General features: G+C 36.3%; 1 protein-coding gene and 1 long non-coding RNA gene across 4 annotated transcripts; both read right to left on the bottom strand.

Moving 5' to 3' along the window:
• Positions 9,310–18,311, bottom strand: LOC100621135. The gene is made up of 3 exons (XR_298459.3): positions 18,008–18,311; positions 10,024–10,077; positions 9,310–9,848 (listed from the first exon to the last, which is right to left on the bottom strand). It is a non-coding gene; the product is annotated as an uncharacterized LOC100621135 (long non-coding RNA).
• SLCO1C1 (solute carrier organic anion transporter family member 1C1) lies at positions 27,108–108,023 on the bottom strand. Of its 3 annotated transcripts, XM_021092255.1 has the most exons (16): positions 107,645–107,956; positions 107,458–107,523; positions 102,742–102,890; positions 101,492–101,633; positions 86,755–86,887; positions 82,875–82,996; positions 69,405–69,551; positions 67,771–67,869; positions 65,623–65,868; positions 64,454–64,618; positions 48,643–48,838; positions 45,002–45,167; positions 41,764–41,948; positions 38,475–38,539; positions 29,468–29,585; positions 27,108–27,949 (listed from the first exon to the last, which is right to left on the bottom strand). In XM_021092255.1, the coding sequence occupies exons 3-16, from the start codon at positions 102,868–102,870 to the stop codon at positions 27,727–27,729; spliced, it is 2,136 nt and encodes a 711-aa protein (XP_020947914.1). In that variant the 5' UTR covers positions 102,871–102,890; positions 107,458–107,523; positions 107,645–107,956; the 3' UTR covers positions 27,108–27,726. The 3 variants fall into 3 exon arrangements, with proteins under 3 accessions (XP_020947914.1, XP_003126493.4, XP_020947915.1); XM_003126445.6 differs by having other exon boundaries at positions 107,458–108,023; XM_021092256.1 differs by lacking the exons at positions 101,492–101,633; positions 102,742–102,890 and having other exon boundaries at positions 27,110–27,949; positions 107,458–107,955.

Here is a 144,179-nt window from a genome sequence, read left to right on the forward strand (position 1 = left end):
AGTAAGGTGACCCAGTCACACATACACATGTACCTTCCTAATATTTATTGAAGTTCCGTGTCTCAATTATTTGATAGATTAGTTCTATCCTAGCTTATTCTTGGAACTATTATAATCATGCGAAGAATCTGAGAGTGTGGAGGGTAAAGTTTAGGAAATCTTAAATTTCTCAGGTAAAGGGAGCTAAGAAATGTAGAGACCTGGAGCTGGAAAGATTAGGGTCCAGGTACCCAAATATTTGTCTACTGAATCAGAATCTATAGTGATCTGGGCCCCCCAACCAAGAGATTCTGATTCAGGTGACCAAAGATTTTGATTCCTTTATAAGCACTTCAGTTAATTGTTATGTGACTCCAGAGTTTGAGAACCACTGTAGAACTAGAGAACATTTTCCGTTGGCTTTGTGTATTTCCCTTTCATTCAGAGGCGGGATACAGTTTAGGTACTAATGATTTTCTTTTCAAATTTTTATTCCACCCAAGGCACATCACCTTGTTTTGATGAAATTGTATAGGAAGAATGAAGGTTAAACAGTGCTAGTTAACTAGACACCTTCTAATCCCTAAACTAAAGCTGTCTGGTGAAATTCTAGAGTGTTTCCAGAGGTCAAAGAGCATTTGCCCCTTTGCATGGCTGTTTAAGTGCAAAGGCTGTTTAAGTGCATTTACCCCTTTGCAAAGGCTGTTTAAGTGCATAGACTGTTATTTTTATGTGACCTGTGGAAGAACAAAAGTGGTGAGAGGAAAGGCATTGCAACAGTTCTTTCAAGATCAATATTACGCTAACATCCATGGGTCAATGGAATTGCAAAATTTGTTAAATAATCTTATTGGTATTACTTCAGAGATAATCATCACAGTTCTGATGATGCATCATAGTCTTTGAAATCTGTTAGACTCTGACACCAGTTTGTCTCTGCTACTTGCTAGAACTTAAGTAGATTATCCAATTTTTTCTGAGCATTAATATCCCTATCTGTAAATAAGGAAGACAATACTTGGGGTATGGATGAAACAGTGTATTTAAAGTGCTTCACACAGTATTTGACAAATTATAAATTCAATACCTAATACCTGATAAGATTCAGTGCATGACATTAGTGTATTATAAATATTTAAAGCAATTGATTCATATGAAATGAGTAAAAATAAAATCTCGAAGACATGTACCCAGCAGTTTTTTTTCCAGCAGTTTTTATTTTCAGAGAGCTCAGATGGGTGCCACAGGTCTTGAAGAGGAAGCCTTCAGGCTCAAAGCCAACCTGCAACTACCTCCTACCACAGCTCTCTTGGCAATGGTCAAGAAGCAGCTCCATGAGGTTGCATACTCCTGGAAAGAACCCCACATCTTCCTACTCACTAAAGCCCTGACAGCATCATGATTGATCTTATCATGGTCATCCTTTCTTACATTAGTCACCACCATAAGAAGGCAGGGGGATTCCCTGATCACTCCCATCACTCCTGTCTAATCTCCATATGGCTCTACACACTCCCATATTTGCCCTTCATTGCCTATCTGCTCATCTTCCAATCCTGAGCCGAGATCCTCCTCTTGAGATTTTTGGAACTCATAGTTAATCACAAGTAGAATTCTCTTTACCTTCAGCCTCTTCCCTGTCCTTCTTTTGCTTTAAACCTTCTTGCTCTAAACTTGGCCCTTGCTCTCCTTAAACTTGGACCTTCCCTGAAGACAATGCCCCTCTAGCTTCTGTAATCAATGGAAGCTTCATTGTTCTCCATTTTGCTCACCCCAAATGTACCTGTTTCCAATTTGCCTCACTTTGCTGCTCCTTTCTGTTTGCATACTCTCTTCTCTCAGAATCCATCATTACAAATCTCCTAGCTAAAGACCCTATCACTTCTTCTTGGTGGAATCATCTACCAGTCCTTGAGGCTCTCCCACATCTTCCATGAGTTTTAGCACTTCTTGGTTCAAAGCAGTCTCTCAGAACATCCCTACTGTCATAATTATTGGTGATTTCAATGACTATGAAGACAATCTTTCTAATTCTTAACTTTAGTTTTTTTTTCTTTTTAACTTTCTCTTCTGTAATGGTTTTGTGTGTACCCACTCCAGTGGACATAGCTTAGACTTTGCCATATCAAAACTGCAATTTCCCCAAAATATCAGTTTCAAGGATTGGATTTCCACTGTCTCTCCTGCCATCTCACACTCTGTAGTACCTGAGACACAACAATGCTTCCACTGACCAGAGATTTCACTGTGCCTTATTTCATATCCTAATTTCCCTCCATATTGAGGTTAAATTTAATGGGTATGATAATCACTTTCTTCTCTCTATCCTCAAGTCATCTGTGACCCTTGCATCTTTTTAATTTCTCAACAAAACTACAACCTGGATTAAATCCAATTATCAGACTACTCTGCTCATTAATCTGCATTGTTGATATGGTTGAAGTAAAACCCTCTACCATGTTGGCTTTATGATCAGGAAGCTGAAATGGGCCTTTCTTTTGGTTAGGTATCTTGTTGCATTTTCCCAATCCAAGTCATCTTGCTTTCTGAGTAACTATTTTTTGCTTTCATCTCTCTCCTCAAAACTGTAGCATATCCTTTCCTATCCCCACATTCACTGACAAAAATGAAGAACAAAATTTCCAAAACTCCTTACACCTATCTACCTACAGCACCTATCTACCTAGGCACCTATCTACCTATCTGCCTTGATGAACTGTCTATGCTCTAGCTGCAGCTAGCATCTACTTGTGCACCAGACTGCTACCTCTTGTGTTCCAAGGATAGCAATTTTTCCTTTCTAAAATATATTCTCCTCACATGTAAACACACCGTCACTCTTCCATCTTCAAAAATCTTTCTTTTTTGTTGATCCTATTCCCTTTCCAGGTATTACTCTATTTCTGTGCTGTTTCTGCATTTAAAAAATCTTCTCAAAAGGCTTATCTGTAAATATTGTTTTCCATTCCTTTCCTCACATTCTCCATTGAGCACACATCAATCAAGTTTTTGCCCCCAACCCTTCAACTCAAACTACTCTTGCTTAAGTCATCAATTACCTAAATGCTACATATAATGGTCTTTATCTGATCTGACCCATTTGCAGCATTTTTCAGAGCTGATTATTCCTTCCTCCTAAAAATACTTTCCAGGACATCATCTTTTGTGGTTTCTCCTCTTAACTCACTGGCTACTCCATTTCCACATCATTTATTAAATCCTATCTACTTTGGCCTTAATTAAAGTGCCTCATGATTTAACTGTTGCTAAATTTTCCTCATGTCTTTAATGCTATCTATATGTTTTTAATTCTCAAATTTTTGTCTCAGATCAAGACTTCACTTCTGAGCTCTACATTTTTCCATTGCCTGCTCACCATCTGCCTTTATTTATTTATTTATTTTTGCTTTTTAGGGCCGCACCTGTGGCATATGGAAGTTCCCAGGCTAGGGGCCCAATCAGAGCTGCAGCAGATGGCCTACAGCCACAGCAACACAGGATCTGAACTGTGTCTGTGTCTGTGACCTACACCAAGCTCATGGCAACACCAGAACCTTAACCCACTGAGCAAGGCCAGGGATCCAACCCACACCCTCACGGACACTATGTCAGGTTCTTAACCTGCTGAGCCGAAATGGGAACTTCCCTAAATATCCTAATCACTTTTCTGTCTCAAGGCCTTTGCACTTACTCTTCCCTCTGCCTGGAAAACTTTGCCTCTGGATGTCCATTTTTCACTTCAATCATTTTCTGCTCAACTGTTTCTGCCTTATAGACACTTGCTCTGACCTATTTAAAAATATAACATTTGTAATGCTCTATGCCCTTGCCCTAATTTCCCTTGCCCCGTATTTCTTAAAACAGCATAATTTTATAAAGAATGTTTATATATTGTCTTCTCCCCACTAAAATATGAACAACAAAAGGGCAGGGACTTGTTCTTTTGTTCAGTCAAAGTCTAGTACAGTGCTTGGTCCAAAGTAGGTATGCAACAAATATTTTGGATTAATGTATCAATCATACCTTCAAGAACTCTCTGTGCCAATGGTATAAATCCTGAAAGTGTTTGATATACAGAATGAGATCTAGCATCTGTCTTTCCACCTTATTTTTTAATGCTCTGACCCAGTGGTCTATGCTCTGGGATATCATTCTCTTGAAGAAATGAGGAGGCTTTCCAAAGGTTCTGCAATCACAGACAGTGTTTTGAAAAAAATCAACAGCTTTGTTTAAGAATAATGGGTGCATAGTACACTATACATATGAAAATACAATTTAATGTTTTGACATATGTGTTCACTGATGAGACCAAAATGATGAATATGAAAATCACTCTCAGAAGTTTTCCTCCTGCCTTCTCTATTATTCCCCACCCTAAACCAAGCTGTTATCTGCTTTCCAATGTAATTAACTGCAGGTTAATTTATATTTTATAGAAATGTATACTGATGTGGCCAAATAGTATGTACTCCTTTTTGTTTGACATCTTTCATTGGACATAATTATTTTAAAATACAACCATGTTACATATATCAATAGTTCATTCCTCTCTGTGTTGATTAGTATTCCATTATATGAATATGTCACAATCTACTCAACTGTTATAGAAATTTGAGTTGTTTTCAGTTTTTGGCTATTGCAAATAAAAGTCTTAGGAACATTGGTTTATAAGTATTTTTGTATACATATACTTTCATTTTTCCTAAAAAATACCTAGTAGTGGAATGCTTGGCTCCTATGCAAGGTGTGTATTTAAGTTAAGAAATAGGCAAAATGTTTTCCAACATAGTTGTATCATTTTACTTTCCCATCCAGAGTGTATAAGGTTTCAGTTCCTCACATCCTCACTAGCAATTGGTATAAACAGTCTTTTTTTTTTTTTTTTTTTTTTTTTTTTTAGGGCCAGGGATCAAATCCACATCCTCATGGATACTAGTCAGTTTTGTTAACCACTGAGCCACAACAGCAACTCTGGTGTGAATAGTCTTTTTAATGTTAGTCCTTCTAGTACATGTGTAGTGATATTTAACTGTAGTTTTATTTTTTATTTTATTTTATTTTTTTGTCTTTTCTAGGGCTGCACCCACGGCATATGGAGGTTCTCAGGCTAGGGGTCTAATCGGAGCTATATCTGCCAGCCTACACCAGAGCCAAAGCAATGCAGGATGTGAGCTGAGTCTGCGACCTACACCATAGCTCACTGCAACACCAGATCCTTAACCCACTGAGCGAGGCCAGGGATCCAATCCGCAACCTCATGGTTCCTAGTCGGATTCGATAACCACTGAGACACAACGGGAACTCCTAACTGTAGTTTTCATTTGCATTTCCCTAATAAACAATGTTGAGCATCTTGTCAGGTTCTTTTTGCTGTCCATCTCCCTATATTTATTGTTTAAGGGCAACTTTTTGGGTGAAATGTCTGCTCAAATCTGTTGTCCAATTTTTATTGGAATGTTTGTCCTCTGATTATTGAAATGTAAGAGGTTTTTAGATATCTTCAAAGAAGGTCTTTGTTGGATAATTACTTTCAAAGATTTATAAGAGCAAAAGTTTAAATTTTTGATAGAGTCTAATTTATTTTTTCTTTACAGTTTCTGCTTTTTGTGTCCTAAGTGAAAAATCTTGCCAAAATCAAGGCCAATGAAATTTTATCTTTTTGGTCCAAAGATTTAATATTTTTAGCAACTACATTTAGGTATACACTCCATTTTGAATTAATTTTGGTATAAGGTATGAATTCAGGGGCAAGGTTCATTATTTTGCCTATTATTATCTAATTTATATAGCAACATTTGCTTAAAAGATTATTCTTTTCCTATTAATTTGATTGGAATATTTGTAGAGTATTGATTAAACATAAATATGTTGGTCTCTTCCCAGACTCTTTATTATATTCCATTGACCAATATGTCTATCTATACTTCAGTACAACAGTGTCTTAATTACTATAGCTTCATAAGTTCTGACATAAGATAGTGTAAATCTTTTTTTTTTCAAGGACATTGTGGCTATTCTAGGTCCTTAGTACTTCCATATAAAATTTGTAATCTTGTTGTCGATTTCTGAAAAAAAAAAAAAACACTGCTGGAATTTTGGTGGGGATTGAAATCACTCTGTAGATCAATTTGGTATAATTGGCATCTTAGCAAAATTGAATCATACAATTCATGAACATGGTATATCTCTTCCCTTTTGAGGTTTTTTGTTTGTTTGTTTCTTGTTTTGTTTTTTTTTAGGGCCACAGAGGTGCACATATGGCATACGGATGTTCCCAGGCTAGGGGTGAAATTGGAGCTACAGCTGCTGGCCTACACCACAGCCACAGCAATGTCAGATACAAGCTGTGTCTGTGACCTGCACTGCAGCTCGCTTCAACACCAGACCTTAACCCAATGAGAGGGGCCAGGGATCAAACTTACATCCTCATGGATACTAGTCAGGCTTGTTTCTGCTGAGCCACAATGTGAACTCCTATTTAAGTCTTTAATTTCAGCACAGTTTGTGTTTTCAGTGTGCAGATCTTTCACATCTTTTGTCAAATTTGTTAAGTATTTTATATTTTATACTATTATTAATAGCTTTATTTTAATTTAAATTTGACAGTTCAGTGCTAGTATATAGGCATAAAACTGATTTCTGCATATTGGACTTATATCCTGCAATGTTGCAAAACTCAGATTGTAGTTCTAATGGGTTTTTAAAATATATGTTTCTTAGGAATTTTAACATAGGTTACCACGTTCTGTGCAAATAAAGACACTTTTACTTCTTTCTTTCCAATTTGGATTCCTCCCGATACCCCCAAACCCCCTCACCTTAGTATACCGACTAGGGCCTCTAGCACCCTCTTTAGACTATCATAGCACAAAATGAAATTGGTGAGATTAAGCATCCTTGTTTGTTCTCAAAGTTCGGGGATAGAGTTTACATTCTTTCACAATTACGTATGATGCTAGCTATAGGATTTTGTAGATGTAGGATTAAAAACTTTGCTCTTATTTTTCTGAGGTCTTAAAAATCATTAATGACTAGTTATTCAAAAGTTAATCAAGGTAATTCACTGCATCAGTTGAATAATGAGGGATAAAATGTCTTAAACTTTTACCATCTCAAAAGATTCCGAAAAGAAATTTGATAAAAATCTTCATTCACTTATGATAAAAAAAAAAAACACTTAGCACTCTATGACTAGAACTTCCTTAAGGTAATAAAGAATATTCTACTATCATAGCTATAATATTATAAGTGTTCTACCAGAATACCTGTATAATCATTATATTTCATTATAATATTTTCATTATATTTTTATTGGACATCAATATACTGATGAGTAGGGGGAAAAGAGAGTGTCTAATGCATTGGGGGGGTCCAATGAGTTAGGGGAAAGTGTATCTGAAAGAAAGTGAGAGAATGAAATGAAGGAAAAAAAGTGGAAATTTAAATACATATTTTTTTTCTTTTAGGGCCACACCAGTGGCATATGGAAGTTCCCAGCCTAGGGGTAAAAATGGAGTCACAACTGCTGGCCTACACCACAGCCACAGAAACATCAGACTGGAGCCAAATCTATGATCTACACCACATCTCATGCAATGCCAGATCCTTAACCCACTGAGTGGGACCAGGAATCAAAGCCACATCCTCATAGATACTAATTCGGTTTGTAACCCACTGAGCCACAACAGGAATCCTAATAATTTTGGAGCAGTTCCACGTGATGACAAATACCAGAAAATGGCTACAGGATGGGGTGATCAAAGTGCAATAGAGGTGTGCATTTTCCTATGTCTCAAAAAGGCATGGAGATTCTAGTCAAGGCTGTCTGTGCTGAGCCTTCAGGGCAATGCCGTAAAAATGCACCTTCTGTGATGATGAAAATGTTCTATCAGTGCATTCTTAAATGTAGTAGCAACTAGGTACACATGGCTTTTGAGCACTTCACATGTGGCTGGTGAGATCAAGACATTGATTCTTTAATTTTATTTAATTCAGATTTAAGAAGTCACATGTATCTAGTGACTACATCATTGGAGAGCATAACTTCAAAGTATTAATCTATACCCTGGTGGAGAACAGGAAGAATGGCCTTCCCTGGAGTTCCCACTGTGTCTCAGTGATGAAAAACCCAACTAGTATCCATGAGGATGCAGGTTTGATCCCTGGCCTCCCTCAGTGGGTTAAGGATCTGGCGTTTCTCTGAGCTGTGTTGTAGGTCGTAGATGTGGCTTGGAACTGGTGTTGTGGTGTAGGCTGGCAGCTACAGCTCTGATTCGATACCTAGCCTGGTAACTTCCATATACCATGCATGCAGCCAAGAAAGAAAGAAAGAGAAAGAAAGAAAGAAAGAAAGAAAGAAAGAAAGAAAGAAAGAAAGAAAGAAAGAAAGAAAGAGAGAAAGAAAGAAAGAAAGAAAGAAAGAAAGAAAGAAAGAAAGAAAGAAAGAAAGAAAGGAAGGAAGGAAGGAAGGAAGGAAGGAAGAAAGATAGATAGAAAGAAAGATAGATAGAAAGGAAAGAAGGAAGGAAAGAAGGAAAGAAAGAAAAGAATAGCCTTTTCCAAGAGTGTCACAAAATCTCATTGACCAGGGATCAACCTGCTTCCTCATGGATACTAGTCAGGTTCTTAACCAGCTGAGCCACAATGGGGACTCCATCACTTAAACCATTCTTAAGGCTTTTATCTTTAACCTAACTCTTTCCAAAGACTGAAATACTAAACCATTAAGCTGTTAAGAAACAGAAGGGATAGACAATGTTCTATTACTCCTGCTTTCATGTATGATTTCCCCCTTTCTCCTCTTTTCTACCCCATTCATTTCCTGCTGTCTCTCAGGATCAAGGATTGAGTACAATGTCATATATTATAATCACTCAATATATGGTAGCTATTATGATAGGCTTCTTCTAATTATAAACAATGCTGTGATGAATATCTTTTAATGTAAGTATTTAAATACATCTATGATCATTTCTATGGTGTGCTATCAGCACCAAAATTACTGATTCAAAGAATGTAAGCTTTTAAAAACTCACTTTTCAATTTGCTTTCCAGAAAGATTCTAACAATAACAATCCCTCCAAATATATTGCATTGCTCAATTTACACTCATCAGTCATATTGGTTTTTTGTTTGTTTGTTTGTTTTTGGCTTCACTCTCAGCATGAGGAAGTTCTCAGGCTAGGGACTGAACCCATGCCACAGCAGCAACCTGAGCTGCAGCAGTGATAACACCAGACTCTTAACCCACTAATCCCCCAAGGAACTCCAAGTCATATCTTTTTTTTTCAATCTTGGGTAATTAGTTGCAAAGTGGAAACACACTGTTGTTTCATTTTGCATTTATTTGATTATAGAGCTCATTTATGCTAATTCCATAGGACCCACAATAAAACCCTCTAATATATTTCATATGGAACAGATATAATTTCCTTCATCTCTTTCTACTTATCTTTGGCTCAAACTCAGAATAATATTTTTTCATCCTCAAATGGCAAGAATGTTTGTTCTCTTGAACAGCACCAATATAGCCTTTGGTTCTCTGTAACAGACCTCCTAATTAGCCCTATTTTCTGATATATTTTTAACACTACAGGCCACAAAATAAACTTTTTTTCCTGGATATTCTAACTTTCCTAGAAAATTCTCAAGCTTTTTGCTCTCACGTGTTATAGCAAAGAGTGGTCAAAAACCCCAGCATTGTCTTTGGAGCAACAGAATTATCCTCTTCTCAGTTACTGATAATCAAATGTCCCCTGAAATTCCAGTTATGACTGACTTCCTTGGATCATCCTGTCCATTTTCCTCAGGCCTCTCCAAAGGTGTTGTGTCCTATGGGCCTCCATGGTCTCCAATGTCCTTGTGGATATCTGTAATTGTATAACAATTTTCAAAACACAGCACACTGACTGGTTTAATCAATTTCTCCAGAAGCCTGGATGAGAGAGAGCTGGTAGGTTTTGGAGTAAAGAAGTCCTAGGTACACAGGAGCTGACATTATGGCTAAAAACCAGAGGTAAATATAAAGACCCAAGTGGAAATTACCTGTGTAATACTGATGATTGTGAAATTCTCCAGCCAGCAGGTGGAAGCAGACTCCTATCGGTAAAGAGGGAAAGAATTAAACAGTTCTCATAGCTGAGCAGTCATTTAGCACTTTGCAGTAAAAGCAGATTTCATTCTCCAGGAATCAGCTCTTTCCATATTTATGCAGTCACTAATCCCTATTCTAAGGAGATGAAGAGGCTTTGTAAGTTTAACCCATGCCTAGGGTATTACAATATTTTTGCATGCAACTTCAGGTTAGGTGTAGTAAACATAAGGATTCCTACAAAGACAGTGCTACTTGGCTTAGAGTTAGGAAGGCAGGATTGAACTAGGAAGCACAAATCTGTAGAGAAGGGAGTAAGGGGAGATCTAACAAGATTTAGCAATGGGGATAGTGTGACCCGTGAGCTTCCTGATGGCAGGTATCTATTTACAATATTTATTTCAAAGTCTAACACAGTTTCAGGTACTTCGTGGATACCAATTAAACATCTGTTAATAAAATGCTGAGGGATTAAATAGAAGTTTTAATGGTGTCTCTTCTCAGTATCTGGCATCTTAGTAGTATAAGTTGTAAAATGTGTTTAATGTATAAAAGAGAGTTGAAGTGCCAGGGAGAACAATGATGTGGGAGGCTGGGTAATGGTTCCAAAAGACATCCACATCCTGATCCCTGGGATCTGCGAAAATTAACTCATATGGCAAAAGGGAGGAGAGCATCCTGCATAATTTGAGCGGGTCATAAATGATAAAAGTGTCATTGAAGAGGTGGGTAGAGGGAGATTTGACTACTGACCGAGGAGAAGGTGGTGTTAGGAGAGAAACAGAGGTTGGATCTGTACACTTCGAACATGGTGGAAAGAGGCCATAAGCCAAGAAATATGACGTCACTAGGAGCTCAAAAAGCAAGGAAACAGAGTGTCTCCTCTTAGAGCTTCCAGGAGAAACCAGCCCTGCTAACATCATCCCTGTGAAACTAATTTCCGACTTGCAACTCCAGAGCTGTAAGCACATACATTTGTGTTAAGTCAGTAGGTTTGTGATACTTTGTATTGCAGCAATAGGAAAATAATACCGTGGTAACTGCCTTCTACATGTTTCATCTCTTTTCCTCTGCTGGCCCCCAGGGTTGGATATAACCAATAGAATATTAAGTCAAGACTATCAAGTTGACACTATCTGTCCTAGGAGGAAAGATGTGGCCGTTGCAGTAGACAAGGTCAGAGAAAAGTCTCTAACATTGGAATCCCAGCCAAGTCAGCCTCAGGGTAAAGGAGAAGAGTCCTTCAACATAGTGCTAAATTTTGGAAGACAATTACTTATACATTAGTGAGTTAAAGACTGGGGAAAGTCAACTTTATTTTCCTATGTTGAGAAATACAGACTTGAGCTGATCTCCAATTACTTGTGTCATATGCCTTAGGAACTTTCACGTTAGTCTTGAAATTATGGAAAGTAGCTGAAAACTGGAGACTGAGTACAACCTATGAATGCTGAAGACTCAACTGATTCATTTGACACAAGTTTATCGAGCCGCATTAATAAACCAACCAATGTGCTCAGAGCTGGACATCTACACAAGTTATGCTCATGTCCTCAAGACCCTCACAAACTGATTGTAGGTAAAATGAATGACCTTGAGGTGTGCTGCTTCCTCAGTAATACCTGGATAGAATATTGCTCATGCCTGGATAGAATATCAAATCCTGAAATTTCTTTAACTAGAGCTGAAGAATCAGTAAAATGTTCAAACTGGATGCTAGGGGATTAAGAAAAGCAAGAGCTGGGAGTACTTTTATGGTAATAGCTTACTGATCTTTACTTTCTGTTTTTCTAGATCAATGGCCAGCAAATTATGTACTGAGGACTAACAATTACTTCTCCCTCAATGGTTTTTGTGAAAAATGATTTATGGGTACATAACGATGCTCAGTCTTTTCTGCATTATCTTCAGTTGCTTTCACGCTACAGTGGCAGAGTTAAGTGGTTGTGAAAGAGATCACACACTCTACATTGAATGTATACTGCTTCTCCCTTTTTAGAAAAAGTTTTCTAACCCCTGCCTTTGAGAATTTTATCCCTTTCTAGCTATTTGTCTTACTTTCCATGGGGGGCTCCATATTAAAATCCGTAATGAGTCAAAACCTGTAATATCAATATTTGGTGACTATACTCAGAGTGGAGCCTGAGTCTTCTCTCTCACTGGCCTGTATCCCCCTTTCTCAGCACAAGTTTCCATCTAAGGAATCCCTCTTTCCCAAGTTAATGACATTAAAACCTATCTTAAGATTACATGACCCCATATGATAACAAGCATTGGAGTCTTTCCCTTGTCAGTCTTTCCACACTTGCAAAAGCTACATGTACATAAAGTAATATCAGGGTAATTTCCTCCCAGGCAAATTTAGTTTGAGATATCTTTGGTTAAGTAGAAATGTGTCTGTGAGACAGCTTTAGAGATATTCACTTTTATGAGACATGGCAGAAAAAACTCTTTGAATACGAATGAAATCATTCAGGGGAGATTACAAGTAGGAATATTAAAGAAAAAAATTGGAATTCAGAAGAAATATAAATGAAGGAAAGCTGAGAGGAAGTGGTACAAATAGTAGGGTGTCCAAACGAGAATGCAGACATGGAAGCCTAGAGTGCAGACAAGCATCAAGGAAAAAGAGTGAAAAGTATTGAATGCTGAAGAAAGATGGAAAAAATGGTTAAAATTCATGTATCAAGTTGGAAGCTTCGTTATTTGGAAATCGGATTATAGTGTAATGTAGAATAAATATGTGTTGAGCCTGGGCAGATAGCATATCTTGGCCATCTTAGAACACAGCGACATTATAGCAAGAGAGTGGAGTAAAAAAATTATTATAGTTGATTTACAATGTTCTGTCAAATTCTGCTGTATAGCAAAGTGACCCAGTCGTGTATATATATATATATACACCTTCTTTTTCTCATATTATCCCCATCATGTTCCATCAATAAGTGAAGAGAGTAGATCTGAATCCCACCTTTGCTGTACACATTTCCGCGTGACTTTGTAGAAATGAGTTAACCTCTCCTCATCTGGAACATAGGGGTAAGAATTGTACACACATATAGATTGCTCTGTTAAGTAAATGAGGTGGTATATTTACAGCATTATTACAAGGCCTGCACAAAGTTAGTGATTAATAAGCAATACTTATAAAGATTCTATAGAAATATTTTTGACACCCTAGTTATAATAAAAGAGGAGGGATAAAATAGAAACTAGAGGGAGCTGTAGAATCAAGAGAGAGTTGTTTCACTTCTTTCTTTTGTCTTTTTTTATTTTTAATATTTAACAGCTGGAGAGAAGAACTTGGGAATGTAATACAGGATAGAAGGCGAAAACTGGAGCAGTACTTTATTTCAGATCTGGAATTTAGATAAATTCCTTGTGTCAATTCCTTGAGCCATCCACAAGTCAGAGGAATGGGAAGCAAAGAAACAGTAGGAAAGAGGAAGAAGGCAGATACAGGGACACGTTAGTGGCAATGGGTGTCTCTGGCTATTTGAAATTCCTGGGGACCACAGGATGTTTGCATGAAGGAAAGGAATCAGGGCACCCCTCTTGGATTCCCTGAGGTTGGGTGAAGTGGGGAGAAGAGCAGGTGATGTCTAAGTACAGATATGGCACTTTTCCAACTCTCAGGTAACCCAGCTCAGATTTAAAATGGCTAAGACTCCATTTCAGAATGGCAGTCAGCTATGTACTTCAAAATGGCTAGGGTTCTGGCAGAGAGTATGTTTTTTTCCAATATGTGTATCTGAATAAGGCAAAACAGATGCACTTGTTAGCCTTCTGAATACTTTTCTGTTTTGGGATTGGAATCTTTCGCTACTTTGGATTTTGCTTATGAAACATGGAGTATCTTCCAATCACACTGGCCTTAGGCATGAAATAAATCAATGCCTGGATTTTTAAAATATGGACTTAATCCAAGCCAGACTTGGCCTAAAACACTGTATAACCTAAGATTTGGTTGTACTGATGTTAGAGGCTAAATGTTAGAAAATGCAATTTATTAAAGGGTCTTACGTATAGAGGCACCTGAGTAATCTCAGTAGTAAAGTCCAACTAATTGTAAGTTACACCTTAATAAAGCCTTTCTCTGAAGAGTAACTCCTATAAAGATTTCAGTAAAAATTTGTTAGCTTCTAGTATGTCACATCTATTTACACAAGTTTCAGGAGCAAATGCATTCTTTTATGATGGAGAAGAAGCTTTCTACATCTCTAGATTTCTACCTCTTTCAAATCTGGGATGTTTTATTCCTTCAGTCATTTGGTGCTTACTCTGTTCCAAGTTCATCAGAGTGGAGAATAACAACCATTCCTTGATACATTGTGGAGCTTGTAGACAATAAATACATTAGCAAGAAAACCTATATTAAGGAGTGATAAGTGCTATCAGGAGAAATAAGGTTAATGGAATAGAGAGGGCTAACACATGCTGTGTTAGAGAGGGTGATCAGGGAAGGCCCCCAAGAGGCTAGCGTTGGAATAGAGGAGTGAGGGATCAAGTCCTAGGGGGCAAACGCTGCAGGCAGAGGGTCCAGGAGGTGCAAAGACCCATGACCTAAGGGCTGCTTGATGTATTGGGGGAACAGAGGGGGGTCCTGGGTAAAGCAGAGTTAGTGTGACTAGAAGGAGAGGAAATGAGATTTGAAAGGCAGCTGTGCTTATTTTGTGGAAGGCCATGTAACATTAAATATTTATAACCAAAAATTATATGCTATATTAGTATGAGTGTTTTATTTACAGAGTTATCAGGGTGTCTCAGACCAGTTTTTATCCCAGGTTAGTCTATCCTGAATTTCAACATCCTTGATTTTCAACTCAGGTTGATCAATGGCAGGTCTGGATGAGAGGTCTCAGGATGTCAGGCATCTTGCCAGAAAGCTCAGCATAGCTAGCAAGTAACTGGATACTTTTTGACCATGAGAACTTTCACTTCCATGGCCCTGATCCTCCTAGCTGTTCACTAACAATGTCTGAGATGCCCTCCATTGCCTATACTCTGATCACCATGGTGATAGGTGCTCTGTGTTCATTAGTCTGCCCCAGTGCTATTACGGGGTTCTTTGAAGGGTGTGAGCTACCAAACATTTATTCCCCCAATAATCAACCATTTAAGCCAGGCCAGAAATCTAGGCTAGAAAGAAAAAGGAGGAAAGAAGACAATGGGAGAGGAAAACTAATTTTGTTATTTAAATACAGGGAAAGGAGTTTCCATTGTGGTGCAGAGGAAAAGAATCCAATTAGTATCCATGAGGATGTGAGTTTGATCCCTGCCCTTGCTCAGTGGGTAAAGGATCTCGTGTTGACATAAGTTGTGGTATAGGTCATAGATATGGCTTGGATCCCATATTGTTTGTGGCTGTGGCTGTGGCTGGGGTGGGCAGGCGTAGCTTCGATTCAACTCCTAGCCTGGGAACTTCCATATACCACAGATGTGGACCTAAAAAGCACACACACGCACACACACACACACACACACACACACACACACACACACACAAAGATACAGGGAAAAATTTATGGAATAGGGGTGAAATTTGATTTTATAACAATCAAAACAGAGTATCAGGACTTTGATAGCATATCAAGGTCTTTGCAGTTTAGGGATTTTGAAAAAGCTTCAACCGGGTATGGTTAAGTATCTAGAACACTGGACAAGGCATCAGAAGATAGGGAGTTAGGCTTTCCTTCTGCTAATACCTCACTCTATGATGTTAGCAAGATAGGTCAGCTCATATAATCCTCTTCTAGTTGGATTTTTCATCTATAATGGGAAGGAGTATTATCAATATTTATGTGAAATTAAGAGAAAAGTATATGCTAAAATGCTTTACAGACTTTAAAGAAATAGGCAAAAATTAAGAATTATGTGGAAGGAGTTCCCATTGCGGCTCAGCAGAAACAAACCAACCAGTATCCATGAGGATGCAGGTTCAATTCCTGGCCTTGCTCAGTGGGTTGAGGATCTGGCATTGCCATGAACTGTGGTGTAGGTCACAGACATCGCTTGGATCTGGCATTGCTGTGGCTGTGGCATAGGCTGGTGGCTACAGTTCCAATTTGACCCTAGCCTGGAAACTTCTATATGCCTCAGGTGCAGCCCTAAAAAGACAAAAAAGCAAATCACGTAGAAATGTTTCCAGATAAATACATATCTAAATTGAAATTGAGTCTTTTCTGAGGAAAAAATTATTGGTAGAGTTCAACAAATACCTACCTGCTAGGTAATGGAAAATAGTACTTCATTATTGGTATTTTTTTTTTTCAGTATGGTCACAATTTCAAAGATCCAGAAAAACTTTAGGGCCCTTAACCCAGTTCTATTTCTTTATTCTATTCTTGCCACATTCTCCCCACAGTGAATTCAGTAAAGAACATAGAAACCTCAGGAAGAATTATGTAAGGTGTGATTTTATTAATCCTGTTCTCAACTCCTAAAGGGAGTTAATTTTTCCTATAACCACTAGTTCATTCTTTATTCAATATTGAGTTTGTAGCATGTGTCCAGTAATGTACAAGATGAAAGGGTCTCTACCACCAGTCTGTGCTGGGCTGCCACCAGGTACTTTGAGGAAGCTGTGAAGCTGAGGTCCAAGAAAAGCTAAACTAGAGGTGACTGAACTAAATTGTCACAGAGGAGAAGTTAGCTGTGTCCTTGCTAAGAATGTGATGCTGCTCATCTGTGGAGCTAGTTAGAAGCAGAATCTCAGGTCTTGCCCCAGAACTGCTAAATTGCACCTGCATTTCTAACAAGATCCCCAGGTGATTCATAGACATGATAAAATCTGAGAGGCCCTGAGCTGGGTGTAAAGGTTGAAAAAAGAAAAAGGATAAAGTGTGATCTGGGTGAAGAAAGTAGCAGGTCTCAATTGCACAGTTAGGAAACTACATGTAGACTGTGGCCAGGAAATCTAAGTGAAGAATTTGAGTTAGGGGTTTTGTGCGAGATGGAATGAGGTTGTCAGGGACCAGACCCAAAAGGCCATGCTTTACCAAAGATATCTGAAGTTTCATGAAAATGTTGGAAAGCCATGGATTATTTTGAATAGCAGACTATTATAAGCAGATTTAAATTTTAGATATAGGAACATATATATATATATATATATCAATCACTGGGTTTTCTATCAGACAAGAAAAAAGTAGCATAAGAAGTATCAGCTTGGAAGAGTCAAAATAACACACTTTAGAAATACCTAGAGAATCAATTGAGCAAACTAAACCAATAATGGACTTTGGTAAAGAAGGCTAGTTAAAATATAACCAGGAAGCGCCTAATAACTTTGCTAAATCTGTTATACACAAAATAGAATAAAAGATCTTAAATAATCTTTTAGAAAATAAAATAGAATAAAATATTCCAAATCATATTAACAACATAAATGTTGAAGACTATGAATAAATTTAGTATGGAAAATTTGGTATGGATTTTTTTTTAAGTATAAAATTGTATTAAGAAACATAAACCATGGTTCCTGATGTGAAGACTCAATATTATAAAAGGTCAGTTTCTAAAGCTGGTGCTATGATATTATGTGATATTCTAATTTATAATAAGAACAGAGCTCTTAAAACCATTGGAGTTTCCTGAATGATGAAAGTTATAAAGTTGAAAGGAGCTTCTTTTGTTCTTCATAACAGGCCCCTTTTAACCACCTGAGTTTATGTTAATGAGGTAATTTTAGGAACATCTCTAAGGTGGAGGGGCTTGATGCCAGGAAAACCAACTACTTGAACCACTGAGATCTTCAGCCCTCCACCCCTCTCCGGGAATGGGAGAGGGCTGGAGGTTGAGTTAATCACTAATGCCCAGTGACTTAATCAATCTTGCTTACTTAATGAAACCTCCATAAAACCCCCCAAAAGTTATGTGGTTTCAGAAAACTTCCAGGTTGGTAAACACTTGTAAGAAAGGGTTGGGAGGATGATGTACCTTGAAAGGATGTGAAAGCTTCCTGCTCCTTCCTGCATACCTTGCCCAATGCATCACTTCCATTTGGCTTTTCCTGAGTTGTATCCTCTCATAATAAATCAGTAATCTAGTAGGAATTCTTCCTGAATTCTGTGAGCTGTCTAGGACATTCCTCTCTTTATTGTGTGTATGGCCAGGCCACTCAAGGAGGCTGTTTTCTTGCTCTTGGTATATCCTTTGCTGCTTCACCTAAACTCTCCTCACCTGACTGACATTCCTACATACTTGTCCCCAGCTGGTAGTTGCTCTTATCAAAGAGTCTGTGAGGGGCATGCCCCTCTGCTTGTTCCCCTGGTAACCAATGAACCAACATGACACCAATTCCTCCCATAACTGGCAATCTCCCCTTCCATGATGAAAGATGGATGTGGGAAGCAAAAGCCTGATGGTCAAATGTTGTATATTTACTTTTTTAATTCTTTTCTGTGACATTTAGAGTGAGAACTGAAATATACACTATGAACTTGTATAATCCGGCCAGGCAAGATGGCTGTTCTCTTACTTTCTGTACCCCTTCTGCTTGACCACTGCCTGCTTCATCTACACTCTGTTACATGACTATTACTACAGAATTGCCCCAGCCCCAGCTAATGATTGTTCTAATATTTCAATCAGAACATCTCCACTATGATAGCTAATCAAAGGGATAGTGAGGGGCATGCCCCTCCTCTGGTTTCCCTGGTAACCCATAAGCCAACCTGAAGTCAATTCCCCTTATAACTGGTAACCTCCTCTTCCCTCCAGGACCGGAAGTGAAAGCTGCTGCCATGTTCTGCCCTACGCGGTGGAGTGTTGCTGCAGGGCCTTGCTTCAGACAAGTAAGTTCCCTTTATCCGTTAAAGCACAGAAGTCTGTGTTGCTGACTCCAGGCTTTTCCTTCAGTCTTGAAGCCAAGCAATAAGGGCTTGCAGGTCTGCATGGGGCAATTCCATATGTGCTTCACAGATAGTTGCGTTTTTTACAAATTGGAGGTTTGTGGCAATCCTGGGTCAAACAAGTCTGTTGGCTCTGTTTTACCAACAGCTTTTCTCACTTTGTTTCTTTGTGTCACACTTTGGTAAATCTCAAAACATTTCAAACGTTTTCATTGTTATTGTATTTATGTAATAAGCTGTGATCAGTAATCTTTGATGTTACTACTATGTATGACTTGCTGAAGGCTCAGATGATGATTAACAAGTTTTTTTGTTTTTGTTAGCAATATAAAACATTTTTAAATTAAGGTATGTACATTGTTTTCTTCAACATAATACTGTTAAACACATAATAGGCTATATTTGCTTGGTTATGTTGGTCTGGAACCAAACCTGCAGTATCTCTGAGGTTTGCCTGTATTGAACCTGAAGAGGTGGTTGTGGTTATCTTTGATTTGTAGCCAGGCGGTTAGAAGCACAGGTGAGAACTTGGATTTGTGATTGGCATTTGAAGGGGCCAGTCTTTTTGGACCGAGCTCTTAATCTGCAGGATCTGATACTTACTCCAGGTAGATAGTAGTAGAATTGAGTTAAATTGTAGGACACTCAGCTGGTATTGGAGAATTGGTGTGTGTGTGTGGGTGGAAGAACTCTGAGGAAAATTGGGCTTTTCTTTTAAGTGTAATCTATAGTACAGAGAAGGAACAGGTAGCTTTTTTTTTCTTTTAAATTAATAGTCCCAATTGGATATTTTTGGAATCTGATAAAATAATTCTGAATTTATCCAGAAAAAAATGAACATATTAAGGAACTTTTGAAAATAAATCATATGAAGACATGAGTTGTCAGAAATTAAAATGCATTTTTACATTTATGTAGAGTGATCCTAGACAGAAATAGCCATATTAATGAGACTAGAAAGTTCTTAAACACCCATGATTTAATAAGTTTTAAAGGAGGAGAATATAGATTATCAAATTAACAGTATTGGGGCAAGTGTCTGACCGTTTGACCATTTGTCAAAATAATAGGGTTCCTTATCTCAAAATATTACATCAAAATCCAGATATTTTAAATATCTCAGTTTTAGAAATTAAATCATAAAGTATAGATAAGCGTAAGTAATCATATCTTAAAGCAAGAAAATTATTTTAAGCACACATACAAATGTAGAATCTAGAGAAAGGAGTTATTTGACTATATAAATTTTAAAGAATATATAAATTAAAAAAATAACCTTAAACAAAATTTAAAATTACCCTCTTTTATGAGTTAAATTGTATTTTCCCCAGATTCGTATGTTACAGTCCTAATACCCAGCACCTGAGTGTATCTGAAGATTAAAGAGGTGATTCAGTTGAAACAAGGCCATTAGAATGGGCCTGAACCCAATTTGTCTGGTCCTTTATAACAAAAGGTGATAGGACAGAGACACCAAGGATGCATATACACAGAGAAAAGACCATGTGAACAAAATAAGAAGACAGCCATTCTGCAAGCCAATACCAGAGCCATCAGAAGAAACAAAACCTTCAAAACCTTGACCTTGAACTTTCTGGCTCCAGAGTGTGAGAAAATAAATTTCTGTTTGAGCCACCCAGTGGGGCATTTTGTTACAGCAGTTCTAGCAAACTAATATAGCTCCCAAATTAGAAAAATATGGGAGTTCCCTTCATGGCTCAGTGGTTAACAAACCCGACTAAGATCCATGAGGATGCTGGTTCAATTCCTTTGCTTCACTCAGTGGGTTAAGGATCTAGCGTTGCTGTGAGCTGTGGTGTAGGCTGGCAGCAGCAGCTCTGATTCAACCCCTAGCCTGGGAATTTTCATATGCTGCAAGTGTGGCCTTAAAAAGCAAAAAAAAAAAAAAAAAAAAGGAAGGAAAATAATTATACATGGGATACACTAATAGTTAATATCACTTATTAGATTATCAAAATAAACATATAATCAAGGATATGAACACAATCTATAGAAGAGGTGTGACCAGAACATATATAAATGCTTTAACTTGCTAGTAAAGACATGAAAATCAAAACATAGAGATGCTATTTTTAATGTATAAAGTTGATAAATTAAAGATGTTTGAGGACAGCTAATCTTTCAAAAGCTGTTTGTATAAGTTTCTGCTGCCTTTTCCTTTTGGAATGCCATTGGTAAATATGTGGGAAACATTCTATCTCTAGGAATCTATTTTAAGAAATGATTAAAGCTAAGGAAAGGATGCATGCATGAAATTTTCCTAGTAGATTTGTTTTTATAGCAGAAAGATTTATTAAATAAAAATAATTGGTAACTTTTAAGTCTTAAATCCTTGATTGCATTAGTAAAAACATTGAACTTGGGAGTAGGAGAGGAGATAGGGAATTAAAACCTTTTTTTAATTTTTAAAAAAATTTTAGCTTTATTGAAGTGTAACTGATGTATAAAATTGTAAGATATTTAATTGCATATCAAGGTGATTGGATAGATGCATACATTATGAAAGGATTCCCTTCCAAATAGTTAATTAACACATTGATCCCTTCACATATCTTTTTTTTTTGTGTGTGTGTATGTTTGAAAACATTTAAGTTTTAAAATTTCAGTTCTGTATGTAGTGTTATAGTCGCCATGTTATACATCAGATACTCAGAACTTATAGCTGGAATTTTGTACTCTTTTATCAAAACTCCCTATTCCCCCCACACTTCAGCCCCTGATAACCACTTTTCTACTATTTCTATGAGTTTGACTTTTTTTTTTTTTTGATTCCACGTATGTGATGCCATTCAGTATTTGTCCCTGGCTTATTTCACTTAGCATAATGCCCTCAACTTCCAGCCATTTATCACAAAATAACAGGATTCCCTTTTTAAAAAATGGCTGAATAATATCCTATTTTACATATATATCCATTCATCTGTTGACAGAACCTTAATTGTTTTCAGATCTTGTCTGTTGTGAATAATGCTGCAATAAATATGGGAGGGTAGATATCTGAAACCCTGTTTTCGTTTCCTTTGGATGTTTGCCCTGAAGTTGAAATTGCTGGCTCATGTGGTTGTTCTAGTTTCGATTTTTTGAGGACTCTCCAAACTGTTTTCTATAGTGGCCACACCAATTACATTTCCATCAACATCACTAATCATTAGGGAAATGCAAATTATTACATTTCCATCAGCAGTGTACAAGGCTTTCCTCTTTTCTCCACATCCCTGCCGACTCTTTGTTATGTCTTATCTTTTTGATAGCCATTCTAACAAGTGTGAGATGATATCTTAGCATGGTTTTGATTTGCATTTCCCTAATGATTAGTGATGCCGAGCACCTTTTCATGTATTTGTTAACCATTTGTATATCTTCTTTGGAAAATGCCTATTTTTTAATTGAATTGTTTGTGTTTTGCTATTGTATGAATTCTTTATATATTTTGGATATTTACCACTTATAAGATTGGCAAATAATTTCTTCCATTCCGTAGTTTGCCTTTTCATTTTGTTGAGGCTTTTCTTTGCTGTGCAGAAGCTTTTTAGTTTGATGCAGTCTCATTTATCTACTTTTGCTATTGTTGCTTTTGCTTTTGGTGCAAGTCTTAAAAAAAAAAAAAAATGCCATGACTGATGTCAAGGAGTTTTAAGGCTTTGGGTCTTACATGTATGTCTTTTAAATTTAACATTTTAAATGTTTAATCTTAGAGTCAATAGACAGGATTTATTATCTGATTCTTGGAATTTTTAAAAGAAGGGATATTATCTACATATATTTTTATAATTTGGGGATAACCAATTGCAGAATATTTTTGAGATTGAAAAAGAAGTGGTTATAACTTCTGTATCACTAGGAAATAAAGCAAAAATGAAGAATATAGCATATGGAAGAATGAAAGGAAAACATAAGGGAAAAATTTAATGAACAATATAACAAAAAACCAAATAGTACATGTGATAATTAAATGTTAATAGACAAAGTTTTAGATAAAGTAAAAATGAAATCCAATTTTGTACTGTTAACAAATATCTAACCTTAAACAAAATAAAGGAAATTAAAAAAAATAAAGGCAGAACCAAAGGTACAACAGATAAACACAATAAAGAAAGCAGAAGTGGCAATATTAATTAGGATAATTAATTAATTTAGAATGAAATAAAAAAGTTAACCATGACAAAATTTTAAAAAATGTATGCATTATAAAGTTTATGAAATACAACACTCAATTCTACAAGTAAAAACATTTTTTCGAGTAGAAGCAATTCATAAAAACTCATTCAATCATAATTGTGAGATTTTGACATATTTTTACTCTCAATTCTTGAAAGAGGAAACAAGAAAGAAAATAAATATCAAAAGATATGAATGGTATAATCGGTTTGATTTGGTAAATATATATCTAGTATTCTCTATAACCCATGGACATACTTTATTTTCAAAATCTGAACATTTCCACAAATTGATGACTCAGCTTAAACCCTCAAATTTCCAAAATGATAAATTGAATAGGCTACATTCCCTAATTATAAATGTAATTAATCTAAAAATTAAAGTTTAAACTGAAATATGCAAACATGGGGAAATGTTAACTCATTCCTTTATAGCAACTAAGAATATTGAATCATATAGAAAATTAATAATACATTTGTAAACAGGAAAACATCATTGGTACTGCAGCATGGCCAACGTTTTGTATTATGAACAAAGCTGTACACTAAGGCATATTAAAGTTTTCATTAATCACCTAGAGCATACAGTTATAAGCATACAAATCAAGTATTTAGATAAAAAGGTTTTCTTTTTTAAAGCAGACAGCAGAAGGAAAAAAATAACTAAACCAAAGCAAAAAATTAATTGGGTAGCAGTGAAACAGAATCCATATTCCACTTCTCTGAAAAAGTCCAAAGAAATAAGTTCCTGACCAGCCTGATACGCAAAAAGAGGACAAACCCAAATACATAAAATTAGGAATTTGAAAAGAGTATAATAATTGTCCTAATTTCTCTTAAGTTTATAATATTAAAAATGGCTTTTAAAAATCTGGAAGATTTTTCTAGAAAAAATACAAATGTTGAAAGTTGAATCAAGATTTTTTGAAAAACGATCAACAACTTTTCTAGGTATTATTTCTCAAAAAAGCTAAAAGTATTCTTTTAAATGTAAAAGGACTAGAAAATTCCTATGCCATAAAATATTTACCAGGCATTTCAAAATGAAGTCGTTTTCTAGTTAATTTTATAAAATTGCATGATTCTAATACCAAAAACTGACAAAGATAGCAAAAAAAAAAGAATAAAATTGTGTTTTCCAAAAGTATTGTACTGAAAATTAGTTATGTCTAAGACTTGATGTATCTTTCTCTCTTTTTCATTTTTTTTCTAATGGTGAGATTTCAGGACTTCAACAGGGATAGCACAGTTTTGATCATAACCTTTCCTAGATTTAATGGTTGCAAAGTTGCCTAAAATTGTCATCATTCTTAGCAATTTAAGAGTAAAGGTAAGCTAACAGAAAGAGGGAGATGGACAAGGGTCAGAGACATGGAGAGAAGGGAGGTGAGCTCTAAGATGCTTATTTTGCAAAGTGGGGAAACATATGATACTGTTAATGGTTACTGAACAAAAAATGGAGGTATCCACATGACATTTGAGAAACTCAAAATAGTGTCTTCACCTATGTGCAGATTACAGGCGAAGAGCAATGAGGTAAGTGACATTAGTTCTAATCTATCAGAATAGAGTCTCTAAACATCACCCCACTTTAATAAATTGAGAAAGTGGTATGTGCATATTTTTTAAAGATAATGCAAGTGACTAGCAGGAAAACCAACAAATCAAATCTGTTAGAAGTAATTCCCTTCGAGGAATAGAAGTGAAGGTGGTATGGAGTGGTATGAAGTTACTTCTTACTTTAAATTGTTTTGTAACTTTTTTTTTAAAACCATGTTTTAATATGTTAAGACTTCTGTAATGACTGTGTACAAAATTTACTTTCAGCAAAGTTGGTGGAAGACAGTAATTTAGGATGTAGACCAATATAAGCATAACATGGCTCTTCGAATTTGATAAACTTCAGTTTAAATCTTGGCTTTACCAACTATGAGAGTATATTGGTTTTGGAGGAGTCCCTAAACCTCTCTAAGCTTCCTCTGAACATACCGGTGCTTACACCTAACACATAAGGTTATTTTGACCTTTGAGATTGAGGTAATTTTCTAAAGCACTCAGAACAGATAAAGGGGGCACTTAATATTAATTGTTATACTTAAGCATTGTTACAGCAATTGTAACTGTAAATGTTATAGTCAACTTATTCTTTTGATCTCCTATTTATGTCTGAGTCTATGCATTTCTAAGTGGAGATTTCTTAAATACTAATGGCCACAAAAGTCCTTTCAGCTATTTGTAGAGATCGAAAATTGTTTTTTATTACCTCGCTTTAGACGCATCATAATGTAATGGAAGAACCCAGCATTTGTTTGACTCCCTCCACTTGGGCAAGTCATTTAATCCAATTTAAGCCACTCCATTTATAAAATGATTTTGCTGGAGCATCAACCTACTCAAGGTTATTGTGAGTCAGATGTTCCTGTGAGGTGCTGATCACATATCTCCTTGTGTCATGACTGTAAAATAAGTGAATAAAATATCCCATTGAATGTGGAGCAGTTGTGAGATCCCACACTTCTGTCTAGCCCTTGTCTGTAATGTTTGGCTCTGAGGCCGAGGGAATTTTTTTGACCTCTGAAATGGGATTTGGTTCGTCAAAAAATAATAATAATAATAATGATGTGCTTTCTGATGCATAAAAAAGCCTGTTTACTTCTGTCAGGTGAATCTAATAATCTAAAATATCAACATCCTTTTAGTAAATTCATTTCACCACTAAATGATATCCTCATACACCATACGAGTTCAGTATATATAATTCCACTGTTGAATGGTTTTGCATAAAAATTTGCTCTTCATTTTTCTTTTATGAAAAAAATCATGTAAATATCCTTTATGATAATTTTTACTTTTCAAGTCATTCAAGTGTAAATTGGGTAGATTCTGTTTAGAAATTGACTTGCAGAGAAGTTATTTTTCAGGATATTGCTACAAAAAGGTTTGAAAAATATAGAATGTGGGAGACAGGAAGAGGAACTTGAATTTTAATTGTATCTCTACAAAGAAAACTCTCGGCAAGTGTACTCACCCATTCAGTAAATATTTGTTATGGGTAAGACTGATTGTGAGATGACAAAAAGGATTCCTGCTTACAAATTAGTACAGCAGCAGGTCCGAAGTAGGTCTGCTGGAAACAAAACAGTCTATTTTCATGTTGAAAAACAGTATACAATATGTTAAAATCTTACACCACCTATTCAAAAAAGCAAGTATTTAAAGGAAATTTGCTCTGCTCTCTGTCCCCACGCTTTCCACCTCTAGTGTTTTTTCCATTCATCATAGTGCCAGTACTGGTATAAAAGGGACAAATTTAGAGACTGTTCCTTTTGTTTGCACTAATTGGTCCTTCCACTGTGTTAAGGAGACTGCATTTTTGAGCTGGATCTTTTTGTTGGACTTTGGCTCCCAAGAAATACCTCAAAAAAACTCCTTGTTGGGAGCACCTCTCTGTGTGTTCTATCTGTTCTAAAGGCTGCAAAGAATTGTGACATAATTCCAAGACACCCCTGGGGAGGGAGGGGGCTCTACCTAAGTCTGCTTTTCTTGGGAGGGCTGCTCTGCAGATGTAGTGAAGGAAAAAAAAAAAAGATAGCACATAATAGGGCTAAAGATTAAAGACGGTGAACTGCTGAACCCACTAGATCCAGTCAGAGCAGGATCAGGAAGCCAATGAAGAGGAAATGTCTGTTTGGCTTGACTTTTTCAGTTGCAAGAAACAGAGGGCTATCTGGCAGGCTTGACCAGTGGCAGCACCATGGCCAGAAATGCTCAGGCTGTGTGACAGATGCCAGGGAGAGCATCAAAAGGGACCACACCATCACTCAAGCCATCACTCTGCATTCCTATTAGAACATCTAAGTTTATTATCGACATCCAGAAATTCAACTTTCAAATATGTTTTAGGACCGCACTACCTGCCTAAGCCTGGAGCAGCTCACCTACATTAAAATATGGGTAATTTTGTATTTAAGATTATTTTTTACTCCATCAAATTCACAGGACAGTAAAGCATGTTAATATTAATTTTATTACTTTACAACTATGGTCACTTACAATCTCACACATAAAGTACATATAGTGAATTGCAGAAGAGCTAATAATCCAAAATTCTAATCCCCCAAGATCATTTCTACTATGCATTCTATATTATTATATTTCAAAAGAAAAAAAGTAGGAAAAATGTTCTGACTCCATTCTAATATTATCATTAAGGTGATATTTGAAGAAGACCAAGATGTGGTTTAATTTTTTAAAAAATGCTCTCTTATCCTAGACAAATACCTCTATTTAGAAGTTACTTTACACATGGCCATTAAACTATAGCAACAGTTGGAGTACTAGCAGTAGACCTAATACATCAATGGCACAAAGCAAAATTAAGCCAAATGAGTAAATAATATAAGGAAGTTGTTTATAAATTAAATGGTTTAAGATTAACTTTACCATCTACATCTTCTATAACATGATTAATTATATTTGTTATCAGGTACATTATCTAATTCCTAGGATCAAAAACAAAGTAGACATTTTTTTGAAAGGAGAATGAATTTACACATTCAAACCCTTTTTGATTAAAATTTGCAGAATTTTCAGAAGTTAGAAAACCTAGTTTCAAGTCATCATTTTTCTAGAGCTGAGTTTCTTTGCCTGGCCAATAGTTGGGTTGTAGCAAATGGTCACTTGTAGTACAGTTTTCCTTTCTGATTCTTGTAGACACCATGGTTCTTTCTCTCTTGGTTCTGAAGCTTCTGTGTTTTGAAACATAATTTTTCTTCAAAGCAAAAAGTACTGCAATACTTAGGAATATGGACATTATCCCAAGCATCATGGTTAGTCCCAGATATATGTGTCTAGAAGAAGAAAGAATCTCAGTCTTAATTATTATAACTATCCAACTTCAAATAAAATATGAAAAGAAAGTTACAGTATCACTAAAAATACCAATATCAATGAAATCAATATCATTAAAACCATCATGAGGATGGTTTTCCTTAAGAATGCAGATTCAGTGGCTATAAAAGGCCTTTCTATGAACATCTGACAGATACTGAAGGCAGTAACGCAGTAAGCTAGTATTTTTAGTAGTACCATCATTTGCAGTTACTGCTAATTATATAATCAGTTCCATCCTCTCTAAATTACTCCTTTAGACCAGGTGACTACATCCCTGTTTTCCCAGAACAGTCCCAGCTTATGCTAGTGTTGTCCTAGTGTAATTTTTAATAGTGCCCTCTTTCACTCTCAAAAGCATCCGGGTTTGAATGATAAATTATGTGGTTACCCTTGCCCAAAGGCATTTCTACAGAAAAACTGCAAGAATCAATGTTAAGGGGAAATGGAACTCTCAGTAGAGTAGACTGACTTAAGAACAAACCAGAGCTTTAAACCATTTCTTCCATGAGAAGCCTTTAGTTCTACATTCTATTGTAAGACAGGAAGATTTGAAAGTGCAGGTTGAATGATTCACACTGGTTACCTTGTTCGTACACTCATATCTCTGATTGAGTAACATTGTCTTTACGTTAAAATACAGCCTTAGGAAATGTGAATAAAGTGCCCATTCTACTCATAGATGAGGTCCCTTTCAAAGACCAAAATAAATTTCTCACATAACAGCAAAGCCTATTAAATCAAACACATATTTGAGAATGTCGGCTCAATTCACATCCAACTTCCAACTTACATGGTTCAGCACCAAGTTTATTTCCCTAGAGAATACTCAGATTGTAAATTAAAAAAAAAAATCCTTGCTTTTTAAGTCATTGAAGCTTTGCTTTAAGCAATAAGGGGACTAAATGTTTGATGAATTGAATTGAATGATACTATAGTGAAAAACCATGCCCCTGAGCCCCATACACACTCACACACACACAGAAAACCTTTTACTTTTATGCATTTCAAGTACTGGAATAATTGAACATTAGTTTGGCAATAAAAGCCGGACAGATTCAGAGCCAAATCCAACTCTTGCCCAGGGGGATTATATCTGACGTAAATGGGACAGTTTGGCTCAGTTTGAAAAAGAATAGAATTAAACCCCAAATGTGACCTAAATTTCAATGCTTCTGAGTTTCAGAGAATTACTCACTTGTGTGCATAAACTTTCAAAATTCTAATCTATTCTAAAATTTTATGTCGTTTTAAAAAAATGATTATGCATTTAAAATGGGAGTCAAGATTAAAAGGAAAAATATAGCAAAATAATCAAATAGTAGTAAAATTTTTCTATAAAACAGAACACCCTTTTTGATCAGACTATACTTATCCTTATGAGCAATGAAAATACATAAAGATTACTAGTGCATATTGCTTTGTGCAAACTTGGGATGTGATAGCAGTGCGATGAGGGAATGAGTTTGATATGATACCTGAAAGCATTTGAGTCATATAATCTGCAGGCTCCTCTACTTCCACATCTTTTAAATCCCCACTTGAGGCATGAAGTATCAATCAAAACTCCAAAATATACAGGAGATGGGATTCCTGCTGTGAGAAAAAAAACACATAATTGCTATTATAAAATAGATGTATATCTTTTTGGTTAGCCTATAACAAATGATTATCGGGAACCACACTCATTCCAAAAACTACTGATTTGGAGATAACGGGGCATCTGTGGGAGACCCAGAATATGCCACCCCAAAATATGCCTCTGGTTTAAAGATTATTTTGAGCTGATTATTTTGAGAAACAGAAGACAAAAGTAGAAGCTCCAAAGACAAAGCATATGTTTCCCAATTGTAAGGAAAACACATTTACAAAGGAAATTATTTGCAAGTGTCTCTCCCTATGTACCAGGAAGAGAAAGATCCTAGACTCAGGAAAGAACTCTCTGACCCTATTTTGCATAAAATCCAATAAACAAGAAGATAAATAAAAGATATCTAATAGTCAATTTGGGTTATTTGGTGTCTTAAAGTTCCTATCTATATACATTGTCTAGTTAAATAGATTGTTTGCCATTTAAAAAAACACGTAGGTGATAACTTTACAGTGCTCTTAATAATGTGAAGATGATCCTCAAGATTCAAATACTTGCCACCTTCTATGTGTTAAAATTTTCATAATGGCAAATTTTCAAACCTTCAAAAAATTAGAGAGGATGACATAATGAAACCTCATGCACCATCACTAACATTAACAATTATTAATATTTGTTGTTCCTTTGTCCTTTCTCTCTAACCCTGCAACCCACCCAATCTCCATCCAGAAACCTTTTTTTTTTTTTTTATGGGGAGGTGGTGATATTTTGAGATTTCTCAGGTATCATATCATTCTCCTTAAACATATTTCAAAACACATCTCTAACTGATGACATTTTTTAAACATGTCACTATGCCATTTGACACATGACACATTTTGTAATAATTCTTTAATCCTCTCGAAAGTCTATATTCAAACTTTTCTGAATGTCTTCAAGGCACTGTTTTAGAATTGGTTCATTCTCATCAGGATTTAAACCTGGTAAACACATTACATTTAGTTGATGACTCTTTATATCAGCTTCTTCCCCAACTTTTTTTTTTTCATACTAATGATTTTGAGGAAAGTCATTTGCCACAGCTTGTATTTAATTGTTGCTCTTCTCTGTGTTGTTTAATTTGTTCTCCTCTCCTTCACTTTCTGAATAATCTGGCAGTTAGCTCTTATATGGACTAAGGCAGGAACAAGGAACAGGCAGTTCTTTGTGTCTTGGCAGGAGTCTCATACTGCTTACCTGCCACTCTTAGTAATGTTGAAATGGCTCCGATGCTCAGGCTATGTCCTCCATTGTGAAGTGTTTTTTTTGTTTTAATCAATCTTCACCTTTTGCTTTTAGCAAATGTTGATGAGGTTGCAAAACATATTTTTGAAAACTTGTGTTATTTGTTGTGTACCAATTATTTAGAATTTTTCTATAAAAGAATGTTCCCCTGTGACTACGTACTTGATTACTTTGAAATATAGTTAGTGGCAGGATAAATGCTCAATTCTTCCCCTTTTTCAATTTGAAGAATAATGATACGGTTTTGATGACTGTTACTTTGAAGTCAGAGAGCCTGATTACTCCAGCTCCATTTTTCTTTTTCAGGATGTCTTTGGCTATTTTGGGTCTTTTGTGCATTCAAACAAATTTTAAAATATTTTGTTCAAGTTCTGTGAAAAATGTCCTTGGTAATTTGATAGTGATTGCATTGAATCTGTAGATTGCCTTGTGTAGTATAAGCATTTTGATTATATTGACTCTTCCAATCCAAGAGCATGGTATATCTTTCCATCTATTTGTGTCATCTTTGATTTCTTTCATCAGTGTCTTATAGTTTTCAGCGTACAAGACTTTTGTCTCTTGAGGTAGGATTTCTCCTAGGTATTTTATTCTTTTTAATGTGATGGTAAATGGGATTGCATCCCTAATTTCTCTTTCTGCTCTTTCATTGTTAGTGCATAGAAATGCAGTCGATTTCTGTGTATTGATTTTGTATCCTGTGACTTTGTCAGATTCATTGATAAGCTCTAACAGTCTTCTGGTAGAGTCTTTAGGATTCTCTAGGTATAGTATCATGTCATCTGCAAATAGGGATATTTTACTTCTTCCTTTCCAATCTGGATTCCTTTTATTTCTTTTACTTCTCTGATTGCTGTGGCTAGGACTTCCAAAACTATGTTGAACAGTAGTGGCAAGAGCAGACATCCTTATCTCGTTCCTGATCTCAGCAGGAATTTTTTCAGCTTTTCACCATTGAGAATGATGTTAGCTGTGGGTTTGTCATATATGGTCATTATTATTTTGAGGTAGTTTCCCTCTATGCCCACTTTCTGAAGGGTTTTTATCAGAAATTGGTGTTGGATATTGTCAAAGGCTTTTTCTGCATCTATTGAGAGGACCATGTGATTTTTATTCCTCAGTTTGTTAATGTGGTGTACCACACTGATTGATTTGTGGTTATTGAAGTATCCTTGCATCCCTGGGATAAATCCCACTTGATCATGATGTACAATCCTTTGAATGTGTTGTTGGATTTGGTTTGCTAGTATTTTGTTGAGGATTGTTGGATCTATGTTCATCAGTGAAATTGGCCCATAATTTTTGTGTTTGTGTGTGGTATCTTTTTCTGGTTTTGATATCAGGGTGATGGTGGCCTCATAGAATGAGTTTGGGAGAATCCCTTCCTCTGCAATTTTTTGAAATAGTTTCAGAAGGAGAGGTGTTAGCTCTTCTCTAAATGTTTGATAGAATTCGCCTGTGAAGCCATCTGGTCCTGGACTTTTGTTTGTTGGCAGTTTTTTAATCACAGTTTCAATTTCAGTACTTGTGATTGGTCCATTCATTTTTTCTATTTCATTTTGGTTTAGTCTTGGAAGATTGTACTTTACTAAGAATTTGTCCATTTCTTCTAGGTTTTCCATTTTATTGGCATATAGTAGTCTCTTATGATCCTTTGTATTTCTGTGATGTCTGTTGTTACTTCTCATTTTTCGTTTCTAATTTTATTGATTTGAGTCCTCTCACTCTTTTTCTTGGTAAGTCTGGCTAAGGGTTTATCAATTTTGTTGATCTTTTCAAAGAACCAGCTTTTCATTTCATTGATCTTTTCTGTGGTTTTCTTTGCTTCTATTTCATTGATTTCTGCTCTGATCTTTATGATTTCTTTCCTTCTACTAACTTTAGGTCTTGTCTGTTCTTCTCTAGATGCTTTAGATGTAAAGTTAGCTTGTTTATTTGAGCTTTTTCTTGTTTCCTGAGGTGGGCTTGTGAACTTTCTTCTTAGAATGGCTTTTGCTGCATCCCATAGGTTTTGGAGTATTGTATCTTCATTGTCATTTGCTGCTAGGTATTTTTAAATTTCCTCTTTGATTTCTTCAGTGATCCATTGGTTGTTTAGTAGCATGTTGTTGAGTCTCCACGTGTTTGTGTTTTTTGCAATTTTTTTTCTTGTTGATTTCTAGTCATATAGCGTTGTGGTCAGAAAAGATGCTTGAAATGATTTCAATTTTCTTAGAGTTACCGAGGTTGGATTTGTAGCCCAGAATGTGATCAATCTGGAGTTCCCATCGTGGCACAGTGGTTAACGAATCCGACTAGGAACCATGAGGTTGCGGGTTCGGTCCCTGCCCTTGCTCAGTGGGTTAACGATACGGCGTTGCCGTGGGCTGTGGTGTAGGTTGCACATGCGGCTCGGATCCCGTGTTGCTGTGGCTCTGGCGTAGGCCAGTGGCTACAGCTCCGATTTGACCCCTAGCCTGGGAATCTCCATATGCCGTGGGAGCAGCCCAAGAAATAGCAAAAAGACCAAAAAAAAAAAAAAAAAAAGAATGTGATCAATCTTAGAGAATATTCCATGTGCACTTGAGAAGAATGTGTATTCTGTTGCTTTTGGATGGAATGTCCTATAGATATCTATTAAGTCCATCTGGTCTAATGCATCATTCAGGGCCTGTGTTTCCTTATTGATTTTCTGTCTGGATGATCTGTCCATTGATGTAAGTGGAGTGTTAAAGCCCCACACTATTATTGCGTTATTGTCAATTTTTCCTTTTATGGTTGTTAGCAGTTGCCTTATATATTGTGGTGAACCTATGTTGGGTGTGTAGATTTTTAAAATTGTTATATCTTCTTCTTGGATTGATCCTTTGATCACTATGTAGTGACCTTCCTTGTCCCTTAAAATAGTCTTCATTTTAAAGTCTATTTTGTCTGATGTGAGTATTACTACTCCAGCTTTCTTTTGATTCCCTTTTGCATGGAATATTTTCTTCCATTCTCTCACTTTCAATTTGTATGTGTCCCTAGAAGTGAAGTGGGTCTCTTGAAGACAACATATATATGGATCTTGTTTTTGTATCCATTCAGCCAGTCTGTGTCTTTTGGTTGGGGCATTTAGTCCATTAACATTTAAGGTAATTATTGATATGAATGTTCTTATTGCCATTTTATTAACTGTTTTGTATTTGTTTTTGTTGCTACACCATCTTCAGCATCATCTTCAGCATCAACAGTCTAAAGTCTTTTTCATGGAGGCTGAGAATCTCCTGATCACTTAGCTGTTTTTCTGGGTTTTTTTCTTCTCCCTTCTCTGATTTATTGTTCTTTGTCTTCGTTTTTATAGGTTTTTTGTGTGGTGACCTTTTTACAGATAGAGTTGTAGCCTTTCTTACTTCTGGCTTCTGCCCCCCTTGTGGCTGAAGTCATTATAGGGGCTTGCTGTAGGCGTCCTGATGGGAGGGACTGATATCTGCCCACTGGTAGATGGAGCTGATTCCTGTCCCTCTGGGCAGTAGGGCTTTGTTTCTGGGTGAGATTAGAGGCAGCTTTGTGCCTGGGGGGTCTTTAGGAAGCCTGTTTACTGATGGGTGGGGCTGTGATCCCACCTGGATTGTTGTTAGGCCTGGGGCTTCTCAACACTGATTGGTGGGGCCAGATTTTCCCAAAATGGCCACCTCCAGAGAAAGGCATGCTGATGAATATTTTCCAGAGTTTTGCTTCCAATGCCCTTCCCCCACAACAAGCCACATTCACCCCTGTTTTCTGGGGCAGTCCTCTAAGAACTGCAGTCAGGTCTGACCCAGATTCCTATGGCAACTTTGCTTTGCCCTGGGACCCAGTGTACATGAAAGTCTGTGTGCACCTTTTAAGAATGAGGTCTCCATTTCCCCCAGTCCTGTGGAGCTCCTGTGCACAAGGCCCAGTGGCCTTCAATGCCAGATGCTCTGGGGGCTCTTTCTCCGACTGCCAGATCCCCAGGAGTGGGGACTTGAAATGGGGTTCAGAACTCTCACTCCTGTAGGTGAGTCTCTGTGATACAGTTACTTTCCCGTCTGTGGGGTTTCCTACCTGGGAGTTATGGGGTTTGTTATATCATGTAATCACCCCTCCTACCTCTTGATGTGGCCTCCTCTTTGTCTTCTGGAGTAGGATATCTTTTTGAAAGTTTCCCAGAAAATAGATCAGTGGAACAGGATAGAAAGCCCAGAATTAAACCCATGCATCTACAGCCAACTAATCTATGACAAAGGAGGCAAGAATATACAGTGGAGAAAAGACAGCTTGTTCAGTAAGGGGTGCTGGGAAAACTGGACAGCCATATGTAAAAGAATGAAATTAGAACACTCCCTAACACCATACACTAAAATAAACTCAAAATGAATTAAAGACCTAGATATAAGACAAGATACTGTAAAACTCCTAAAGGAAAACATAGGCCAAACACTCTCTGCCATAAACAACAGCAACATTTTCTCAGATCCACCTCTTACTTCTCAGATCCCCCTCCTACTGCTCAATACCAAAAACCAAACAATCCCATCAAAAAATTGACAGAAAATCTAAACAGACGATTCTCCAAAGAAGACATGTGGATGGCCAAAAAACACATGAAAAGATGTCATCTATATAATACACTCTTTGGAGTTGTTTTTAAGAATTTCTTTGGTTCTTTTAATCATTTTAAATTATATAAAATCTGTGCATGGTTTCAAATTAAAAATTATACAATAGTTGCATTTACAAAGTCTCATTCCATCCTCCTCTCTCCCCTCTTTCCTTTCTTCCCTAACAGGTAACCTTTTTTTTAAAAAAAAAAGATGATTAGTTTTTAGTTTATATTTCCATGGCTTTTTTTTTTTTATATGAGCATTTTGCTTTCTTCACTTAACAGCATATCTTAGAGATCAGTTGATATAAATTAGGTCCCTCCAAAATTCATGTTAAAGCCCTAACCCCTAATGTAATTGCATGTGGAAACAAAGTAATCAAGGAGACAACTAAGGTCAAATGAGGTGATAATGGTGGGGCCCTAATCTGATGGGCCTGTGTCCTTATAAGAAGAGACACCAAAGATCCTTCTCTCTCTTTTACCTTATGTACACAGAGGAAGTGTCATATGAATGCACAGTGTGAAGAAGGTTGTATACAAATTATGAAGAGAGGTCTCACCAGAGACCAACCCTGTTGGCACACTGATCTTGGACTTTGCAGCCTTCAGAACTATGAGAAAATAACTTTTGTGTTGCTTAAGGCCCTTAATCCATGGTGTTTGTTATGACAGCAAGTATTGACTAATAAACTTGGAGACAGAGATTTTTCCCCATTTGTTCTTATAGCTGCATAGTATTCTACTACTATAGTTTATTTAGCCGGAATCATACTGAAGGACATTTAGACTGCTTGCAATGGCACTATTGTAAATAATGCCACAATGATTGAACATCCATAAGATTAAACTCCATATTTTCCTAGCAAATTTTTGGCATCAAGTCCTAGAAGTGAGGCTGCTAGGTCAAAAGATAAAAATCTGTATATAATTTTGTTATTGCCAAATATTCCTTCCCAGAAATAGTATAATTTTCTCAACAATAATATATAAGTGTATCTATTTTCTATCTGTATTGTAGTACAGGACAAACAACATTTGGTAGTTTGCCAATCTGGGCAATATGAATTAATAATGTAGCATAGTTTTAATTTGTACTTTTCTTATTATGAGGGACCTTCACCACCTTTTTATATATTGAGGTATTTACATTTATTTTTCCGTAAAATGGTTGTTTATAACTTTTACCCACTTTTCTCTTAGGGTGTTGATCTTATTGTTCTCTATACTTAGGAATTCTCTTTATAATAAGGATATCAGTCACTTGTCTGTTATATGGAATGAAGAAAAATTGTTGACAGTTTGTCATTTGCTTTATGATATATTTGTCATTTTCAATTTTTTATTTTTATATAACTTTTAAAGGTTACTTTCCATTTACAGTATTTACAAAATATTGACTATATTCCCCATGTTGTATAATGCATTCTTGAGCCTACCGTACACCTAGTAGTTTGTATCTTCCATTTCCTCACCCCTATGTTTCCCCTCCCTGCCTCTCCCCACTGGTAACTACCAACTAGTTCATTCTCTATATCTGTGGGTTTGCTTTTTTAAAGTTATATTCACTAGTTTGTTATATTTTTAGATTCCAATATAAGTGATACCTTACAGTATTAAGCATATTTTCTTTTACTTGGGATCTTTTTCATGCTGTGGTGTACATCTTTGTTCCTAAAGGGAGGTAGATAGACTAATTCCAACAAGGGATGTACTTTAGGCTCAGTAACTTTTTTTTCTAGATAACCTCTGTTTGATTTTGTAGATTTAGAGCCAGACACAATGGCATACACCTCCATTTTTGTTGTTTTCTTTATTTTATCAAAATTCTATTGGGAGTTCCCATTGTGGCACAGGGGAAACAAATCCAACTAGTATCCATGAGGATGTGGGTTTGATCCCTGGCCTTCCTGTGGCTGTGACTGTGGTGTAGGCCAGCAGCTGTAGGTCTGATTTGACCCCTAGCCCAGGAACTTCCATATGCTTGCTGTAGGAGTATCCCTAGAAAGCAAAAAAAAAAAAAAAAAAAAAAAAAAAAATTGTATCCTCATGTATATCCATTTTAATATCGAGTTATCATTAATATCAAGAGTTATCATATTTATTTGAAGGTCTGAATTTGTTTTTCTTTCAGGTAGTTCTGTCAAATTTCAGAGGAACATTTACAATGGTTTCATTTTTCTTAAGAATATAAACTCTGTAAGGACAAAACCTCATGGGATTTATTCACTATTTTCCATGAGTTATAACTAATGGATATTGATAAATTTGGTAGTTGAAGAAAAATTCCAGTTATGTTTAAAAAATCACAAACTCAAATCCGTACTGCTTTGATTGTTTGAATGATCTTATCTTTCTACCAATGATATATCCTAGAATTCCTTCCATTTAAAAACCAAAAAAAATTACATTTAGATTTCATCTTTTCTTCCTGATTCATTTTTTGCTTTCCTCTCAGCTTTTTCATAATAGCAATGGATTTTTTTTTACAGTAGACCAGTATGGAAAGAGACAAGATTGTTTAAAAAAAAAGTCATTACTGTTATAAAATCACTTTATTATGGATATAAAATTGGTTCTCAATAAACTTTTGAAAAAGGGAAGACAGTAAGTAGTCAGGGCAAGGAGAGAGGGAAGGAAGAAATAAAGTACATAGGAAAATTAATGAAAAAATGGGGATCTGCCACTTATTTATTTACGTGTGAAAATTCTGTAAAGATATTTAGAAAAATATTCAGAATACACTTGTGATAGACTGGGAGTTTGGGGTTAGTAGATGCAAACTATTGCATTTGGAGTAAGCAATGAGGTCCTACTGTATAGCACAGGGAACTATATCCAATCACTTGTGATGGAACATGATGGAAGATAATATGAGAAAAAGAATGTATTTATATGTATATCTGGGTCACTTTGCTGTACAACAGAAATTGAAAAAACATTATAAATCCACTATAAAAATATAATTAGCATGATAAAATATATACTTGTGATGACTACCATAATTAAAGCAGACTATACTTACCAAGAACTCTTACTGCTAAGGTGTAGATACCCAGGGCAAAAGACTTAAGTTGTGGCTTAATGCACCTACAAACAACAAAAGCATTATTTAAAAAAAAGAATAATACATTAAAGCCAATAGTAATGTCAATGATAATCTACTGAACATACATTAAATGATTAGAATTCAAGTAGCTCTTACGGAGAACCCGTCAGTGTCCTAGCTTAGGGAAAGCAAGTTATGTTAAAAGCCGTCTTCCAGGAGTTCCCGTTGTGGCTCAGTGGTTAACGAATCTGACTAAGAACCATGAGGTTGCAGGTTCGATCCCTGGCCTTGCTCAGTGGGTTAAGAATCTGGTGTTGCTGTGAGCTGAGCTGTGCTGTGAGCTGTGGTGTAGGTTGCAGATGTGGCTTGGATCCCGCATTGCTGTGGCTCTGGCATAGGCTGGCAGCTACAGCTCCGATTAGACCCCTAGCCTGGGAACCTCCATATGCCTCAGGTGCAGCCCTAGAAAAAGGCAAAAAGCCAAAAAGCCAAAAAAAAAAAAAAAAAAAAGCCGTCTTCCGTTATAGGCTATGCATCAAGGAGTTTATAGTCAATATTTCTAAAACGTAAATCACTCTTACATGACGTATTCAAATGGTTTGGAATAAAGTCAGTTTTAGTCAGTAAAGTAACAAAGATTCACAGAAAAAAATCTAAAAATTTGTAAGAATATGAGACACAATAAGGGATTAGTAATCTGTAACTAGTTTTTGTGAGTTTTGCTCTAAAACACAGGACCATTCTGATACAAGTTGATACAATCAGAATCACTGTGGCATACCAAGTGTTCTTGCCAAATAGTAAGGACCTGAATTTACCAGCCAAATACAAGAATATCTAAAATAACAAGAACATCCTTAGTATGACTGCAGAGCTTAAACTGATGGATTGCCTATAGATTTTAATAGTAATAATCATGGAAGTTCCTGTTGTGGCTCAGCAGTAATGAGCTAAACTAGTATCCATCAGGATGCAGGTTTGATCCCTGGCCTTTTTCAGTGAGTTAAGTATCTAGTGTAGGTCACAGACACAGCTCAGATCTGGTGTTGCTGTGGTGTAGGCCAGCAGTTGTAGCTCTGATTCGACCTCTAGCCTGGGAACTTCCATATTCTGCAACTTTGGCCCTAAAAAGAAAAAAAAAATTGATAATCATGATTAAATGCAATAACCACTGAATATTAACCATGGTAGTAAGTTCTTCATATGTATAAAATCATTTAACCTCTGCTTTTTTTTTTTTTTTTTTGTCTTTTTGCCATTTCTTGGGCCACTCCTGTGGCATATTGAGGTTCCCAGGCTAGGGGTCGAATCAGAGCTGTTGCCACCAGGCTACGCCACAGCCACAGAAACATGGGATCCAAGCCGTGTCTGCAACCCACATCACAGCTCATGGCAACGCCGGATCCTTAACCCACTGAGCAAGGCCAGGGATTGAACCTGCAACCTCATGGTTCCTAGTCAGATTCGTTAACCACTGAGCCACGACAGGAACTCCGACCTCTGCTTTAAAACAGGTAAAAAATCACAACTTTTCTCTTTAAAGCAAAGGACATTTTCTTCTGACATCAAAATGTGGTTCATTTCATGGGGTGAGGTGAGGAAATGTGGTGAGGAAATTTCTTCCTCTAGAAGCCTAATTATTTCCTTGGCCCAGGTGACTTGGTACAATATAAGGAAATGTTGAAGAAATAAGTACCCATGAAGAACTATCCTGGTCTGAAAACTCTGGGGCCATGCTTTCCCCTCAAACCCAAGCTCCCATCTGAAAAACATCAACAGCTCATGTTCTCCATAATCCTTCTTAAGAAAAACAGATTTGTGGATGTTAGGTCTCATTTTCTGTTGATCTTTCCTAATTGATTTCCATATTAATTGTGGGAAATTAAAGATGTATATAATATTTTTATTAGTTTCATTTTAGAAAAACTTAATATTCATCCTTGGTTGTGTGAATTAATTTAAAATCACCAAATCCATCTCAAAAGATTGGTTTCCAGTAAAAATTTGACTTTTCATGTTTAATAATTTTATTAAAATTTTTTATATCTTTAGGTGATTTTGATCTGTAGTATAACAGTAATATTTACAACACTAATTCAATAAGGAGGAAAATTTTATCATTAAAAATACTTGTTACAAAACTAATATTTTAAATGTTGAATTTATGTGTATATTTTATAGAGGTCTATTTTAGGAAAGCCAATAAAAATGTACAAGCATAAGTTATAATAGAAAAATTTCTATTCAACCAACTTTTAAATTTATATATTTATCTCTAATTTTAGTAAAATTTTCATAATATAAAAGTTATATTTTTTCCATTTTAAAATGTATAATACAGTTGCATTTGGTACATTTACCAAATGCAAACAAATGTTATGCAAGCATTAGTATTGTCTAGTTCTATTTTTATCATCCAAAGAGGAAATCTTACCCACTAAACAGTCACTTCCCTGTCTTCCTCCCCTCCTCCTGCCTCTCATAGCGCCTGGAAACACTAGTCTTCTCTGTCTCTATGAATTTGCCTACACTCGGTGTTTTGTATATATATAGAATCATATATTATGTGGCCTTTTGCATCTAACTTCTTTCACTTAAAGATTTCTGAGTCTCATCCATTGTTACAGAGTGTATCAGTGATTTATTCTTTTTCATGGCTTAGTAATATTCCATTGTATGGATATACCACATTTTGTTTATCCATTCAGTGGATGACAGGCATTTGCATTATTTCCACCGTTTGAGAGTGCTACTGTGAACACTCATTGGGAAGGATTTATCTTAGAACCAATTTTCATTTCTTTGAGGAGTGGAATTCCTGCATCATGTGGTAATTCTGTGTTTAACTTACTGAAGAACTGCCAAGCTGTTTTCCACTGTGGCTGTACCATTTTACATTCTCACCCACAATGTACAAGGGTTCCAATTTCTCTAGTCCTCACCAACACTAATTAGTTTTGGTTTTGTTTTTGATGATAGACATCCCAGTGGGTGTAAATTGGCATCTCATTGTGGTTTTGATTTGCACTTCCCTAACAAAGTGATTATTAACACTGAGTATCTTCTCATATGCTGTATTCAACTACATTTTTGTATAAAAACCTGAAGTGGTAAAACATAAAATTGGAGCAAGAATGTGGGACATTTTTCCTGAGAGAACTATAAAGAATTATAAGAACTCCACATAGTAGAATTTGAAATCACTGCTCTAGATGACTACAGTAAGTCTTATATTAAAATTGGGGCAGAGAGAATCAGTGTCTACCTCAGAAGCAATATGTATCCAGGTATGCCACCTAGAGACAAAGTATAGGACGTGATGACTGAAATGATAAGAAAATACAGAAACATTCTAGGACATCCATTATCTTTCTGACATCTTCCCACCATGCCTGAGGAATTTCCTGATTTTGAGGCTGCAGTTCCCACACAGGTGCAGTTATAAAATATCTGTAATACAATATGGAAAAATCCAATTACTGAGGTGTCATATTAAATTAAAAAATAAATATTTATTGTAAAAGACTTTGTAGCATATATTTATTACATAAACAATGGGGAGAGTTTTATTTTTTTCCAAGTTACATTATATCAAGCAGAGTGAAATCTAGAGAGACATTTCATTATCCAAAGAGCATTTAGTCTACCAACAACTGATCCTATAGAACAATCTCCAAGCAAATCCTAACAAGTCTAATAGTATCTTATCTTCTCTACCACTTCTACATCTAAGCCACTGTTTTTTTTTTTTTTTTTTTTTTTTTGGTCTTTTGTCTTTTGTTGTTGTTGTTGTTGTTGCTATTTCTTGGGCCGCTCCCGCGGCATGTGGAGATTCCCAGGCTAGGGGTCGAATCGGAGCTGTAGCCACCGGCCTATGCCAGAGCCACAGCAACGCGGGATCCGAGCCGTGTCTGCAACCTACACCACAGCTCACGGCAACGCTGGATCGTTAACCCACTGAGCAAGGGCAGGGACCGAACCCGCAACCTCATGGTTCCTAGTCGGATTCGTTAACCACTGCGCCATGACGGGAACTCCTGTTTTTTTTTTCTTGATTTGATTATTGTGATAATCATTATTCTTCATGCTCACACCTCTTTCTGCTCTTACTCAGCTATAGTCTGTTTTCCACAATAACCAATGTGGGCTTTTAAACATGGCAGTAGATGGCACCACTATTCTCAACCTTTCAATGGCTTCTCATTGTACTTAGATAAAACCCCAAGTCCTTATAATGGTTTCCATACTACCCATGACACGGCTGAATTTCACCCTGATCTCATTGCTCAAGGATCTTCCTTCTCCCTCTACTTCTGCCACTCACATGGGTTCCTATGGGGCCCTTGCCAACCCTCAAACATGGTGAGTTTATCTAGACCTCATGGCCCTCCTCTTTACTATGCTGGAAAGTTCATCTAGAGAGTTACATGGCTGGTATACATTCAGGTTTCGGCTCAGATTGTTTATTAAAGGGAGGTTTCATTGACCACCCATTCAAAATAATACCTCCATCTCACCCCACTTTTATTCTAACTTATGTTTTCCTCATGGTGCTTACTTATTGGAATATCATATAATCATTTAATTTTAAATTACCTATCCACAGTAAAATGTAACCTCTGGAAGAAACTCTTTGTACATCTAGGCCTAAAAATAGCCCCTTATTGTAGGCACTCAGTAAAAATTTGTTAACTAAATGGATACAGTTTAAAGATAGGACAGAATTTATATGAGAGGAAAAATTGTACCTCTTGAGTATAACTCAACTAATCTTGGATAGAGAGGCAACTTTCATGATATCTCATCATTCCTTGTATGAATGTGTACATATGAGTTGTCATTTTTATTATGGAAGAGTGAAATTTAAAAAAAATGAAACAAAAGTGACATTTCCTTTCAAGAGAAGAGTAGACATACAGGGTTTTGTTTTTTGTTTTTAACTTTCAGGTAAAAAAGGTTGAATCTTAATATTTCTCATTAGATACATAAGTTTAGGCAGTTTCCTTGAATCTCAGTGCTTCAGTTCTCACATGAAGAAAATAAGTAAAATAATACCCATCACTTGAGGATCATGATGTTTAAATACAATTTTATTTTTAAAGCACCTTCCTTAGTCCTTGACATGCAATGTTTTTAATAAATGGAAGCTTTGGTTAAGAAAAAACTTCAAACAATTTGGGCCAAAGAGGAGTGGCCAAAGTTTGCTGGGGTGGTAGCGGGGCAGGGGGAATGAGGGGGGAGAATGGAAAGAAGGAAGAAAGGGGATGGAAGTGAAAACTCAGATTTCAGTTGACAGGGTACTCTTATTCACTGTTGCTAAAGACCAATCCTTTTTGCTTTAGATAAATTGTCAAAATAGGAGTTCCCATCATGAGCCAGTGGCTAACAAATCTGACTAGGAACCATGAGGTTGCGGGTTCGATCCCTGGCCTTGCTCAGTGGGTTAAGGATCTGGCGTTGCTGTGAACTGTGGTGTAGGTCGCAGAGAGAAGGCTCGGATCCTGCATTGCTGTGGCTCTGGCGTAGGCCAGCTGCTACAGATCCAATTTGACCCCTATCCTGGGAACCTCCATGTGCCATGGGAGCGGCCCTAGAAAAGGCAAAAAGACAAAAAAAAAAAAAAAAAAAAAGTCAAAATAACAACAGAGAGACAAAATTAACAAGCATTGATCTGTGTCTACAAAAGTGTTTGCCTAAGCATTCTTATCTAGTTGATAAGAATTTGTAAATATATGTGTGGTTTAATTTTCAGTCCTCCAGGGCTAAAATTCAGGCAGATTTTATCAGCCACAAATAGAAAGCCATCTGACCACTGTGCCATAGTAAATATAAGGTAAAGTTTATATTTGAGATTAGAATGCAAATATGTGATCAGAGGGAAAAGTCTGCTAATGACTGGAGTACATAATATCCTTCACCATTGTTTTCCTACCTCTATTTACAACCTTATCTTCCTCTTATAACTTATAGGAATCCTTCATTCCAGCCACCTGCTTTTTTCATCATTACATGAATTGGCTTGATATTTCAGACAGAGATGTTCCAGAAACATCAATCTCCTCACAACCAGAATCCTGATCCCTGTGTCTAGACGTCCTAACACTGGCCTCTATTTGTCCTCTTCCTGAAAATTCCAAGGACCAGAGTCATGGGATCAGGAGAGATGGATCCCAGTGCAAATGTTATTATGATCTTATAACCGAGATTTTTTCATTTGAGGCTAATAGTCCTTATAAACAAAGTAAGAGAACTAAATAACATAATTACAATGTTCCTCCAGCCCATTTGATTATTTTACTTCTTATTCTCATTACTCCAGCAACTCTAGTTCTACTAGTGATGCTTATATTTCCTATTTCCACAAAAAAAGAACAAGGGCAGAATAAGATCCAGGGTTCTACTAGTATAGTCCACCCCTGAGTTGGTACCTGAGCCTTATAGAGTTGTACAGTTATGCATTGTCACAGGCCCCATGAGTAGACACTTTAGAAAGGAGTTCTTACAGTGGTCTTTCCACTCCCAGTGGATGTTTGACAACCAGCAAGACAAGCTGTTACATATGTGATTCCATTTTCACCACACATTGGTTCCCATTTTGTCTCTGAACATTTGCATCTTGAGTTGCAATCTGAAAAGAGAGCTCGTTCATGATAAGAGACAGGTTTGGTTCTGAAAAGAAATGTAATGGTATAAAATATTACCTCTTAGTAGGCAGCACCCTCATATCTTCAAAAATCAAGTTCTTGAGCAATATAAATGGCACTGCCAGCAAAGTTTGTTTTGCACGGATACAGTTGACATCAGAACGATCAGAAATGCCAGCTTATGATCATTAAATGTGAATCTACTCTTAGCTATTTCTTGCAAGTTATCTTTAGAGGTTTACCACTCCATGTGATATCCAGTTCTTGGCTGATGGCTTTTACTAACATCTGCTGACTCTAGAATCTTCCAATATATTTCTATGCAAAGATATAGGAAAATGGCTAACAAGGTAGAAAAATAAACTTGAAAAGTAACTTATGACATCACTCTTACTATAATATTTCACCTCATAGAACTGCTATGGTTTTGATCACCTCTAATGTGAAAACAAAAGACCTCTGAGAAGTCTTCCAGCAGAACTAACAGAATGAAAGCGTATTTAGCTAGGCATCCTGGGAAATCATCTAGGACTACTTCATCTTATTCTCTTCCCTAAGGCATTCATTTTTAACTGAGACTTTTGTAGTGTCTCAAAGTATAAATACATGTCTGTGAAAACCCAGAATCAGGCCACTATGGATACTGTAGGACTGAGAACATAGAAAGTTAAAGCTGAAAGAATTGTGGGGGTGATCTAGGCCAACTTATCATTGATCAGACCAGGAAAGTCAGGTCGAAAGTAGGTAGATGATTTGCTCAAATTCACAATGTTTAGTAGTGACAAACCCAGAATTAGAACCCTTTCAGGTCTCTGGATTCTAAATTCTTATCTTGCATCAGACTTATTATCATCACTGTAGAAGAAAGGTTTCTTCCATTACTATATCTCAAACTCATCTATACTGTTCCTGTTGAATGTCTTGACAGACAAAGAAACTCTGGATAACCCCTAGAAAGCATGTTGTATTTTATAAATCTAATACATTTATATTATTGAAGGTAGGTTAAAATTATCCCTTAGGACAATGTTGAAGAAATTCATTGCACATATGTTTTATGAAGGATGTGTTTATGGTGGAGTTGTTATTTAAAATTTTAATTATGAGTTTGAACAAATATGTCAGAATGTTTATTCTTTCTCTCTCTCTTTTTTTTTTTTTTTTTTTTTTTTTGTCTTTAGGGGCCACACTGGCAGCATATGGAGGTTCCCAGGTTAGAGGTTGAATCGGAGCTGTAGTTGCCAGCCTATGCCAGAGCCACAGCAACACTGGATTGGAGCTGCATCTGCGATCTACACCACAGCTCAGGGCAACACCAGATCCTTAACGCACTGAGTGAGGCCAGGGATTGAATCTGCAACCTCATGGATGCTAGTTGGGTTCATTAACCACTGAGCCATGACAGGAACTCCCAGAATGTTTATTCTCATTTCTTTGTTTCCAATGACAAAGCTACTTTTAAAAGTCAAATCTTTGCCATTGTTGAGAATATTCTAAAAAATATGGAAGGCAATTTCAAAAGAGGAGTTTAAAACAATGATAGCATTACTGCAATGATAGGCTTTCAAGGTGACTGCTTTTAAGGGCTAGTACTCAATGAATATATCATTTTTTATTTGTTTAAAATATTGCTCTTGTTACTGAGTACACTTTTAATGTAAATCTCAATATTTTTTCTGTTCATTTATATATTTGCTTTTGGCTTACAGATGGCATAATGCCATAGAAAGAATATTATTATACTTTGAAGAAGCTAATTGACTTTTCTAAACTCAGTTCTACTTAAACAAAGATGACAAAACATACCTCATAAAGGCATCTGAAAATAGAAATGAGATAATAAAAGCTAAGGTTGTTTTCAAAATTGCAAAATATGAAGTACTTTATCACTGTCCAGCTACCATGTGGATAGTGAAAGATGGCTCAAACTTGTACTCTCTCTTGAAATTTCTGTTTACAGCTTAACATTCTTAATCTACATTTCTCACTGTTACCAAGGTAATGTTACCAACCCCCTTTAAGTCTAATATTGCTGTGATAACTCCCAGAAACAATGGTATATTAATTGTGCAGTCACTAATTTTCCTGGATATTTTAGATGGCAAAAGGTATAATTGATGTTCACTTAACAGCAGGAGAAACCAGGTTAATGAAAGTAATAGAACACGAATACAAGACAGATAAGCACAGAAGGAAGCTGCAGAGCAAGCAGTGTGAACCGTTAGGAAATAGAATGTAATGTTAGGAGTTTAGGCCACAGGCAGTTAGGCAGATACTATTATGGAGGTTGGCCTGGCAACCGGTAGCAGCTCAATAGTTTTTTTAAACAAATGATGTAGAGCTAGGCAGAAGGATGAAGAGAGCTGCCTTTGGGAAATCATATTCAGAGGTAGAGGGATACAAGGGCTCTTGAAGGGGAAAAGCAAAGTAATTTCTGTAAGATACAAACTTTAGACTCTGAAAACTAAAAAATCTAATCATCCATCTCATACAGCATGGCATAGGTCTGAAAGCATCAGTAAATATTCTTGGGATCAGCTGCAAAGAGCTAAAGAGATATGGCATGTGGGTCACTGGGTTGAGTGATGGCCATTCTCTCCAGGACTTTCCTTTGATTTGAGTAGCATAGACTGGAGAGTGTAGCATAGAGACCATTTTGGTTATACATATATCAAACTAAAGTATACAGTTGTTTCCATGTGTGGCACATCTATTCTGTGCCAGTAACTACCAATCATTTTCATGTATCTTATCTTACATATGCCTTAGAAAACCTTAAAAGACAGTTATTTCTATTTTTTAACATAGGAAAATTGAGGTTGGATTAGATTAAACAACCCATACACTGTCACTTCACCAAGAATGGGTAGAGGTAAAATTCGAGGTCTTTATTTTCCACTATCAGCTTGCTCTCCCATAAAGTAAGATGTGGATTTAGCATTTTAAAAGTATTTCTCGGAGTTCCCGTCGTGGCGCAGTGGTTAACGAATCCGACTAGGAACCAGGTTAATGAAAGTAATAGAACATGAATACAAGACAGATAAGCACGGAAGGAAGCTTGAGGTTGTGGGTTCGATCCCTGGCCTTGCTCAGTGGTTTAGGGATACAGCGTTTCCGTGAGCTGTGGTGTAGATTGCAGACATAGCTCTGATCCCCGTGTTTCTGTGGCTGTGACGTAGGCTGGTGGCTACAGCTCTGATTCAACCCCTAGCCAGGGAGCCTCCATATGCCGCAGGAGTGGCTGAAGAAATGGCAAAAAGACAAAAAAAATAAAATAAAAATAAAAATATTTCTATCACATACTCAAATTCAAGGGAGATGACAGAATTTGATGACAATAACAGCTTCTATGTCATAAGCATTGTCCACTGTTCTACAATAAAATAATAATTTTCATAGTTATGTTGCTTTACAGTTAAATTAGTTTATTTCAAAACTCTACCAAAATTGATTTGCTTAAACAAGGCAATCTCTTCAGATTACTTAATGAGTGAACATACCCTTGGTAGGTGACAGTTAGTCCTGCAACATCAGAATTTTCACAGCCCAGTGCAAACAGAGAAAGGAATAGGAGGTACCCAAGGACAGATGATCCCAAATAGAGTTTTGAGGCTCCACACACACCAATTTTGAATTTTTTCATAACTATCCCCCCAGAGAATATTCCAAGAGCCACTGCAGGTATGTTGATGAGCCCTGAGGAAAAAGAAAAATGTATCATTTTGTGAATCTCTAAAAGAAATCTGAGCTCACACAAGTTTTCTAAGGGATAGTATAAAACTATGTAATAGTTTCTAACATATTAAACTACTTGGTCAATTTAGATAATAGAAATATTCAGTCACTATCATCTAGGGTTGAGATTAGTGATCACAGCTGACAGACACAGTTCTGCCTCTCACAATGTCTAGCACAGGGTTTGAAATCAATAAACACCAAATAACTCATTGAATCAATGTCTTTCTGGTCCAATCCCAAGATTATCAGGTACAATCAGGTAGCTCTTAGGTGACTATGATGTTATTAAAAGGTTGTGTGTGAATATCATTGTACACCTATAAATGTAATAAAATTCACTAAGTAATTTTAAAAAAAGAATAGGCACATGGATTGTAGAGAATTTAAAAAGTCTTAGTTCTATTTTCCGGCCCAAACAGAATTTGCTTTTATTGTCCCAGCCTCTTAGCCTTTTAGTGTGTTATCCTTTCTAACAATTTAAAACAATGATATATTATTAGACAACTTTCTTACTTGTTATTTGTTTACAATGTACCAAGTACTCAGCTAAGCATTTGATAAATTATTACATCTACTCTTCACCACAAACTTCATAAATAGGCATATTATATCCTCATTTTAGAGACCAATTTGTTCATATTGTGGTTAGTAAGTGGTAAAGCTAGATTTGTATCCAGGAAGTTCAATGTCAAGTTCCATGTTTTCAGTCAATATGTCAAACAGCCTCTCCTTCAAAGGATTGAAGAGACAGTATTCTTTATAAATAGATGTGCAATCTCACTGATAGTCAAATAAATGTGGCTTAAAAGCAATTCTAGGAAAAGGTCCAATAAAGTGGTTGAAAGCTTGGACTCTAAAGGCTCAACTGCATGGATTTGGATCTCAGTTCTACAACTTAGTAGCTGTGCAACTGCAAGTAATTCTCTGAATTTCTCTAAACCTTTCTCCTCTCATATAATATGAAGCTAACAATAGTGTTATTGAGGTGATTAAATGACATGAAAAGTTATTAGCACAATACCTGGCAAAAAACTTTGATTCAATTAAGTTATTATTAATACTTCTATCTACAAGATTTACAAAGATGAAAATATTGGGGTAGGGAGAAGTGGAACACCTCTGTGTTAGGAGACACGAGGAAAGGTTTTTGGTGCCCTTTTGGTGCCCTTTCTCTACAGAGAAATTGGAAATAACTGTAGAGAAAGGTAATCAGGCACTCAACAATAAAGAACTTCTCTATGAATTAGTGTTTCTAATATTGTGTACCCATCAATCACTGATGTCCATGTTATCTTGAGGTTTTTGAGATAACACGTTTCTTTCAAAAGTACTGAACTTTGTAGAAAATTCAGCCAATAGGCAAGGTTCAATATGAGCTTAGCAACTTCTGCGGTAAACATCCTGACTCTGACTAAATTTGATCATACTAAAAACTTAAAAACACTGACATCTAATTAATAATAAGATGCAAACTAACTTCCTTCTTGCTATTTTCTTTCTTTTTAGAATTCTATATCCAGCCTCTGAACTTTCATAGGATCTAAAATATCAACTATGTAATAATCTTAACTAGCTATTACATCATTTTATTTTAAAAATATTTTCACCATGTATTTTATAGATGATTTTTAAAAGGGCATATTGCTTCATCTCTTTTGGTTTGACTATACATTCAGTAACTTATTAAAATGATCACATTATAAATCAACCCTCCTTAAAAAGACATGTATATGAAATTAGCGAAAAGAAGAGAGGTTAATTTTTGCTTCTTCAGCTGAAATGAAGTTTGGGGATGTGCAAGTAGCAGAGATTGTATATTGGGCCCCTGAAGAGCCAAACATCAACTAAGAGGCACCAGGTTATTATTGTTATTATTATCATCCCTAAAAGTTTATTTATTTATTGAATGAAAGATTCTTTAAATTCTACGGCGCTTTATAATTTTCTAAAGTTTCACACATATGACTCCAGATAATTCCATAATAACCCTTTTTTTAGTCCCCTGCATTGCCCTTCCCCCCTCCCTCTTCCTGCTGGTAACCACTAGTTTGTTCTCTATATCTGTGAGTCTGTTGCTGTTTTATTTTATTCACTGGTTTGTTGCATTTTTTTAGGTTCCACATATAAGTGATATGCAGTATTTCTTTTTCTCTGTCTGACTTATGTTATATAGCATAAAATGCTCCAAATCCATCCATGTTGCTGCAAATGGCAAAATTTCATTCTTATAACTGAGTAGTATTCCATTGTATATATGTACCACATCTTCTTTACCCATTCATCTGTTGATGGAAATGTTGGTTTCTTCCATACCCTGGTTGTTGTAAATAATACTGCTATGAACATTGGGGTGCATGTAGCCTTTCAAATTAGAGTTTTATTTTTTTCAGGAGTGGAATTGCTGGATCATATAATAGAATTAATATTGTTAAAATGACCTTACGACCCAAGGCAATCTATAGGTTCAATGCATTCTCTATCAAAATACCAATGGCATTTTAACAGAAGAGATTATTATAAAAAGAGAAAGAGAAGACAGTAAATAATATAATGAACCTGGCTTCTCATGACCCAAGTTATTAATTGCTAATATTTTCTCATTTTTTCCCTGACTTTTCAAATTATGGAGATACAGGAAACTGATTCTCCCTCTGTTCTATTTTCCTTCCCAAGAACAAGTGCTGCAGGAGTTAACAAGTGCTGCAGGAGTTAGCATTACAGCACAAAAGAAATGAATCTGACTAGACTCCGTAGGATGTGGGTTCAATCCCTGGCTTCGCTCAGTGGGTTGATGATCCGGCATTGCCATAAGCTATGGTGTAGGTTGCAAATGCGGCTTGGATCCCATGTGGCTGTGGCATAGGCTCCTAGCCCGGGAACTGCCATGGATTTGATGTATTTAATTTAAGCCCCATATTTTTTTTTTCCAATAAATGCTTTTTTATTTATTTATTTATTTTTTTTGTCTTTTGTCTTTTGTTGTTGTTGTTGCTATCTCTTGGGCCGCTTCCGCGGCATATGGAGGTTCCCAGGCTAGGGGTTGAATCAGAGCTGTAGCCACCGGCCTACGCCAGAGCCACAGCAACGCGGGATCCGAGCCGCGTCTGCAACCTACACCATAGCTCACGGCAACGCCGGATCGTTAACCCACTGAGCAAGGGCAGGGACCGAACCCGCAACCTCATGGTTCCTAGTCAGATTCGTTAACCACTGCGCCACGACGGGAACTCCTAAGCCCCATATTTTTACACAAGTATTCTTAGTATTTGACTTTGAATCCCTTCTTATAGACCTGAGAATAACACAAAAAAGCACAGAGTTCTATTCTCTTTCTCAGTTCTATCCTCAAAAAGCAATTTATGGGAAAAAAATAATTTCTGAAAACTAAACTGAAAACTTCAGAGAATGTGGTTAAAATTTAATTTTGTTAAGCACCCATCAAACCTGGGACATAATAAATCATAGCACAAAAGGCACTCTTTAGCCTGTAGCTATATAGAATGCTGAATTCTGCTGACCTCCCACCACTCCATCTGGTCTAGAAGAGCCTGAAAATCAAAATCAAAATGAGGGAGGGGCATTTCTCCCTCAGTATGAATTTTCAAAATTAGGAATATCCTCTTCTGATTGGCCTCTTTTTAGAGACTTGTGCCGTCTTGAAACTTACAGAGGATTTAATGTGTTCTCTTGCTCCTAGGTCTTCCCACTTAAGATATTTGCTGAATCTGACCCCATGTCCTTCCAAATCCCCACCCCAATTCTCATACTTTCATTTTTTAGCACTTCCTTATGCTTTTGTTCTTAGGTATCATCCCCTTCTCCTGAAAATTCTTTATGACTCCAAGAGTAGGTTTGTCCTTCCAGAATACTCTGAGCTTTCCCTACTTAAAGCAATTATCATATCCTCCACCAGCCATGTGGTGACTCCAGGGGATGCATCTGATCCTAAGGTGAATAGCTTGATCATCAGAATCCCTTTTCCACTCTCAGTCTGAGGCCCTTGTGCCAGGTCCTGTAGGTAGCAGCATTGGTACTTGTAAGAGCACAATTACCTGTTAGCTTATTTGGTTCTACCTTTGACTTTCCAACCAAACCTTCAAGGCAAGAACTGTGTTTACCATCAAATCATGTGTTTCTTGCACAGATTGCTTTCTGTAAAAATGTGCATAAAAAACATTTCTCCAGGATATCTTACTCTCCTATATCAAAATAACTAAATTATAACATGATCCCAAAGATTAGTAGTGCTTTACAAATATACTGTCAACTTGATTCTCCCTTCTAAGCTTGCTAAGATCTATAAGCTGTCCATGCTGGGCCAATCTGATGTTGAAGTTCCTGAAAATCAGATGAGATGTAGTCCTTGCCTCCCAAAGCTTCTTTTCTTTCATCTTGGGTATTCTTGAGTCATTTAATGAGGTAGAAATTTCACTCTGACTCCATTGCATACTTTTTCCACTCACCCCATAAAATATGTTGCTTTAAAAGTGTTGACCATCTAAATATTACAAATGGAAATATTAGCTGTTATTTATGTTAGCTCTCCCAATTCATTTCAATTTATTTATGGATTTTTTTTTCTTTTAGGGATGCACCCACAGCATATGGAAGTTCCCGGACTAGGGGTCAAATCAGAGCTGTAACATGGGCCTATGCCACAGCAACGCAGGATCTGAGCTATCTCTGAGACCTACATCACAGCTCATGGCAACACTGGATCCTTAACCCACTGAGCAAGGCCAGGGATTGAACCCATGACCTCATGGATACTAGTTAGGTTCATTAAGAGCCAAGCCAAGACAGGAACATCTATTTATGAATTTTTAATGTAACTTAATTCTTGAACACATCATCATAAAATTCTAAATTTGTTATGCTAGCTTAGCCACAAAATAATGATTTCCATTATAATCATCTTTTCTCAAATAATTCTGAATTTTTCTTTGTATGTGTAATAAGCTCCAAACATTGAGAATGATAATCATCGTCAACAATAGCCAGTATCAACGTATCTTCTCTATGAGTTACTATCTTATTTAATTAAAAATTTTCCTGGGAGTTCCCACCATGGCACAGTGGATTAAGTATCTGACTGCAATGAATTGGGTCTCTGTGGAGGCATGGGTTTGGTTCCCTACCAGGCACAATGGGTTAAAGATCGAGCATCGCCACAGCTGCAGTGTAGGTCAGATTCAATCCCTGGCCAGGGAATTTCCATAAGCTGTGGGTGAGCCAAAAAAAATTAAGCCGAAATAACTAAGTAACTGCAATCTATGAATTAAGAAAAAAGAAAGATCATTTCCATGTAAATTCATAGTGATGGGAGAAGCTTAAATGAAAGATTCATCTGTCTAATCAAACTTCTTTCAAAAACTTTAGTACAAATTACAATGGAATTTTTTGTAGTTTTATTGCAATATAGTTGACTTATAATGTAGTGTTAGATTCAGGTGTATAGCAAAAGTGAATCAATTATATATACATACATACATTGCTTTTCAGATTATTTTCTTATCTGGGTTATTACAAAACATTGAGTAGATTTCCCTGTTATACAATATGTCCTTGTTACTCATCTATTTTATGTATAGTAGTGTGTATGCATTAATCCCAAACCCCTAATTTATCCTTCCCCCACCACATTTCTCCTTTGGTAGCCATGAGTTTGGTTTCTAAATCTTTGAGTCTGTTTCTGTTTTGTACATTTTTATTATATTCCACATATTAGGAATCTCATATAATATTTGTCTTTCTCAGTCTGACTTCACTTACTGTGATAATTTCTAGATCTACCCATGTTGCTGCAAATGACATTATTTAGTTCTTTTTTATTGAAAAGTAATATTCGATTATATATTTGTAACGTATCTTCTTTATCCGTTCCTCTAATGATGGATATTTAGGTTGCGTCCATGTTTTCCTATTGAGAATAGTGCTGCAATGAATGTTGGGGTACATGTATCTTTTTGAATTATGGTTTTCTCTGGATAGATGCCTGAGATTGGGGTTGCTGGATCATAGAATAGTTATGTTTTTTTTTTTTTTTTTTAAGGAACCTCTATACTGTTCTCTATATTGGTTGTACCAATTTATATTCCTGCAAACAGTGTAAGTGGGTTCCCTTTCCTCTGCACTATCTCTAGCATTTATTGTTTGTAGACTTTTTGATGATGGCCATTCTGGCTGGTGTAAGGTGGTATATCTCATCATAGTTTTGATTTGCACTTCTCTAATAATTAGTGAGCATTTTTTGAGCATTTTTCATGTGCTTTTTGGCCATCTGTATTTTTTATTTGGAAAAATGTCTTTTCAGATTTTGTGACAATTTTTTCACTGGATTTTTTTTTATATAAAGCTGTATAAGGTGCTTGTATATTCTGGAGATTAATCCCTTGCCAAGTTGTCTTATTTGCAAATATTTCCTCCCATTCTGTGAGTTGTATTTTCATTTTTTCTATGCTTTCCTTTGCTGTACAAAAGCTTTTAAGTTTAATTAGTTCCTGTTTGTTTATTTTTGTTTCTATTGTCATTACTCTAGGAGGTGTAACTGAAAAGATATTGCTGTGATTTATGTCAAAGAGTGTCTTGCCTATGTTTTCCTCTAAGAGTTTTATAGTATCTAGTATTCTGTTTGGGTTTTTAATGCATTTTGAGTTTATTTTTATGTATGGTGTTAGGAAGTGTTCTCATTTCATTCTTTTACATGTATCTCATGTTTTCCCAGCACAACTTAGTGAAGAGATTGTCCTTACACTGTTGTATATTCTTGTCTCTTTTGTTGTAGATTAATTGACTATAGGTAGGTGGATTTATTTCTGGGCTTTCTATGCTATTCCACTGATCTATATTCATATTTTTGTGGCAATGCCATGATGTTTTGATAACTGTAGCTGTGTAGTATAGTCTAAAGTCCAGGATCCTGATTCTTCCAGCTCCATTTCTCTTTCTCAAGATTGCTTTGGCTATTCAGGGTCTTTTCTGTTTCCATATAAATTAAAAAATTCTAGATCTTTGAAAAATGCCATTGGTAACTTAATAGGGATTGCAATGAATTTGTAGATTTCCTTGGGTAGTAGAGTCATTTTGACAATATCTATTCTTTCAATCCAAGACACGGTGTATCTTTTCCAATTGTGTCATCTTTGATTTCCTTCATAAGCGTCTTATAATTTTCAGAGTATAGGTCATTTTAATGTATTGTTGGATTCCATTTATAAGTATTTTGTTGAGAATTTTTGCATCTGTGTTCATCAGTGATAATGGCCTATAATTTGTGTGTGCATGTGTATGTATGTGCTATTTTTGTCTGGTTTTGGTATCATGGTGATGGTGGCCTTATAGATTGAGTTTGAGAGTGTTCCTTCCTCTGCAGTTTTCTGGAAGAGTTTCAGAAGGATAGGTGATAGCTCTTCTCTAAATGTTTGGTAGAATTTATCTTTGAAGCCAGCTGTCCTGAACTTTTGTGTTTTGGAAGTTTTTAAATCACAATTTCTTTTCTTTTTTTTTTTTTTTTTTTTTTGTCTTTTTGCTATTTCTTGGGCCACTCCTGTGGCATATGGAGGTTCCCAGGCTAGGGGTCGAATAGGAGCTGTAGCCACCGGCCTACGCCAGAGCCACAGCAACGCGGGATCCGAGCCGCGTCTGCAACCTACACCACAGCTCACGGCAATGCCGGATCATTAACCCACTGAGCAAGGGCAGGGACCGAACCCGCAACCTCATGGTTCCTAGTCAGATTCGTTAACCACTGCGCCACGACGGGAACTCCCCTAAATCACAATTTCAATATCAGTTCTTGTGATTGGTCTGTTCATCTTTTCTGTTTTTTTCCTGGTTAAGTCTTGGAAGATTATACCATCCTAAGAATTTGTCCATTTCTTCTAGGTTGTCCATTTTATTGCCATATAGTTGTAGTAGTTTCTCATGATACTTTGTATTTCTGTGATGTCTGTTGCAACTTTTCCTTTTTTATTTCTAATTTTATTTGGCCATCTCCCTTTGTTTTCTTGATGAGTCTTGTTAAAGGTTAATCAATTTTGTTGATATTTTTAAAGAACCAAGTTTTAGTTTCATTGTCTTCTTATTGTTTATTTCTATCTCATTATTTCTGTTCTAATCTCTATGATTGTTTACTTTCTAATAACTTTGGTTTTGCTTGTTTTTCTTTATTTAGTTGCTTTAGGTCTAAAGTTAGGTTGTTTATTTGGGACTTATTTCCTGAGATGAGATTTATTGCTGTAAACTTCCTTCTCAGAACTGCTTTTGCTGTGTCACATACGTTTTGGATCATCATGTCTTCAGTGTCAATTGTTTTTAGGAATTTTTATATTTACTCTGATCCATTGGTTGTTCAATGGCGTATTAGCCTCCATGTGTTTGTTTTCTTTGCTGTTTTTTTTTTTTTTTTTTTTTCCTTGTAGTTGATTTCTAGTGTCACAGAATTGTGGTCAGAAAAAATGCTTGATATGATTTCAATTTTCTTAAGTTTCTTAAGGCTTTATCCATGCCCTATGATGTTATCTATCCTAGAGAATGTTCCATGTGCACTTGAGGAAAGTGTGTATTCTGCTGTTTTCAGAAGAATGTTCTGTATGTTCCAATTTAGTCTGTCTGATATAATGTGTAATTTAAGCCCTGTATCTTTTTAACATTTATTTTCTGTTTGGATCTGTTCATTGATGTAAGTGGGGTGTTAAATTATCCAACTGTTACGTTATTGTCAATTTGTCCTTTTATGTCTTTTAGCAGTAGCCTTATAATGTGCTCCTATCTTGCATGCATATATATTTACAATTATAATAGCTTCTTCTTGGATTGATTGCTTGATCATTATGTAGTATCCTTCCTTGTCTATTGTAACATTCTTTATTTTAAAGTCTAATTTGTCCGATATGCATATTGCTAGTCTACCTTTTTTTGCTTTCTATTTGCATGGAATATCTTCTCTCATCCTTTCACTTTCAGTCTGTATATGTCCCTAAATCTGAAGTGGGTTTTTTGTAGACATCATATAGGGGTGTCATGTTTTTATCCATTTAGCCAGTTTATGCCTCTTGGTTGTAGCATTTAATCCAGTTATATTTAAGGTAATTATTGATACATATGTACTTACTGCCATTTTCTTAATCATTTTGAATTTGTTAATGTTGGGCTTTTTTCTTACTATCCTTTTTTTTCTCTTGTGATTTTCTGACTATCTTTAGTGTTACATTTGGATTTTTTTTTTTAATTTGTGTGTCTATTGTACTTTTTAATTTTGTGGCTCCCTTAGGGAATTCTATATATATGTAAAATTGTTTTTAAGTTGCTGGGGTCTTAATTTCAAATGCATTTTCAATTTCCTGCATTTGTATGATCCTCACAATTGCTAGTTTTGATATCATATTTGTGTGCAGATTATTTACTACCTTTAGTGTTTGCATTTACTGGTGAGTTTCCACATTTGTAATTTACCTGTTTCTGGTTGTGGCCTTTTCTTTTCAACCTAGAAGAGCTCTTTTAGCATTTGTTGCAAAGCTGGTTTGGTGATGCTGAATCCTTTAACTTTTGCTTTTTTGTAAAGCTTTTGATTTCTCCATTTTATCTGAGTGAGATCTTTTCTGGGTAGAGTATTCTTGGTTCTAGATTCTTCTTCATTATCATACTAAATATATCTTGCCATTCTCTTCAGGCTTGGAGAATTCTGCTGAAAAAAAATCTGCTGATAACCTTATAGGGAATTCCTTTGTATGTTATGTGTTGCTTTTCCCTTGTTGCTTTTTATATTTTTTCTTTGTATTTAATTTTTGTCAGTTTGGTTAGTATGTCTCTTGGCATGTTCCTTCTTGGCTTTATCCTAAGTGGGATAAAGCTTCCTCAACTTGAGTGACTGTTTCCGTTCCCATAAGAGAGAAGTTTTTGGCTATAATCTCTTCAAATATTTTCTTGGCCCTTTCTTTCTCTTTTCTGCTTCTGGGATCTCTATGATATGAATGTCGATATGTTTATTTTTGTCCCAGAGATCTCTAGACTGTCCTCAATTCTTTTATTTTTTCTTTATTCTTTTCTGTGGCAGTGACTTCCACTATGTCTTCTACCTCACTTATTCATTCTTCTGCCTCCATTATCCTGCTATTGATTCCTTCTGGTGTATTTTTCATTTTGGATATTATATTCATCTTTGTTCTTTAAATCTTCTCTTTGTTAAACATTTCCTGTAATTTCTCAATCTGTGCCTCCATTATTTTTGTGAGATATTAGGTTATCTTTACTATCATCACTCAATTATTTTTCAGGTCAGTTATCTATGTCCTCTTCATTTGGCTGTTTTTTTTTTATCTTCTTCCTTTGTCTGAAACATATTTCTCTGTTGTTTCAAATTCTCCAGCTTTCTATGTTTGTGGTCCCCTTGATATCAGGGGTGTAGATGCAGTGGCAGTCACCCCATCGTGGAGTTCTTGGTAGTGGCAGTGGCTCATGTGCATCTGGAGCACAGGATAGGATTGATGGTGGCTCACTGCCTCTCCTGAAGTTAGGTGACTTCTAAAGAGTCTATAAAAAATGTGGCAGTGGTTCATAGAACTATTTCTTGAGGAAGAGGTTCCAAGTAGTGGCCCCTGTGACACCTCCCAGAGTCAGGCAGCTCTTGTAACTGCTCCCAGTGGCTGGCTCTGGCAGTGCCTGCTCCTATGGCCCCTCATTGAAGGTGGTTTGTGTGATTGCTCATGATGCCAGGTGATGGCTGATCCCATGGTCCCTTCTCTGCCAGGCAGTCCCTGTGACCCCTTCTACTGCCACGTGGTTCCTGCAACTGCTTCTGGTAGCTAGTTCTGGCAGAGGCTGCTCCCACAAACCCCTCCCAGAGTCAGGCAGCTCTTGCAACAAATTCCAGTGGCTGACTCTGACAGCTGCTGCTCCCACAGCCCCTCAGCTTGTGCAACTCCTCCCTGCTGCTGGTAGTAGTGTTGGCTGCTCCCTTGACCCCTCCTAAAGCCAGGCAGTAGCCACTCTCACTCTCACTCCTGGAGCTGGTATAGCCAGTGTCCTGCTGCCTGAGAGCATTAGCATAAAACCAGGTTGTAGTGCTGGATTTTGCCCCTTCTCTCCTGCACCCCTAGACAGTGGCACCTGGCCTCTATGCCAGTTTGAGTTTCCTCAGTTTATACCCTCAAATGTGGCATTCTAGACTTTAGCCCCTTCAGGCTGTTTCTATGCTCAGACCCCAGGTTTTTTTCCCTACTCAACCAGCCCCGATTATCTCCTTGAATCTGATCTCCAAATCTTGAGTTTTAGCTCCCAGCCCCTGCTTAAACTGGCAGGCTTCTCAGGTTGGGGAATGCAGAGTGATGGCCCTGACTGTATGTGGAGGACTGTGTCCATTTTAGTTGTTATAAACTGCTTTCTGTGTTCTCCAGTGAGACGTTGAAGGTCCTCTATCCCAGATGATCTTCCCCACAAGTGAGGGGACTTCGCAGCGTGCATAAACTTTTCTTCTTTCACAGATCCCTCTTAGGGGCACAGGTCCTGTCCCTGCTCCTTTCTCAGTTTCTTCTCTTTTTTCTTTTGTTCTACCTGATTATATGGAGATTTTCTTGCACTATCAGAATCCTAAGGCTTTTTGCCAGCATTCAATAAATTTTCTGTGTGTTGTTCCACATGTAGATGTATTTTTGATGTGTTTGTGGGAGGAGGTGAGCTTCACTTCCTACTACTTTGCTATCTTAGTCCCTCTCTTCAATGGAAAAATTTTTAAAAGCCCATACCCTTAGAAAAATTCAGCATGTACTTTCTAGTTCCTGAATTGGAATTTTTTATTGTTTGTTTTTCTTTCATCTTATTTGCAACATTAACATGAGAAAATGTCATTTCTAAACTTTAGAAGGAATGTGACCAACATATAAAAATATGTGTGGTAAAATAAACTGTTATTGGATAAGTTGGCCCTTGAACACTGTAAGAACATTTGTTTATCCTCTATGACACATCAAATGCCTTCTCTGAGAGTAGAGAAGGCCTACTTCTCCCATATTTTATCAGAGAAATGGTCATTATCCCACAATCCAAAGGAAAAAAATGAGAAAACAAAATAAGGAAGTGAAGTAAGGGAGAAAACATTTTTGAATGAGTGCTATGTGCATTTACAATCATTTTATGTCTTATTTAATCTTTATTTTAACCTAATGAAGCATTTCTTTTCACCATTCTATAAATAATCAAACTGTTGGGGATGTTGAATAATTTACCCCCTCCCTTTACTCTCTTCCATCCCATTCTTAATAATGTAAAATCACAGCACTCAGAAAAGTATCCTAGTTACACTGACATGAAGTTATTAAACACTATTACTTATCTCTCACAAAAAGTACTTGAATTATCTATAAATATGTCAGAAACTATGAGGAATTAGAGTTTTAGGCAACTTTTGATGTGTGGCTCCAAAAATTCTGATGATGAGTTTGTTTGGATCTCAGAGTCCATTTCGGTATACAGAGTAGGGTTATCGATTAAAAGAAATCAATCAGCTACATTCAAAAGATAATTATTAATTAGGTTCTTCCTGTCAGTTTTCCAAAATAATAATGCCCAGTGAGGAAATACACCTCTGAAACTCAAGGGAAGTAATTGTATTCCTGGCTATATCTCAATGCATGTTATCATATATCAAATGGGTGTATGATACATATGCATGATATTGGGCAGGCCAATGAATCTCTCAGAATCTCACATTCTTCCATCTGTGATAATTATCCTTAAAGCAATTTTATAGGCAAAATATATTTCATTTTTTATCCACTTAATAAAGGAATAAGATTAAATGTAATTTCATTTCTATTCTAAGTACCCCCCCAATACTGCCCTGATTTTCCTTTACAGAATAAGATTTTCAATTTGTAAATTAAAAAAAAATATCATTCTAGTGAGAGAAAAATCTAATGCCCTCAAGTCTCTCTACATATTTTGCCCATGTTGAATAATGAAAAATAAACATGTATTTAAAGGTGTGTCCCTTCACTGCAAAATCATGGGGAAAAGATGGTCTTTTCATTTTGATGAATGAACCTTGACCTCCTCCACATATTACAGAAAATAACTTGAAATGGATTATAAACCAAATCTGAAAGGTAAAACAATCTATAGAAGAAATATTAGGAACACATTTTTTTCATAATTGTGGCTTGACAAAGATTTCTTAAAACAGAGTCAAAATAGCACAATGAAAAAGGAAAAGATTGAAAACTAGACTTAATTAAAATTAAGTAGAGTGAAAAGGCAAATTGAAATCTGTGAGAAAGTGATCCCCAAACTTATATTCAATAAAGAACTTGTATCAAAAAAGATATACAGTAATCCTACAAATCAATAAAAGATTGATAATCCAATAAAAATGGGCAAATAACTCAAACTGAATTAACAAGAGATAACATTGAAATGATTAATAAGGAAAAGTGCTCAACGTCATTAGCAGCAAGTAAATGCAAATTAAGCCACAGTAAGAGACTATCACACCCCATAAAATGGTTACAATGAAAAAAGACTGACAATACCAAACATTAGAAGGATATGGAGCAACCTATACTTCCAATAACAGTAAACATTAGCACAACTCTTTTATAAAATGTTTTTAGCAATATCTACCAGATGGAAACATACATACTCCTTAGAACCCAGCAATTCTACTCTAGGATATAACCAAGACAAATGTACATGCCTACCTAAGTACATGTAGAATGTTCAGACAGTATTATTTATAATAGTCCAAAGCAATAAACAATCCAAATGTCCATTAGCAAGAAAATGAAAAAATAAACGGGAGTATATTCATGTAATGAGATATTGCACAGAATGAGAATCACCGCTGCAGGCAATAACATGAATGAATTTTCTAGATTTCACCTCAATTGGAAAAAAGCTAGCTACAGAAAGGTGCATAACTTATTCTATTTATATAAAGTTCAAAACTGGTAAGACTGATTTACGATGGTGGAATTCAGAATAGTTATTAGCTTGGAGAAGAACACTGAGTAGAAGAAGGTTTGAGGGAGCCTTCTGAGGAATGGAAAGGCGCTAAATGTTTTGGATAATGGTCACTACACTGGTGTATATGTGTAAACATTTATATCCAGCTGAGCTATACAGTGAAGGTCTGCAGACTTAACTATTGCTTGTAAGTTATATCTCAATAAACACAAAAGAAATGTTAAAATAAAAACAATATCTCAAGATTTCATTCCTCTTCTAAAAGTCAGTATAAAGCATTGATCAGCATGGATGGAGGTATGGGGTTTAAAAAACCCTAAAATATTTCTTCAGGTCAACCATTAAATAATACAATTAAATTAATTTCAAACAATGTTGAAAGTAAAATTCAATAGTTATTATAGCCTTAATATTTAGAATTTAGGGGAAAAACAGTCCAAAGAGTCAGAATTGCATCTGTTGTAGTTCCCACTGTGGCACAGTGGGGTTAAAAATCTGACTGCAGTGGCTTCGGTCATTGTGGAGGTATGAGTTCCATCCCTGGCCTGGTGCCATGGAGGTAAAGGATATGGTGGTGCCAAAGCTGCAGCTTGGATTCAATCCTTGGCCTAGGAAATTTCATATACCATAGATACAACCATAAAAAGAAAAAAAAATTGCATCTGCTAAGTGCCCATTATCCAGGACTGTTATAGGAAAATTATATATCCTAAAATATGTGCAACTGTTTCCTCCTCCTCCCCTCCCCCCGACTGAGGTCTCTTTGAGAGATAAATAAATAGAGCAATTATTTAAATATTTTATGAATTTTTTTTTGGCCATACCTGTGGCATATAGAAGTTCCCAGGCCAGGGATCAAATACACACCAGAGGGAAACTCTAAGAAATGATTTTAAATGGTTGGAGTCTCCTATCATAAAGGAACATGTCCAAAGGAATAGAATAAATTTTATACTTTAAAACAGTAGCATTGACTGATATCTTCATGAAATAAAGGAGTTAATCCGGGTTTTAAAGTATGGAATTAATGGCAGGGTAGTGGCTACATATTTGCAGAGTCTAGTTTTTTTTTTTTTTTTTTTTTTCATTCATCTTTTCATGTGTTTCTTTGCCCTTGAGAACTTTCTCATACTGGCTGTCCTGCTATGCTAAAAACACAGCCCTTTTAAATAACCCAAATGCCAGAAATCAGAGAAGTCTTTTGACTCTGAGCAAACACAGACTGTTTTGCAGTGAATACCTTTTAACCTGTCCAAATACTCACTTTTTGTAATCCTAGAAACTGTTCAGGTAAAGCGTCCAATTGTTATGAAATTTCAGCTACACTTGAAAGACAAATATCCAGTATTAACAATCTCCCAATAAAATGTATGTTTGGTCTATGTGATATTCTCATGGTCACTCACATGTAGTTCTGAGTAATTTTTGCTACAAACTATACAACAGACAACTTATTTTACCCTGCTAGGTTTTTTTTTTTTTTTTCCCACTCACTTTTTGAAGTGCCATACATTACCTTCAGTCTAAATATTGGGACAATTTCTCTAAAATGACTAAGGATTCACAAGACATGGTTGATAGTACCTATTGGAAAGCAGGAAGGACTGATAAGCATACCGATAACAAAGTTGGCCTTGGAGGATGACTGCCCATACTGTTGCTCAATGTACTTTGGTTTGTAAGTCACCATGCCAAATAAAGAATTGAACTGAATGGTGCTTGCACACAAATATAAGAAGTAAACTGGATTTCCAAAAAGACTCTTCAGTGAAGGCAGAAAATCTGTAAGACAAAATACAAAAAACAAAAAAAAAAAGCATGGAGTAACTAATGACAGTGTCACACTTGACAGAAGATGTAGCTGTGGTATTGGTGGCATTAGATGGCTGATCATTCTCAGGAGCATTTATAGGGTGGTAGTATACACATGCCCTCTGGATATTAAGCCACTGGCACAAGTCAAGGCTAATACCTGTCCAGGCTCAAATCCATACAGAAAAACTCACTTCTATAGGCATAAAATCTAGATTATAAATCAGAGTTATCAATCAGACAGGAACAGATTCCTCTGATTTAGGTAAAAGACACAAGGCATAAGACTATCCCTCACCACCGAGCTGGGAGTCATAGGCAGGATATTAAGAACTTCAGTTTTCTGATCCCTCGTCTTCAAACTTGGGTTATGGATGCAGAGAACAGAATACAAAATTTATCTCCAATTAATTTTTGTAAGAAATGAGCTTTGGCATTCTTTCTTCTTCCTTTCAAGCAGCCAAACAGTTACAGATGTGAAGATTGTCTGTAAATGTAAATACCCCATTGAGGAAGACCCGTCTTTCTCATGGCCACCCATTTCTGTATGGAGGGAATTCATTAGAACACATCTGACCTTTGGCCCCACACTCCACTCACTCTTTGATCACAGGTGGGACACTGCACATTCTCAGGTGGGGGGTAGATCACCTGTTAAAAGGCCACAGCCCTGACGAATCACTCTTTTTTTTGTCCACCCAGAATAATGTGAAGCAGCTTTCCCAGGTAGGGGCAGTTGAGATGTCTACACTGTGGCAGTGTAAGGGTTAGGACAGTACCAAGGAAGGTCAAGTTCTTTAGTTTTCCAATAAAAATCTGACTTTTTAATGATCTTTATTTCTGCTTCCTGTACAATTTCTCAATTTTTTTCTGAACTCAGGAAGAGGAGAGAGGGTTATTTTTTATTGATTGCCCCATAAAGTCCCAACAGGAAAACTAAAAATGATTCAAAATCAAGGAGATTTTTGCCTTACCTTTTGCCATTTCCATGATTTTTGCTTTTTCTCCTAGAGGTGTTTGATAGTCTGTATGATCATCCATAATAAACTTTGATTTCTCGGAGGAGGAGTTGGAATCCTCTCTGCTCTGGGTTCTTGGCAGACTCTTTGGTAAAAACCAGAAAGGCACAGCTGCCAGAAGACTTATGATTCCTGCTATTAGATAACCAAGCCACCAGGCACCTACCCACTGTGGATCCTTTGGGGTAATGGTTAAGTGATCTGAAAAAGAGAGAGGGGTGCCAAAGAGCATGTACAGCAAAGATAGTGTGTTGAATAAGACTATTTGTTAAAAAAAAAAAAATCCTAGCATTAGCTCTATCACATAAAAGTACCTAGTAATTCATACAGGATAATTTTTCCAGTCTGAACATTATAATTATTTTGCTTTTTGAAGGAAAAAAAAGGGTATTTTTAGAGCATGATGCTTTTTTCTTTTGTTCCTTATACTAAATGTAGAGTCTATATACTGGAAGGGGTCTTATTTTGCTCTGAGGTTCTGCACATGGACCCCTGGACTCATGGAAGGAGAAAAGCAGCATGTGAGGGAGAATTATGAGGGCTTAAAACCTTCTGCCAGCTACTGTACATGGGTACCACTGTTGTCTGATGTACATATTGAACGTCTAAGATTGTACCAAAAGAAAATATTATGCTCTATTTATCCTCTGGCCCAAATCTAGTCTCAACCACTCAGAATGTTATTTATTAAATGATAGTTAATAATACTTCAGAGCTATGCTAGGGCTGAAGCAAGATATTTATGTTAATAAAACATCAGTATTTAGTCATCATAAAACTTTATTTTTGGCTAAAAAAGTAGTATTGAAAGTTTTTTAACCAAATCAAGTTCTATTTTTCTATATAAGAACCTATGAAATATGATTATACTCTACCTCTACCACACTCTTTGAGGATCTTTTGACATTGAGGCTCAATTGGTACTACATTATACTCAGTAAATTTTTTTTTTTTTTTGCTTTTTAGGGCTGCACACATGGCATATGGATGTTGCCAGGCTAGGGGTCAAATCTGAGCTACTGCTGCTGGCCTGCACCACAGCAACTCAGGATATGAACCACATCTGTGACCTATACCACAGCTCACAGCAATGCCAGATCCCTGACTCAGTAAATGTTTATACTAGTTTTTCAATGGATGGTCATTGCTTCTCTGCAACAATTTCCTCTGTACCACTCATCACACCTATACTTTCTTATCCATATCAGTCTCCACAAACAGATTTTAAACTTCTTGAAGGCAAGAAACTCAACTATTTTGTTCACTGTGGTACCTGGGATAGAGTAGATGTCAAATAAATTTGGGAGGTATTAAATGAATGAATAAATAAAACTTTTTGGAATGCATATTCCAGTTTATTTGATTAAAAAAAGAACAATGAGTCCAAAGAGTTTTGCATTCTATTTTAACACACAAAAATTATAACACACTCATGGCAGTGTAATTTGAGAATTAAAAAAAAGAAAGTTTTTTTTCAAACAGCTTTCTTAAGCTTTTTTGTAAAAAAAAAAAAGATAAATACTATCTATGTCTATGAGTTACATCTTACAAAGAAAGAAATTAATGGCTGTGGGAAGATGAGGTCTTCCATTTATTCCCTCTACAAACGTTCTGCCAGAAGGAAAGTTAATCTCACTGTAAAATGCCTCCAACTAAAAAAGATTTGTACATCCAAAAGGGAATTTTAGTCGCCAGAAGACTTTCAGTCCTTGGCCTTGCTGACAAATGCACAAATATATTATCAATTGATGTGACTGTAATAAATGTTGATACACCTGACACCAACAAGAGCCAACAAGTAACCATAGTTGTTAATCTTAACTCTGCTGGAATGCATTTGAATTGGGAAACTAGTCATGGAAAATGATACGTCTGAATAACAAACCATCATAGGTCATCCAGTTCTAATCACTGCCTATTTTTCATATGCCATTTATTAATGTCTGTGATTATATCAGTTATGTTTTCCAAGGATCATTTTTAATTTATGAAAGATTACCATCCTATCATTTCATAAAAATGAAGTTTGATATTTTTGCCACCATTCCCATTAAAAATTACAATAACTGCAATAAATGAATAAATAGAAATAGACTTCCTTACCTAGATTTACAAAGCCAATGTCAACATACAGTTTGGCACATAACGAGCCTAACAGGAAGCCAAAGATTGGTCCTATAATTGCAACCGTCTGCACACACCCTGCACCAAAAAAACCCACAAAGGTATCATTTCTTTGATTTTGTAAATTAGTAAGTTTTTAAGCAAGAAATGTGCACAAGATCCAGTTAGTAGCTGAAAATATTTACCAACTCTTCACTTAATTGCACTTAATTTATCAATTTTTCAACCTCATGGAATCCAGAATAAGTCCTTCTTGGTGTTGGAAGAAGAATGAACATTTTTAACATACTAATTACCTCTTAGAAAATAAACATAAGACTCTGAAAAAGTTAATTTCCTCAATTGAAGCAAATTTTACTCCTTAGGATTAGATTTCCCCCAGTGATAAAAATCAAAATTGTGCTGTTTTTGACAGTCTTTTGAAAAACTTAGAAAAGATTAAGCGTAAGATTTGTCTTGACATTAAAATTGAGTATCCCCCCTTAATGAAAAAGTCCACTCATTCAGAGCTTCTGTGGCACCATATTCAAGAGCAGTAACTATGCAGCCAGCAAAGGAGCTCGAGTTGGGAGAGAGATGAGGTTCTCTCTGGAATACTCATGACCAGCCTGGGTAGCTTTAACAGATTGGTGGAGCAGATCTCTTAAAGGAAACCATTTCTAGTAACTAGAAAGGTTCTTCCTCACAAAACACCTTCCATCTGCCTTTCATTTTACCACAGAGCTTAATGCACACTTTCCCTGGGAGATTAAATTAACTGGAGGAGTAAACAGCAGTTAGCATATCCTTTTCAGAATAGAAGAGAGGGCAAAGGAGATTGAGCAGGTACTGAGCTCCTGGAGAAAATGGGGACACCTAGATAACTGCCTGCATCTCCTGGATGCAAATTTTCCTCCAGTCCTGAGTAATTGCCTAGCATGTGTGATAGAGCCTCTATTCCAGTTCCAGGTCCTGATCAATGCCACAATTTTCTATTAGAACATGGATCCTACTACAGCATGCTTGGCTGTAGTAGAGCCTTCACAAGTTCTGTGTGAATAGCTGGGGTGGAACTATATAGTAGACCTAGCTATAGACCCACTCAATGAATTTTAACTCTTATCCTTCTGATACTGAGGGAGGGGCCCTCAAAAGATCAGAACTCTAAGAAATCTAGACTGATGTGTGAAACAGATAACAAATTTAGCTTCTAGGATATAAGAAGCACTCACAAAATGCTGCTTTTACTCATCTGGCTTTGCAGTTTGTCTTTGCTATATTTTGGGTTTTGTGATTTAAAGCTGCTGTTCTATCCACTGGGACCTGTTCCAGATATAGGGTCGGTTAGGGCTTGCTCTTGTTCTTATATATCCATGAGGATACTTACACAAGGCCATAGATTACTGCAGTTGAGCTGACATATATTTTAATCTGATATTCTTTCCCTGATGCAAAAGGTACTTATAATTGAAGTTTCTTCACTACCCAAATCCTCGATGTGGAATTCAGAAATATGTGAACTGAATAAAAGAGTTGGATATGAAGTATAAAACATTCCACATCCTATTAGGTTGAGAATGGAGTTGAGAAAAACCAGGTATTCTGCTTCCAAAGATGAATGAGGTGGGCATTACCAATGTAGAAAGCTGCATTGTCCTCACTGGCAAAATCATCAAGGTAGGCAATGCCTAGAGGCTGAATGGGAGTTTCACCAATTCCACGAAGAAGGTTTCCCAAGAAGACATAAACCCACATGGAGGAGCTGGCATCAATTTCACACTCTTGAAAGAAAACAAGAGAATTAAAATTAGATCACTATTAGAAATGCAAATCAAAACTACAATGGAGGTACCACTTCACATGGGCCAAAATGGCTCTCATTAATCAGTCTAAAAATAACAAATGCTGGAAAGGGTGCGGACAAAAGGGAAACCTCCTACACTGTTGGTAAGAATGTAAATTGGTACAACCACTACAGAAAACAGTATGGAGGTTCCTGAGAAAACTAAATATAGAACTACCATATGAATCAGCAATCCCACTCCCTGGCATATATCCAGACAAAACTTTCATTTAAAAAATATGTGCACTCCTATGTTTGTTGTAGCACTGTAAGACATGGAAAGAACGTAAATGCCCATCAACAGATGGATTAAGATGTGATTCACATACACAATGGGATACTAATCAGCCATAAAAGGGCAAAATAATGCCATTTTCAGCAACATGGATGCAACTAGAGATTCTCATACTAAGTGAAATAAGTCAGAAAGACAAATAACATGCTATCACTTATGTGGAATCTAAAATATCGCACAAATAGACCTATCTATAGAACAGAGACAATCTCATTACTTTCAGGGGTACAGCATAGTGGTTCAGTATTTCTGTAGATTATACTCCATTAAAAATTATTCCAAAATAATGGCTATAATTTCCTTTGCTATACAATATATCCATGTTGCTTATCAACTTTATACATAATAGTTTGTATCTCCTAACCAAATTCCCCTATTTTGCCCCTCTTCTTACTGGTAAGCACTAGTTTGTACATTCTTTTTAAATAATATTCTATTCCATTATGGTTTATCACAGAATATTGAATATATTCCCTGTTATACCATAGGACCTTGTTTATCCATTTCATATATAATAGTTAGTAACTAGCAATCCCAAACTCCCAATCCATCCCTTGCCCACACTCCCTTGGCAATCACAAATCTGTTCTGTGTCTGTGAGTCTCTTTCTGCTTTGTAGATAAATTCAGTTGTGTCATGTGTTAGATTCCACATATAAATGATATCATATGGTATTTCTCTTTCTGACTTCATTTAATATGATAATCTCTGTTACATCTATGTTGCTGTGAATAATTTTATTTTGTTCTTTTTATGACTAATATTCCATTGTACGTATGAACCACATCTTTTTTTTTTTAAAAATGATTTTCATTTTTTCCAGTTCAGTTTGTTTACAGTGTTCTGTCAATTTATACTGTACAGAAAAATGACCCACATCTTCTTAATCTATTCATCTGTCCATGGACATTTAGGTTGTTTCCATGTCTCGGCCATATGAATAGTGCTGCAGTGAACATAGGGGTATCTTTTTGAATTATAGTTTTGTCCAGACATATACTCATGAGTGAGATTACAGGATCATATGGTAGTTCTAGATTTAATTTTCTGAGATACCTCCATGCTGTTTTTCATAGTGGTTGCAATAACTTATATTCCCACCAACAGTGGAAGAGAGTTCCCTTCTCTCCACACCCTCTCCAGAATTTGTTGTTTGTGGACTTTTTGATGATGGCCATTCTGACCAGTGTGAAGTGATATCATATTGTAGTTTTGATCTGCATTTCTGTAATAATTAGTGATGTTGAGCTTCTTTTCATGTGCCTACTGGCCATCTGCATGTCTTCTTTGGAGGAATGACTATTTAGTTTTTCTGCCCATTTTTCGATTGGGTTGTGTGGGGTTTGTTGTTGTTGTTGCATTGTATGGGTTGTTTGTATGTTTTAGAGATTAAGTGCTTGTTGGTTGCATCATTTGCAACTATTTTCTCCCATTCTGTAAGTTGTCATTTTGGTTTTTTAATGGTTTCCTTTGTGGTGCAAAAGCTTGTAAGTTTGATTAGGTCCCATTTGTTTATTTTTGTCTTTATTGCCTTGGGAGAATGAACTAATAAAACACCTGTATGATTGTGTCAGAAATGTTTTGCCTATGTTCTTTTCTAGGAGTTTTATGGTGTCATGTCTTAGTTTAAGTCTTTAAGCCAGTTTGAGTTTATTTCTGTGCATGGTGTGAGGGTGTATTCTAACTTTATTGAGTTACATGCAGCTATCCAGTTTTCCCAGCAACACCTTCTGAAGAGACTGTCTTCTTCCCATCTTATATTCTTGCCTCCTTTTGTCAAAGATTGACTCTGGGCATGTGGGTTTATTTCTTGGATCTCTATTCTCTTCCATTGATCCATACACCTGTTTTTGTACCAATACTAGTCTGTTTTGATTAACGTAGCTTTTAGTATAGTCTGAAATCTAGGAGAGTTGTGCCTCTTGCTTTTTTTCCCCCCTTGGAATTACTCTGACAGTTCTAAATATTTTATGGTTCCATGTAAATATTTGGATTATTTGTTCTAGTTCTGTGAAAAATATCATGAGTAATTTGTTAGAGATCACAGTAAATCTGTAAATTGCTTTGGGTAGTATTGCCATTTTAACAATATTCTTCCAATCTAGAGCATGGGATATCTTTCTATTTCTTTGAATCCTCTTTAGTTTCCTTTATTAATGTTTTATAAATCTCAGGATATAGGTCTTTTACCTCTGTGGTCAGGTTTATTCCTAGGTATTTTTTTTTCTGGCATGATTTTTAAAATGTATTGCTTTTCTGCATTCCCTTTCTGATATGTAATTTTTTGTATACAGAAACACAACTTTTTTTTTTTTTTTTTCATTTTAGAGCCTAACCTGCAGCATATGGAATTTCCCAGGCTAGGGTTGAATTGGAGCTGCAGCTCCTAGCCTACACCACAGCCACAGCAATGCAGGATCTGGAGTGTGTCTATGACCTATGCCACAGCCACAGCAATGTCAATATTTAACCCACTGGGAGAGGCCAGGGATTGAACCTGGATCCTCATGGATACTAGTTGGGTTCTTAACACACTGAGCCACAGGGAACTTGTAACCAATTTCTGAATGTTAATCTTGATTCCTGTTACTTTGCTGAGTTCATTTGTCAGATCTAGTAGTTTTTGTGTGGAGACTATAGGGTTTTCTATATATAGTATCATGTCATCTGCAAATACTGACAGTTTTACTTCTCTTCCAGTTTGGATAGCTTTTATTTCTTTTTATTGTCTGATTGCTATGGCTAGGACTTCCAATACTATTTGTAGAGAAGTGGTGAGAGTGGGCATTCTTGTCTTGTTCCAGATTTTAGCAGAAAGGCTTTCAGTTTTTCTCTGCTGAGTATTGTATTGGCTGTGGGTTTGTCATAAATAGCTTTTATTATGTTGAGATATATTCCCTCTATATCCACTTTAGTAAGAGTTTTTATATTGAATAGATGTTGAGTTTTGTCAAATTATTTTTTTCCCTGCATCTATTACGATGACCTGGGTGGTTTTTTCCTACTGTTTTGTTTTTTGAATCTTTATTGATTTACTCTCTGGTCTTTACGATTTCCTTTTGCTGACTTTAGGTTTTGTTTGCTCCTTTTCTGATTCTTTTAGGTTGTAGGTTAGGTTGTTGATTTGAGATTTTTCTTGTTTTTTGAGGAGAGTCTGTATCACTATGAACTTGCCTCTAAAAACTGCTTTTGGAATATCCCATATGTGTTTTTTTGTTTTGTTTTGTTTTTTTTTTTTTTTTTTGGTCTTTTTGCCATTTCTTGGGCCGCTCCCGTGGCATATGCAGTTTCCCAGGCTAGGGGTCGAATCGGAGCTGTAGCTGCTGGCCTACACCAGAGCCACAGCAACGTGGGATCTGAGCCATGTCTGCAACCTACACCACAGTTCACAGCAACGCCAGATCCTTAATCCACTGAGCAAGGCCAGGGATCAAACCTGCAACCTCATGGTTCCTAGTCGGATTCGTTAACCACTGAGCCATGACAGGAACTCCTGTTTTTTTTTTTTTTTTATGGTTGTGTTTTCATTTTCATTTGTCTCAAGATTTCTTTTCATTTCCTTTTTGATTTTATCATTGAGCCATTGGTTTTTTAGTAACATTATTTTTAGTATTTGTATTTTTTCTCATTTCTTTTCCTATGGTTGATTTCTAGTTTCATGCCATTATTGTCTGAGAAAATGCTTGGAATAATTTTTATAGTCTTAAATTTTTCGAGGTTATTTTTATATCTTAGTGTGTGGTCAATCTTAGAAAATATTCCATGTGCACCTGTAAAGAATGTATATTCTGGGGTGTTTTTGCTTTTTTTGGTGTAATACCCTGAAAATATCAAATAAGTCTAACTGGAGTTCCCATCATGGCTCAGTGGTTAACAAACCCAACTAACATCCTTGAAGACGTGGGTTTGAACCCTGGCCTCGCTCAGTGGGTTGAGGATATGGCATTACCATGAACTATGGTGTAGGTTGCAGATGCAGCTCAGATTCTGCATTGCTGTGGCTCTGGGATAGGCCACAGCTACAGCTCCAATGCCACCCTAACCTGGGAACCTCCATATGCCACCAGTGCAGCCCTAAAAGACCAAAAAAAAAAAAAAAAAAAAGAAAAATTAAGTCTAACTTTCTATTGTATCATTTAGGATCTCTGTTGCCTCACTTTTGTCTAGAAGATCTGTCAATTAATGTGAGTGGGGTGTTAAAATCTCCTATTATTATATTCCCATCAATATCTCTCTTTATGTTTGTTATTTGTTTTATATATTTGGGTTCTAGTGTATTAGGTGTAAAATCCTTTTCTTATTTCAATTCTTTTATCATTATATACTTCCCTTCTTTTTCTTCTTTCTGGCCTTTAAAGTCTATTTGTCTGCTATGAGTATTGCAACTCCCTCTTTCTTTTAATTTCCAATTTCATGAAATATCTTTCCCATTCTCTCACTTTCAATCTATGTGTGCCCTTTGCCCTAAGGTGGGTCTCTTATAGGTAGCTTACTGTAGGCTCTTCTTTTTTTTTTTGTCTAGTCTGCCATGCTATGCCTTTTGATTGCAGCATTCGGTCCATTGACATTTAAGGTGATTATTGACACACATATATTATTGCTCTTTTAAACTTATTTTCCAGTTGATTTTGTTTCTTCTTTATTCATTTTTTTTTCATGGTTTGATGATTTTCTTTTATTTTTTTTGTTTTATGCTTGTGTTCTTTTTGCTTTTTTTATATATTTTGTATGTTTTTCATTTGTGGTTGCTCTGTTTTTTGAGTATGTTAAGTCCTTCCTATATCTACTTGCTTTTTACTGATAATCATATAGCCTCAACCATATTCTTTTTTTTTAAATTGTACAGTTGCATTACTTAATTATAATTATCATAAATTCTTTGATGGAGAGGAAAGCAGAATCAGATCTAAGAAGACTTCAGCATTCCAAGAATGATGTCAAATGACCCCTTTCATGGTGGATTATGCACTTATGTACTATGAGATACATGTCTTCTCCAGAGATTGTTTATTAATCGTAGATTTTTGGTTTGCAGTTATTCTGAAGTTTTCATATAAGAGTCTATATGTATATGAGATTGTTTTAAGTTGTTATTCTCTTAATGGCAAGTTCATCTCCAGTGTCCTGCATTTGTACCCACCTCTTCTCATGATTTCTGATTTTGGTGGCAGAATTGTGTGTGGATGATTTTGTATCTTTACTGTATATATACCTTTACTGGTGAGCCTTGTCATTTGTGGAATTTTTGTTTCCTGTTGCGGTCTTTTCTTTTCTGCCTAGAGAAGTTCCTTTAGTATTTGTTGTAAGGCTGGTTTAGTGTTGCTGAATTCTCTCAACTTTTGCTTATCTGCGAAGGTTTTGATTTCTCCTTCAAATCTGAATGAGAGCCTTGCTGGGTAGAGTAATCTTGGTTGGAGGATTTTTCCTTTCATCAGGTTAAGTATATCATGCCACTCCCTTCTGGCCTGCAGAGTTTCTGCTGAAGAATCTGCTGATAACCTTATTGGGGTTCCCTTGTATGTTACCTGTTTCTTTTCCCTAGCTGCTTTCGATATTTTCTCTTTGTCTTTAATTTTGGTCAGTTTGATTAATATGTGTCCTGGTGTATTCCTCCTTGGGTTTATTTTATATGGTACTCATTGTGCTTCCTGGATTTGAGAGAGTGGTTCCTTTCCCATGTGAGGGAAGTTTTCGGCTATTATCCCTTGGAATATTGTTTCTGTCCCCTTCTCTCTCTCTTCTCCTTCTGGTACCCCTATAATACGGATGTTGGTGCATTTAATGTTGTCCCAGAGTTCTCTGAGACTAGCTTCATTTGTTTTCAATCTTTTTTCTCTTTTCTGTTCTGCATCCATAATTTCCACTAATCTGTCCTCCACCTCACTTATTCATTCTTCTGCCTCCTGTATTCTGCTGTTAGCTGCTTCTGGTGAACTTTTTATTTCAGTTATTGTATTTTGCATCTCTTCTTGCTTAAGTTTTCTATCTTGTGTCTCTTTGGTCAGTGTTTCCTGTAAGTTATCCATCTTTGCCTCCAGTTTATTTCCAATGTCTTGCATCATCTTCAGCATCAACAGTCAAAAGTCTTTTTCCTGGAGGCTAAGAATCTCCTCATCACTTAGCTTATTTTCTGGGGTTTTTCCTTTCTCCCTCATCTGAGTTATAGTTCTCTGTCTTTTCATTTTTGTAGGTTTTGGTGTGGTGACCTTTTTATAGATAATAGAGTTGTGGTCTCTCTTACTTCTGGTGTCTGCCCCCCTTGTGGCTGAAGTCAGCATGGGGGATTGCTATAGGCTTCCTGATGGAAGGGGCTGATGGCTGCCCCCTGGTAGGTGGAGCTGATTCTCATCCCTCTGGTTGGTGGGGCTTAGTCTCTGGATGGGATTAGAGGCAGCTGTTTGCCTGAGGAGTCTTTAGGTAGCCTGTTTACTGAGAGGTGGGGCTGTGATCTCACCTGGATTGTTGTTTGCCCTGGGGCTTCTCAGCACTGACTGATGGGTGGGCCCAAGCTTTCCCAAAATGGCCACCTCCAGAGAAAGGCATGGCTGCTTAATATTTCCGAGAGCTTTGCTTCCAATGTCCTTCCCCCACAACAAGCCACATTCTCTCCTGTTTTCCCAGGATGTCCTCCAAGTACTGCAGTCAGGTTTGACTCAGATTCCTATGGAGACCTCACTCTGCCCTGAGACCCAGTGCACGTGAAAATCTGTGTGCACATTTTAAGAATGGGGTCTCCATTTCCCCCAGTCCTGTGGAGCTCCTGTGCACAGGCCCCACTGACCTTCAATGCCAGATGCTCCAGGGGCTCTTTCTCCCAGTGCCAGATCCCTGCATGTGAGGGTTTGATGTAGGGCTCAGAACTCTCACTCCTATAGGTGAGTCTGTGTGAACCAGACAGTTTTCAGTCTGTGGAGCTTCCCACCTGGGAGGCATGGGGTTGTTTATATCATGAAATCGTCCCTCCTGCCTCTTTTTGTGTCCTCCTCTTTTGCTTCTGGAGTAGGGTATCTTTTTTAAGGTTCCTGGTCCATTTGGGTGGAGATTGCTCAGTCTTTAGTTGTGAATTTTGTTGTTTTTAGGAGAGAAGTTGAGCTGCAGTCCTTCTATTCTGCCATCTTAATCCTGTTACTTAATCATATTCTTCAAAAAAGTGTCTACATTTTCTTACTCTCCTTTCCCACATTTTATGATTTTGATGACCTTTAATATATTTTCACGTTTATCCTTTTATGTTTCCTTGTGTTCATCAAGGCTTTCACAAATAGTTTTCTTTTTCCTTTTTGCTCTATTTATTGGCTTTTTTAAGTGATTACTTTCCAATTGTGATTTCCTCCTCCTATGTCTTCTTGTTTCTTTTCTCTTTAGTGGAGACTTTTAAATATTTCTTTAGGATAAGTTTAGTATTGCTATATTCTTTTAGTTCTTGCTCACCAAAGAAATTCTTTATTTCTCCTCCTATTCTAAATGATAATCATGCTGGATAGAGTATCCTAGGTTGCAGATTTTTCCCTTTTTAGAACTTTGAATATATCACTCCCTTCTTGTCTGCAGTGTTTCAGTAGAGAAATAAGCTGATAGCCTTATGGGGGTCTTGTAATTACCTCTTTGTTTTTCTCTTGTTGCCCTCAGCATCTTTTTAAATTTTGCCATTTTTATTATATGTCTTGGTGTGGGTATCTTTGTATTTATCTTTTTTGGGACCCTCTGTAGTTCCTGTTTCTGGAAACTCTTACTTTGTGAATTTAAGGAATAAAACTAAGAAAAAAATACAGCAATACTAAACATATCCTAAAAAAATATTGAAAGGTCTCCTCTAAAGAGAAAAGCAGCAAGAAGACATAGGAAGGAAGAAATAACAATTAGAAAGTAATCACTTAAATAAGCCAGTATACATATCAATAAGGAAGAAAATATATATGTGAAAGTGTTGATAAACACAAGAAACAGCAAAAGGATAAACATGAAGATGTAAAAAAGGTCATTAAAAAGCCCTTCTTCAGATTTGGGAAGTGTTCAGTCATAAATTCTTCAAATATATTTTCTATCCCCCTTTATTCCTTTTCTTCTCCTTCTGGAATCCCTATTATGCATAGATTGGCCCACTTTATATTATCCCATACATCTCTTATATTGCTTTTTTTTTTTTTCATTTGCCTTTCTGTCTGCTATCCTGATTGGGTAATTTCCGTTATTCTATCCAGTCACTTATTTGTTCCTCTGCATTATTTATTTTTCTATTCATTGCCTTTAGCTGAGCTTCATCTCAGCAAATAAATTTTCCAATTTTTCCTGGCCTCTCCTTATAGTTTCTAGTTTCTTTTTACAGTAATCTGTATTTCTGTTGATAGCCTATTTTTTAAATTTAATTTAATGTTTATTTTTTGAATTTTTTTAAAATTTTTATATGATTTTTATTTTTTTCCATTATAGCTGGTTTACAGTGTTCTGTCAATTTTCTACTCTACAGCATGGTGACTCAGTTACATATACATGTGTACATTCTTTTTTCTCACATTATTGTGCTCCATCATAAGTGACCAGACATGTTTCCCAGTGCTACACAGTAAAATCTCATTGCTAGTCCAAACCAAAGGCAATACTCTGAATCTATGGGGTGCTTGGGATTAATAGATGCAGACTATTGCCTTTCTTAATTCCTTCAATATTTTTACTATCTCCTTTTTGAACTCAGTATCTATTAGACTGAATACTATTTCCTTTTTTGAACTCAGTATCTTTCAATTTTTATTGTTTATTTCTTCAGGGAAATTCTCTTGGTCTTTTAACTGGGAGTGGTTCCTCTGCTTCTTCATTTTGCTTATATTTATCACTCTGTGAGTTTAGGGGGAACAATTATTTACTATAGTCATGGAAGGCTATTTACATGCCAGAGTGTCCCTGGGTATCTTGTGTGGGTTTACTGTTTTTTTTTTTGTTTGTTTGTTTTTTTGGTGTGAGACTGCTTTTTATTTGGATGTTTACTGACTCATTCTTCAGCTTGTGCAGGCATTTATCCCCTCAGTAAGCAGCATGAAAGTGCACAGCCTGTGTATACTGCTAGGGAGGTGGGGAAGCACCCAGTTGTATGATCCCTGGCAGTGGTGGTGGCAGCAGGCCTTGCATACTCCTGGGAGGTGGTGGTGGTGTGTAGTGCCCAGTTGCAGGACCCTTAATGGCAGTGGGCCATGACCACCTCTGGAGTCTGAGAGGGCTGATGCAGCTTATTCCCACCCCCGTGGCCCATAGAAATGGTGCCTTGCCACTTAAGAGCCTGTGTACACAGAAAAATAATTTCCTGGGAGTTCCTATTGTGGTTCAGCAGTAACAAAGCCAACTAGTATCCATAAGGATGTGGGTTAAATCCCTGGCCCTGCTCAGTGGGTTAAGGATCTGGCATTGTTATGAGGTGTGGTGGAGGTCACAGATATGGCTCAGATATGGTGTTGCTGTGACTGTGGTGTCAGCCAGCAGCTGTGGCTCCAATTAAACCTCTAGCCCAGGAACTTTCATATACCACAGGTGCAACCCTAAAAAAAGAAGAAAGCAAATAAAAAGAAGTTCCTATGGTGGCCCTAACCTCCTCCTCTCACACTCCCTGACAATGGTGGCTTGTTCCTCTGGTGGGCCCAGGTCTCCTCTTGCACTCTCTAGGTTGAGTTGCATCATACCCTAGCCCTCTCAGGCTGTTTTCCCAGAGCTAACTCTAGTCCTCTCCCCAGGTATGACCTCTGAAGCCCTAACCTCAGTACCCAGACTTCACCTGCCCCAGCAGACAAGGGTGCACCTGGTCAAGGGTCTCAGTCCTGGGTGCACCAGGCAGTGGCATGGACCATTGACAGCTCTCTCTGCTTTACCCTCCTCAGATTGGCTGCTGTGCATTTCTCTGAGGCTTTGAAGCTCCCCTTCTGCCCCTGCTGATCTCTCCACTGGGACTCAGGCGGACTCCCAGTATGCAGAAACTTTTCTTCTTTCACAGCTTCCTCCAGGGTTGCTGGTCCTATTCTTATTCCCTTTTCTCTTTTCTTTCTTTTTTTCTATTTCATCCTTCTAAGGTACATGGACATTTTCTTGCCCTTTTGGAAGTCTGAGGTCTTCTGCCAGCATTCGGTAGATGTTCTGTGAGAACTGTTCTGCATGTAGATTTCTCTCTCTCTCTCGGTACATTTGTGTGAGAAGGTGAGCCCCACATCTTACTTCTCTATCATCTTGACCTGATTGCACAACAGTTACCACTTCTGAATGCTTCTTTTCTGCCAGGCACTGGGATAGTGGTTTTGCAGATATTTTTAAATTGAATTCTCCTAATACTCCCATGAGGCAGTATTTTCTCCTTTTGTAAACTTGAAAGTAAGATATTTTCTCCTTTTGTAAACTTGAAAGTAATTTTTGAAAGTAAAGTGTGGGTTATAAAAACAGGAGAATGCTTTTACGTAGATGAATCAGTCTTTGTGACAAAAAATTACTATCCAGTCATGATGCTTGCAGTTCTGATTCTGCCTTCTGTAGAAATGTAGCTAGTGAGCAGGGATTTTTCATGTGTCTTCCCTGTATTTCTGTTATACTCCTCCAATTACAATGGGAATTCCTTTCTTCAAAATCGATTCAAATGTCAATTCCAGACCTAATATTTGTGGGATTCTAAGCTTGTTGGTAGAATAGTCTTGTAAACAAGTGAGGGCCCCTTACATCTATGCTTTCTAATACAATGGCCACAAAAGCCACATGTGGCTATTGAAATTTAAATTAAAATTACGTAAAGTTAATAATTCAGTTCCTTAGTCATACTGGCTGTATTTCAAATGCTCAATAGTCACATGTAGCGAATGGCTACTGTATTAGACAGAGTAGATGTAGAATGTTTCCAACATCACAGAAGTTCTGGTGGACAGCTTTGCTCTAGAGTTTTACTGTGGAAATGGGGTTTGTGCAAAAAACCTTTTTGAGAGGAGTCCTCTATTTACCCCCATTATCACCAGTCCACATACATCTATGACTTTAAGGGAGAAAGGCTTCATTTAAAAGAAAGGAAATGATTGAATTGTGAATCTTATACTCTGTACCTAATAACTTTTCTCTTTACATTAAAAATATTTTCATTTCCCACCCTTAAACACTATGTTTCTCTTTTTAACATTAAACATTTAGGTATTTCCTAATTAGTTGTATTGCCATTTATAGCATGTCTCTTCTCTGATTGTGTAAACCAAAGACAAGATAAAATATCTTCAATGACTGTACATTATGTACAGATGAAAGTCCAAATCCTTTATCTCAACTCCTTGCCTCTTTGTGTGGACCGAAATTAAATTTACTATTGTGTTTTTATATAAACAATCCCTCTGTTTTCATCTATTGATTTATATATGTCCTATTTCATACTTGCCTTTTCTTCTAATATGCTTGCTTTCTTCTTTTCATGCAGCAGGACAAGGTAAAATTTTTACATGTTTATGACCTCCCCATTTTCTCCTCTCATATTTCAATACTTCTTTTAATCCTCTGTTCCTTCCCTTCATTCCAAGAGCCAGATCTCTAGGGTTCATTGACCAAGGAAAAGACATCTCAAAAGAAAGCATCAGTGAGGAAATTAATGGAGTGAAAAAGTTTTATAGCATAGATAAAAGATTTGAGTGTATAGCAGGAATATAAAAAAAGGGCTTCCACATTGCCTATATAGAAATAGATTTCCGAAGCTAGGAGTTGGGAGTGAAATGGGGTGGTGAGGAGGAAGTATTGAATATACTGATACCAATGGCTATGGAAAGAGAGGATTTCAAGCTCCTGTCAGTGCAGCATCCTAGAGACATGACAAAGACTTATGGGTAGATTTGAGGACTTCATGAGTGAGAAGACCTTGTGCCACTATGGCCAAGTAGAGACCAGGGAGATAGCAATGCCCCAAAGATGAGATGACTACACAGTATAGCTAAGTGTTCCTGCCCCTGCATTTTCATAGGATTCCCCATGCCTAGAGTGACACAGAAGAGATGATTCCCATGCTCCCAAGCATATCATTGTGCAGTGTAGGTCAGCTGTATGGAACTCTGGACATTGTATTGAAATTCCCCACATCCTATCTCCTGTGGAAAGCATAATTATTTCCATGTTTCCAAGATGGTCACTTTTGCTCCAGAGAGAGCCTTTGTGCTAAAAAGGACATGAATGTGGACATAAGATGACCCTAAGATGACATGTATGAACAAACTCTGTGACCAGAGGGATTTTAGATATTCATGCTGACAGAGAACTGATAACACCGAGGTGCCCTCCCCCGGTTTTCCCCTTTATTATTATGTAAGCTCCCTAGAATGTAAGCAACCACTGGGAAAATGCATGGAGGTTAGGGACAAAATGACTGAGGTTATGTTTTTGTCATTCTGATAAAAAGGGGCTGGACACAGGAATTAAGTTTGGGGAAAAAATGTTTCTTTTATGTCTGAGCAGTGGACTGAGATATGTATGTGCTAAACTAGTTTGAACCTATTTCACAGCCCACTTTGTTTTGTTTTATTTAAATTTTCATTGAAATATAGTTGATTTACAGTGTTGTGATAATGTCTTCTGTACAAGATAGTGATTCAGTTACACATATCTACATACCCATTCTTTTTCAGATTCCTTTCCCATATAGATTATCACAGAATATTGGGTAGAGTTCCCTGTGCTATACAGCAAGTCCCTGTTGGCCAGTCAGCCTACCTTATTTGGAAACACTGGAAGCTTTTCTCAGTCACCAGCAATCAATGCCCATTTTTACATAATATTTGATTGTATGCATATTTTCTTAGGATCTCATCACATACTCCCTTATATTCTAGGAAATTTTATGGCACTATAATATCTTAATTTAAGCATTAATTTTTGACAGCAAAAGATTGCATAGATACTTTTTTTCATACTAAAGCACTTCTAAAGTCTTTAAAAAGAGCTTGCTTAGTCAAGTTAGGTAAAAAATAATCCTCTTACCATTATTTATTTTGGATTGTGATTTTTCCATAACGGAGATTTGTAATGGACTGTTTGACTCCAGACATGGAGAAATGCTGAGACTGGAATTGGAGAAAGGAGAATATCTTTCATATTTGTACCTGTATAAAAAAGAATATTTTCTTTACTCTGGGCTCATTTAACACCATGTTAAAATATTATAGGTATATTACTTGACTCATTGGGGGCCTGTTTGACTCTACAGCTCTCCCTGAATCTGAATCACTCAACCAAACCAGTATTTAACAGGACAGTTTTCTGAAGAGATTGCTGGTAGATCTAGTTCGCAGGTACTATACTATATCTGAATCAATTACCCGGTGTCACGAAAGTAAATTAATAATTATTTACTGTGGCTCATTTTTATGTAAAAATAATGACTATAAATCACCTCTTATGGTGAAAAAATTCCCATAGAGGAGGACATTTAGCATTAAAATCATGGAAAATATAATTTCCTTTCTTCAGATAATTCCACAGATACCAGGGATCATTATAATGCCTAAAGGCTTTTAAAATGACTGTCAATAGTGATTATGTTGTATTTTGAATTTTTTTAATTATTTGAGCTTTCTCAATTATCAGAAGGCAACTTCTATAGGCATAATTATTTAGATTTTGAATAAATGGAATTTTATATAAGTGCCACTTTTGTCTCTAATTACTATATATGACACTCTACAAAAATCAATTAACCTTTTCAAATCATAATTCTCTTAGTTGTAAAATGGGGGGTATAGATGTAGTCTGTTCCTACTTAGGCTCTATTGGATAAGGAGATAAAGAAGTGATTGAACAGGAATAAATGCCTTTACATCAGAGATTTAGTTCTGACTTAGCTTTGACATCAACTGACACAGTCTTGATTCTGGTGCATGAAGTTCTACAGTAGCTTCCTCAATAGTCTCTCCACTTTCAGATTTGACCCATCAGAGTTATTCTTCCAAGCAGTAGACAGTGTGTTCCTTTAAAAATATGTCAGATCAAGCCATTCTGCTTAAAACTCTCCTCTGACTTCCCATCCCATTCTGAGAAGGTAAAGTCCTTGCAATTATTTGTGACCTTACTACCTGAGATGTGGTCTGCAGACTGGCAGTATCAGCTGAATCTCAAACCCAACCCCAGAGCTACTGAATAAGAATCTACAGTTTACCAAGAGCCTCAGGTGATTCAAATGTCCATCAAAGTTTGAGAAACAACCTTGACGTCTCCTCCTATCCCTTGTCACACTTTTCCCTTGCATTTCACCACATGCCCAACTCCCTTCAGCTATAGAACATCATATTCACTGTTCCTTTAGACTGGAATCTTCTTCCCTAGATGTTGTGTGGTTCTCTCCTCGTCTTTTTCAGCCTTTCCCAAATATCACCATCTCAGTGACCCATTCCCTGACAACTCTACTTTAAACTGCAACCCCCCACACTCTCATGTGTCTTCCCTTGGTTATTTTTTTTTCTAGTATTTAACATTACCTGGCATACTATATCATTATTTATCTGCTTATTATCTATCTCTTCCTAAAAAGACTCATCAGAGCAGAGTTTTTATCACCATTTCCTAAAACAGCAATCAGCATATATTTATTAAATTCATGGATCAGATGAATTAGCTAGCATACACAAAGCTGAACACTGTCTGCTGGGAACAGGCCCTTAATAATTGATATTTATAAATAATTTTATATGTATATGTAACAAAAATTACATTTTGGACAAATACTCAATAACTAATGTTGTGAAATGTTGAAAACAAAATTATTATAAGTATCCTCATGAGGGAAAGAATTATGTGTATGGGTATTTTTGTTTTGTTTTATTTTGATTTCCCCCATTACCTGGCACAGTACTAGGCAAATGGCAGACACTAAATAGTAAATGAAAAAATATATCTCTCAACATATAAAATGTGGTTGACAAGAAGCTGTATTTGTTTCTTTAATATACTTTGTCAGCACTAGCCTGGTTGGCTTCTCTTAGATAAACTTCTCCTTCTGATTTTCTTGCATTAATATATTTGTCATTAAATTAACACTATTATAATCTTAATGCAAGCAACTTCAAGGCAGATCATTGCTGGTCCCTGGTTAAAACCAGGTGGCTTAAATATCTGAGGAGGATTGATAAAAATATACACCACTCTTATGTCTGGAAACTTGCTAAGCATTTTATGTCATCTAACTCAACATTTGCAACAATATTACTCGCTAGGTATTATTTTTAACACCTCTAATACCCATTTCAAGATGCAAAAACTGAGGCCAAGGAAAGTTAGATTACATGCCCAAGGTCACATAAAGGATTTATTGATCCGTTACAGAATGAGTTAGGTCAAGGGTCATGGATTTATCTATCCTCTGTAACTGCTTTCAAATTAAAAATTTTTTTTAGTAGTGGAATTCTTTCCCCCTCTGAGCAAACTTGAGTGGAAGCTCAAAGACTAGAACAAATAACACAGCTATGGATCAAGCAGGCATTAAGTGAACTGGAGACCCATTTCCTTGGTCATCTTCTTTGCCTCCTCCTTACTCACTGGCCCCATTTAACGCCTTTGCAGAACTTCAGTAACTTGAGGAAACATTTTCCCTGTCAAGGAAGCCAGATAGATGTTCAAAAGCAGGCAGAAGTATTGAAAGCACAGATCCCTCTCCAAGTAAAAACAAAGGGGCCAGAGAAACTCTCCAAATAGGAAAAATACCTAGACAATTCTATGAACTGTGTTTACAGATTGGACACAGAGGTCAAAATCAGATATGTTGATATAAATGACCTAGGAATCCAAGAAAAAGTTTGGCAGATCATTTATGTCTCTGAAATCAGCTCTAAAATGTTGTGGTATGATCATCTAGAATGGGCAGACCTCAAAGCATTACTTGATATGTAATATTTTCTAAAATATTCTCTTGCTCTAAAAATCTCTTGGTAGTCACTTGGCTCAGTAGGCAATGGGTAACCACAGAGAAGAGAGGCAGTATGGATATGCATGAAGAAGTCTGAATACCTGTTTTAAGATTCCAGTTCTATAATTACAAGACACCTAAACTTGAGAAGCTCACCAGACTCTTAAGTCATGGCCCTTAGCTGTGAAATAAAAATGATAAACTCTGCTCTCCTGCCTTATGGGTTGTTCTAAGGGTGAATTGATATGACAAATGTGGAAAGTTGGAACTACCAAAGTTGTATGTTAAGAACTAACAATATTATGAACTGAAGTATCAAAAATAAACTTCAGGGTTAAAGAACACAAACACCTCACTTCTACTGAGGAAGTTCTAAGAGATAGTATGTGAACACTGAAGAGTTACTTCTGTTGGTGATATATCCCAAAGCCAATGATCTGCTAGTCTGCTGTACCATGATCCAACATATTGTCTGTAGCATTCATTTGTTACTCATTTGACTCTTGTTTGACATTTACCATATAATTTATTATTTTCCTTTTATTTATATATTTTGCTTCCATAGTTAAAGTCTTTGAATGAAGAAATAGTGAAAATATTCCTTTAATTTTATTGACAATTCATACTAGTATATTGAAAATTTTTTTTGTAGATTATTATATCATAGGTAAAATTATAAGCATTTTGAAATTTTCCCAAAGTACATGTAATAAAAATAAGATATAAATTATCAGGGTTTGGTGTAGGCTGGTGGCTGCAGCTCCGATTCGACCCCTAGCCTGGGAACCTCCATATGCCGCGGGAGCGGCCCAAGAAATAGCAAAGAGACCAAAAAAAAAAAAAATTATCAGGATTTAAGGCACAAGTTATTTTCTTAAATTTAAATAATTAATAGTCATCATCAAATGGAATCTATGCAGCTGTATGGTTAAAGCAAGAAAAAGATGTTTGCTTTATACTTACGTCTCCATGAAGAACTGAGGCATTGCAATGAGCAATGTTCCAACTCCCATGATTAGGCACCCTGCTCCAATTATTTTTGGCCTGTGAAGTTTGGCTCCAAAGTAGCTAACAAATGTTATAACTAAGAGATTCCCTTTGGGGAAAAGAATAAAATATTTATAAACTGGAGAACTTAGAAAAAGTCATCAGCATAACTAAATGGCTACCACTAAATGAATGAATGTCTAGAGTAGGTCTGGCAATGTTTCGTTTTGAGTAAACCATCTTCCACCCTCTTCTCCATCATTTGTCTTTTTTCCTTTGATCTGACTGTGGAAACTATTTTCAAATTCATTACATCAATCATCTCATTCCTTTATCAAAATATTTTAATAACTAACCTATCTCATTTTCATCCACTTTAATTATTTGTGCTTTGAAAGTGTTTTATCAAACACTTTCAAATTGTAAATTAAATTGTAGAAGGCTTTATTTAATTGCTGTCTTAAATTTTCCTTGGTGATTTTTGAAGTCTATTTTATTACTCTTTCTTCACTTGTTAACATTTTCTATTAAAATTTTTATCAGTTTCCTATTTCTTCTTGCAGCATATATATTCTTGCTTTACCTGATAGCTCCGAAAGAAAAAATAAACACAACTGTCCTTCCCTTTAAGTGAAAGCAAATTATGAAATACATATTTATATACTTTTTTTACAAAAACATGACTCAAAATAGAAATAAAAATTACTTCACATAACTTCAGAAATACATCAATTATATAACCTCAACGTATGCCTGCAATACAAATTTTATAAAAGAGAAAGTCTCTATAAAATATACTCATCTCTCTTTTTTTTTAGGATAACTAAAGAATACATTTTTGAAGGTGGGACTTAAGCATTTTAAAAATAACTCTAGTAAAGGATGTGATAAATTACTTTTAGCTGATGATGGTTAAAACTGATTAAACATGCTTTAGGGAAGATATTCTCATGCTTTGCTGTGCACAAAAATTACTGGAAAGGGGTGGCGAGGGAAATAGAAACATTAAAAATACATAATCTTTGGCAGCTACTAACAGTTTCTGATTCCATAGGTTGGGGAGGTGGGACAGAGCAGGTCAAGAAATCTACATTTTTAGTATCATATTTGATGGAGATGGTTCCTGGTACATGCTTTGATAAACATTGTTTAGGGTCTTAGATTTCAAGAGGCTTTAAAGTTTTAGATATTTGCATCTGAAAGAACTAGTGCTAGGTGGAGTAAGACAACAATTCTTCAACAGTTGATTGTGATGGTTGTTGGGTGGCCTTGCTTTGAAGTTCTTGATGTTACAATTTTCCAGAAAGAGTGAGTTTCCTTACATCTGTAAGCAATTATCTAATTTACTACTGTTTATTCACATTGCCAGCTTTAGTCAAATGCAAAAAGTAGCAATTTTTGCAGCCTGAGGACAGTGATGATAGTAAGGAAAGTAGCTTGCTCCAGGAAGAATTGAGCTCTTTTCAATTTTCACATTAAAAAAAATTAATCAAGTATGACATTTCTCATTTGAATTTAAATATTTAGTAGAGGAAATCTATATTGATAATTATGTCTATATTTCTGCTGATATGTCACAGTAAATCAAACTTCAAGTGAAAACTGACGTTTGATTTATAGGTAATTTAGCTACCCTCTGCAACTCCCACACCACCACCATCTCACAATAAGAGTCATGTTTTCAAGCTATTTCTGTGTTAACAATTGTTGGTATGCCAAACACTACATAGTCCCATTTTAGTCTCTGTGATACCTATAGAAGTTTTTGCTTCCTTTACTTAGTATCCTTTCTGGGTTCTCAGAAGATACATTTAGAAAATAAATGATGAATAAAAGATCAAACTGGGTATCAAACACTTCACATCTACTACCACAAACTTTTGAAAAAGACAACAGGTCCAGAGAGGCTTACAAATATGTTTTATCAATTTTTCAAGTGGTAGATTTTTCGTCTCATTCGCTTCATCTTTCTCTTTTTCACTTTCTCCTAATATACCCACGCACAATACTTCTGATAACAAAAAAGAATGCTACCCAACTCATGCTATAAGACAAATATACTCTTGAAACCAAAACCAGACTAGGGCAATGGAAGAAATGACCAAATGCAGTTTATTCTAGGAGTGCAAGTGTATCACCAATTAAACAAATCTATTAATTAAAGCTCTACATTAAATGATAGGAGAAAAATTCCATGACTATCGTAAGTAATGCAAAAGCATTCAGTATAATTAATCTCTCATTTATGATAGGAAAAAAAATCTAAGCAAATTTAAAGTGTATCAAAATTGCAAAACACACATATTGTTTAATGGTGAAAATTTTATTTTCATTAAGCTCAGATATGAGAAGGATGCTCACTGTCACTGCTTCTATTCAACCTAACACTGAGGTCAATGCAGTAGGATTGTTTATTCAAAAAACTCTACATCCTCTATAGATAATCAATTAAAATTAATATTAATTTAATAAGATTGCTGCATTCATATAACATTAGATATTAATACTGCTTCAGTATTCAAGGAACTACTAAATAAATGTAACAAATTCTTTGACAACAAAAACTTAAAATATGTAGAAAAATATAAAAAAGTAGTATATTTATAGATTATAATATTGAAAGCTATTTTTAAAAAAGGTCAAACTAAATGAAGAGATATAACATGTTCATGGATGGAAAAACTCATTAACATAAAATGCCAGGTATCCAATTTGATACATAAATTTTATGCAATTTCAATCAAACCAAAATAAGATGTTTCAGGAAACTATTCCAAGTATAGCCAAGAAAAAAACTGATGAAAAGTTGGAGATATTCCCACCTACTAGCTGAGCTAATTATAAAACTATAATCAAGAAGACAGCCTTGGAAAGACAAATACCACATGATACCACTTATATCTGGAATCTAATATATGGCACAAATAAACTTTTACATAGAAAAGAAACTCATGGACTTGGAGAACAGACTTGTGGTTGCCAAGGGGGAGGGAGTGGGATGGACTGGAAATCCGTGGTTAATAGAAGCAAACTATTGCTTTTGGAATGGATAAGCAATGAGATCCTGTTGTATAGGACTGGGAACTATAACTAGTTACTTGTGATGGAGCATGATGGAGGATAATATGAGAAAAAGAATGTATATATATGTGTGTGACCGGGTCACTGCTGTACAGTAGAAAATTGACAGAACACTGTAAACCAACTATAATGGAAAAATAAAAATCATTTTTAAAAAAGTCTTTTATTGAGTAGGAATCAACAGACTTAATGGAAAATATTTACACTTAAGTGGTAAGTTAATATATGATAAAGAAGATATCAAAATAATTGGGTTAAGTGTATATTCAGTTAGTATTGGTTGGATAATTAGTAACAATAATATAAAGAGCTTGCTACTTAACTTTATATTTAAAATCTATTTCAAGGAAATGCCTTTTCCGGTTCAATATGTAAGAAGCTGGATGTAGCCACTTCATCCTAACATCATATAAAAGACCAAAACCCAACAACTCTTCTTGGATCTTTTAGACAGATGAGGTCATGGGTAGACTTTTGCCCATTAAATTGGAAAGCCCAACAGGAAAATGCAGAGAATTGTGGCCAGCTGGAACAGAAAACCACAAAAACACATCTTGGGAACAAGTGCTATGGTGGGAAAAACCTGAGCTATCATAACTGACAAATTCCTGGAGGCTCAGCATGGACAATTCTGAGAGAGAAAATCTCCAGCAAAACCTAGTGATCGAGGGTCCCCACCCTTTTGTGATTTTTACTTCAGGAGCTCAATTAGCATGAAAAAAATTACACACTGAAAGTAAGAAGAAAAAAAAGTGAAGTGACAGAGTAAGCATCAGAACCAGACATGGCAGGGATGTTGGAGTTTTCAGACTGGGAATATAAATGAGATGCCTAGAGCTCTCATGGATCAAGGAAACAGCATGCAAGAACAAATGGGCAATGTAATCAAAGAGATGTGAATTCTGAGAAAGAATTGGATAAAATGCTGGAGATCAAAAACATTGTAACAGAAATGAAGAATGCTTTTGATGGGCTTTTTGGTAAACTGGACACAGCTGAGGAAAGAATCTCTGAGCCTGTGGATATATCAATAGTAAACTCCAAAACTGAAAAGCAAAGGGAGAAAAAAGACTGGGGGAAGAAAGAATAGAATATCCCAAGGACTGCAGAATCACATAAGGTGTAACATACAGGTAATGGAAGTTTCAGAAAGAGAAAAGAAAACAAATATTTAAGACTATAGTGCATGAGAATTTCTACCAAATTAGTGCCAGATACCAAAACACAGGCACAGGAAGCTGAGAGAACAACAAGCAGGATAAATCCCATAAAAATCTAAATTAGATCAATTATTTTCAAAATAGAGAAAACTAAAGATATGGAGATAGTTCCTTTAAAAAGGAAAAAACCCACCTTACCTATAGAGGAGGGGAAAAAAGGAATTTAATCTGATTTCAGAAACCATGCAAAACAGAAAAAAAGTGCAGTAGAGAAATTTCTAGAGTGTTAAGAGGAAAAAAACCCATCAACCTCAAGTTTTGGATCCTGTGAAGTTACCCTTCAAAACTGAAGAAGAAATATTTTCTCAAACACATATTTAGAAAAAGTGTTTCCAGTAAACCTGCCTTGCATGAAAAGGCAGTTCTTTAGAGAAAAGAAAAAAATAAAGTTTGGAAACTCAGATCTGCATAAGGAAAGGATGAGTATCAGAGAAGAAATAAGGGAAGATAAATTAAAAAGTTTTATTTTTCTTATTCTCAATTGATCTAGCAAATAACATTTGTTCAAAATAATAGTATCAATAATATCAAAAATGTATTCTTATGTATATATGTATTTTTATGTATAAATAAAATAAATGAATAATAGCAATAATACAAAGGATGAGAGAGAGGAATTCAAATTATTTTGTTATTCTAAGGTACTTGAACTACCCTTGAAGTGGAATAGTTATTTAACTGTGGACTTGGATTATTTGTAAATGTATATTGCAAACTCTTAAGGCACTCCCCCCCAAAAGACAAAGAAATAACTGTTACAATAATAAAGGGGAGAAAAAATGGAATAATATAAAATGCTTAATTAAAACCACAAAAGACAGAAGACGAGTGGAAGACAAACATAAGACAGAGCAACAACAAATAAAAAAGAGTAGCAAACATGGTAGAGATTAATCTAGCTATATCAATAATTAGTTTGAATATCAACAGTCTTTGTGTACCAATTAGAAGAGAGATTGCCGGAGCTGGTCAAGATATTTGTCTATAAACTCACTTTAAAGACACATACAGGTTAAAAGTAAATGGAGAAAATGTAGTATGCTAACATTAATAAAAAGAAAGCAGGAGTAGTATAGTAAGTTCAGACAGATTTCAGACCAGGAAAGTTATCAGTGCCATTGTATAATATAAAAAAAAAATAAGTATTCAATTCTCTAAGAAAACATAACCCCAAATGTGCATATGCCTAATAATAGAATATCAAAATATGTGAAAAAAATTGATAGAACTGCAAAGAGAAATAGATGAATTCAGCATTATAGTTAGAGACTTCAATATCCCTCTAACAGAAATGGACAGATCTAGCACACTGAAAATCAGTGAAGACATGGTTGAACTCAACACCCCAATTAATTTGTTATAATATCTACAGACTACTTCATTCAATGAATGCATAATATACATTTTCCTCAAATTCACATGTAACATTCACCAAGAGAGACCACATTCTGGACTGTAAAATATACCATAACAACTTCAAAGGATATAAATCATGCAATATCTGTTTTCAGACTACAACAGAATTAAACTAGAAATCAGTAGCAGAAAGACAGCTGTAAAATCTCAAGCATGTGGAGATTAAATAATTTGTCTCTAAGTAAAATATGAGTTGTCTCAAAATAAATTTTAAAAAATTAAACTAAATGAAAAACAGAGCTTATCAAAATTTGCATGTTGGAGAAAAAGCAGTGTTGAGAGGGAAATTTATAGCACTGAAGGCATATATTAAAAAGAAGTATCCAAAATCAGTAATCTTAGGTTTCCACATTAGAAAATTAGAAAAAGAAGAGCAAATCAAAGCAGGCAGAAGAAAACAAGTAATAAATAATTTAATTCATTAAGGAATATTATGAATAACTCTATGCCCCCAAATTTGATAATCTCAATGAAATGGACAAATTCCTTGAAAGACAAAATTGGCCAAATCTCACATAAGAAACAGATAATCTGAATATTCCTATATCTAAAAAAGAAATTGAACCAATAATTAATATCCTTCCAAAACACAAAGCACCAGGTCCAAATAGATTCATTGGTGAATTTTACCACATAGTTAATGAAGAAATTATACCAATTATCTGCAAAGTCTTTCAGAATATAGACACATTTCCTAATTCTACAAGGGCACCATTACCCTAATACCCAATTCAGACAGACATTACAAGAAAACTACAAACTAATGTCTCTCATGAACATAGGTGAAACAAACCTCAACAGCAGCTTAGCAAATCAAATCCAACAATATATAGAAAGAATTATACATTAAGACCAAATGGCTTTTTCCCAGGTATGCAGGTTTTTTTTTAATAATTGATTAGAAAATCAATGTAATCTGTCATGTCAACAGGCTAAAGAAGAAAACTTACATGCTCATATCAATAGATGCAGAAAAAGCATTTTATAAAATTCTACAGCCATTCATAAAAAGAGCTCCAGGAACTTGGAAGAGAGGAACATCCTCAACTCAGTAAAACAAAAAATACCTACCAAGGAGTTCCTATTGTGATTCAGCAGAAATGAATCTGACTAGTATCCATGAGGATGAGGGTTCAATCCCCAGCCTCACTCAGTGGGTCGGGGATCCAGCATTGTCATGAGCTGTGCTGTCGGTCACAGACATGGCTCAGATCCTTCGTTGCTGTGGCTATGGCATAGGCCAGCAGCTATATAGCTCAAGATTCGACCCCTAGCCACTGGAAACCTCCATATGCCAAGGGTTCATCATTATAAAGCAACACTAAAAACAAAAAACCTACAAAAAATATAGATAACATTATATTTAATGGTGATAAGTCAAATCTTTTCCATTAAGATCAGGCAAGGATGTCCCTTCTCCCTACTGTTTTTCCATATAGTACTGGGAGTCTGAATTAGTGCCATAGAACCAAAAAAAAAAAAGGAAACAAAAGTGAATAGGAAGGAAGAAATAAAATTGTCCTTGTTTCCAAAAGATGCAATCACCTATGTAGAAAATCTGAAAGAATTAACAAAAGAGTCCTGGAACTAATAAGTGATTATAATAGGGTTGTAAGATACAAGTTTAATATACAAAAGTCAACCACTTTCTTATATACCAGCAATAAACAATTGGAATTCAAAACAACTTCATTTACCTTAACACCCCCATAATGAAATAAATATAAACTGGAATATATATATAATATATATAAATTGAATTACTTTGCTATACACTTAGAAACTAACACAATGTGGTAAATTAACTATACTTAAAAAAAATACCATTTGCATTAGCACTCCCAAAATGAAATAGGTATGAATCTAACAATATACTTACAAGATTTATGTGAAGAGTCAGGTTTATTCCTAGGTATTTAATTTTTTTGGGGGGTGTGACTTTAAAAGGTATTATATTTTTATATTCTTTTTCTAATATTTCCTTGTTAGTGTACAGAAATGCAACTGATTTCTGAATGTTAATCTTGTATCCTGCTACTTTGTTGAATTCATCGATCTTTTTTTTTTTTTTGTCTTTTGTCTTTTGTTGTTGTTATTTCTTGGGCCGCTCCCGAGGCATATGGAGGTTCCCAGGCTAAGGGTCCAGTTGGAGCTGTAGCCACCGGCCTACGCCAGAGCCACAGCAACGCGGGATCCGAGCTGCGTCTGCAACCTACACCACAGCTCACGGCAAGGCCGGATCGTTAACCCACTGAGCAAGGGCAGGGACCGAACCCGCAACCTCATGGTTCCTAGTCGGATTCGTTAACCACTGTGCCACAATGGGAACTCCCATCGATCTTTTCAACTAGTTTTTCTGTGGAGTCCTTAGGGTTTTCTATATATAGTATTATGTCATCTGCATAGAGTGATAATTTTACCACTTCTCTTCCAGTTTGGATACATTTTCTTTCTTTCTTTTTTTTTTTTTTTTTTTTTTTGTCTTTTTTTTGCTATTTCTTGGGCCACTCCTGCGGCATATGGAGGTTCCCAGGCTAGGGGTCTAATCCGAGCTGTGGCCGCCAGCCTACGCCAGAGCCACAGCAACGCAGGATCCGAGCCGCGTCTGCAACCTACACCACAGCTCACGGCAACGCCGGATCATTAACCCACTGAGCAAGGGCAGGGACCGAACCCGCAACCTCTTGGTTCCTAGTCGGATTCGTTAACCACTGCGCCACGACGGGAACTCCACATTTTCCTTCTTTTGTTTGTCTGATTTCTGTGGCTAGGACTTCCAGTACTATGTTGAATAAAAGTGGTGAGAGCGGGCATCCTTGTCTTGTTGTAGATTTTAGAAGGAAGACTCAGCTTTCCTCTTTTGAGTATTAGATTGGCTGTGGGTTTGTTACAAATGGCTTTTATTATGTTAAAATATGTTCCCTCTATACCCACTTTGGTAAGAGTTTTTTTTTATCATGAATGGATGTTGGACTTTGTCAAATGCTTTTTCTATATCTATTGAGATAATCATGTGGTATTTGACTTTTGTTAATGTGGTGTATGGCATTGACTGATTTGTATATGTTGAACCATCCTTGTGAACCTGGGATGCATCCCACTTGGTCATGGTGTATGATCTTTTGAATATATTGTTGGATTCGGTTGGCTAAAATTTTGTTGAGCATTTTTGTGTTTATATTCATCAAAGATATTGGCCTATAATTTTCTTTTTGGTAGTGTCTTTGTCTGGTTTTGGTATTATGGTGATGGTGGCTTCATAGAATGTCTTTGGGAGTGTTCCTCCTTCTTCGATCTTTTGGAAAAGTTTAATAAGGACAGAAACTAGAACACACCCTCACACCATGCACAAAAATAAAACTCAAAATGGCTTAAATATTTAAACATAAGAAACCATAAAACTCCTAGAAGAGAACATAGGCAAAATATTCTCTGACATCAACCATACAAATGTTTTCTTAGACTAGTCTCCCAAGGCAACAGAAATAAAAACAAAAATAAACCAATGGGACCTAATCAAACTTAAAAGCTTTTGTACAGAAAAGGAAACTGTTTAAAAAAAAAAAAAAGACGCAGAATGGGAGAAAGTGGTTTCAAATGATGCAACTGACAAGGGCTTAATCTGTAAAATATACAAACAGTTTATACAACTCAACAGCAAAAAAGCCAACAACCCAATTGAGAAATGAGCAGAAATAATGCCATTGCGGCAACATAGATGGAACTAGAGACTCTCATGCTAAGTGAAGTTAGTCAGAAAGAGACAGATACCATATGACCTTATCACTTATGTCTGGAATCTAATTTACAGCACAAATGAACCTTTCTACAGAAAAGTAACAAATGCATGGACTTGGAGAAAAGACTTGAGCAAGGGAGTGGGATGGACTGAGAGTTTGGGGTTAATTGATGTAAACTGTTGCTTCTGGAGTGGATAAGCAATGTGATCCTTCTGTATAGTGCAGGGGACTATATCTAGTCACTTGTTATGGAACATGATGGAGGATAATGTGAGAAAAAAAATATATGACTGAGTCACTTTGCTGTACAGTAGAAATTGACAGAACATTGTAAATCAACTATAATAGAAAAAAATTAAAATATTAAAAAAGATTAAAAAATTGAAAAAAGATTTATATGAAGAGGTCTGCAAGACTGATTAAAGAAATAGAAAAGAACTCAGTAAATGGAGAGATATCTCATGTTCTTGGATAAGAAGACTCAGTGTGTCAAAATATTAATCCTTTCCAACTTGATTGATGTATTTGATGCAAACTCAATCAAAATCCCAGCAAGTTATTTATGGCTAGTGAGTAACAAACTGATTATAAAGTTTATATGGAGAGGCGAAAGACCCAGAATAGCCACAAAATATTGAAGAAAAACCAAGTTAGAGGACTGACATTACCCAATCTCAAAACGTAATATAAAGTCATAGTAATTAAGACAGTGAGATACTGCTGAAAGAATAAACAGGTTCATGAACAGAATAGATAGCCCAGAAATGAGCCTATGTAAATACAGTTAACTGATTTTGGAGGAAGGAATAAAGGTAATACAACACAGCAAAGGTAGTTTTTTTAAATGGGCTGTAACTTGATATATGCATGCAAAAAGAAAAAAGAATATGGACACAGAGTTTACAGTCTTCACAAAAATAAACTCAAAATGGATAATAGACCTAAATGTAAGTTTCAATAGTATGTAACTTAGAAGAAAACCTAGAGGACTTTGGGTTTGGTGATGACTTTTTAGGTGCAACACAAAAACACAATCCAGGAAAAAGAATTGATAAGCTAGACTTTATTAAAATTCTGCTCTATGAAAGACAACTTTAAGAGAATTAGAAGCCATAGACTGAGAGAAAATATTTGCAAAAGCCATATTCAGTGAAGGACTCTTGTCCAAAATATACAAAGAATTCTTCAAACCCAACGATAAGAACACAAACCACGTGATTAAAACATGGGCCAAATACCTTGCCAGATACATTATCAAAGGAGATACGTAGATGGCAAATAATGCATGGAAAGGTGTTCAACATCGTATGTCATCAGGGAACTGCAGATTAAAATAACAATGAACACTACCACTACTGCATATCTGTTAGAATGGCCAAAATCCAAAACATTAGAAGCCGATGAGGGTGTGGAACAACAAGAACTCTCATTTATTGCTGAACTTGCATTGCAAAAGGAACAGCCACTTTAGAAGACAATTTGGTAATGTCTTACAAGACTAAAGATACTCTTCCCATAAAATCCAGCAAATATGCTCCTTGGTATTTAGACAAAAGTGTAGAAAGTTTATGTCCCCACAAAAATCTGCACATACATTTATAGCAGCTTTATTTATAATTGGCAAAACTTGGAAGCAATCAAGATGTCCTTCCGTAGATGAACAGATAAGTAAATGAAGGTCCATCCAGAAAATGGATTATTATTCAGTGGTAGAAATAGGTGAGTTACCTAGTCATGAAAAGACATGGAGGAACCTTAAATGCTTATTACCATGAGAAGGAACCCAATTTGAAAAGGCTACGTAATGTATGACTCCAAATATATAACATCCTGAAATAGGCAAAACTATAGAGACAGCAAATAATAATAATAATAATAATAAATCAGTGGTTGTCAGGGGTATGGGAAAAGGATGAATAGATAGAGCACAGGATTCTTACGGCATTGAAGGTACTCTGCATGATAGTATAATAGTGGATACATTCATTATACATTTGTTTAATCCCACAGAATACACACCACCAAGAATGAGCCCTAATGTAAAATCTGGGTGATAAATGAGCTGTTATTGCAGGTCATAAATAGTAAAGAATGTACCACTCTGGGCAAGGGGTATGTCGGAAATTTCTGTACCTTCTACTCAGTTTTGCTGTGAACCCAAAGCTTCCCTAAAAACCCAAGTGTACCTAAAAACATTTATATTAAGTTGACTTAATATTAAAATGTAAAAGGCAATCGTTTGAAATATTTAGTAGAAAATACATGGAAAACTTTGAAACAAAGAAATAACATCTGGAAATATTAGCAGACTCTTGATATAAAAAATATTTTATTTTTTTGGCAACCCTGTTATTTTAGGGGCAAGAGTCCTTGTTACAACTTTATTTGGGAAGAAATTGAGTGTCAGTATATGAATGTTAGATGATAATGCCAATCGATGTCAAAAGATAAATGAAATTGTTCTGGAGTTCCTGGCTCAGTGGTAATGAACCAGACTAGCATCCATGAGGATGTGAGTTCGATCCCTGGCCTTGTTCAGTGGGTTAAGGATCCAGCATTGCCATGAGCTGTGATGTAGGTCTCAGACTTGGCTCAGATCCCACATTGCTGTGGTTGTGGCTAAGGCCAGCAGCTACGGCTCTGTTTCAGTCCACCACCTGGGAACTTCCATGTGTCGTGAGTGTGGCCCTAAAAAATAAAAAAATTAAAAAAAAATAAATAAAATTGTTCTGCACAAAAAGGGAAGAATTTAAACTAAAGACAGGGGGTGGAAAGGAGGTCCAGAGTCCTAGAAGAAAGGAATGTGGAAAGAGGTAAAAGGAATAAATTAAAATTATGGTCAGGGAACCCACTTTTCTGGAAAACTCTGGATTGCAAATAAATAAAGCAAACCTGTGATGTTTGAGATAATGTTTTGGAATGGAATTAAGAGGACTTTTATTGCATCTAATCCAGTAAACATTAAATTTCTGTACTTAGAATGGTCTGGAAAAATTAACATGATAGATTCAGGGTCTTTGTTACTTCCTATGCAACATTAGCACCCTCTATTAAATATAGATTCTCTCAAGTTTTGCACTGGGATCTAGGAATCCAACAAGAAGCTTGCACCATATTCTTTCTAAAATGTTTTTCTTCGTTCATTTCTTCTTATTTCTGTAAGTCTGATTTATTCTTTTGCCTGATGCAAGCTGCCTCTTCATACTTGTTCTTCTGATACAGTGTTACCCTTACCTTCACTCTCTATGGTCTTTCATTCAAGGCAGGGCAAGCATCAAAGAATACATCAACTATCCAGGCCTATCTAAGGAATTTACAGAAGGAAATGATGTGGTCAGATGCTTTAGAAACTTGTTACACAAAGTGCAGCTCATTGACATATAGCATCAGCATTGTATTGGAGCTTGTTAGATATGCAGAATCTTACTTCCCTTCCTACAAAATCAGTCTGCATTTTAAACAAATTGTCCAGTCATGTGTATGAATATTAATGTTTGACTAGCAATGAAACAAAAAATCTTTTTCTAGTAGAATGATGAAAGATGAGTTTGGAAAGCAAAAGCCTGAAGGTAAAAGTTTACCTATTCAGTCTTTTAATGCTGTGATATTTAGAATCAGAACTGAAATACATAGTATGAACATCTTCGGTCAGGCCACCGAAGATGGCTGTTCTCTTACTCTCTATACATCTCCTGCTCAACCAGTATCTGCTTCGTCTATACTCTTACATAATCGTCTTTCCTATAAACTTGCCCCTGCCCCCAGCTAGTGATTGCTCTAACCTCTGACAGAACATCTCCACTACCACAGCTTATCAAAGGGGTGGTGAGGGGAGTGACCCTCCACTGGTTTCCCTGGTAACCAATGTGCCAACCTGAAGTCAATTCCCCCTATAATTGGTAATCTCCCCTGCCCCTGGGAGTAAAAGTGAAGACTGCCACCATGTCCTGCCCATGGTCTGCTGCATACGGTGGGCTGTGTCTCCATGACCTTGCTTCAGACGAGTAAGCTCCCCCTATCCATTAAACTATTTATGTCTCTTTTGTTGACTGTGGGGTCTTTCTTCAGTCTTTTTTTCCCTCCCACAAATTTTATTCTTTATTATTTTTAATTTTTAAAATTACAGTTGATTTACAATGTCCTGTCAGTTTCTGCTGTACCAGGCTTGTGGGCCTATGGAGTGCAACCCAACTGAACTAAAAAAAAAAAAAAAAATTGCTGAAAAAAATATTCCTTCATACTTCTGAAAGTTCAAATGTAGCTGAACCTGGAGCCATTTGAGATTTTACCGTCTCGTATATTTGTGTCCCTTCAGGCAGTGAAGACCACAGAGGCTACTAATTTTGATCACTTCAACAAAAAATCAAAGCCTCTTAGTGTATCAGCTCAGGAAGCTGACTAAGTGGGGTTGCACTCTTTAAAGCACTTCCAAAACAGTGACTAAAATCGCATGGTCTTTTGAAGTTCTAAGAGGAAGTGTATAGTCAATGGCCAACCAAAGACATGAGAGAGTAGAATTTTTATTGCGTGCTTTGCTCTAGTGTTCTTGTTAATAGAATCCCTTTATCGTTTTTCTAGGCCACTGGGCAGAAGGACCCTTTTTATGGTTTCACTTCTTAAATCATTACAATAAATTTTCATAGAGCTCATTTGGATTCTTCTGAATTTTAAATGACAGGGCTTCTAGGATATTTAATTCTTCTCTAAAGATATTTTCCACATGCTTTAACTCCAAAACCTGCAGTATCTTACCCTCTCTCCCAGAAAACTTTCTCACTCTGATTGAAAACTGGTGTGAGTATTATAATAGTGAACACCTGGGGCAGGATTTTCATTGCCATTTGCTCAAAGAGAACAAATTGCCTGTACTGTAGCATAAGATAAGGCCCAAGCAAAACTGTCCAAATAGTCTGATCCTAGCTGACAATGGAATGCAGTGAGGATATCATTTAGTTATGCCTGGAAACCCCATACTAAATGTAAAGTCAGGAGTTCCCGTTGTGGCTCAGCGGGTTAAGAACCCGACTTAGTGTCTGTGAAGATGTATGTTTGATCCCTGGTTTCACTCAGTGGATTAAGGATCCGGTGTTGCTGAGAGCTGTGGTGTAGGTCACAGGTATTGCTTGGATTTGGTGTTGCTGTGGCTGTGACATAGGCTGGCAGCTGCAGCTCCAATTCGACCTCTAGTCCAGGAACTTCCATATGCCACAGATGATGCTGTAAAAAGAAAAAAAATCAGACACCTGTAATACCTACCAATTTCAAAACTACCGTCAATAACTCCCACCAGTGAAGAAGGGAGTTCAAACCTTCTCTCAATCTGCGTGATGGTGCTCTTCAAATAGCCTTCTGCCAGCGCTTTGGCAAAGTAAACGAAAGACAAGGCACCTAAGAACACCTGGAAAATATGACAGGTCACACTTCATCTAACTCCAGCCTGACACAGGACTGGAAATTTGCTAAACAAAAGAGACAAAAAACGCCAACCATGAACAAGGTAACAAGCTTGTTATCACTGAAGATTTCATTCAAGCACTGTAATAGGCTTCTTCCCACTTCAAGCTCATGGGGAGTTCTAAAAATTGAATAATGATTATCCAATAATAAAAATACATTTTCATTCATAATGTATGTTGATTTCCATCTCTTTTCCCTTTTCCTCCACCCCCACAAAAAAGCACATTCAGAGGTTCTGGGCTTTGAAAAGAAGACGTTGTATGGTAAAGCAGTGACAGGAAAGAGCCACTGAAAAGTAAAAAAATGGAAACATAAACCAAACACCTCAACATCTTACAACAATATTCTTGATTGTGTATTTTGTAGCAATGGTGTATGTTCCAGCAGGAAACATAATAAATGGGAGTAGTAGAACTACAGTTCCTCATGTTTAAGTTCGTATTCAATTAAGTTCATACTCAAATTTGTAATCAATGAAAAAAATAGTTCATTTTCATTTTGCTAGACTTGGGTCTGTGATGGAGTGTTTATCCATAGGGCAGGTCAGCATTATATGAAAAAACACCTATATATTTGTTAAGTGAATGTTTGGTTCAAAAAAAAAAAAAAGAACAGGAACTTGTAGTCATGTGGAGCATCATTTAAAAGGCAACCCTGCCCCTTATTTTGTGGCCAGGAAAGTCAAAATATTCATTTATAGAATGAGAATAATATGGAGATCTCATCAATTAAATGGTTTAACTGTGCATAGTGTAACATCTGGTACATGGTACATATTTCATAAATATTATTATTGTCTACTTATCTCCTTTCTATTTAATATTTAGTAATTTAACCTCCGTGGTTAGGCAAAGATTGCTTTCGCTGCCTGGCAGAGTGTGGTTTTCATAAATTGCATGTAAGATCACTTTTTATGAAGGCAAAAAAATCTTGCTTTTAGCTGCAATGTATAGAAAATACCTGGATTGAGAGCCAAGAGCATCAACTTCACCAGATTCTCTGATGCTCTTCAGTTAACCATTAAGGGTTGTTTATCATTTAATTGTTACCTTTAGTTCACCACAGCAGGGTTGTTTCTCCTCTGAGGAGGGATATTCTGTTTTAAAAGAAGGCTTCCCAACAGACTGCACTGAATTTTTGTTGAATAACTGGATATTTTCTTTGGCTGTAGGGTCCATTATGAAAATGTTCCTTGTCTCTGATCCGTCACAGTTGATTTTTAAAGTAAAAAAACAAAAAACCAAAAAACAATTTAATTCAAATCCACACAGTTTATTAAGTAATGTTTTTATTTCACAGTAGATCGCAATTTTGTAGACATAAGTTGACATAATGCTACCTCATTTTACCACAGTAAGTTGGCAAACTTTTTCAATTAAAATGGGCCAGGATATTTGATTAAGTAATCCTGCTATTGGGATGCTGTAGCCAGCATTCTTCCTCAATTCCTCCAGTTTAAGCCTCATTACAGCAAAGAATAAATTTAAATGTTGCCTTTGGAATAAATAATGAGAAAGAATTTTGCTAACTTTGTGGTCTTGCCAGCTTAAACTAGAGGCAAGCAGGAAAGGAAGGAGAGGAATTCAGCCATTTGAATATTGATTCATTAGGATTAAGACTTTAAAGCCTTTAAATCTATCATCTTAGCAGAATGAATAGAAAAGATGCCTACAGCACATTGTGATTCTTTTGGGCCTGCAGCATCCAAAGTAAAACTTAAAAGATGGCAAAAAAAGAGAAGAGGGCCAATTTGTGCATCATTTTAGTTTGACAAATAAGCAGCATAATTTGTGCCTCAGGCTTAGATTTAATTCAAGCACAAATAGTCTTTGGCTTGCTTTAAAGTAAGAAAAATGGCCTCTCTTCTTATGTCTAATTTCCCACCCTCCTTTGTCCTTACCAAGCACTGGACAGTTTCATATATTCTGAACCTATTTTTTGTTATTGTTGTTGTTCACGTCGATATTTACATATCCTATGCCCCACTTCCTGAAGATCCCATGTAGCTCTATGTCTGCCTGATAAAGTAATCTAAGTTGAGGGATTTAAAAATAAACTAACTTCTGGATAACCTTAATGTTTATCAGATGATGCATTTATACTTTAATACATCTTCTATATTCTCATCACACGAACTAAAAGAATAACTTTGGAGTAAAATTTTAATGTACTATCGTATAAGTTTAGGGTTATTCTACCAATGTGTATATTACCTTAACTTTATGTAATACTTGTTCTGTGTTTAGTAAATCTTTCATAGTTTGAATTCATAGATAATATCTCAAACTGGAAAATCTGCTATCTAAGAATAGCAGTATACACAATTTATTTTGAAATATCAGAAGAAAGACCTAAAAGATTTAAAAGTGGAGGGGTTTCCTCCAGGGAGTAGGAAATGGGTTGAGAAGGAGAGGGCAAGGACATTTTTTATCCAACTTATTATTAGACTTTTAGATCATTCAATTTCATAAACATGCATAAATTTAACTTTTAAAAATGGACAAAGGGAAGTGAGGAAAACAAAATTTAAAGCCAAAAAACTAAAACAAAGAGCAGAGAAGTCTAAACAAGAGCAAAGACAAAAAAAAAAAAAAAAAAAAATGGAGTTCCCATCGTGGCTCAGTGGTTAACGAATCCGACTAGGAACCATGAGGTTGTGGGTTCGATCCCTGGCCTTGCTCAGTGGGTTAAGGATCCAGCATTGCCATGAGCTGTGGTGTAGGTTGCAGATGCGGCTTGGATCCTGCATCGCTATGGCTCTGGCATAGGCCGGTGGCTACAACTCCGATTCAACCCCTAGCCTGGGAACCTCCATATGCCACAGGAGCGGCCCAAGAAATGGCAAAAAAAAAAAAAAAAAAGCAAAGACAAAGACTTGTGCATATATTAGTGAACTGTAAAACAGATGTTTAGGAAAATACAAAATAAAAATTATGCAAAATATACAGAAATGACTTTAAAGTCTTGGCAAAATGGATAACTTTTTAGCAAATATAGGTTTACTGTATTGGTACAAACTAGGAGGGAAAAAATAAAATATTAACAAAAATGTCTTTCAAGTTATCTCCTAAGCAAAAATGCTAAGTATAAATGATGTACAGAAGTGCTTCAAGGAATACTCTTTAAGGAAAATTAGTAAATAATGGAAATACATGCTAATACTCTCCATTAATTTGACAAAGCCAGGATTATCTTGATAACAAAACCTCATTAGGATAGCACAAAAAGGAAAACTTCAGAGCCAACCTAGAGATGCTAAAATCCTAAGTAAAATACTAGAAAATACAAATTAATTAAAATTACATAATTAAGATTTTCTGTTTTATTTGTAACAGTTGATTCACATTAGGAAATTTATTTACCTAAATCACCATATTGTAAATTCAAAATGTTACATATGTATATTAAAACATCATATTGTATACCTTAAATATTTACAATTTTTATCAATTTTATCTCAAAAAACTAGAAAAATTTGAAATGAAAAATGATAAAATCTCAGTATAAGCAAAACATCAGGTGATAAAATTCAACATCCATTTATGGTTTTTAAAAAAACAAATTCTAAGAAATTAAGGACATAGAGGTTCTTCTTTACCTATTAATGCCAATAGCCAAATTCGTATACCCACTGAACCACTAAAACTAGTTTTCCAGATCAGTGTTTTGTCACAACAATGAAAGAGCATAGGGGAATTACTGGGTTAAGAAAATTTCTTTCCTGCAGAACTACTGAGTACTTTTAATTAAACTCCTGGAGAGATACATTGCTTAGTTAAAAAAAAAAAAAAAATCAAAACAAAATGACCTAAATGTCCAACAAATTATAGTATACTCACACAATGAAAACTTCTGAAACCATTAGAAATTAGTGTAAAGAAGTAAATATAGTTATATAGAAATATTTTTATTGTAGAGTTGATTTTTAAAATACAATGTTGCAAAACAGCATGTATAACACTATTTTATAAAATAAGCACATATATTCACTGATACATATACATAGAAACAAAAATTCAGAAAGTTTATAAAGAAAAAGTTAACACTATTTCTGGTTGGTGGCATTGTAGATGATTTTTTTAAATGTTTTGTGTGTCCATATTTTCCAATTTTTAAATAAACATACATTTCTTATATGAAAAAATATTTTAAATGTTAAAGATACAGAAATATCACCAAGCAAGAAATACATACCAAAATATTTTAAAATACAAAATGTATAATATCACATTTACAGTGTAAAATACTATCTTCTTCCAAGAATTAAACTCTGCAATTCAAACTGGCCTACTATTTTAGAGGTCCAGATATATTATTTCTGGTCTGTCACAATAGTTAAACTGCTGACCAGTAAATAAATTAATAATAAATTATACTATCACTTCTACTAAATGTAGCTTTTAAAGTCAAAGGGTTATATCTAGAATGCTAATGCTAGAGAGAGAAGAAAGAAATGTTGAAAATAATATTTAAAACCTAAGACACCAAAGCACACTGTGTTCTTTTATATTTATAGGTGTTGACACAAAAAGCACTCTAACGAAAATCCGTAAGTAATTGAAAAAAAAAATCAAGAGAACTCTAGCCATCCTAGTTGATGCTGTGCTAGGGCAAAATAGCATCTAGCTTCAAATATTGACACTGCATAGTTTCACTGAAAATACAGTTTCATCTTCATGGCTAATTTGCATATCCTCTCAAGTATAGTGTGTTTCAAGGAAGCTACATTTATGAGCATTGAGCTCTTTTTCTGTCTGTGGAAAAAAAAGGGAAATGCGACCCTTGCTAATATGAATGTAGAGATCTTGCCGGTATGTGTTCTCTGCACTTGCCCCCCCCCCACATTAACAATTGCAAAAGTAGAGTGAGAGCACAGTTGGTTAGCAGGCTTTGCATTTGGCAGATCCTTACTTGTTCTCCCACCACTTGAACAGATTTCCACAAAGTTTTCATCCAACACCCTGTGCTGGGGTATAACTTACTCTGGAAGCCAAAGAAAAATAAACCACGCAGTTTTCCCCATTTCAGCTCCAAAAAAGGTAATTCTCTGTTCACAGGGTTTTAAAAGGCAAGCCTTTAGTCTTTAAAGAGTGCAGGTGCCCTGGGAAGGTTGTAGTCGGATCATGCAGATAGACTGACTTCCGTGCCTGGATCCTGAGATGAACTCCATCCAGCAGTCAGCCTCCATAGACCCCACAGAGAAAGGTAGAAAGGCAGCCTCTCCCATTACTCTCTTCTCATAGCTATCTTTATACTAGCTTCTCTTCTGGACACCAGGATCCCTCCCTTTGGAAGGGCAAATAATCTCATATTCCTTTCTAGGGAGTATGTACTGTTTAGAAAGCTGATCAAGGGATCATTGAGGGCACTGCCAGTAATTGTTTGTATCAGATGCAGATTTAACATGTACTGTTTATGTGCCAGGTGATTTATATACTTGTTGCTAATCCTTAAAACAACAAGGTTAATATTATAATCCCCATTTTATAGAAAATAATGTGACTCAGAGCAGTTAAGAGACTTTTCAAAAACAACCCAGCTAACAAGCATCAGAGTCAAAATCTGAACCCAGATCTGAGTTTATCTGACTTTAACCAGTTTTCCTCTCTCATGTCCAACAACCTAACAAGGGCCCCTACAAGTTTTACGAGAACTGTTAGGGGTAAGACACTTCCAGTGCAGAACGTAAGAGTTGATTAAACTTTCTCCTGTGAGAATCTGATGTGATCATCACAAAAATACAAAAGCAGAGAACCAAATCTTACCTGGAGATGGAGATCAGACAGTTCCTCTCAATGTGCCTAGTCAGAGGCTGGACCACACTCCACAGGCTGAAAAAGGAAACAGGTGAATTCTACAGCAACTTTGTGCTGTTTTGCCAGGTGGGGAGAGCTTGGATGGACACAAACAGAGCAGATTAGGGAAAAGAAAAGATGCAGGGCATGGTCTCACCCCTGGCCAAGCCCTTCTCTTTTCTCTTTCCTCCTGGCCTCTTTTCTTTGTCAGTCTGCAGGAAACAGGCCACGCTGGCAAAGCGACTGACGTGCATCTCAGCTCCCAGGGCACGGAAAGAGCTGAAGCCTTTGAACCATTTCTTTGCAATTTGCTGCAAGTTTAAGGCCACACGTGATAAAGCTTTCTTTATGGGTAGGAGTGAAAAAAGAAAAGACCACTTGTGATCTTACTTGCTGATTCCCAGAAAACACAACTCTGCAGGGGGCAGAGGGTAAGAGAACAGAATAAGGAGGAGGGACGGAAGTTTGTAACAAAGATCTCTCCTTCTCCTTCCAAGAAGTTTTTAAGCCAGCCACTCCTTGAGGACATCACTGGAATCCTTCTTAAAAAAAAAAAAAAAGCTCATGGGCTAAATATCTGTATAGTTCTTTCCCCAATGGGATTCTTTCTAGAATCTGATGAGCCCAAGGCTCTGCAAAGTTCTTTTGAGAAAGAGTTAATTTTCAAAGCGACATGATCCTTTGCTCATAATCACAATTCTATGAATCTTAGAGGCCAAAAAAGGGGAAAACATTGATTTTCTGGCATTCAGTTAGTCATTCCATCTAAATTCCAAGAAGGAAGAACTCCTTGCACTGAGAAATTATACAACTCTAATAAATTCTTTAAGAGTACCATTTTAGAGGATTTTGATCAGCATTAGCTTGCATGCAGTTTATACTAAGAAATGAATTTGCTAATGGTATTAACCAAAATCCACCATATTCTTTTTTTTTTTTTTTTTTTTGCCTTTCCTAGGGCCGCTCCTGCAGCATATGGAGGTTCCCAGACTAGGGGTCGAATCGGAGCTGTAGCCACCAGCCTACGCCAGAGCCACAGCAACGTGGGATCCGAGCCGCATCTGCAACCTACACCACAGCTCATGGCACTGCCAGATCCTTAACTCATTGAGCAAGGCCAGGGATCGAACCTGCAACCTCATGGTTCCTAACCACTGAGCCACGACGGGAACTCCAAAATCCACCATATTCTTAAATGGCTGTGATACTGGCTTGATTACTTTATTGAGTCTCAACTTCTTCCTCTATAAAGCAGAATTTTTATTAAAAAAAACAACACAGATTCACAGAGTGGTTTTAAGGATTAAATTATATCCTATATTCAAAAATATATTGCAAATAACAAAGTACAAAATGACTAAAAGTTTTCATCATTACACATATGATATTCATATAATGGTAGGATCATTAATTGTCAAATATTATTATTAGACTTTTTACTACATTCAGCCATAAAAAGAATGACATAATGGCGTTTGCAGCAACATGAATGCAGCTAGAGATTCTCATACTAAGGGAAGTAAGTCAGAAAGAGAAAGACAAATACCATATGATATCATATATGGAATCTAAAATACAGCACAAATGAATTATCTCAAGACAGAAACAGATTCACAGTCATGGAGAACAGACTCGTGGTTGCCAAGGGGAAGGGGGGAGGGAGTGTGATGGATGGGAAGTTTGGGGTTGATAGATGCTCGCTACATTTAGAATGGATGAGCAATGAGGTCCTGCTGTAGAGCACAGGCAACTATATCCAATCTCTTGGGATAGAACATGTTAGAATATAGTATGAGAAAAAAATGTATATATGTACGACTTGGTGACTCAGCTCTACAGCAGAAAGTGATACAACATTGTAAATCAACTATACTTTAATAAAAAAATTTTTTTAAATATTTTACTACAAAAAGAAAAATATGCAAGGAAAATAAATAATAAATCTTATAATGAAGCAAAGGTGTGTCCAGACTCTAAAAGACCAAATAATTTATTTTAGTAATGAGCCAGCCTTTACCATCAGAAAGCAAACATCATAAAGGTGTTAAACTTTTCATGTGCCAGACAGGAGGCCATTGGAGCCACTCTAGCTCTACTCAACATTAGCACTACAACAGCCCTTATCATGTTCACCATTCTTATTTTATTGACTGCAATGAAGAGGAGACTATTTACCCATCAAAAAAATGCAAAAGGCCTATTTTTCCTCCCCACAAAATGCAGTTCTCCCCTGAGAGTGTAATTTGATCTAGTCTCAGCTTGCTCAGATACATTCTCTAACATGATTGCTTTTCTGACCTCTTTAGTCCACCATTCATGTTTCTATTTTGAATGTACATCATACTCATTTTACATGATATTCAGAGTTTCTCACATACAGCCTTGCGTTGCATTGTATCCTACTTTCATACTCTAGACCAGTGTTCAGCAAACTTTCTATAAAGGGTCAAATATCTTAGGCTTTGCAGACCATACAATCTCCATCACAAATCACTCAACTTGCCACTGTGGTGTGAAATCAGCCATAAATGAGTTAACCATAAATGAATGAATTTACAAAGTACCACACACTGTGTGGCTTAAAACAACAGAATTGTATTATCTCAGTACTAAAGGCTGGAAGTCTAAAATCAAGTTGTGGGCAGAGCCAGGTTCCCTATAAACCTATGCAGGAGACTCCTTCCTTGCTTCTCCTCTATCTTCTAGCATTTGCTGACAATTGTTGGCATTCTTTGGTTTATAGGTTTACCACTTCAGTCTCTACCTCCTTTGTCACATAGTCATCCTCTCCTTGTATATTTTTGTCTTCTCCTGTTCTTAAAAGGACATCAGTTATATTGAATTAGGCTCTAATCCAAGGACCTCACCTTAACCTGATTATATCTTTAAAAACTCTTTCCAAATAAGATCACATCCATTGATACAGGGAGTTAGGATTATAACATATCTTTTTGGTGGGCCATAATTCAACCCACAGCACTCAAATTCTTATTTCCCTCCTTATCTGTGATGAATATCATCGAATCACTTTATATGTTTATTATTAAAGTATAGTTGATTTACAGTATTGTGTTAGTTTCAAGTATAAGCAATGCAATTTGGTTATACACATATGTATGTATGTGTATACATATGTATACTTTTTCATTTCCTATTATGACTTACTACACGATACTGACTACAGTTCCCTATACTATACAATAGGGCCTTGTTTATTTTTATTTGTGGTTGTGTGCATCTGTTAATCCCATACTCTCTCAATTTATCTCTACCCCCCTTCCTCTTCAGTAACTATGAAATTGTTTTCTATGTCTATGAGTCTCTTTCTGTTTCGAAAGTTCACTTGTACTATGATTTAGATTCCACATATAAGTGATATCATATAATATTTGACTTTCTCTGACTTACTCCAGTTTAATGATATTTGGGTACAGTGTTGCTACAAATGGCAACATTTCATACTTTTTTGTGGATGAGTAAATATTCCACTGTGTATATACATACAATTAGATATACATACATATATATATAGACACACATATATATCAATCTTATTTATCAATTCGTTTGTTGATGAACATTTAGGTTGCTGCCTTGTCTTGGTTATTGTAAGTTGTGCTGCTGTGGACATTGGGGTACATGTATATTTTCAAATTAGAGATTTTGTCTTTTCCAGGTGTATACCCAGGAGGGGAATGATACATCATATAGCAATGCTTTTTTTATTATTATTTTAAAATTTTAATTTAAAACAAATTCTTATTATAGTTTATTTGAATGTTCTGTCAGTTTCTGCTATACAGCAAAGTGACCCAATTGCACATATATATACATTCTTTTTTTAACATCCTCCATCATATTCCATCACAAGTGATTAGATATAGTTTCCTGTGTTAGGCAGTGGGACCTCATGCTTATCCATTCCAAATACAGTAGTTCACAGAAACTAATCCCAAACTCCAGTCCACCGCACTACCTCTTCCCTTCTACTTGGCAGCCACAAGTCTGTTCTCCATATCCATGAATTTTTTTCTGTAGATAGGTTCATTTATGCCATATATTAGATTCCAGATATAAGTGATATTTGTCTTTCTGACTTCACTTAGTATGAGAGTCTGTAGTTGTTGCTGAAAATGTTATTATTTTGTTCTTTTTATGGCTGAGTAGTATTCCACTGTGTATATATACAATATCTTAATCCATTCATCTGTCCATGGACATTTAGGTTGTTTCCATGTCTTGCTTATCGTGAATAGTGCTGCAATAAACATAGGGGTGCATATATCTTTTTGAATGAAAGTTTTGTCTGGATATATGCCTGGGAGTGGGATTGCTGGATGATATGTTTTTCTGAGGTAACTCCACACTATTTTCCACAGTGGTTGTACCAATTTACATTCCCACCAACAGTGTAGGAGAGTTCCTTTTTCTCCACATCCTCTCCAGTATTTGTTATTTGTAAACTTATTAATTATTGCCATTCTGAACTGTTTGTGGTTTGAGAGTGGGCATCCTTGCAGTGGTACCTCAGTATAGTTTTGATTTGCATTTTTCTAATAATTAGTGATATTGAACATTGATCTGTATGTCTGCTTTTGTACCAGTACCACACTGTCTTGCTTACTGTAGCTTTGTAATATTGTCTGAAGTCTGGGAAAGTTATGCCTCCTGCTTATTTTCTTTTCTTCAGGATTTCTTTGGCAATTCTGGATCTTTTATGGTTCCACATAAATTTTTGGACTTTTTGGTCTAGTTCTAAGAAAAATATCATGGGTAATTTGATAGGGATTGCACTGAATCTATAGATTGCTATAGGTAGAATTGTCATTTTAACAATATTAATTATTGAAATCCAGAAGCATGGAATCTCTTTCCATTTCTTTGAATCCTCTTTTATTTACTGAATTAATATTTTATAGTTCTCAGTATATAAGTCTTTCACCTACTTGGTCAGGTTTACTCCTAGGTATTTAATTTTTTGGCCTGAAATTTTAAAAGGTATTATGTCTTTATATTTCTTTTCTGATATTTCATTGTTAGTATACAGAAATGCAACTGATTTCTGAATGTTAATCTTGTATCCTGCTATTTTGCTGAATTCATTGATTAGTTCAAGTACTTTTTGTGTGCAGTCCTTAGGGTTTTCTATATACGGTATCATGTCATCTGTATGGAGTGACAATTTTACCTCTTCCAATTTGGATACTTTTTATTTCTTTTGTTTGTTTGATTGTTGTGGATAGGATTTCCAATACTATGTTGAATAAAAGTGGTGAGAGTGGGCACCCTTGTCTTGTTCTGGATTTTACCAAGAAAATTTCAGCTTTTCTCCATTGAGTATTATATTGGCTGCGGATTTATCATAAACGTCTTTGATTATGTTAAGTTATGTTCCCTATGCCCACTTCAGTAAGAGTTTTTATCATGAATGAATGTTGGACTTTGTCAAATGCTTTTTTGTCATCTATTGAAATGATCATGTGTTTTTTTACTTTTCTCTTGTTAATGTGGTATATGACGTTGATTGATTTGCATATGTAGAACCATCCTTGTGAACTTGGGATGAATCCCACTTAGTCATAGTGTATTATTTTTACATGATGTTGGATTTGGTTGGCTAAAATTTTGTTGAGAATTTTTGCGTCTACATTCATCAAAGATATTGGCCTCTAACTTTCTTTTTTGGTAGTATCTTTAGTTTCGGTATTAGGGTGATGGTGGCTTCATAGAATGTCTTTGGAATCATTCCTCCTTCAACCTTTTGGAAAAGATTTAGAAAGATGAATATCAGTTCTTCTTTGTATGTTTGGTAGAATTCACCCGTGAAGCCATCTGGCCCTGGATTTTGTTTGTAGGGAGTGTTTTTATTACATATTCAATTTCATTTCTAGTGATTGGTCTGTTCAGTTGATCTACTTCTTCTTGATTCAGTTTTGGCTGGCTGTATGTCTCTAGAAAGTTGTCCATTTCTTCTAGGCTGTCAAATTTTTTGGCATATAATTGTTCATAGTATTTTCCTATTTTTTGTATTTCTGCTGTATCTGTTGAGCTTTCTCCTTTTTCATTTCTTATTTTGTTTATTTGGGTTATTTCTCTCTTCTTCTTGGTGAGTGTGGCCAGAGATTTGTTAATTTTGTTTACCCTTCAAAGAACAAGCTCTTGGTTTTATTGATTTTTTTCTACTGTTTTTCAAGTCTCTATTTTATGGATTTCCTTTCTGATCTTTATGATTTCCATCTTTCTCCTGACTTTAGTTTTTGGTACTACTTATCATTTCTTTTCCTATGGTTGATTTCTAATCTCATGCCACTGCAGTCAGAGAATATGCTTGGAATAATTTCTGTACTATTAAATTTGTTGAGGTTAATTTTGTGCCCCAGTATGTGGTCAATCCTTGAGAGTGTTCCATGTGCACTTGAATGTAGATTATGATTTTTTTGGATGTAATGTCCTGAAAATTTCATCAAGTCTAACTTTTCTCTTGTGTAATTTAGGATCTCTGTTGCCTTATTGATTTTTCTGTCTAGTGAATTAGTATTTGTTGTATGTACTTGAGTGCTCCCATATTGGGGGCATATATATTGATGAGTGTAATATCCCCTTCTTGAATTGTTCCTTTTATCATTTAATAGTGTCCTTGTTTTTCTTTGTTTCTGACCTCTGTTTTAAAGTCTATTTTGTTTATTTTTTCTTTTATTTCTGTTACGTTGGGAAACTGACCTGAGAAAACATTTAAGGTTGATGTCAGAGGATATTTTGCCTATATTCTCTTCCAGGAGTTTCATGGTATCTTGTCTTATATATGAGTCTTTGAGCCATTTTGAGTTTATTTTCATGAATGGTGTGATGGTGAGTTCTAGTTTCATTGATTTGCATGCAGCTGTCTAGGTTTCCCAGCAATACTTGCTGAAAAGACTATCTTTTTCCCATTTTATATTTTTGCCTCTTTCATCAAACTATACGTGTCTGGGTTTATTTCTGGGTTCTCTATTCTGTTCCATCGGCCTGTATGTCTGTTTTGGTACCAGTACCACACTGTCTTGATGACTGTGGCTTTGTAATATTGCCTAAAGTCTGGGAGTGTTATGCTTCCTGCTTAGTTTTTGTTCCTCAGGATTGCTTTGGCGATTCTGGGTCCTTTGTGGTTCTATATAAATTTTTGGATTGTTTGCTCTAGTTGTGTGAAAAATGTCATGGGTAATTTGATAGGGATTGCATTGAATCTGTAGATTGTTTGGGTAGTATAGTCATTTTTACAATATTAATTTTTCCAACCCAGGAGCATGGAATATCTTTTGATTTCTTTATATCTTCTTTAATTTCCTTGATTAATGTTTTATAGTTCTCAGCATATAAGTCCTTTACCTCCTTGGTCAGGTGTATCCCCAGGTATTTGATTTTTTTGGGGTGCAATTTTAAAGGGTATTATATTTTTGTATTCCTTTTCTAGTATTTCATTGTTAGTATACAGAAATGTGACTGATTTCTGAATGTTAATCTTATATCCTACTACTCTGCTGAATTTGCTGATCAGTTCAAGTAGTTTCGGGGTTGAGTCCTTAGGGTTTTCTATGTATAGTGTCATGTCATCTGCATGCAGTGACAGTTTTACCTCTTCTATTGCTATTTGGATGCCTTTTATTTCTTTTGTTTGTCTGATTGCTGTGGCTAGGACTTCCAATACTATGTTGAATAGCAGTGGTGAGAGTGGGCATCCTTGTTTTGTTCTAGATTTTTGTGGGAAGGCTTTCAGCTTTTCTCCATTGAGTATTATATTTGCTGTGGGTTAGTCATAAATGGCTTTGATTATGTTAAGGTATGTTCCCTCTATACCCACTTTGGTGAGATTTTTGATCATGAATGGATGTTGTACTTTGTCAAATGCTTTCTCTGCATCTATTGAAATGATCATGTGGTTTTAGACTTTTCTTTGGTTAATGTAGTGTATAAGCCAATGGGACCTAAGCAAACTGACAAGCTTTTACACAGCAAAGGAAACCAAAAAGAAAACAAAAAGACAGCTTACAGAATGGGAGAAAATAGTTTCAAATGATGCATCTGACAAGGGCTTAATCTCTAGAATATATAAGCAACTTATACAACTCAACAGCATAAAAGCCAACCACCCAATGGAAAAATGGGCAAAAGACCTGAATAGACATTTCTCCAAGGAAGATGTACAGATGGCCAACAAGCACATGAAAAAATGCTCAAAATCCCTGATTATAAGAGAAATGCAAATCAAAACTACCATGAGATACCACCTCACATCTGTTAGAATGGCCACCATTAATAAGTCCACAAATAACGAATGCTGGAAGGGATGTGGAGAAAAGGGAACCCTCCTGCACTGTTGGTGGGAATGTAAGCTGGTACAACCACTATGGAGAACAGTATGGAGGTACCCTAGAAAACTATACATAGAACAACCATATGACCCAGCAATCCCACTCTTGGGCATATAAATCTAGTCAAAACCCTTCTTAAAAAAGACACATGCACCTGCATGTTCATTACAGCACCATTCACAATAGCTAAGACATGGAAACAACCCAAGTGTCCATGGACAGATGATTGGATTAGGAAGATGTGGAATATATACAAAATGGAATACTACTCAGCCCTAAAAAAGAACAAAATAATGCCATTTGCAGCAACATGGATGGAACTAGAGACTCTTATACTGAATGAAGTAAGTCAGAAAGAAGACAAATACCATATGATATCACTTATATCTGGTGATATATATGACACAAATGAACTCTCCCACAGAAAAGAAAATCATGGCCTTGGAGAATAGACTTGTGGTTGTCAAGGGGGAAGGGGGGGGAAGTGGGGTGGATTGGAAGCTTGGGGTTAATAGATGCACACTATTGCCTATGGAATGGATAATCATTGAGATCCTGCTGTGTAGCACTAGGAACTATGTGTAGTCACTTATGATGAAGCATGATAATGTGAGAAAATAGAATGTGTACATGTATGTCTAACTACATCACCATGCTGTACAGTAGAAAAAAAATGTTTTGGGGAAATATCAATTTAAAAAATAATAAAAATAAAGTCTATTTTGTCTGACATGAGTATTGTAACTCTTGTTTTCCTGTTTTTTCCATTCACATGAAACATCTTTTTCCATCCCCTTACTTTCTTTTTTGTCTTTTTGTCTTTTTGTTGTTGTTGTTGCTATTTCTTGGGCCGCTCCCGCGGCATATGGAGGTTCCCAGGCTAGGGGTCGAATTGGAGCTGTAGCCACCGGCCTACGCCAGAGCCACAGCAACACGGGATCCGAGCCGCGTCTGCAACCTACACCACAGCTCACGGCAAGGCCGGATCGTTAACCCACTGAGCAAGGGCAGGGACCGAACCCGCAACCTCATGATTCCTAGTCGGATTCGTTAACCACTGCGCCACGACGGGAACTCCCACCATCCCCTTACTTTCAATTTATGTGTCCTTTTCCCTAAGGTGAGTCTCTGTTTCATTATTTGCTCCTTCAGGAGAATTCTCCTGTTCTTTTAACTGAGAATGGTTCCTGGGCTTATTTATTTTGTTTATATTTTTCTTATCCTGTAAGTTTAGGGAAAACAACTCCTGTAGTCTTGGAGGTCTGTTTATATGCAGAAGTGCCCCTGGGTAGTTTGTGAGGGCTTACTTTTTATTTTTTGACATGAGATTGACTTTTGGTTTGGATGTCTGCTGTCTCTTTCCTCGGTGTGTACAGACTATTATCCTTGATATGGGGTATGCTGGTATATGGCCTGCTTGTGCTTCCAGAGAGATGGAGACAAAAGGCAGAGCTAGTATACAGTGCCTAGTTGCTGGGCCCTTGACAGTGACAAGGACACACAGGGAGGTGACCCAGCAGCTCCTGGTTGTAGGGCCCTGGAAAGTGACAGTGGCCATCAGGCAGGTGTAGCTGGAACCCAGAGCATTTGGTAGTGGCAGCAGCCAGGCCTGTGTATTCCTAGGAGAGTGAGAGAAATAGTGGGTGGCACTTGGTTGCAGTGCACTCCTCTGCACTGATCCCTGAGGTGACTGGAGCTGCAGGTGGTGCCTATTTATGGACCCCTGGTGGTGGCAGGCCACATGTAGCTCTAGAGTCTGAGATATCTGTGGTGGTTTGCCCCCATAGCCTGCAGAAGAGGCACCTTGCCACCTGGAGCCCACACATGTTTAGAGAAAGATATTCCTATGGCAGTACCACCCCTCCTCCTCTCACCCTCCCTAACAATGGCATCTTGCTCTTCCTTCAGGCCCAGGCTCCCACCCAGATTCCTTCAGCTGTGGTGTTCTGCTCCCCAGCCAGTGGAACATTACTCCCTAGCCCCCCAGGCTGTTTCCACACAGCCAACCCTAGTCCTCTACCCAGAACTGACCTCCGGAGCCTAAGACTCATTATCCAGCACCCATGTAAGCGTCTTAGGCTGTATTTTCCAGGGGCAGTGGTACCAATGGTTTGTGCAGCTCTCTCTCTGCTTTGACCTCCTCAGTCAGGCTGCTGCACTTTCCTATGAGCCTTTGAGATCCCTCCATCTGATTTCCCATTAGTTAGGTGGCCTCCCAGAGTGCATTTTCCTTTCCTCTTTCACATCTCCTTCTCAGGAGTGCTGATCCCAACTTTAATTCTTTTTTCTTCCCTCCCTTTTTTTCCCTCTTTTGTTCTACCCAGTTATATGGAGGGTTTCTTGCCCTTTTTTGAGGTTTAAAGTCTTCCAGTGTTCAGTAGATGTTCTGTGCAAACTGTTTTATACATAGTTGATTTTTTAAATTTGTTTGTGGGAGAAAGTGAGTGCCACATCTTACTTCTCTGCCATGTTGATCCCACCTCCTGGCATCTCTATTTTTAGATTATTTTAGTCACTATAATTTTTTTAAAGGTTAATTGAAGTATAGTTAATCTACAATGTTGTGATTCTAGGGTACAACAAAATGATTCAGTTATATATATACTCACATCCATTCTTTTTCAGATTCTTTTCCCCTATAGATTATCACAGAAAGTTGGGTAGAATTCCCTCTGCTATAGAGAAAGTCCCCAATGTCCAATCATTCCTTATACCATTGTGTGCATATGCCAATTCCAAACACCTGGTCCAACCTTCCCCACACCCCATCTATCCCCTTTGGTAACCATAGGTTTTCAAACTCTGTGAGGCTATTTCTGTTCTGCAAATAAGTTCATTTATGTCCTTGTTTTAGATTCTACATATAAATTCTCTACATATAATGTTATTCATTAACTTCACTTAGTATGATAATCTCTACATCCATCTGCAGTGTGGGTAATTGGCATTATTTCCTTCTTTTTATGGCTCATAGTTCATTGTACATAAACCACATCATCTTTATCCATTCCTCTAACAGAGGACATTTAGGTTGCTTCCTTGTCTTGGCTATTGTAAATAGTGCTGCAATGAACATTGAGGAGCATGTATATTTTCAAATTAAGGTTTTCTTTAGATAGATGCCCAAGAGTGGGATTGCTGGATCATATGATAGTTCTATTTTTATTTTTTTTATTTTTTATTTTTTTTTTGTCTTTTGTCTTTTGTCTTTTTGTTGTTGTTGTTGTTGTTGCTATTTCTTGGGCCGCTCCCGCGGCATATGGAGGTTCCCAGGCTAGGGGTCGAATCGGAGCTGTAGCCACCGGCCTACGCCAGAGCCACAACAACGTGGGATCCGAGCCGCGTCTGCAACCTACACCACAGCTCACGGCAAGGCCGGATCCTTAACCCACTGAGCAAGGCCAGGGATTGAACCTGCAACCTCATGGTTCCTAGTCGGATTCGTTAACTACTGCGCCACGATGGGAACTCCTCTATTTTTATTTTTTTAAGGAACTTTATACTGTTCTCTATATTGGTTGTAGCATTTACATTCCCACCAACAGTGTAAGAGGGTTCCCTTTCCTCTACACCCTCTCTAGCATTTACTGTCTGTAGGCTTTTTGATGATGGCCATTCTGGCTCGTATATTGTGGTACCTCATCATAGTTTTGGTTTGTATTTGTCTAATGATGAGTAGTGTTGGATATCTTGTCATGACCTTTTCAGCCATCTGTATTTATTCTCTGAAGAAATGTCTGTTTAGTTCTTCCACCCATTTTTGATTTGGTTGTTGTTTTTAGTTTGTTTGTTCATTTTATATTGAGCTGCCTGAGTCATTTGTATATTTTGGAGATTAACCCTTTGTCAGTCACTTCATTTGCAACTATTTGCTCTCATTCGGTGGATTTTTTCATTTTGTTTATGATTTCTTTTGCTGTGCAAAAACTTAAGTCTACATAGATCCCATTTGTTTAATTTTGTTTTTATTTTCATTGCTTTAGGAGGTGGATCTGAGAAGATATTTCTGTGGTTAATATCAGAAAGTATTCTGCCTGTGTTTTCCTCTCTTGAGTTTTATGGTATCAATATTACATCCCTTAGTTCTTAATCCATTTTTAGTTTATTTTTGTGTATGATGTTAGTATATTAATTTCATTCCTATACATGTAGCTGTCCAGTTTTCTCAGCCACACAAATTGAAGAGACTGTCTTTCTCCATTGTATATTCTTTTTTTTTTTTTGTCTTTTTGCCTTTTTCTAGGGCCGCACCTGTGGCATATGGAGGTTCCCAGGCTAGGAGTCTAATCGGAGATGTAGCTGCCAGCCTATGCCAGAGACACAGCAATGCCAGATCTGAACCGAGTCTGCAACCTACACCACAGCTCATGGCGACGCAGGATCCTTAACTCACTGAGTGAGGCCAGGGATTGAACCTGCAACGTCATGGTTCCTAGTCAGATTCGTTAACCACTGAGCCACAAAAGAAACTCCCTCCGTTGTATGTTCTTGCCTCCTTTGTCATAGATTAGTTGACCATAGCTGCTTGAGTTTATTTCTGGGCTTTATATCCTGTTCTGTAGATCTATACGTGTGTGTGTGCGTGTGTGCGCGTGCACGTGTGTTCCAGTGCCATACTGTTTAGATGACTAAAATCAGGGAGACTGACTCCTTCAGCTCCATTTTCTTCTAAGGATAGCTTGGGCTATTCAGGATCTTTGTTTTTTCCATATAATTTTAAAAATTTTTAGTTCTAGTCGTATGAAAAATGCTGTTGGTAATTTAATAGTGATTATACTGACTTCTGTAGATTACCTTGGGTGGTATAGTCATTTTGACAATATAGATTATTTCCATCTAAGAGCATGGCATAGCTTTCTATCTGTGTCACCTTGATTTCTTTCAACAGTGTCTGATAGTCTTCAGAGTACAATCTTTTGTATTCTTAGGTATTTTATTCTTTAGATGTGATGGTGAATGGGATTGTTTCTTTAATTTAACTTTCTGATCTTTCTTTCTTGGTGTATAGGAATGTGGAGATTTCTGTTTATTAATTTTGCATCTTGAATCTTTACTGAATTCATTGATGAGCTCTAGTAGTTTTCTGATAGCACCTTTAGGATTTTATTTGTACAGTATTGTATCATCTGCAAACAGCAATATTTTTATGTCTTATCTTCCAACTTGGATTCCATTTATTTATTTTTTTTCCTCTGATTGCTGTGGCTAGACCTTCCACAACTCTGTTGAATAAAAGTGGTAAGAGCAGACATCCTTGTCTTTCTCCTGATATTAGCAGAAATTCACCTTTTCATTGTTGAGAATGATGTTGTCTGTGGGTTTGTCATAATTGCCCTTATTACATTGAGGTAGGTTCCCTATATGCCCACTTTCTGGAAGGTTTTTTTTTTTTTTTTAATCATAAATTGGTGTTGGGTTTTGTAAAAAGCTTTTTCTGCATCTTTTGAGATGATCATATGGTATTTATTCTTCAGTTTGTTAATGAGGTGTATAACCCTGTTTGATTTGCAGATATTGAAGAATCCCTTGCATCCCTGGGATAAAACCCACTTGATCATCCTTTTAATATATTGTTGGATTCAGTCTTCCAGTATGTTGTTGAGGATATTTGCATCTCTGTTAATCAGTGATATTGGCTGGAATTTTCTTTTGTGTGTGTGGGGTATCTTTGTCTGGTTTTGGTATCAGGGTGATGGTAGCCTCATATAATAAATTTGGGAGTGTTCTTTCCTTTGCAGTGTTTTGAAATAGTTTAGATAGAATTCACCTGCGAAGCCATCCAGTCTTTTACTTTAGTATCTTGGAAGTTTTAAAAATCACATTTTCAATTTCGTAGTTGTGATTGGCTCATTCATCTTTTCTATTTCTTCCTGGTTCAGTCTTGAAAGATTGTACCTTTATAATAATCTATCCATTTTTTCTAGGTTGTCTGTTTTGGCATATAGTTGCTTGTAGTAGTCTCTTAACGATCCTTTGCATTTTTTGGATATCCATTCTAACATCTCCTTTTTCATTTTTAATTTTATTTATTGAGCCCTTTCCTTTTTTCTTGATGAGTATGGCTATGGGTTTATCAATTTTATTGATTGTTTCAAAACACCAGCTTTTATTTTCATTGATTATTCCCACTATTTTCTTTTCTATATCATTTATTGCTTTTGTGGATCTTTATAATTTCTTTCCTTCTACTAAATTTTTTTGTTTTGCTTTTGCTTTTTTATTTTTTTTATTTTTTTTGCTTTTGGGAGGTCCGAATTTTTTTTTCTTTGATTTTTTGGGAGGGTTTGGGAGTTTTCTGTTACTTTTTTTTTTTTTTTTTACAGCCACACCTGTGGCCTATGAAAGTTTGAAGACCATGTGTTAATTCAGAGCTGCAGCTGTAGCCTATGCCACAACTTGTGGCAATGCCAAATCCTTAACACACTGAGTGAGGCCAGGGATTGAATCTGTGTTCTCACAGAGACAACATCAGGTCCTTAATCTAGTGAGCCACAATAGGAACTCCCCTTCTACTAACTTTGGGTTTTGTTTGTTTTTCTATCTTTGTTTGCTTTAGGTGTAAGGTTAAATTGTTTATTTGCAATTTTTCTTGTTTCCTGAAGTAGGCTTTTGTTGCTGTAAACTTCCCTATTAGAAGTGCTTTTGATGCATCCTATGGATTGTGGATAGTTGTGTTTTCATTTTCATTTGTCTCTAGATATTGTTTGATATCTTCTTTAATTTCTGTAGTGACCCATTGGTTATATAGTAACACATTGTTTAGTCTCCACTTGTTTGTGGGAGGGTTTTTTTGTTTGTTTCCAAAGTTTCCTTTTCCCCCTTGTAGTTGATTTATGGTCTTATCATGTTGTGGCAAGAAAAGGTGCTTGATATGATTTCAGTTTTCTTAAATCTACCAAGGTTTGATTTGTGGCCCAGAATGTGATCTATCCTGGAGAATGATCCCTGTGCACTTGAAAAGAATGGGTATTCTGCTGCTTTCATAGAATGCTCTATAAATATTTATTAAGTCTATCTGTTCTAATGCATCATTTAAGGCCTTTGTTTCCTTGTAGTTTGTCTGTCTGGATAATCTGTCAATTGCTGTAAGTAGGGTGTTAAAGCCCCCCACTATTATTGTATTATTGATTTCTCCTTTTATGTCTGTTAGTAGTTGCCTTATATATTGAGGTGCTCCTATTTGGGTGCATGTATATTTTCAATTGTTATATCTTCTGCAATTGATCCTTTGATCATTAAGTAATGACCTTGTTAGTGTCTTGCAACTGTCTTTAAGGTCAATTTTTTTCTGATATGAGCATTACTATTCTTGCTTTCTTTTTCTTTCTGTTTATATGGAATGTCTTCTTCAATCCTCTCACTTTATGTGTTTCCCTAGTACTGAAATGCTCTTGTCCCTACAACTATGCTCTTGTAGACAGCATATATGTAATATATATGTGTGTGTGTGTTTTGTATCCATTCAGCCAGTCTGTATCATTTAGTTGGAGCATTTAGTTCATTTATATTTAAAGTAATTATTGATATGTATGTTCTTATTGCCATTCTGTTAATTGTTTTGGATTTGGTTTTGTTGCTCTTTTTTATTCCCTTCTTATGTTCTCGTCTCTTGTGGTTTAATGACTATCTTTAGTGTTGTGTTAGGATTGCTTTTTCCTATTTGTGTGTCTATTGTAGGTTTTTATTTTCTTCCTTTTTTTGTCTTTTTGCCTTTTCTAGGGTCGCTCCCGTGGCATATAGAGGTTGCCAGGCTAGGGGTCCAATCGGAGCTGTAGCCACCGGCCTATGCCAGAGCCATAGCAACTCGGGATCCGAGCCGCGTCTGTAACCTACACCACAGCTCACGGCAACGCCGGATCGTTAACCCACTGAGCAAGGGCAGGGACCGAACCCTCAACCTCATGGTTCCTAGTCGGATTCGTTAACCACTGCGCCACGACGGGAACTCCAATTGTAGGTTTTTAATTTGAGGTCACCACAAGGTTTAGATATAGGATTCTATATATACATACCAGGTTCTTTTAAGTTTCTGTTCTCTTAATTGCAAATGCAGTTCCAGTATCCTGCATTTGTATTCTCCTCATCATTGCTGGTTTTGATATATTTGTGTGTGAATGATTTCCTATATTTACTATATGTTTGCTTCTACCTGTGTACCTTCTCATTTGTAATTTTCCTGTTTCTAGTTGGGGCCTTTTCTGCCCAGAGAAGTTTTTTTATTTTTATTTTTTTTAATATTTTTTGTAAATCTGGTTTGGTGATGCTGAATTATCTTAGTTTTTGCCTGTTTGTAAAGTGTTTGATTTCTTCAAATCTGAATGAGAGCATTGCTGGGTAGAGTATTCTTGATTGGAGGTTTTTTCCTTTTCCTCACTTTAAGTATATTGTGCCACTCCCTCTGATTTGCAGAGTTTCTGCTGAAAAATCAGCTGATAACCTTATTGGGATTCCCTTGTTTGCTATTTGTTGCTTTTCCCAGAGTTCTTTTAGACTGTCCTCATTTCTTTTCATTATTTTTTCTTTATTCTGTTCCATGTCAGTGAGTTCCACCAGTCTGTCTTCCACCTAACTTATTCGTTCTTCTGCTTCCTGTATTCTGCTGTTGTTTCCTTCTAGTGAATTTTTCATTTCAGTTATTGTGTTCTTCACTTTGATCTTTAAATCTTCTATTTCTTTGTTCAGAGTTTCTTGTAATTTATTAATATTTTACTTTAGTTTCTTCTAAGATCTTGGATCATCTTTTCTATCATTACTCTAAAGTATTTTTTATATAGGTGCTCCACTTTATCTAGCTGTTCTTCTGGAATTTTGTTCTTTTATCTGGCTCATATTTCTCTACCTTTTCATTTTCTATAGCTTTTTGTGTGGTCTCTGTTTTGTAGGCTAGAGGGTTGTGGCAACTTTTGCTTCCAATGTCTTCCCTCTTGCAGGTGACATTGATATAGTGGCTTGTGGTAGGTAGGCATTGATGGGAGAGACTGGTACCTGCCCACTGGTGATTGCACCTGGGTCTTCTCCCTCCAGTAGGTTGAGTCTAATCTTTGAGTATGTTTAATTGTGGATGTGTTCCTTGGAGGACTTCAGGCAGCCTGTTTGCTGATGGGTGGGTCTGCATCCCCACCCTGTCTTTTGTTTGGCCTCCGCCCTAATGCTTTGGTCTAGATTTTTCCATAGTGGCAGCTTCCAGGGTAGCTCACATTGATGGTTATTACCTGTGACCTCTACCTCTAAAGTCCTGCTCCATAGTAAGCCACATCTACCCCCTGCTTTCTCAGAAGATCCTCCAAAACCCACAGGTTAGTCTGGCTCAGATTTTTATAGAGTCCTTGCTTTGCTCTGGGACCCAGTACACGTGAAAACCTATGTGCACCCTCCAAGAGTGGAGTTTCTGTTTCCCCCAGTCCTGTGAATCCCCTTTGCTCAACCCTGCTGGCCTTCAGTGGCCTCCAAATGCTCTGAGGGCTCTTCCTCCCCATGCCAGATTCCCAGGCTGTAGAACCTGATATGGGGTTTGGAATGCTCACTCCTGTAGGGTAGCCTCAAAGATACAGTTATTTTCTAGTCTGTGGGTTGCCTACCCTGCAGATATGGGATTGATTGTATCACTAAATTGTCCCCCTTATCTCAATGTGGCTTCTTCATCTTTGGATGTAGGATTTTTTTTTTTTTTTTTTTGTGGTAGCTTCCAGTCTACTTTGTTGATGGTTGTTCATCAATTACTTGTAATTTTGGTGTTTTCATGAGAGGAGATGAGCTGAGTCCTTCTACTCTGCCATCTTGCCTCTCTCCCTAATCACTATCACTTTAGTTATTCTTGCACTACCTCCACTCCATTTTGTTCATCAGTCAATTTGTTATTCTTCCATGGCAAACCATATTTGTTTGAAATCCAGGTTTCTGTCTGTTCTGTGTTTGTATCCACATTGTTTTAAATAGTTGAAGAAAACTCATTAACATTCTCTCATGGCTTATTTTCAGATTATCATCATGGACTCACTGGGCCTTAAAGACTTGTTATATATAATACTTTTTTTGTACATTAATTATTTATCTAATTTAATTGAAGCAGAGTTCATTTACTATATTAATATATATATCAATAATCAATTTATTGATGCATATATAATCAATTTTATACATATTAGTTTTTATCTCTTAATTCCATACACCTAAAATTGGCCCTTGTTCCTTTGCTATCCCCACTAGTAACCAACTAGTTTGTTTTCTATACATATGAGTATGCTTTGTTTTGCATACTCAGTTGTTTGCATTGTTTATTTTTTACTTTTTGTCTTTTTTGTCTTTTATTCTTTTTTTAGGGCTGCACCCATGGCATATGGAGGTTCCCAGGCTAGGGGTCTAATCAGAGCTGTAGCTGTTGACCTACACCATAGCAACAGTGGAACACGGGATCCAAGCTGCATCTGCGACCTACACCAATGACCTACAATGCCAGGTCATTGACCCCTGAGGGAGGTCAGGGCTTGAACCTGCAACCTCATAGTTCCTAGTCGGATTTGTTTCCATTGTGCCACGATGGAAACTCCATGTATTACTTTTTAGATTCCACATATACATGATATCATACAGTATCTCTCTCTCTCTCTGATATTATTACATTTAGCATAATGCCCTCCAAGTCCATACATGTTGCTGTAAATGGCAAAATGTTCATTTTTGTGGGTGGAGTATTATTCATTGTATATTTTTACATAATCCACATCTTCTTTATCTAGTCATCTGTTGATGGAAACCTTAGATTCCTTCACTATAGTTTTATGGTTTCAGGTCTTATATTTAGGTCTTTAATTTATTTTGAATTTATTATTCTATGTGGTGTGAGGAACTACTTTATTCTCATTGTTTTCATTTAGTAGTTTTGTTGTTTTAAGATATATACACTGAGGAGTCAGAATGCTTTGTCTTACAGTAGTTCTATTTTTTGTTTTTTTTGAGAAACTTCCATGTTTTACACAGTGATCACACCAATTTCCATGTACACCAACAGTATACAACCATATGCTTTCCCCACATTCATGTCAAAGTTTGTTATTTGTAGACTTAATTATTTTTTTCTTTTTACAGCCATGTAGACTTTTTGATGATATCCATTTGGACCTGTTTGAGATAATATCATATTATTTTTTTGCTTTGCATTTCTACTGATATTGAGCATTTTTTTTCATGTGCCTGTTAGCTCTTTGTATGTCTTCTTCTTTTTAAGTTTTATTGAAGTAGAGTTGATTTACAAGGTTGTAATAATTTCTGCTGTACAGCAAAGTGATTCAGCTATACATATACACATATCCATTCTTTTCCAGCCTGTATGTCCTCTTTAGAAAAATGTCTGTTAGTACCTCTGCCCATATTTTATTGAATCATTGGGGTTTTTGATATTAAGTATTGAATTGTAGGGGCTGCTTATAGAGTTTGGATATTAACCTCTTGTAGACATATCATTTGCAAATATTTTCTCCCATTCCATATGTTGTCTTTTCATTTTGGTAATGGTTTCCTATGCTGTACAGCAACCTTTAAATTTAGTTATATTCCATTTCTTTTTCTTTTCTTTCTTTTTCTTAGGAGACAAATCCAGAAAAGTTATTACTGTGATTTATGTCAAAGAGTGTTCTACTTGTGTTCTCTTCTAGGAGTTTTCTGGTTCCGGGTCTTGTATTTAGGTCTTTAATTTATTTTGAATTTATTATTCTATGTGGTGTGAGGAAATATTTTAATCTCATTGCTTTACATGCAACTGTATAGTTTTCCTAGCACCATTTATTGAAGAGACACTCTTTTATCCATTATATATTCTTGACTCCTTTGTTGAATTAATTAAGCATAGGCCTGTGGGTTTCTTTCTGGGTTTTCTATTCTGTTCCATTGATCAATGAATCTTTTTTTTTATGCCAGTACTGTGTTGCTTTGATTATAGTTTTATGGTATATCTTGAAGTCAGGAGGGTGATACTTCAAGTTTTGTTCTTTTTTCTCAATATTGCTTTGGCAAATCAAGGTCTTTTGTGGTTCCCTATCAATTTTAGGATTATTCTAGTTCTGTGAAAAATGTCTCAGTTACTTTTATAGATATTGCATTAAATCTGTAGACTATTTAGGGTCATGTGAAAATTTTAACAATATTAATTTTTCCAATCCAAAAGCATGAGATATCTTTCCATTAATTTGTAACCTCTTCAGTGTCTTTCACATCTGCTTTATAGTTTTCAGATATAGGTCTTTTAACTCCTAGGTTTAAGTTTATTTCTATATATTTTCTTCTTTTTGATGCACTTTAAGTGGAATGAATTTTTTTCTATTTTACATCATCGACTGATAGTTTATTAATTGTATATTGAAAAGCAACAGATTTCTGTATATTCATCTTCTATCCTACAACATTACTAAAGTCATTTACTAGTTTGAACAGTTTTGAGGTGGAGACTTTAGGATTTTCCTCATAAAATATTATGTCATCTGCAAAAAGTGCCAGATTTATTCCTTCTCTTCCAGTTTGGATACCTTTTTTTCATTTTTGGTTTTTTGTTTGTTTTGTTTTGTTTTTTTGGTCTGATAAGACTTCCAATGCTATGGAAAATGCATTTATTTTAAGAAGAAATGACAAGAGTGAGTGTCTTTACTTTGTTCCTGATTCTAGAGGAAAGGCTTTCAGCTATCCACTGTTCATTATGTTTGCTGTGTTAAATTTTATTTATTTTTTAATTTTTAAAAATTTGATCCAGGAGTTCCTGTCTTGGTGCAGTGGAAACGAATAAGATTAGGAACCATGTGGTTGCAGGTTCGATCCCTGGCCTTGCTTGGGGGGTTAAGGATCTGGCATTGCTGTGAGCTGTGGTGTAGGTTGCAGAAATGGCTCAGATCTGGCGTTGCTGTGGCTCTGGTATAGGCTGGCATCAACAGCTCCAATTAGATCCCTCGCTTGGGATCCCATATGCTGTACTCCATATGTGGGTGTGGTCCTAAAAAAAACAAACGACAAAAAAAAATTGATGCAAATTTAAAGGATTTTCCCCATTTACAGTTATTACAAAATATTGACCAGGTTCCCCCTGTGGTATAATATATGCTTGAGCCTAACTTATAACCAGTCATTGTGTTTCCTACACCTCCACCCCTATTTTGCCCCTCCCATACTCCCTACTGGTGGTTACTAGCATGTTCTCTACATTTTTGAGTTCAGTTCTTTATTGTCATACTCATAGTGTTGGACTGTTGAGATTCCACATGTAAGTGATATCCTATAGTATTTTTGCTTCTCTGCCTGACTTATTTCACTTAGCATAAGGCCCTCCACGTCCATCTATGTTGCAGCAAGGTACAATGTGTCATTCTGTTTCTTGTGGCCTAGTATTATTCCATTGCATATATGTACCACATCATCTCCATTCATCTGTTTGGGGACACCTAGTTTGCTTTCTTATCTTGGAAATTTTAAATATTACTAAAACTATGGGTTGCATGTATATTTTTGAATTAGGTGTTGTTTTGGGATATATGTTTATATACCCAGAAGTTGGACTGCTGAGTCTTATAGTAGTTTGATTTTTAGTTTTTTAAGAAGCATGCAGAATGTCTTCCATAGTGGCTACACCTATTTCCAAGACCAACGACAGTGTACAAGTGTCTGCTTTGCTCCACATTATCACCAACTATTGTTACTCATAGACTTTTTGATGATAGCCATTCTGACCCATGTGATCGCCATTCTTTAAGGTTTTCTTTGATACTGAGTTATATGAATTCTTTATATATTCTTGATAACTCCCAATTAGTCATATTCTTTGCAAATATTTTCTCCTGTTAGGAAGTTTGTCTTTTCATTTTGATCGTGGTTTCCAAAGCTGTGCAAAAGCTTTTGATTTTACTTAGGTCCCATTTAGTTTTTTGTTGCTTTTTTTTAAATTTTGTTTTCTCTGCCTTAGGAGACATTGAAAGACACTATTGCTTTGATTAATGTCAGAGTGTTCTGCCTGTATTTCCTTCTAGGAGTTTTATGGTTTTACATTTAGGTTTTTAATACATGTTGCGTATATTTTTCTATGTTGCAGGGGAAAACTTTTTTTACGTTTAGCTTTCTAGTTTTCTCATCTAGAATTATTGAAGAGACTGTCTTTTCTCCATTGTATATTCTTGCCTCATTTTTCATATTAGTTAGTCAAGACTTAGGGTTTCTTTCTGGGCTTCCTGTCCCATGCCATTGATCTATATGTCTTTGTGTGTGTGTGTGTGTGTGTGTGCGCATGTGCCAGGATCATGCTCTTTTTTTCATAGTTTTATAGTATATCTTGAAGTCTGAAGTGGTGATACTGCCAGTTTTGTTCCTTTCTGTCAGGATTGCTTTCACAAGTTGGGGTACTTTACGGTTCCATATGAAATTGAGAATGATTTTTTCTAGTTCTCTGAGAAGTGTCATAGGTAATTTTATAGGGATTCCATTAAATCCATAGAGTGCCATGGGTATTATGGAAATTTTAACAATATTAAATCCTTCAATCCAAGAACACAGAATATCTTTCCATTGCTTCATATCATTTTAAATGTCCTCCACCAATATTTTACAGTTTTGGGGGATAAGTTTTTCACCTTCTTGGTTGAGTTTATTTCTAGGTATTTTATTCTATTTGATCCATTTTTAAAATATTTTATAAAAGTATAGTTGATTTACAATGTTTCTTCAATTTCTGTTGTACAGCAAAGTGACACAATCACACATAATTCCCTGTGCTATAGAGTAGGGCCCCATTGCCCATCCATTTTAAATATAACAGTTTTGTATCCAGAAACCCCAAACTGCCTGTCCATCACACTCCTCCCCCCCTCACCCCCTGAGAACTACAGGTCTGCTTTCCTTGGCTGTAATCTGTTTCTGTTTTGTAGATAGGATCGTCTCTGCCATATTTTAGATTCCAGATATAAGTGATATCCTTTGTATTTTTCTTTTTCTTCCTGGCTTACTTAAGTGAAGTTGCACCATATTGCTACAGATGGCATTAGTTTGTCTTTTTCTATGGATGATAGTATTCCATTGTATATCTGTACTACATCTTCTTATCCATTCATCTGTCCATGGACATTTAGGTTGTTTCCATGTCTTGGGTAATGTGAATAACACTTCAGTGAACATAGTGGTGAATGTATCTTTTTGAATGAAATTTTATCTGGATAGATGCCTAGGAGTGGGATTGCTGGATCATATGGTAATTCTATATTTAGTTTTCTGAGGTACCTCCATATTGTTTTCCATAGTGATTGTACTACTTTACATTCCCACCAACAGTGTAGGGATGGTAGCCTTTTCTCCACACCCTCTCCAGCATTTGTTGCTTGTTGATTTATTAATGATGGACACTATAACTGCTGTGAGGTGGTACCTCATTATAGTTTTGATTTGCGTTTTTCTAATAATTGGTGATATTTAACATTTTTTTCATGTGACTGCTGGTCATTGTATGTCTTTGGAGAAATGTCTATTTATGCCTTCTGCACATTTTTCAATTCGGTTTTTTGGGTTTTTTGTTGTTGTTGAGTTGCATGAGTTTTTTGTATATTTTGGAGATTAGGCCCTGATCTGTTGCATCATTGGCAAAATTTTCTCCCATTCTGTGGTTGTCTTTGTTTTTTTTTTTCCAATGGTTTTCTTTGCTGTGCAGAAGCTTTTGAGTTTAATTAGATCTCATGAGTTTATTTATGTCTTTATTATCATTATTCTAGGAGGTGGATCAAATAAGATGTTGCTATGATTTATATCAAAAGAGCATTCTGTCTGTCTTCCTCTGGAAGTTTTATCTTATCTGGCCTTATGTTTAGGTCTTTAATCCATTTTGAGTTTACTTTTATATATGGTCTTCTATATAAATTAGTCTTCTACTTTCATTCTTTTACATGAGCTTTCCAGTTTCCCCAGAACCATTTATTGAAAAGAATATCTTTCTTCCTTTGTATGTTGTTTCCTCCTGTGTCATGGATGACGTAACCATAGGTGCTTGAGTTTATTTGTGGCCTTTCTATCCTGTTCCATTGATCTATAATTCTGTTTTTGTGCCAGTACCATATTTTTTTCATGACTCTAGCTTTTTAACATTGTCTAAAGTCAGGAAGCTTGATTCCTCCATTTTCATTTTTGTTTTTCAGTATTGCTTTGGCTATTTGTGTTCTCGTGTTTCCATACAAATTTTTAAATATACTATTCTAGTTCTGTGAAGAATGCCTTTGGTAATTTGATAGGAAATGCATTGAATCTGTAGATTGCCTTGTGTAGTATAGTCATTTTGACAATATTTATTCTTCCAATCCAAAATCATGGTATATCTTTCCATATATTTGTACCATCTTTGATATCTTTCATCAATATTTTATAGTTTTCAGAGTATAGGTCTTTTGTCTCTTAGGTAGGTTTATTGCAAGATATTTTATTCTTTTTGATGCAATTGTAAATGGGATGGTTCCTCTGATTTCTCTTTCAGTTCTTTATTAGTATGTAGAAATGCAATCAATTTTTGTGTGTTAATTTTGTAGCCTGCACCTTTGCCAAATGTACTGATGAGTTCTAATTTTTTTTTTTTTTTTTTTGGATCTGTCTTCAGGGTTTTCTAGGTATAGTATTATGGCATCTGAAAACAGTAGTAGTTTTATTTCTTTTCCAATTTCTATTCGTTTTATTTCTTTTTCTTCTCTGATTGTCATGGCTAGGACTGTAAAAACTATGTTAAATACAATTGTTGAAATTGGACATCCTTGTCTTGTTCCTGATCTTAGTGGAAATGTTTTCAGTTTTTCACCATTGAGAATGATGTTAATTGTGGGTTTTTCATATATGGCTTTTATTATGTTGAGGCAGGTTCCCTCTATGCCCACTCTTTGGAGAGTTTTTATCAGAAATGGATGTTGAATTTTGTCAAAAGCCTTTTCTTCATCTATTGAGATGATCATATGGTTTTTATTCTTCAGTTTGTTGATGTGGTGTATCACATCGATTGATTCACAGAAGAATCCTTGCATTCCTGGGATGAATCCCACTTGATCATGGTATTTAATCCTTCACTATATATATGGATTCAGTTTTCTACTATTTTGTTAAGGATTTTTGCATATATATTCATCAGTAATATTGACCTGTAATTTACTTTTTTGGTGATATCCTTGTCTGGTTTATGAATCAGGGTGATGGTGGCCTCATAGAATGAGCTTGGGAGTGTTCATTCCTCTGTTGTTTTTTGTTTCAGAAGAATAGGCGTTAACTTCTCTGAATGCTTTATAGAATTCACCTGTGTAGCCATTGGTCCTGGACCTTCATTTTTTGGAATGTTTTTAATCACATTTTCAATTTTGGTACTTGTGTTTGGTCTGTTCATATTTTCAGTGTCTTCCTGATTCAGTCTTGGTAAGTTGTACCTTTGTAAGAATCTGTCCATTTCTTCTAGGTTTTCCATTATATTGGCATACTGTTGCTTATAGTAGTCTCTTATAATCCTTTGTATTTCTGTGGGGTTAGTTTTCACTTCTGCTTTTTTCATTTCTAACTTTATTGATTTGAGCCCTCACATTTTGTTTTTTTTTTTTTTTTTCTCGATGAGTCAGTCTATGGGTTTATCAACTTGGTTAATCTTTTCAAAGAACCAACTTTCGGTTTCATTGATCTTCTATATTGTTTTCATTGTCTCTATTTCATTTCTGCTCTGATCTTAATGATTCCTTTCTTTCTGCTAATTTTGGGTTTTGTCTATTCTTCCTTCTCTAGTTTTGGTGTAAGTTTAGGTTTATTTGAGCTTTTTCCTTTTTCTCAAGGTAAGATTGTATTCCTATAAACTTTCTTCTCAGAATTGCCTTTGCAGTGTGCCATAGATTTTGGATTGTTGCATCTTCATTGTCATTTGTCTCTAGATATCTTGATTTCCTCTTTGCTTTCTTCAATGATCTATTGTTTGTTAAGTAGCATATTGTTTAGATTCCAGGAGTTTGTGTTTTTGGATTTTTTCTTTTTGGAGTTGATTTCTAGTCTCATAGCATTGTAGTCAGAAAAAAATGCATGGAGTAATTTCAACTTTTTAAAATTTAGCAAGGCTTAATCTGTGGCCCAAAATGTGATCTATCCTGGAGACTATTCCATGTGCACTTGAGAAGAATTCTGCTGATTTGGGATGGACTATTCTGTAAATATCAGCTAAATTTGTCTGGTCTAGGGTGTCATTTAAAACCTGTGTTTCCTTGTTTCTTTTCTTTTTTCTTTTTTTTTTCTTTTTGCCATTTCTTGGGCCACTTCCATGGCATATGGAGCTTCCCAGGCTAGGGGTCGAATTGGAGCTATAGCCGCTGGCCTTTGCCAGAGCCACAGCAATGTGGGATCTGGGTCGCATCTGCGACCTACACCACAGCTCACGGCAATGCCGGATCCTTAACCCACTGAGCAAGGCCAGGGATTGAACCTACAACCTCATGGTTCCTAGTCGGATTCATTAACCACTGCACCACAAAAGGAACTCCTCCTTATTTTCTGACTGGATGGTCTTTAACTTGGTATAAGTGGTATATTAAAATCCCCCACTGTTGTTGTGTTGCTGTAGATTTCTCCTTTTATGGCTGTCTGCAGTTGCTATATATATTAAGGTGCTCTTATATTAGGTGCCTATATACTTACTACTGTTATATCTTCTTTTTGGATTTGTCCTTTGATTATTAGACAGTGTCCTTCTGTGTCTTTTGTGATTTTCTTTATCTTAAAGTCTATTTTGTCTGATATGAGTATTGCTATTCCTGCTTTCCTTTGATTCTATTTTCGTGGAATATCTTTCATCCTCTCGCTTTCTGAAATGGGTATCGTGTAATCAGCATATATATGGGTATTGTTTTTGTATCCAGTCAGCCAGTCTGTGCCTTTTGGTTGGAGCATTTAATTGATTTACATTCAGTGTAATTATGGGTAAGTATTTGTTGCCATTTTGTTAATAGCTTTGAACTGTTAGTTTGGGTCTTTTTTCCCTTCCCTTTTTTGTTGTCTTCTCTTGTGATGTACTGACTATCTTTAGTGTGGTATTTGTATTGCTTTTTCTTTTTTTATGTGTGTGTCTATTTATTATTTTGGTTTGCAGTTCTCTTATTTTTTAATGTACTTTCAATGTTCTGCATTTGTCTTCTCTTCTACTCACCTCTGCTAGTTTTGATATCATTTTTGTCAATGGGTGATTTTCTACCTTTATATTATTTTGTCTTTACCAATGAGTTTTCTTTTTGAAATTTTCTCGTTTCTAGTTGTGGCATTTTCTTTTCTGCTTAGAGAAGTTTCTTTAGTAATTGATGTAGAGCTGGTTTAGAGTTGCTGAACTCTTTCAAGCTTTTGTTTGTCTGAAAAGCTTTTGATCTTCCTCTCAAATCTGAATGACAGCCTTTCTAGGTATCACATTCTTGGTTCTATATTCTTCCCCTTCATCATCTTGACTATATCTTGCCACTCCCTTCTAGCTTTCAGAGTCTCTGTGGAAAGACCAGCTGTTACCCTTATGGGGATTCCTTTGTATGTTATTTGTTGCTTTTCCCTTGTTGCTTTTAATATTTTTTCTTTGTACTTTTTTTTTTCAGCTTTATTAGTATGTGTCTCACTGTGTTTCTCTTTGGGTTCATTCTATGTGTGTGCTTCCTTGACTGAGTGCATTTTAGGGAAATTTTCAGCTATAATCTCTTCAATTATTTTCTCTGGCTCTTTCTCTCCTCTTCTTCTGGAGCCCCTGTGATACAAATGTTGGTATGTTTAATGTCGACCCAGAGATCTCTTAGGCTCTCCTCAGTTTTTTTCATTATTTTCTCTTTATTTTTTTCTGTGGCAGTGACTTCTACCACTCTGTCTTCCATGTCACTTATTCATTCTCCTGCCTCCATTATCCTACTGTTGATTGCTTCTAGTGTAGTCTTCATTTCGGATATTGTGCTGTCCATCTTAGTTGGCTTGTTCTTTAGGTCCTCTAGCTCTTTGTTAAACATTTCTCATAACTTCTCTGTGTGTCCATCTTTTTCCCAAGGTCTAGGATCATCTTTACTATCATCAATCTGAATTTTTTTTCAGGTATATTACCTATGTCCTCTCCATTTAGTTGTTTTTTTTGTGTGTGTGTTTTCATCTTGTTCCTTTGTCTGAAGGTTATTTCTTAGTCATCTCATAATGTCTAATTTTCTATATTTGTTGTACCTTGATGACAGGTATATAGATGCCACAGTTGGTGCCTTGTCTTGAAGTTCACAGGGGTGTTAGTGGCTCACATGTAACTAGAGCATGTGATGGGAGCAGTGGTATTATGCTATATGCCCTGAAGCCAGGTAGCTATTACAGATGGGGTTTGTGCGAATGTTGGCAGTGGTTAATGGTTCACAGGATAGCTTTTGTGGTGGGGGGGTTAGGACTGGCTCCTGTGACTCCTCTTTCTTCCAGGTAGCTCTCAGCATGGTTTCCTGTGATTGGCAGTATCAGCAGTTGATACCACAGTCCCTCCCATTGTAAGGGAGGTTCTAAGGACTGCTCTCTGTAGCTGGGAGCCAGGTGCCTCTCTGTAGTCACTCCCTTTGTCCATTCTCTGTAGCCTCAGGGGCAGAGACTGCTCCCTAACTATTGATAAAAGGCTTTCTCTCTAGCTGAACGTCCTCTACCTTACCAGCAGTCCCTCTCTCACCAGGCTGATGGTAGAGTGCTACTTGTAGCTGTTGCACTAGAAGAATGTGCAGCAGTGGGTCCCTCTCAGCTCCTTTCACTATCAATGCATCATATTCTGCTTCTGTGGTCCCCTGGTTGGTTGTTGGCAGAGAAATGGAACTTATGCTTTTTGTGAGATCACTACATCAATCCACTAGGAGGTTTGTGTCTCCCAGCCTATTTGCATTGTTTCCAGGTTCACTTTTCCCCTTTACTAGGCCTTTTGAGATTTTCCACCTGCCTACCTGGCTTCTTGTGACTCCCAGTGTCTTTTGTGCTGTTTCCAATTTCACTTTCTCCATCTCTTGTGTAGTTTACAGCTCTTCACCCACCCACTAGGCCTTTTGTGATTCCTAGGACCTTTTGGGCTGTTTCTGAAATAGCTTTACCAGTTCAATGGGCTTTTCACAGCTCTTAACCCACCTAGGAAGCCTTTTGCATATTTCCAGGATTCTTTTCACTTCTTCTTCCAAGATAGTTTTCACTGCCCCCTAGGCAAATCACAGCTCTGTGCCCACCCAGGAGGCCCCTTAGAGAACCCAGACAGTCCATGCTGTTTCTCAAATCACCTTCTGTCCCTTAGGCAGATTGTGGCTCTGTGCCCTTTCTGAAGGCCACTTTAGGAATCCCACCCTCTGTGCTGACTCAGAAGTAACTTTCTCCACCCCCTAGTAAATCCAGAGGTCTCTGTCAGCTCAAGAGACTTCCTGCAGAATTCTATACTGTCCATGCTGTTTCCAAAAACACGTTCTATCTGCTAGGCCAATTGCAGGTCTGCACCCACCTGGAAGGCCCCTTATGGCCTCTCAGGAGCATTTCCTGTTTCCAAGGTAACTTTCTCCACCCTGGTAAGGAGACTGCAGCTCTATGCCCACCTGGGGGGCACTTGTAGAATCCCCACCCCTCCATGCTACTTCAGAAATAGCTTTCTCCACCCCCTAGGAAATCTAGAGGTCTCTGTCAGCTCAGGAGACCTCCTGCCAAATTCTGGTCCCTCCATACTGTTTGCAAAAACAGCTTTATTTTTCCCCTAGGGTAAACCAAGCTCTCTACCCACACCAAGGGCCATCGGAGATCCCCTGAGTCTTCTGTGCTGTTACAGCAGTCACTTTGGTGCCCCCCCCCATATGCTGGCTGGGGAAGTGTGGACTGTGCTATTCCTGAGTTCCCTTCATCTATTGAAAGGGTTCCCTCTGCTTGCTCCTTTCTCTATAGCCTTAAGTACTGTGGGCTGCTCTGCAACTGCTTCTAAGCAGCCACTGCTCAAGGGTAAATCCTGGAGCTGGGGCAGCTGGGGTCTTGCAGTCCAAGAATGCTCATAGAGCATAAGGGTATAGTGGTGGATTATAGCCTTCTCTCCAGCACCCTCAAGAATGGTATCTAACCTCCAAGTCTGACCAAGATTCTTCAGCTTACAACTTCAAATGTATTTATTCTAGACTCCAGTCCCTCCAAGCTGTCCCCATGCTACCAATCCTAGTTTTTCCCTGGGTAGTCAGCCCCAGTTTTCTGTCTGAGTCTGATCTCCAAAGCTGGAATTTCAGTACCTTGCCCCTGTCTGCCCCTGCTTTTGTTTGGGAGGGTCATTTCCATTTCAACTGCTTTAGTCTGATTGCTGTGTTCTCTTCCAATACTCAAAAGTTCTTCCTCTACCTTGTCTGGTCTCCTCATGACTGTGGGGGACTTCTCAGGGTGTAGAGTTTTGTTTGTTTTTTTTTCCTCTGTTTCCAGCTCTCTCCCAGGTGTGCAGGTCTTGACCTGCTTTGTTTCTCCTTTTCTCTCCTTTTTTCTTTTTGTCCTACCCAGTTTCATGAAGACATTCTTTCTCTATTAGAATCCTGGGTTCTTTGGTCAGCATTCAGCAATTTTGTGGGGCAAAAATTCTACATATAGATGAATTTTTGATGGATTTGTGGGAGTAGTTGTCCTACTCCTCTGCTTCCATCTTCTCCCCCCTTGAGAATTTTTGTCTATGTTCTCTTGTAGGAGTTTTATGGTGTCTTATCTTATTTTTAAGTCTTTAAGCAATTTTGAGTTTATTTTTCTGCATGGTGTGAAGGTATGTTCTAGTTTCATTGATTTACATGCAGTTGGCAGCTGTCCAGTTTTCCCAGCACCACTTACTGAAGAGACTGTCTTTTTCCCATTTCGTATTCTTGCCTCCTTTGTAAAGATTAATAGACCATACGTGTCTGGGTGTATTTCCGGGTTGAAGTTGAGCATCTTTTTATATGCCTACTGGCCATCCCTATGTCTTCTTTGGAAGAAATATATGTTTAGGTCTTATACCCATTTTTCAAAGTGATTTGCTTTTTTGTTATTCAGTTGTAGGTGCCCTTTGTATATTTTGTATAGTAAGCTCTTGTTAGTCACCATGCTTGCAAAGATTTTCTCCCAGTCCATAGATTGTCTTTTCATTTTTAAAAAATGGTTTCCCTTGCCTTTCAAAAACTTGTAAGTTGGATTTTTTTTTTTTTTTTTACTTTTATTTCTCTTGCCTTGGAATACTAACCTAAGAAAATATTGGTATGATTTATGTCAAGAGAATGTTATGCCTATGTTCTCTTCTGTAGTTTTAGTGTTATGTCTTAAGTCTCTAAGCCATTTTAAGTTTCTTTTTGTGCCCAGTGTGAGAGTGTGTTCTGACTTCATTGATATATGTGCAGTTGTTCAACTTTTCCAGCACAACTTGCTGAAGAAACAGTCTTTTCCCCATTGAATATGCTTGCCTCCTTTGTCAAAGGTTAATTGACTGTATGCACATGGGTTTACTTCTGGGCTCTCTATTCTATTGCTTTGATCCATATTTTTTTTCTTTGCACCAGTAGCGCACTGTTTTGATTACACTAGCTTTATAGCATTTGAAATACAGTTTGAAATCTGGGAGAGTTATGATTCCTGCTTTTTTTTTTCTCCCTCTGATTACCTTGGCAATTCTGGTTCTTTTATTGTTCAATATAAATTTTGAATTATTTTAGTTCTGTGAAAAATGTCATGGGTAATTTTATAGGGACCACATTAAAACTGTAGATTCTTTTGTGTCATATTACCACCTTAACAATAGTAATTCTTTCAATCTAAGAGCATGGAATTTCTTTTTGTTTCTTTGTATCATCTTTAATTTCCTTTATTAATGTTTTGTAGTTCTCAGAATAGAAGTCTTTCACCTTCTTGGTCAGAATTTTTCCCAGGTGTTTTTTTGGGGGGGGGATTTTAAAGGTTTTTTAAAAATATTTCCTTTCTGATATTTCATTGTTTGTATATAGAAATGCTACTGATTTCTGAATGTAAGTCTTGACTCCTGCTATTTTGTTGAATTCATTGATCATTTCTAGTAGTTTTTGTGTGGAGTCCTTAGGGTTTTTTTGTATGTGGTACCATGTCATCTGCATGGAGTGACAATTTTACCTCTTCTCTTCCAATTTGGATACTTTCATTTCTTTTTCTTGTCTGATTGCTGTGGCTAGGACTTCCAATATTATGTTGAATAGAAGTGATGTGAAGGCAATTCTTGTCTTGCTCCAGACTTTAGCATGAAGGTTTTCATCTTTTCACCAATGAGCATTACATTGGCTATGAGTTTGTCATAAATGGCTTTTATTATTTTGAGCTGTGTTCCCTCTATACCTGCTTTGGTAAGAGTTTGATAACAAATGGATGTTGAATTTTGTCAAATGTTTTTTCTGCATCAGTAGAGATGATCATGTTCTTTTTTGTTGTTAATGTGATATATGACCTCTGTATGTTGAACCATACTTGTGAACTTGGGGTGAATCCTACGTGGTTGTGGTGTATGATTTTTTGTATGTTGTTGGATTCAATTTGCTAATATTTTATTGAAAATTTTTACATCTATATTCACCAAAGATAATGGCCTTTAATATATTTTTGGGTGATATATTTGGTTGTGTTAAAAGGGTGATGGTGGCTTCATACAGTGTCTTTGGCATGTCCTCTTCAATCTTTCAGAAGAGTTTGAGAAAAATCAGTATAAATTTTACTCTGTATATTTGGTATAATTTGCCTGGGAAACCATCTGGTCCTAGACTTTTGCTTGTATGGAGATTTGTGTTACTGTTATTTCTGCTTTTTTTCTTATAGATTCTATTAAAATTCTAGTGATTGGTCTGTTCAAAATATCTATTTCTTCTTGATTAAACTTTAGTAACTATATGTTTCTAAAAAGTGGTCCATTTCTTCTAGGTTGTCAGTTTTGTAGGCATATAAATGTTCATAGTATTCTCTTAGGGCTTTTTGTATTTCTGCAGTATCGATTGCTATTCCCCTTTTTCATTTCTTATTTTGTTCATTTTTGTTTTCTTTCTTCTTCTTAGTGACCCTGGCCAGAAGTTTGTCAAATTTACCCAAAGCTGAATTTTCCCATTCAGCTCTTGATTTTATTTCATTTTTGTATTTTTTTAAATCTCTATTTTATTGGTTTCCTCTCTGATCTTTATTATTTTCTTCCTAGGATGACTTTACCTTTTGTTCATTCTTCCTTTTCTAATTCATTTAGGTGGTATGTTAGATATTTTGAGATTTTTCTTATATCTTGAGAAAGGCCTGTATCATCATGAATTTTCGTCTAAGAACTGCCTTTGCTTCATTTTATAGATTTTGTATGGTTGTAGTTGCATTTTTGTGTGTGTCAAGGTATTTGTCTTTTGACTTTTATGACTGCACCAATGGCATATGGAAGTTCCCAGGCCAGGGATCAAACCCAACATGAAGTTGCAACCTATGCCACAGCTACAGCAATGCCAAGTCCTTAAACCACTGCGCCAAGCTGGGTATGAAGCCCTCAAACCCACAGTGACCTGAGCCACAGCAGATTTTTTTCTTATTAAAGTACATTTGATTTACAATGTTGTGTCAATTTCTCCTGTACAGCAAAGTGACCTCATCATACCTATATATGCATTCCCTTTCCCATATTATCTTTCACCATGTTCCATCCAAAGAGACTGGATATAGTTCTCTGTGATGTACACTAGGACCACGTTGCTTATCCATTCTAAGTGTAATAGTTTGCAAGCAGGGAACTCTTCAAGGTGTTTTTTAATTTCCTTTTTGATTTCCTCATTGACCCATTGGTTTTTTAGTAGCATATTGATTAGTCTCTAGTCATTTTTGCTCAATTCTTTTCTGGGGTTGATTTCTTCATTTTAAAAATTTTATTGATACATAATTGATTTACAATGTTGTGAGAATTTCTGCTGTACAACAAAGTGATTCAGTTATATATGCATTCATTCTTTTTCAGATTATTTTCCCACATAGATTATCACAGAATATTGGGTAGAGTTCTCTGTGCTCTAAAGCCATTGGCCAATCATTCCATATACCTCAGTATGCATATGCCAAATTCAAGCCCCAGTCCATCCCTCCCCAGGCCCTCCTGTCCCCTTCATTAACCATAGGTTTGTTTACAAAGTCTGTGAGTCTGTTTATGTTCTGCAGATAAGTTCATTTATATCTTTTTTTTAGATTCCACATATAAATGGTGTATGATGTTGGTCATTCACTGTCTAACTTCACTTAGTATGATAATCTATACATCCATCCATGTTGCTGCAAATGGCATTATTTCATCATTTTTATGTCTAATACCCCATTGTCTATAGGTACACATCTTCTTTATCCATTCCTCTGTTGATAGACATTTCCATATCTTGACTATTGTAAATAGTGCTGCAGTGAACATTTGAGGTGCATGTATCTTTTCAAATTATGCTTTTCTCTAGATAGATCCCACTACTAAATCTCTAGATAGATCATATGGTAGTTCTATTTTCAGTTTTTTGAGGAAAATCCATAGTCATTTTCATAGTGGTTGCGCCAATTTTTATTCCCACTAAAAGTGTCGGAGTGTTCCCTTTTCTCCGCACTTTTCCCAGCATTTATTGTTTGTAGACTTTTTGATAATGGCCATTCTGGCTGGTGTAAAGTGGTACCTCATATTAGTTTTGATTTGCATTTCTCTAATATTTAGTGATGTTGAACATCTTTTCATGTGTTTTTGGCTATCTGTCTTCTTGGAGAAATGTCTGTTTAGATCTGCTCATTTTTTTTTATTGGATTGGGTTTTTTTTTGGATACTGAACAGCAGGAAGTGTTTGCATATTTTGGAGATTAATTCCTTGTCGGTTGCTTTATTTTAAAATATTTTCTCCCATTCTAGGGTTGTCATTTTGTTTTGTTATGGTTCCTTTGCTGTACAAACACTTTAAATTTAAGTAGATCCAATTTGTTTATTTTTATTTTAATTACTCTAGGAGGTTGATCAAAATTGATATTTTTGCAATTTATGTCGGAGTGGTATGCCTATGTTTTCGTCTAAGAATTCTATAGTATCTGGTCTTAACATTTAGGTCTTTAATCAATTTTGAGTTTATTTTTGTGTATGGAGTTAGAGAATGTTCTAATTTCCTTCTTTTACATATGCTGTCCTGTTTTCCCAGCACCACTTATTGAAGAGACTGATTTTTCTCTATTGTATATTTCCCAGTGTGTCATAGAGTAATGACCGTAGGCGTGTTCTTATATTTCTGAGCTTTCAATCCTGTTCCATTGATCTATATATTACTGTTTTGGTGCCAGTACCATACTGTTTTGATGACTGTAGCTTTAAAGTATAATCTGAGGACAGGGAGGGTGATTCCACCACCCACCACCACCTCAGGTTCGCTTTGGCTATTTGGGGTCTTTTGTGTTTCCATACAAATGTTTTAAAATTTTGTTCTAGTTCCTTGAAAAGTGCCATTGGTAATTTGATAGGAATTACACTGAATCTGTAGATTACTTTGGACAGTATCATCATTTTGTCAATATTGAGTCTTCAAATCCAAGAACATGATATATCTTTCCATATGTGTGTATCATCTTTAAATTCTTTCCTTGGTGTCTCAATAGTTTTCAGAGTACAGGTCTTTTGTCTCTTTATGTAGGTTTATTCCTAGGTATTTCATTCTTTTTGACACAATGATGAATTGGATTCTTTCCTTAATTTCTCTGTCTGATCTTTTGTTGTTAATGTATAAGAATGCAGGAAGATTTCAGTGCACTAACTTTGTATCCTGAAATTTAATAGAATTCATTGATGAAATCTAAAAGTTTTTATGACAGCACCTTTAGAATTTCCTATGCATTGTATCAGGTCATCTGCAGACAGTGATGATTTTACTAGTTTTTCAGTTTGGATTCCTTTTCTTTCTTTTTTTCCCTCTGTCATTTTCAGGGCTTCCAAACTACATTGAATAAAGGTGGTGAATAATGGTCATTCTGTCTTTTTCCTGATCTTAATGGAAGTTTTTTCAACCTTTTCACTGCTGAGAAGATATTATTTGTGATTTGGCCGTATATACCTTTATTATGTTGAGGTAATTTCCCTCTATGCCTAATTTCTGGAGCTTTTTTCTTTTATCATAAATGAGTATTGGAGTTTGTCAAAAGCTATTTCTGCATCTATTGAGATGATCATATGGTAGTCTTCAATTTGTTAATGTGGTGTATCACACTGATTGATTTGCTGATATTGAAGAATATTTGCATCCCTTAGACAATTCCCACTTGATCATGGTGTATGATCCTTTTAACGTATAGTTCAATTCAGTTTGCTAGTATTTGGTTGAGGATTTTTGCATCTATGTTCAT

The sequence above is a fragment of the Sus scrofa genome, chromosome 5 (assembly GCF_000003025.6).
Source record: "Sus scrofa isolate TJ Tabasco breed Duroc chromosome 5, Sscrofa11.1, whole genome shotgun sequence".
Lineage (NCBI taxonomy): Eukaryota > Metazoa > Chordata > Mammalia > Artiodactyla > Suidae > Sus > Sus scrofa.

Coding starts and splice junctions, on each gene's coding strand:
- SLCO1C1 (XM_003126445.6), bottom strand. CDS start 102,870: ATGGACCCTACAGCCAAAGAAAATATCCAGTTATTCAACAAAAATTCA. Junction 101,634..102,741: donor CCTGCTGTGGTGAACTAAAG/GTAACAATTAAA, acceptor CATATTTTCCAG/GTGTTCTTAGGTGCCTTGTC. Junction 29,586..38,474: donor CTTAGCAGTAAGAGTTCTTG/GTAAGTATAGTC, acceptor TTTTTCTCACAG/CAGGAATCCCATCTCCTGTA.